This window comes from Corylus avellana, chromosome 9, assembly GCF_965113065.1.
Source record: "Corylus avellana chromosome 9, dhCorAvel1.hap1.2, whole genome shotgun sequence".
In the NCBI taxonomy this organism is placed as follows: Eukaryota; Viridiplantae; Streptophyta; class Magnoliopsida; order Fagales; family Betulaceae; genus Corylus; species Corylus avellana.
The window spans coordinates 7,632,667-7,767,543 of NC_142498.1; the positions used below are offsets into that span (position 1 = coordinate 7,632,667).

General features: G+C 35.1%; 3 protein-coding genes, 3 long non-coding RNA genes and 1 pseudogene across 9 annotated transcripts; 1 reads left to right on the plus strand and 6 right to left on the minus strand.

Annotated features, from left to right (window-relative positions):
- Nucleotides 1–24,806: 24,806 nt before the first annotated feature.
- On the minus strand, nt 24,807–31,802 carry LOC132190173 (uncharacterized). Its single transcript, XR_009441098.2, has 5 exons — nt 31,727–31,802; nt 30,638–30,687; nt 27,928–28,003; nt 27,101–27,162; nt 24,807–25,422 (listed from the first exon to the last, which is right to left on the minus strand). It is a non-coding gene; the product is annotated as an uncharacterized LOC132190173 (long non-coding RNA).
- An 87-nt stretch (nt 31,803–31,889) lies between these two features.
- LOC132189262 (uncharacterized) lies at nt 31,890–33,042 on the minus strand. 2 transcript variants are annotated; one of them, XR_009441023.2, is made up of 4 exons: nt 32,912–33,042; nt 32,733–32,831; nt 32,286–32,646; nt 31,890–32,163 (listed from the first exon to the last, which is right to left on the minus strand). It is a non-coding gene; the product is annotated as an uncharacterized LOC132189262 (long non-coding RNA). The 2 variants fall into 2 exon arrangements; XR_009441027.2 differs by lacking the exon at nt 32,733–32,831 and having other exon boundaries at nt 32,912–33,036.
- Nucleotides 33,043–33,336: 294 nt separating this feature from the next.
- On the minus strand, nt 33,337–40,112 carry LOC148583655 (uncharacterized; annotated as a pseudogene). The gene is made up of 4 exons (XR_015909079.1): nt 37,423–40,112; nt 35,198–36,068; nt 34,209–35,114; nt 33,337–34,014 (listed from the first exon to the last, which is right to left on the minus strand). The product of XR_015909079.1 is annotated as an uncharacterized LOC148583655 (transcript).
- A 6,716-nt stretch (nt 40,113–46,828) lies between these two features.
- On the minus strand, nt 46,829–48,640 carry LOC148583656 (uncharacterized). Its single transcript, XR_009441028.2, has 3 exons — nt 48,432–48,640; nt 48,267–48,351; nt 46,829–46,993 (listed from the first exon to the last, which is right to left on the minus strand). It is a non-coding gene; the product is annotated as an uncharacterized LOC148583656 (long non-coding RNA).
- Nucleotides 48,641–68,423: 19,783 nt separating this feature from the next.
- LOC132189759 (uncharacterized) lies at nt 68,424–84,364 on the plus strand. 2 transcript variants are annotated; one of them, XM_088510488.1, is made up of 15 exons: nt 68,424–68,730; nt 69,610–69,737; nt 70,098–70,169; nt 70,285–70,398; nt 75,755–75,823; nt 75,912–75,968; nt 76,998–77,051; nt 77,125–77,187; nt 77,372–77,434; nt 77,722–77,886; nt 77,965–78,120; nt 81,211–81,291; nt 81,407–81,468; nt 81,603–81,749; nt 84,033–84,364. In XM_088510488.1, exons 1-14 carry the CDS (start codon nt 68,532–68,534, stop codon nt 81,682–81,684), a joined length of 1,365 nt encoding a protein of 454 aa, XP_088366614.1. In that variant the 5' UTR covers nt 68,424–68,531; the 3' UTR covers nt 81,685–81,749; nt 84,033–84,364. The 2 variants fall into 2 exon arrangements, with proteins under 2 accessions (XP_088366614.1, XP_088366615.1); XM_088510489.1 differs by lacking the exons at nt 75,755–75,823; nt 75,912–75,968.
- Nucleotides 84,365–90,506: 6,142 nt separating this feature from the next.
- NAC038 (NAC domain containing protein 38) lies at nt 90,507–93,428 on the minus strand. The gene is made up of 4 exons (XM_059605332.2): nt 93,390–93,428; nt 93,031–93,247; nt 92,332–92,603; nt 90,507–91,207 (listed from the first exon to the last, which is right to left on the minus strand). The coding sequence occupies exons 1-4, from the start codon at nt 93,393–93,395 to the stop codon at nt 90,665–90,667; spliced, it is 1,038 nt and encodes a 345-aa protein (XP_059461315.1). The 5' UTR covers nt 93,396–93,428; the 3' UTR covers nt 90,507–90,664.
- Nucleotides 93,429–130,207: 36,779 nt separating this feature from the next.
- LOC148583657 (uncharacterized) lies at nt 130,208–131,313 on the minus strand. Its single transcript, XM_088510734.1, has 3 exons — nt 131,018–131,313; nt 130,717–130,873; nt 130,208–130,435 (listed from the first exon to the last, which is right to left on the minus strand). Exons 1-3 carry the CDS (start codon nt 131,311–131,313, stop codon nt 130,208–130,210), a joined length of 681 nt encoding a protein of 226 aa, XP_088366860.1.
- Nucleotides 131,314–134,877: the final 3,564 nt, after the last annotated feature.

Sequence of the window (134,877 nt, forward strand, 5' to 3'; positions counted from 1 at the left end):
TCTTGATTTCTGCAATCATTCATCAATTCACACTAAAATCTTACCTCAAAATCTTTTCCATTGTTTCTTTCCAACCTCAATAACAACAATCGAGTTATTCATCAACAGTCTACAATCAAGGTTTAAACATCAAATTAATAAATCATGTGATCAATAGTTTATACCTCCAAACATCATAGTCCTCATTTCAAGCCTGCAATAATTTTCTCGATCTAATTTAATCAATTTATCAAAAAGGTGTAAAATCTCTCCTGCCTATATTCTCTTTAGTATCTCAGTATTCTCAATCATGCATACGAAATTTTAATATAATGCTCTAATAATTATTAACTTCTCACCATCATAAACCTGTAAAAGTAAATAGCACCAACATTCAAACATCATTACATGAATATACCTCAGAAGTGACATCATAATTCGATTCATTCTAAATACACAACCGTTTCTATTTTCTCATCCCAACTTTTGTGTTGATGCTACAATATCAGCGAAAATCTTTCAGTACTACATCTTTACTTGATAAATCATAACTCAACAATAGAAACTCGTAATTATGATTTCAACTCAAACGAAATACACGATTACATCAAATGTAAGATTCTCATCCATTCTTGACTAATACATATTGTGCTTGCTGCGTTCTAGAGATGAAATTGATAAGCAAGCAAAGTAGGATATGGGTAAGTTTCCAGGCTGGAAGTTCCAAAGTACACATGCTATAATTTCTCTCCCTTGGGTCTTGCAAGGTCAAGAAGAGAAAAGAGAGAAAGATAGTCCTGTTGCTTTCTAGAAATGAAGATTTGAAAAGCATTTCAGGACATGGCATGTATGTGAGACTTTCAAAATACCCACATCGGATGCTCTCTCTCTTCTGTCATTTATGGAGACTGAGAAGAAAAGGGAGATATTTAGCCTGAGAAGCATGATCAAGGATAATCTTGCTTCCTCAGGACATGATCAACGATAATCTTGCTTCAATGGTTTACTACTGAGAGTATAAGGAGTTGGGTTTGTGAATCAAGTCGTGAGGCTGCATTTTTCTCTTGAGGATACGCTCAACTAGGAGGAAAAGTCGAGCTTTCATTGTATGGAAGGTCATTAGAAGATTTCAGGTGAAGGAGTATGATCAGAAGGCATGCGTTGCAATGGAGAAAGAGGTGTGAATTTATATGAAAGATTTCTGGTAATGAACGAGCGCGTGGTGCGCGTTGGCATGACAATTCATTCAGTTGCCCACGCATGGTATTCGAAGTCGTTGATTGAACAGTGGGTTTGAAAAATGAGCTCAGTCGAATTTATGACAGGAGACAAGATCCTACTTCCACGGGATCTTTTGACAAAATTTCCATCGCGGCCCGAGGTCGCCTAACGCTTTGTTGTTTACTGTTTATTTCACCTGAAGTGAAAAATTCCTTTAAAGCCACTCGTCTGCTGCTTCCAGAAACTTCACAAAAATTTCTTCAGTTCCTAACGCTTAGTCTCTTCTCAGTACTTCATCTCTCCCAATTTCTTCGTATTCTCAACTATTTTTCCTTACTCTCCTAAATATGGGAGCATCATCATCATCCGTTAACAACCTCGATTTGAATGTTGCTCCTGCAGCACAACCCATTGTTATGCCTGACGTGCAACCGGAGGTGCCTGTTGTTCCCCCTGAAGTGTCTGCTATTCATCCCGTCGTACCTGTTACACACCCTAATGAACCTGCTGCATATCCTAACGTATGGCAGCCAACTTTTGTCTTTGACAATCGTCCTATCACTATTCACGATTCTGTCATGCTCCATGATTCTACTGCTGTAGCAGTGGCCAAAGGTTTCGTAATTCCACGGGATCAAACGTTCTTAGCTGATAGGTCGGATACTGATGCTATTAATAACTCATTGGCATTCAGTATCCAAGGTGCTGCTTCAGTTTCTGACATGGCACAACGTTTGAGTGCCAGAAATGTTGAGCTGAAAGTCTCAAGAAACCAAATCGGGGTCTTACAGCGACTGCTCAAATACTACAAACGAAAACACGTGGATTTGAAGCAGGAGAATACTCAGCTGAAAAAGATGATGTTATCTTACGCAGAATACTTGGGACCAAAGATGCTAGAAATGGAGAAGAATACCGAACGTCTCCAGCGACAGCACGAAAAACTCCGAGTCGATGTTCAGGGGTATTGCAAGTCTCTCCGCACACGCTCTAGTCAGGTACCTCATTAGAAATAAATATTCTCTTTGATAATTCAATTAATAAATATATACGATTCTGCTCATACTAGGTTTTCTCTATGCATAAATAATTTTCCTGGAGCAGCTCTGAGGAATCATCTGCTCATCTCATTACCACGTGTCTCTTTATGCAACAAATTCCGTTCTTTCTTTCTTTTCTTTTTTTCTTTTTTTTTTTTTTTTTTTTTTTTTTATGGACACTGGTATGTAATATTATAAGGAGCTTGTTCTCCAAACATTTCTTTTCGTAATCATTCAGTGCTCATTCAATATTCATTATGAAATCATTCTGTCATTGTAATAACTTCCTTTAAACAAACAATCTGTTTAACAAGTTAATCACTCAATAAAACATCTAAGTATGCACCATCACATGTTATCAACCTCTAAAATACTTTAATATCATTGAACATATATCTTATAAGAGAAATTTAGATCATGTCACTATATTATATCACTGTATTATATTGTCTTTCAACTCTTACCTTTATGCTTCAATTTACCTCAAGAATAATAATCCATTATCTTTACTTAGTAAAAGAAAATTATATCAAAAGCTTTGGCATGTAACTAAAATTTCTCATAATTTCATATCCACTAATGCCTCAAAATTTAAATATTATCCACAACCTAGGAGCACTAATTCATCCTCAAAACTTTAAGCATCACTTCAATATAATTTACCTCAATTACAGAAAACCTAGCACCTCAAATTCTAAGAATCACCTCAAAGATTTCATGAATTGTACCTTAAAGTCATCACAATCATTTGAAAATATCAAAATCCTTAAACCACAACTTTATATATCAAAATATCTTATAGATTCTAGGGTATACCTCATTTGCATTTATCCCTGCAATACTTAGGCATTCACTTCATGCCACTACGTAATTCTTATTCATCAATCCATATATTATAACATCAATCATAGTATCATTATTGTCATCGACCAAACCTTAGCCATTACCAAAAACTCATATAAACTCTTATATCATTAATTCAGTTCAAGAATCATTTCACAACCGACATCCATAAGACCATTCGTTACTAAGTCACTTACACCATTTGTCTCACAACCTAAATCAATAAAACCATTTTGTCACCAAATTAATTTCACAAATTAGCTCGCAACCCAAATCTATAAAATCATCATACGATTTTTAAATCATGATCAATAATCTTTTCTAAATCCTCGAGATACCTTAAAATATACCCTTATCAATCGATACTCTAGAAAACTGCCGCAAATCCAAATAGGCAGATACTATAGATCACAACCTATCTATAAAATAAAAATTCATCTCCGTCATTAACATGATCACAATAATAAAATCCTCCAAATTAATCACACTAAGATGATTTTTTTTATTTTTTTTTTTATTTTTTAACAAAAATTAACCATTAGAAAAAATGCTCATGCATCATTTATTAGAGACCACACAACAATGCACACTCTACTTGGCCGGAATGTGGCTTCTCATTAACCCCCCAAATTTTTTTTTTTGTTTTTGTTTTTGTTTTTGTTTTTTTTTTTTTTTTGAAAAGTCTGCCAGAACCTTATAACCTTTGCTCTGATACCAAAATTGTAACATCCCCAGCCCGTTAAGGCTGAGTTTGCCACTTTTCTTCTTTTACAACAAAAGTTCTTGCAAAGATCTATAAGGTTTATCAGAGTACTTGATTTTAAAGGATACAAAATATGTATAAAACATTATTCAAGAGATTTTATTACAAGCGAAATTAGAAAACATTAAACTTTAGTTGCGGAATATCATATCATTGCAATAACTTATATGAAAAGACTTTGAAAATTAATAATTATTCCCACCCCATTCCGGCCTCCTATTCCAGCATCCTTTCTACCTGAAAACAAGAAATAAAACTGAATGAGCCCAAAGGGGGCCCAGCAAGTAAAATCCACAACCATAAATAGTTTTACTCCTTGTTCTCAGTTTTGAAAATCGTTTTCGCAAATAAATATAATTCTAGCCATAATAATATCTGTATGTACGGTTGCATCTCCCGTAACATATACATACTATTACATCTAGTAATAGATCATCGTTGTAAATCATCTTTATAAATCATCATCATAATGCATCATTATAAATAATCTTTGTAAATCATCATAGCATATCATCGTTGAAAATATAGTATCATTTTCTCATAATAGGGCCCATGTACACTATTACCCCTGTGCACGAGGGTTGCGGGTCCTTGTGACCATGGCACTGAACTGTGGCCACAGCCATGCCCGACCGTCAATTAACTCTTTCTTGGTGCACTCAACGGTCTAGTTGATGGAATACCACCTTCTGGCATAGCCTCCTTCAGTGGTTTCGCCTCCATCCGAGTATCGGTACCGAACTCTCATCTTTACTTATCTTGGGGCCAAAAATACTCTCCTCCATACATGTGCCCTTATTTCATAAACATTTATCTCATCTCTTGTACTTTTCTTTGTACTTCTTTTGATGCATCTTAGGGCAACATGCAGGAGGGTTTATCATCATTTTTCTTTCTTATAATCATCATCATTTCTCAACTTTCTTTTCTCAAAATGGAAACCTTTTCAAATATAAACTTGTTGTACTTAGAAAGCGTTTAAAGAAATAGAAACTTTCTAGATAATTCATTTAGAAATCCTTCATGCATGCAACATAACTTCATAATACGTAAATAAAATAATCATTTACAATTTACTAAAGAATGAATAAATAGCATGACATGAAGTAACTTTAGAAGGGGTAGTGAATTTACTTACCTCTAGACTGAAGCTAAAAGTGGTATGAAGGAATCTAGTTGCTCCAATATGACTAACACCACTAGTATATCTTTTGAAACTACTTTCTAAAGTCCGCTATCTCTTGTGTTCTTTCTTTCTTGTAGCGCTTGGTCTCGCCCTTTCTCTCTCTGTTCTGAGTAAACACTCTTAGAAAGAAGAAAGACCGAGTAAAAAGCGGAAGAAGGAAGAATATATGCAAGAGATGGGAGAGGAGATGAGTGGTGAAAATTGTGAAGGAGAAGAGCTCTATTTATAGGAGAAAATCAAACACTATTCTACCTTCAATTTACAATTATACCCTCATTTTACTATTTCACCAACCCTATACTATTTCACCAACCCTATACTATTTCACCAACCCTATACTATTCTACCTTCAATTTACAATTATACCCTCATTTTACTATTTCACCAACCCTATACTATTTCACCAACCCTATACTATTCTACCTACCCTATACTATTCTACCTACCCTATACTATTCTACCTTCTTATTCTACCATCCTTATACCTACCATTTACTATCCTATTATTTCACCAATTACCATTCTCTAATTACCACTCTCATAAATTTCCTAAGAATTAAAATCCTTAGCTACAATGGATATTAAAATAACATCATTATCAAAATAATCTATTTAAATAGCTTTGAAAATTCTGGGGCACTACAAACACCACTAGTATATCTTTTGAAACTAATTTCTAAAGTCCGCTATCTCTTGTGTTTTTTCTTTCTTGTAGCGCTTGGTCTCGCCCTTTCTCTCTCTGTTCTGAGTAAACACTCTTAGAAAGAAGAAAGACCGAGTAAAAAGCGGAAGAAGGAAGAATATATGCAAGAGATGGGAGAGGAGATGAGTGGTGAAAATTGTGAAGGAGAAGAGCTCTATTTATAGGAGAAAATCAAATACTATTCCACCTTCAATTTACAATTATACCCTCATTTTACTATTTCACCTACCACTTACTATTTCACCTACCACTTACTATTCTACCTACCACTTACTATTCTACCTACCCTATACTATTCTACCTACCCTATACTATTCTACCTTCTTATTCTACCATCCTTATACCTACCATTTACTATCCTATTATTTCACCAATTACCATTCTCTAATTACCACTCTCATAAATTTCCTAAGAATTAAAATCCTTAGCTACAATGGATATTAAAATAACATCATTATCAAAATAATCTATTTAAATAGCTTTGAAAATTCTGGGGCACTACAAACACTACTAGTATATCTTTTGAAACTAATTTCTAAAGTCCGCTATCTCTTGTGTTTTTTCTTTCTTGTAGCGCTTGGTCTCGCCCTTTCTCTCTCTGTTCTGAGTAAACACTCTTAGAAAGAAGAAAGACCGAGTAAAAAGCGGAAGAAGGAAGAATATATGCAAGAGATGGGAGAGGAGATGAGTGGTGAAAATTGTGAAGGAGAAGAGCTCTATTTATAGGAGAAAATCAAATACTATTCTACCTTCAATTTACAATTATACCCTCATTTTACTATTTCACCTACCACTTACTATTTCACCTACCACTTACTATTCTACCTACCACTTACTATTCTACCTACCCTATACTATTCTACCTACCCTATACTATTCTACCTACTAATCTCCAAATACCATTCATACAATATCATAAATCCCTCAAGAATTAACATCATTGCCTAATATGAATATTAATATAATCATAGCATCAAATTAATATCTCTAAAATAAGACTTTCAAAATCTGAGGTGCTACATATTTACTATCCTATTATTTCACCAATTACCATTCTCTAATTACCACTCTCATAAATTTCTCAAGAATTAAAATCCTTAGCTACAATGGATATTAAAATAACATCATTATCAGAATAAACTATTTAAATAGCTTTGAAAATTCTGGGGCACTACAGTAAATCCTTTAGCTTTATTGTTTTCTGATGTTTGTGTCAGTTTTGGTGTCTTACTGTTTTGCAGGTTGTTAAGGGAAAACTGGGGGTTAAATGTAGAAGATGCAAAGAAATTGAAGAAGAGCATATCTGGAGTTGGGATCGAGGGCACTACACTGGCGCTCAAGCGCATCTGCGCTCGAGCCTAGACATCAGCGCACAAGCGCAACTGCGCCGCTGAAGACCTGTAGCATGCCCAAGTGCGATCGAGTGCACTCATCCGACCTGGCAGCGCTTGATAAGTGCCAAATATTTCATTTTTGGACCCCTTTATTTTCATTAGTTAATCCTTTAGTTGTGTCGTTATTTAATGTTTTGTGCTAGTTTTGTGTTTTTAGTGTTTTGTAAGTAGTTGAAGAAAAACTATGGCTTTAAAGGGAAAAATGCAAAGTTTGGAAGAAAGCGTACTTTGAGAACACCTAGATGATGTGGTTAAGTTTAACCAAATCCAAGAAAAGAATAAATCGGATTAAAGATCATATTGGATTAAATTTAAGATTGGATAAAATTTCGGATTGGATTCAAATTCAGATTCTGCACATGTCTCAGTATTTTGACCATAACTTTCCACTCAAATATCGGACTGAAGTGAATCAATTAGCATTGGAAAGTTAACTCAAAATACTACAATTCATTATGAAATAGGATTTTCCTAATTCGGACAGTTACTATGCCAAAATTACCCCGCAATAAAAGGACACAAATTTGGACGAATCCTATTCCGATTTCAGACTTCTATTTTAACTCGGAGACAGACCTCCGAATTATCTAGGTTTACTTGGGCTTCTAGGACTTCCCTAATCCTATAAATAGATCTCTTTGCATTCAAGAAAAGATATACAATTCCGTAGACTAGTTTTGGGATACAATTTTGGAGACCAGATGTAATCGACAACTTTTCTTTTAGTTTAGTTTTTCTTTAGGTTTAGGTTTACATTTTAGTTTCATAGTCATGTGGAGCTAAATTATCAACTAAGGTTGGGGTTGAAATCTCACCGATGAAGAAAAACATCGTTTTATTGTAAGTTCTTATTATTCCGATTTTATTGGTTTATTATTTCAATTGTTTTACTTCTTTTCACTATGTGGCATGATTCTTGGATATCTTGTTGTAATTCAAAGATACACTTAATGATTTAGGATAATTTCACATAATTAATTGCTTGATTTTTAACTCATAAAAATTAAATATCCCTTGTGATTTGTTCTACGGATACATCTGGTGTTTCAATTAAATTTGGATTTCTTTTGTGATTTGGTCAATGAATGGATACATGAAATGATTTTGATTAATTTTTTGAAGCATAGTAAAATATACATAAGATTTAAATTGTGAGGACTTCGGATTAATATTGATGAATATAAAATATGGTATTATGATTTGGTGAGTGTAGATTCCACATCCTTAGTGCCTTTATCTATTGATTTACTTAGTTTATTTAGTTTATGTTTAGTCTTTTAATTTTCAAAACCAAAATCAAAACCCTTTTAGAACTAGGTTAGGATTTAATTAGTTTAGATATAAATTGCACTTTCAAAAATACAATTCTTTGTGGAATCGACCTCGCATTTGCAATCCATTAACTACAATCGATTCGTACACTTGCGAATTAAATAAATTTGCACAACAAGTTTTTAGCACTGTTGCCAGGGAATAATTCAATTTTTGAAAACAATTTATTTTTCAATTAGTTTTATTCTTCTACTAGTTATAATTAGGATTTTATTTTTCTGCAATTTGTTTTGTTTTAATCTTGTTACTAATAAATAAATAAAAAGAATTAAAAAAAAAAGATTTTTCCTTTTTTTTTTTTTGGTTTATTTTACGGTTCTGCCGCAGATCTCTTCTGGATGCCCTTGCTAGTGCGATCAATCGCAACCTTGCTACGATCTAGTGCACTCGGGGCCAAGACAACAAGTCAAGCGCACTTGTGCTCGACAATCGCCTCTGAAGGCTCGAGCGCACTCACAGCCACGCACCTACGGGTCAGAGCTACTGCAATCGATCGCACTTAACCTGCGCTCAAGTGTACCTCCAGAGTCAGTATCAGCAGACTGGCAGTAGCTGAAAAATTTTGCCAAAATTTATTTTGGTCCTTTTCTATGAGTTTTTACGTTTAGTTTTTATTTATTTTTTAAATTGTGTTAGTCGTTTTTTTTAAAAAAAATATTTTATGTAGGATATTTGCATGCTAAAAAGTGTGGGGGAAGCATGAATTTTTATTTTAATGATTTTAATGCATCTCCTAGTTGTAGGACACTAGCTCCTACCAACTATCCTCAAAATTTTTACCCACATAAACCATGTTCATACTGCTCAAATCATTATCATCATTATAGTGATTGTCCATTATGGGGACAAGTTTCTAATTTTTCATATGAGCAAATGAACACCAGTTTCTCCAGTCCAAGGTTTGATTCAAATTTCAACTATTACAAACCATACTGGAGCAACCAATCTAATTTCTCATGGTCAACTCAGGCTACAGGAAATTACGCTCACCAATTTGATGAATTGCACCATTCAGAATATCCGCAGTTCGATCACCATGCTCAACCACCTACGGATCAATCCATTACTCAAATGCCACAGCCTGCACCACAGTCATCACTGGAAGACATGATAAAAGCATTCATGCAATCAATTGATAAGAACATGCAAAAGATGAATCAAGTTATACAAGAGCTCAAGACTTCCAACTCTTAGACCATACAAGAATTGCGACAATTCAATCAAGAGCTCAAAGATGCTAACACTCAAGCAACAGCAAGGAGGGAAGAATGGATTGGCCAGAATGAGAATGAACATCAACTTGACCCAATGACTCAATATTAGGACAATCAGAGCATAGAAGAAAACAATAAGGAAGAAGAGTTTCAAAGTCAGTTGATGGCTAAAGGACACTACATGATTGATGATGATGAGTCCGGAAATTCTTATCATGAGCATGTCCATGCCACCTCCAACTTTGAAAGAAATGAAAGTGCTACAAGAAATTATCTTCCTAAAGATGAGGTATTTCAATTTGTCCAACTGCTCACATTGATGACTTAAAAATGAGAATAGCCCAGCTCAAGGCAGTTAGGTCGGCCTATATCAGAACTATAAATAAGTGGGGACTATTTCTATTTTGTGAATATTGTTATAATCCTACTCACCACCAAAGCGAATGTCCATTCATTTTACACAACATGGTTGGTGAGAAGGAAATTATGGATAACAAAGAGGAGCACGCAGAGCAAGTTGAGCAAGTTGAGCATGCTCAAGTCACCACCACACTTGAGAGTGAGAAAATTGTTGACAACATTGAGGAGGAAGAAAAAGAAGAAGAAGTTGAGCACCATGAGAACAGTGAGCCACCGACTGATCCTGATTTACCCAGTGACATGGAAGTGAGCACTGAAGCTCTTGCCTGCATCACTGTCCCTCTTAAGACATATCAAGAGCCCAAAGCTTCATTGCCTGAATGTCTCAAAGAGCCATCTTATGTCAAGATACTCAAGGACATGTGCACACAAGCACACAAATCTAGGAACCACTTTCCTAAAAAGATCCTTCAAAGCAAGAAATTCTACATAAGATGGCGAAACATCCTTCCAGATGGGTATGAAGTTTTGAACAAGAAGGGGTGGAAGGGATTGGTTGGACATCCGCATGATAGGGGAAAGCGCTATAAAGTTTTCTCCTTCAGTTTATTTTATGCACTTCACTCCACAAATTCTTTCTTTCCTTTTTCATTACATTTTTTTTTATTTGTTTTTGTTTCAAACAACAATTCATCTTTGGATGTTTGTTTCTATGATAACATTGCTGTTAGTTTTGATGACAGGTGTTTTGGTGTTTGAGTTTGGAGGATGCCTTGCCCCTTTTTCACACCTTGATGTTTCCTTACTTCTGGTAATGTATTTATATACTACACATTGAGAGCAATGTGTAATTCAAGTTTGGGGGTATGAAAAAACACTTTGTCTGTTTATTTTTGTTCTTATTTGTTTATTTTCATTTTTCTTTTTATGTTAAAAAAATAAAAATAAAAAATTATTGTGCTATGTTGTTGTCAAGTTTCAGTTAAACTGTAACTGTGATTTGCATTTCATTAGCTTGCTTAAAGGGTTGAACACATCATTATGTCATTAAGAGTCTGAGTCCTTTGACTTATTTTTGAGTAAAAGAGATTTCACTTATTTTGAGATAATTTTTTATGAGCACATTGGCATGTTTTCTGTGAGGTATGATGTTTGAGCTTAAACTTGTTCTCTTTAAGATTTGTTGGATGACCTATTGATGAATAACCATTGGCTTGCAAGATATAAAAAAAATAAATAAATAAAAAAGAGAAGGAAAAAGAAAAGAAATATCATGTTGAGTTTTCCACTGAGTAACCTGACATCTTGCCTCATTAAGCATTGAGTGTTCGTGTCAAAATGTGTGAAGTTCAGTGTTGATTTATGATATGGCTAATTTGACTTTGTAGCCTTTTTGACTTAAGTTAATAAGCCCTTAGGGATGTTCTACATCTAGTACCCTAAAGCCACCTGGCTTGGGAGTCATTGGCTTAACATTTGATACATGGGTCAATTAGAAAGCTTAAGGAAGTTAGACATTGCAAAGCCTGTAAAAAGAAAAAAAGAAAAAAAAAATGCATATCTTGTCTTGGTTGTTTCATTTGATAGAGATTTTTACAAATTTTATAGAACTTATCTTGAGTTTAAACTGAAAGCTTCATGATTGTATGCTAATTATATTTTACACTTTTTAGAACATATGAGGTCTAAATTGTCCATTTATCAGTGAATTGATTTTGGATTTCCTATTAACTGTGATGAAGGTGTTTGTCCTTTTAAGGTTGCTCATGAATGAGAACCATGGTTTATGTGAAAATTATTTCTTTCTAACAACATAGTGCACAATGTTTGTGGGTATCATTCATGTTAAGCCCTCATAAGACTTCACTCATCCACTAGGGATACCTAGGGGTTTAAAAGGCTTGTTGCATATGCTAAATGCAATCGTCTATCTCATGAAAGAGGATTTATGTTTTTTACTTTCATTGTATTTTTCGTTTTGTTTTGCTAAGGGATTAGCAAAATGTAAATTTGGGGGTGTTTGATAAGTGTCAAATATTCCATATTTGGACCACTTTATTTACATTAGTTAATCATTTAATTGTTTCATTATTTAATGTTGCGTTTTTAGTATTTTGTAGGTAGTTGAAGAAAAACTACAGCTTTAAAATGAAAAATACAAAGTTTGGAAGAAAGCATACTTTGAGAAGACCTAGATGATGTTGCTAAGTTTAACCAAATCCAAGAAAAGGTTAAATCGAATTAAAGATCAGATTGGATTAAAGTTAAGATTGGATAAAATTTCGGATTGGATTCAAATTTAGATTCTGCACTTGTATTAATATTTTGGCCATAACTTTTCACTCAAATATTGGATTGAAGTGATTCAAGTAGCATTGGAACGTTAACTCAAAATACTACAGTTCACTGTGAAATAGGATTTTCCTAATTCAGAAGGTCACTATGCCAAAATTACCCCGCAATAAAAGGATACAAATTTGGACGAATCCTATTCCAATTTCAAACTTCTATTTTAACTGGGAGAGAGACCTCCAAATTATCTAGGTTTACTTGGGCTTCTAGGACTTCTCTAAGACTATAAATAGACCTCTTTGCATTCAAGAAAAGATATACAATTCCAAAGACTAGTTTTGGGATACAATTTTGGAGACAAAATGTAATCTATAGCTTTTCTTTCAGTTTAGTTTTTCTTCAGGTTTAGGTTTAGGTTTTAGTATCATAGTCATGTGGAGCTAAATTCTCAACTAAGGTCGGGGATGAAATCTCACCGATGAAGAACAACATCGCTTTCTTGTAAGTTTTTATTATTCCGATTTTATTGGTTTATTATTTCAATTGTTTTACTTATTTTCACTATGTGGCATGATTCTTGGATATCTTGTTGTGATTCAAGGATACACTTGATAATTTAGGATAATTTCACATAATTAATTGCTTGGTTTTTAACTCATAAAAATTAAATATCCTTTGTGATTTGTTCTACGGATACATCTGGTGTTTCAATTAAATTTGGATTCCTTTTGTGATTTGGTCAATGAATGGATACATTAAATGATTTTAATTAATTCTTTGAAGCATAGTAAATGTGACATCCTGTAGATTTTATAGATTAATAGAGTTATAATGCATCTTTATATATATTAATGCTTTTATAAGTGATATTAATATTATTTATCTATTAAAAATATCTATGTAGTTATTGGTTTTAATCCATGAGATTATTTATTGGAGTGCATATATTTGTATATATACACTAAGATTTTAGGTGAGATTTTATTCAAATTAGATAACTAGTAGATCTCCTAGAATATAGGAAGAGATGTTTTTAACTACCGTGGGTATTATCCAAAAGATTTAAACTTCATTTATTTTATTTTTGTTAAAAAGAAAAAAAAAAAAAAAAATCTAAGCCCATAGGAAACCAACGTGTCCTTCAAACACCTTGGTTCATGCAATTTTCTTTTTGACACCTGGTAATCACTTGTCTTCCTATCCTTTCCTCTTTTGGCACTTGTAATCCATGCATTTTCCAGTAAACCAACGAAAGCCACATACCTTCTTCCCTCTTCTTGAGTACCAATATAAATAACTCAAGCCTCTCCTCATTTTCTCACGTCCTCTTTTAAGCCAATAAGAACTGCCTCAAGCTTTCTCTCCCCTCAACTACGGTAATCCTTTCCCTATTTTTAATTTCTTTGATATGTCAACTCTGTGAGTAGTTTGTGTGCTCTTTCTGGTCATGTAATATAGTGATTCTTTAAGTTTTGTTTGTTAAAGATGTTATTTTATGGTCTGCATGATTATGGTTTCTGTAGTGCATATATATTTTTTTAACAGTGATAATGAATCGCACATGTTTTCTATTCGGTTCCTCAGCCAACTACTATCTGGAATCTATTACAAGCTATTTATAGTTTTCTCTTCCAAGAATAAAATCTTATAAATTCAATTGAATGGAAAATTGGCTCATCGGCATTGTTGCTTTGGCTGATGTATCTGAGTTTAAGAACGTAAGTAAAAAGGGAATCCTCCCAGTAAAAACATGTTAGTCAATTTATTACTATATTTTCTTGATGTGAACAATTGACCATTAGATTAAAAGCAGAACCTCAGTGATGGTGTGTTTTTATGGAGATACTTGGTGATGTCATTATATTATTTTGCATTTTTGTTAATGCCTATTAAACCATGTCTTTTGTTTGCTTAAATGATTACTGCACTTAACTAACGCGGAAACTTAATTAATTGCCTGATGTCTTTCTAGTCAGATTTTACACATTTATTGAGTTTGTGAAATTTTTACATTAACGTTGAATATATAGATGTAGCATTTTTTTTTGTATATATATATATATACATGTGTACAGCATAATTGGGAGGGAAAATGGATATCACGAGAATTATATGTACATATATATATATACCTGTGCAATTACACATGTGGGTCCGTGCAAACACACACACACACACATATATATATATATATATATATATATATATATATATTTTATTTAAAATTTTAACTAAAACTTTAATATACTCTTCTAAGTTCATCTTTACAATTTATTTAGGTGAAATGACGACTCGACCCAACCCAGTGTCAAATCCAAGTAAGGGGACACAACACCAAAAACCCCAACAGATTTTATTATAAATCTTTTAGAAAAATGTTGGGGATTTTATAAATAATCCACTTACATGATTTTCAACTGCACTTCCTTCCATATTTTAATGAAAAGTTTTATTTATTCATATGTCATTGTTTAAGAATTTTACATGTTACAGTTACCTTATTCCATGATTTATGCATAACTGCAAGTATGAATGAAAAGAGCTCTCAAAATTCATGGCACAGATGAGTTTACAGATCATATGAAATATTATATGTGCATTCATGGCACAGTATACAGTTACAGATGAGTTTACAGATCATATGAAATATTATATGTGCATTCATGATTATAAATGTTTAACCCGAGACACGATTATAGTGACGATTGGTACCGCATAGGGTAGCATGGCAAGCACACCGAAGGACGGTTACGAGAAGGTGTATGCTACCGGCTAGGTGGCCTTCACCTAGGGAAGTTCCCAACCTGGTAGCTCTCCCCTGTGATGACAGGATGCGCATATAGGTCCTTCGGAACAAGCCAACGTGCGCTGCTCACGGTAAATTTGTGGAGTCGGGTCAAAAGGGTAAAACAATAGTTTTGAAAGAAAAGTAAAAGGAAGTGCTTGTACATTTTACTTGCTATTCTTGTATTAATTGTAAATTATTTTATTATTTATGCATAACAGAGATTATAGCATAACATCTGCATAGCATGTTTTATAGCATCTTGGTGTTGTGACTACTTACTGAGTTGTCGAACTCACCGCTTCTCCCTTCAAAATTTTTCAGATGCCGTTATACATAATAGTGTTGAGAATGGGGCAGCCCGTAGGTGTTCTCATTCTTGAGGACCCGATTATATGGCCTTATGCTTGCGACACATAGACCTACTGCTTTGCGGAGCCGTAGGAGTTTTAGAGCTTGGGATTCCAATGGATTGCAAGGATCAAGCCATTGATGTGCAGACTTTTTTTTTTTTTTTTTTGGTAGACTGTACAATTTTTGTTATGTATATATATAGGAGAACACTTGACACATGGGGATGCTATAACCCCCCTAGAGTGGTCGCTTTTGATTATGCCTCCTGACAGGGCTTGAAATGTTTGTTTTTGGATTCCCAGCTCATATGTAAACGAGATTTTTGTAAATGCTCATAGTAAAACACTAGTTCTATACAGCTTTTGACTTCTTATCTTCCCTTGGTTTAGTATTAATGAATTGATATCTGATAAGTATATTCCTTAGTTATTGTGTTTTTCCTTTAAGTTTGCGTTCCCCTATTTACCTAAGTCGGGGGCGTGACAGTAAAATATAAATAAGATTTAAATTGTGAGAATTTCGGATTAATATTGATGAATATAAAATATATTGTTATGATTTGGTGAGTGTAGATTCCGCATCCTTAGTGCCTTTATCTATTGATTTACTTAGTTTATTTAGTTTATGTTTAGTTTTTTAATTTTCAAAACCAAAATCAAAACCCTTTTGGAACTAGGTTAGGATTTAATTAGTTTAGATATAAATTGCTTTTTCAAGAATACAATTCTCTGTGAGATCGACCTTGCACTTGCAATCCATTAACTACAATCGATTCATACACTTGTGAATTAAATAAATTTGCACAACAAGTTTTTGGCGTTGTTGTCGGGGAATTGTTCAGTTTTTGAAAACAATTTATGTTTAAATTAGTTTTATTCTTCTACTAGTTATGATTTTATTTTTCTGCAATTTGTTTTGTTTTAATCTTGTTACTAATAATAAATAAATAAAAAAGATTTTTCCTTCTTTTTTTTTGGGTTTGTTTTACAGTTGCCGCAGATCTCTTCTGGATGCCCCTAATAGTGCGATCGATCGCTGCCCTGCTACGATCGAGTGCACTCAGGGCCAAGACAACAAGTCAAGCGCGCCTGCGCTCGACAATCGCCTCTAAAGGCTCGAGCGCACTCACAGCCACGCACCTACGGATCAGAGCTACTGCGCTCGATCGCACATGCGATCGAGCGCACCCCCAGAGTCTGCACCAGCAGACTGGCAGTAGCTGAAAAATTTTGCCAAAATTTATTTTGGTCCTTTTCTATGAGTTTTTAAGTTTAGTTTTTATTTATTTTTTTAATTGTGTTAGTCGTTTTTTTTTTAATATTTTATGTGATGTGGGATATTTGCATGCTAAAAAGTGAGGGGGAAGCATGGATTTTCATTTTAATGATTTTAATGCATCTCCTAGTTGTAGGACACTAGCTGCTACCACCTATCCTCAAATTTTTACCCACATAAACCATGTTCATACTGCTCTAATCCTTATCATCATTATAGTGATTGTCCATTATGGGCACAAGTTTCTAATTTTCCATATGAGCAAATGAACACTAGTTTCTCCAGTCCAGGATTTGATTCAAATTCCATATTACAAACCATACTGGAGCAACCAGTCTAATTTCTCATGGTCAGCTTAGGCTACAGAAAATTATGCTCACCAATTTGATGAATTGCACAATTTAGAATATTTGCAGTTCGATCACAATGCTCAACCACCTATGGATCAATCAATTACTCAAATGCCACAACCTGCACCACAGTCATCACTGGAAGACATGATGAAAGCATTCATGCAATCAATTGATAAGAACATGCAAGAGATGAATCAAGTTATACAAGAGCTCAAGACTTCCAACTCCTAGACCATACAAGAACTGCGATAATTCAATCAAAAGCTCAAAGATGCTAACACTCAAGCAACCGCAAGGAGGGAAGAATGGATTGGCCAGAGTGTGAATGACCATCAACTTGACCCAACGACTCAATATTGGGACAATGAGAGCATAAATGATAACAATAAGGAAGAAGAGTTTCAAAGTCAGTTGATGGCTAAAGGACACTACATGATTGATGAGGATGAGTCTGGAAATTCTTATCATAAGCATGTCCATGCCACCACCAACTTTAAAAGAAAGGAAAGTGCTACAAGAAATTATCTTCCTAAAGATGAGGTATTTCAATTTTGTCCAACTGCTCACATTGATGACTTAAAATTGAGAATAGCCCGGCTAAAGGCAGTTAGGTCGGCCTATATCAGAACTATAAATAAGTGGGGACTATTTCTAGTTTGTGAATATTGTTATAATCCGACTCACCACCAAAGCGAATGTCCATTCATTTTACACTACATGGTTGATGAGAAGGAAATTGTGGATAACAAAAAGGAGCACGCAGAGCAAGTTGAGCATGCTCAAGTCACCACCACATTTGAGAGTGAGAAAATTGTTGACAACATTGAGGAGGAAGAAAAAGAAGAAGTAGTTGAGCACCCTGAGTAAGTTGAGCACCATGAGAACAGTGAGCCACAAACAGATCCTAATTTACCCAGTGACATGGAAGTGAGTATTGAAGCTCATGCCAGCATCAATATCCCTCTTGAGACATATCAAGAGCCCAAAGCTTCGTCGCCTGAATGTCTCAAAGAGCCATCTTATGTCAAGATACTCAAGGACTTGTGCACACAAGCAAACAAATCTAGGAACCACTTTCCTAAGAAGATCCTTCGAAGCAAGAAATTCTACATAAGATGGCGAAACATCCTTCCAGAGGGGTATGAAGTTTTGTAGAAGAAGGGATGGAGGGGATTGGTTAGACATCTGCATGATAGGGGAAAGCGCTATAAAGTTTTCTCCTCCAGTTTATTTTCTGCACTTCACTCCACAAACTCTTTCTTTCCTTTTCCATTACATTTTTTTTTATTTGTTTTTGTTTCTAACAGCAATTCATCTTTTGATGTTTGTTTCTATGATAATATTGTTGTTAGTTTTGATGACAGGTGTTTTGGTGTTTGAGTTTGGAGGATGCCCTACCCCTTTTTCACACCTTGATGTTTCCTTACTTCTGGTAATGTATTTCTGTACTACACATTGAAGGCAATGTGTAATTCAAGTTTGGGGGTATGAAAAAACACTTTGTTTGTTTATTTTTGTTCTTATTTGTTTATTTTTATTTGTCTTTTTGTGTTGAAAAAAATAAATAAATAAAATTATTGTGCTATGTTGTTGTCAAATTTGAGTTAAACTGTAACCGTGATTTGCATTTCATTAGCTTGCTTAAAGGGTTGAACACATCATTATGTCATTAGGAGTCTGAGTCCTTTGACTTATTTTTTAGTAAAAGAGATTTCACTTATTTTGAGATAATTTTTTATGAACACATTAGCATGTTTTCTGTGAGGTATGATGTTTGAGTTTAAGCTTGTTCTCTTTGAGATTTGTTGGATGACCTATTGATGAATAACCATTGGCTTGCAAGATATAAAAAAAATAAATAAATAAAAAAGAAAAGGAAAAGGAAAAGAAAGATCATGTTGAATTTTCCGGTGAGTAACCTGACATCTTGTCTCATTAAGCATTGAGTGTTCACGTCAAAATGTGTGAAGTTCAGTGTTGATTTATGATATGGCTAATCTGGCTTCGTAGCCTTTTTTATTTAAGTTAATAAGTCCTTAGGGATGTTCTACATCTAGTACCCTAAAGCCACCTGGCTTGGGAGTCATTGGCTTAACACTTGTTACTTGGGTCAATTAGAATGCTTAAGGAAGTTAGACATTGGAGAGCCTGTAAATAGAAAAAAAAAAAAAAATGCATATCTTGTCTTGGTTGTTTCATTTGATAGAGATTTTTACAAATTTTATGGAACTTGTCTTGAGTATAAACTGAAAGCTTCATGATTGTATGCTAATTACGTTTTACACTTTTTAGAACATGTGAGGTCTAAATTGTCCATTTATGAGTGAATTGGTTTTGGATTTTCTATTGACTGTGATGAAGGTGTTTGTCTTTTTAAGCTTGCTCATGAATAAAAACCATGGTTTATGTGAAAATTCTTTCTTTTTAACAACATAGTGCACAATGTTTGTGGGTATCATTCATGTTAAGCCCTCACGAGACTTCACTCGTCCACTAGGGATACCTAGGGGTTTAAAAGGCTTGTTGCATATGCTAATTGCAATCGTCTCTCCCACGAAAGAGGATTTATGTTTCTTACTTTCATTGTATTTTTTGTTTTGTTTTGCTAAGGGACTAGCAAAATGTAAGTTTGAGGGTGTTTGATAAGTGTCAAATATTCCATATTTGGAACCCTTTATTTACATTAGTTAATCCTTTAGTTGTGTCGTTATTTAATGTTTTGTGTTTTTAGTATTTTGTAGGTAGTTGAAGAAAAACTGCAGCTTTAAAGGGAAAATTTTTTTGGAAAAAAGCATACTTTGAGAAGACCTAGATGTTGTGGTTAAGTTTAACCAAATCCAAGAAAAGGTTAAATCGAATTAAAGATCAGATTTGATTAAAGTTCAGATTTGATAAAATGTCGGATTGGATTCAAATTCAGATTCAAATTCAGATTCTGCGCATGTCTTAGTATTTTGACCATAACTTTCTACTAAAATATCAGATTGAAGTGATTCAAGTAGCATTGGAAAGTTAACTCAAAATAATACAGTTCATTGTGAAATAGGATTTTCCTAATTCGGAAGGTTACTATGCCAAAATTACCCCGCAATAAAAGGACACAAATTTGGACGAATCCTATTTTGATTTCTGACTTCTATTTTAATTGGGAGACAGACCTCCAAATTATATAGGTTTACTTGGGCTTCTAGGACTTCTCTAAGACTATAAATAGACCTCTTTGCATTTAAGAAAAGATATACAATTCCAGAGACTAGTTTTGGGATACAATTTTGGAGACAGAATGTAATCCACAACTTTTCTTTTAATTTAGTTTTTCTTTAGGTTTAGGTTTAGGTTTTAGTTTCATAGTCATGTGGAGCTAAATTTTTAACTAAGGTTGGGGATGAAGCCTCACCGATGAAGAACAACATCCCTTTATTGTAAGTTTTTATTACTCCAATTTTATTGGTTTATTATTTCAATTGTTTTACTTCTTTTCAATATGTGGCATGATTCTTGGATATCTTGTTGCGATTCAAGGATACACTTGATGATTCAGGATAATTTCACATAATTGATTGCTTGGTTTTTAACTCCTAAAAATTGGATATCCCTTGTGATTTGTTCTACGGATACATCTGGTGTTTCAATTAAATTTAGATTCCTTTTGTGATTTGGTTAATGAATAGATACATGAGATGATTTTGATTAATTCTTTGAAGCATAGTAAAACATACATAAGATTTAAATTATGAGAACTTCGTATTAATATTGATGAATATAAAATATGTTGTTATGATTTGGTGAGTGTAGATTCCGCATCCTTAGTGCCTTTATCTATTGATTTACTTAGTTTATTTAGTTTATGTTTAGTCTTTTAATTTTCAAAACCAAAATCAAAACCCTTTTGGAACTAGGTTAGGTTTTAATTAGTTTAGATATAAATTGCTCTTTCAAGAATATGATTTTCTGTGGGATTGACCTCGCACTTGCAATCTAGTAACTACAATCGATTCGTGCACTTGCGAGTTAAATAAATTTGCACAACAGTGCTGAAATCCTAATTAACATTATAAATATCATTCTTTTTATTGTAAACGCACCAAGGGAGAGTCGTTCAGTCTAGAACTTCGAGTTTTTGTCATTTTGAAGCTCGGAACTTGATTCTCTTTGGAATGTTAATAGTTTTTATGAATTAAATTCATTTGATGATGGTTTTTGTATTCATGAGAGGCTAAAACCTTCAACTAATATTGAAGATTTGCAGCAACTATCACAGGTAGTGTCTGGTTCTCTCCCAAGTAGGCATATGACAGATGTTCTAGCAATTGCTTCAATTCCAAATTTGGTGCCTAGACAATTGAAGGGATAAGAGTAGTATTAGTAGGCACAAGAGTTTCAAAGGGAGGGGTGTGAATGTGGTGGAGAGGCCTCAAGGAAGTGCATAGCTTTAATGATGTCATCAGTAACATCTTCAAAATCTGGCTTAATGTCCTGCCTTGTGAAACTGTGAGTGAGGGTGGCCTCCAATGGATCTATGTGATGGACCTGAAAAACTTTCTCAACAACACCTTGAATCATACAGACATTAAAGCATTCCGGATCATCTTGGGGTAATTTCAACGCATCAAATATTTTAAATTCTATCTCTTCACCATTTAGCTTCATACTTATAGTACCCTTTTTTTACACAAATTTTTGTATCAGTAATTCTCATAAAGGATCTTTCTAAGATAATAAGTAGGGGCAATGGCATAGGTGATTCTTCCATAGCTAATACAATAAAATCAGCAGGTAAAATAAATTCACCTACCTTTACCAAGACATCCTCAAGTATACCTCTTGGTCTTTTGATGCTTCTGTCTGCCAATTGCAAGGTGATAAAAGTTGGTTGAAGCTCCCCTAAACCTAGTGTCTCATATATAGTGTATAGCAGCAAATTGACCCCTACTCCTAGATCCAGCAATGTATGCTCAAAAAGATGGTCTCCTATCCTGCAAGGAATGATAAAACTACCTGGATCTTTTAGCTTTGGTGGTAGTTTTCTTAACAACACCGCACTTACCTGCTTTGTTAAAGCCATTGTTTCATGCTCCTGAAACTTCTTTTTATGAGTGCAACAATCCTTTAAAAATTTAGCATATGAAGGATTTGTTTAATTGCATTTAATAAATGAATGTTAATCTCTACTTTCTCAAAGTCTCAAAAATGTCAAGAAATTGTTTTTCTTTCTTTGGCTTTACTAACCTTTGAGGGAAGGGTGGTTCACCTTCTCCCTTTTACTTACTTTGGATGTTGAGGCTTCATCTGGAGATGCTTGAGCTGCCTCTTCAGTTCCTATAATCTTGCCATTTCTGAGAGTTGTTGTAGCTTTTAGTTGTTGGTGACCCCCTGAATTGGGTATTGTTTGAGCTGGAAATTCATCCTGCTTTCTTTCACTCAGCTCCCTGGCCATTTGCCCCATTTGTGCTTCCAGTTTTAAGATAGCTTGACTGGTCTATGCATTGACTTGTCTTTGATCAATCGTGAATTGTCTTTATTCAGTCATAAACTCTTGTTGCGAAGCCATCATTTGTTGTTGCGAAGTCGCCAATTGGAATACAATACTTTCTAGGTCATTCTTCTTTGACTCCTGAACTGGTTGTACTACTTGTTGGGATTTCCTCTGCTATCCTTGAGGGTTCAGCTGATTGTTACTCCATAAGAAATTAGGGTGGTTGCTCCACCCTGGATTGTAGGAGTTGGAGTATGGATTGTTCTTGGAAAGATAATTGTTATGTCCCACATAGTTTGCTTGCTCTTGATTTGTAAATGAACACATAGGACAAGTCTCAGTGGTGAGATCAGAATTGGAGCATATGGCACATACCTGAATTTGTGCAGTTTGCTAAATGGGTATGGGAGAGATGTTCTGAGTAGTCATGGCTTTTACAAGCATATCTAATCTCTCAGTCATGGCAGCCATCTGATTTTGAATTCTGACATTTGTGTTGACTTCATACATGCCCTTGCTCTTTACTCCTTGTCTCCCTCTGGATAAGAATTGTTGGGAGTGCTCACTCAATGTCTCGAAGAGCTCTATGGCTTCCTCACTACTCTTTTCCATCAGCACACCTCCACAAGCTGAATCAACAATACCCTTGTTAATGTCATTTAAACCTTCGTAAAAAGCGTGTATCTGATCATCTTGAGATAGATTGTGATGGGGACAGTTGAGAAGCAGCTCATTGAAGTGTCCCCACGCTTTGAAGAAAAGGTCTCCATCTCTCTGTTGAAATGATTGAATCTCCCTTCTAAGCTACCTTGTCTTTTGAGCTGGGAAAAACTTCTTTAGGAACTTAGTGGCCAACTCTTCCCAAGTATGAATGGAATCTGTTGGCAAGGAATTATACCACAACTTAGCATTATCTTTCAAGGAAAAAGGAAAGAGGACTAACCTGATTCCCTCTGGAGTTAGGCCCTGGATGTGCTGAAACTTGTAGAGATCAAAGAACTCCCTAAGGTGCAAGTGTGGATCCTCAGTAGCTGTGCCCTTGAAGTGAGTCAAAGCATTGAGTATTTACGGGGATATATAGTAATTGCTTTCCGCCTCCGGTTGATAGGCGATGCATGATGGCTAGTTGAGGTTTTGCAGAATGAAAGACTGTTTCATGGGTCTTCACGCTGGCGGCGGGTTCTCTAGAAGATCTTCCATTGTTTCCTCAACTTGTTCTTCTTCTTCTGTGTCGAAGTTGTCTCTAGGCCTTTGTTGAATGGTCCTCTCAATCTCTGGATCGATTGGAAGGATGGTTGAATTTTTGGATCGAAGCCCTTGCATGAAAAGGATTAGTTTCTGTACTTACAGTAGCTTCAGTTCTGCTGTCTCAATCGCTCCTGGTACGTGCTCGATCGCAGACGTGCACTCGATTGCTTCTGGTATGCGCTCAATCGCACGAACAGAACGCAAGCTGTCCACAGAACTGAAACAGAACAAACAAACAAACAAAAAATTGGAAAAAAAAAAAAAAAATTGGAAAAAAAAAAATTTTAACTAAAAATTTAAAAATAACAAACTAAAGGGAAATAATTCTAAATAGAATTTAACGCAATCCCCAGCAACGGCGCCAAAAACTTGTTGTGCAAATATCCACCTAAATTAATAGGCGAATAAATGTACATTTTAACTCGCAAGTGTACAAGATCAAAACAGTAGTATAGGGTGCAAGTACGAGATCATTCCCACGATGATTGACATAAATTATGTTTAAAATTAATTTCGTAATTAAAACAAGACAAAGATTGATTTTTGAATTAATAAAGATAAAGGTAGAGCTTGGATATCCACCACTAATCATGCTCAAATAATATAACAATATACCAATGCTCTAATCATATTATGAATACTTAAAGTTTGCCAACCAAAGGGTATGACTGTTTACTCCTTAAGCTATTGATTTCCCTAAACAATGAATTAGGCATTTGTGTCTACTCTAATTCTTTTCTTTCTTAAAGGATTTAGCATGAGTATTTACTAAGTTGTTCATTAAGGAAGCATAAATCTATGGAAATCGATAAACACATGTAACCTAGGGCATGGGTGTCTACTCCCGGTTTTTCATGTTGATTAACGCAAGAACCCGTGATTACTCTATTAAGTCCAGGACTTGATCATCCAAATTGATTTAAATAACTAATTCATACCACATGCATATAATGGCCAATCACACACATATGAGGAATTCGATAAAACATGAATTAATCAAGTTAAGCATCACAATATGATTATCATAAAGGTGCCAATATTGATATATTAAAGAAACGTAATTAGAGCTTTATTCTAGCCCTACTAAGGAGTTTAGTTACACATGAGTTTGATATTAAACATCTTCATAAAATAAAATAAAAAGAAAAAGAATAAACCCGAAAACTTGAGCTTGAAGAGACTCCAATTCTTCTCCTTGAAATTGTGTGTCTATTCTATAGGCTTAAGGGTCTATTTATAGGCCTTAAAAACACTCTAAAAACCCTAAAAATCGTAGGTTTTGAGTCTTTGTTCACCTAGGACTTTGAAAACCCTAGTTGGGGTGGAAAAAGGCACTTTCCAGAATAGGGTAGCTGCTGCCTTGTTCTTCACGCATGGGTGCACTCAATCGCGCCCGTGTGCTCTTAATCACAAGTTTGCGATCGAGCCTTCTTCTTGTGAGTGCGAGCGCACGCCTTATACTCACTTCTTGGCTTGGAACTCTTTGGAAGTGCGCTCGAGCACAGGTTTAATGTGATCGATTGCACTGTCAAAACTTCTAGCTTTTCCTAAATTTGCTCTTTAAGCCCGATACTTCCAAAAATGCTTCATTTGCTTCCAAAAACCTATAAAACAAAGAAAATACCAAAAAAAAAAAAAATTGCACAATCTGACAAAACTAAGGAATTAACAAATATAAATTACGGGGCTAAAATATGGATATTTTAGTACTTATCAGTGTAGGCCACCCGAGGTCGGACTCGGTCATGCCACTAATGTTATGTATGGTAGCATACAATGGTTGGGGCACCGACATTGTATTACAGGTCCCTCGAGACAGTGCCAACCTTGCTGAGAGGAGGTAATATCTTGGGTAGACCATACATGAGAGTTATGACCTATAAATCACTAGTTTTTCATGCATTAATATACTTAGTCAATTGCTGCCGGGAGTACACCCCACTTTTATTAACCAAACAATACTTTTATGGTGTATTAACGAAGACAACACCTCTTTTAAATGTTTACTAAAACTGCATGTTTATTTCTGCTTAAATTGACTCAATCATGCCTAATTGTGAGGTTTACTTACTAAGTCATTAGACTTACATTGTTATTACATTTTAGGAAGTTGTCACTAGAACCCAGGAGTGGCACAATTGCCACTACGAATCTTGCTTTAGAATCTTCATAATGCTGACAGATTTGATTATTATTATCATTAGTTGCTCCATGTCTTAATTTTGAGGAATATGATTGTCCATATGATGATTTAATAGTTTTCTCAGATTTATATTACCTTCCTATGCATTAACTCTAATAATGCTTAAAGGGGTGATTCCTCATTTAGCCACATGTTGGTTGAACTGGGTAATTGCTAATAACTCTGCCAGGTTAGCCAAGGCTAATTTTGGGGGCGCTACAAAAGGTGTGTCAGAACGGGACATGTAATGGGAATTTACTGTTTCCTCGTTAGGAGTGCCATCGATATGAGACATGTAACAGGGAGTTACTGTTTTCTCGTAAGGAGTTGTGCCAGGACAGGACATGTCACTACAAAAATTATGGTCATTAGGGGCGACTTGGGTCACCGCTAATGAGCAAAAAGTTACTGCTATTTACAAATATCGACAACACGCGACCGCTATTTGGTGGTTGGTAGTAAGCCGACGGTAAAGCTAAATACTGGCGACTTTCAAAGTTACCGCTAATGACAACTCATTAGCGGCCACTCTAAGTCGCCGCTAATAAAATTTGTTTTTGCTGGAAAAAAGGGTTCAAAATGGTTCCACGGTCACTACTATTGGTATATCATTAGTGGCGACCACCAAGTTACCGCTAATTGTATGTCATTAGCGGCGACATTGAGTTGCCGCTAATGATATAAGAAAATTTTAAAAAAATTAAAAAAATTAAAAAAAGTCAATAGCGGCCACATGGAGTTGCCGCTATTCCGCTATCTTTAGCGGCAACCTGTAGTTGCCGCTATTCGTCTGTCATTAGCGGCAACATAGAGTCACCGCTATTTATCTCATTAACGGCAACTTAGAGGTTGCCGCTAATGAATTAAAAAAAAAAAGAGCATATATATATATTGGGATAGCACGTGCAATACATTATAGTGTAAACAATGATAACCTAGGACAATAGATATAACTCACTTAAATTCAGGGCATCCTACTTCTCGATTACTCAAAAGCAACTTGCTGGAAATTTCCAAAACCATTTTCGGTTATGAAAAATGAAAGGAATCTTATTTATAAAAACAAAATAACAAAAAAGCCATATGGGTCAGAAGTGCACCATTGTTCGTCAATATTCTCTTTCCTGCGTATGTGCTTGTAAGTGCATAATGCTTCTGATGCCTGGAAGAGAGAGAGAGAGAGAGAGAGAGAGAGAGAGAATTCATATGCAAACACTACACGCTTGAACCAGGAAAGAAAAAACTCCAGAATAACATTATTCAAAAGCAAGAATACAAGAAAAATACATTACTTAAAATGGGTCCTGTTCAAACAGCTATATACCTCCTCATGGAGTAGAAGAGTGCAACTTCCACCCACATATCCAACAACAACATATTAACCATTGAGAAATTTTCTTACGGTAAAAAAGATTCCTTTTATAATTGCTCACTCAACAACTGGTACCAATGAAAAACATGTTTCATGATTAAATGGTTAGGAATTATTTTCACTCTTACTGTTAATTACACTTGGCTACAATATGGATAATATAAGGAAAGGAGACAAGCACTCTATGCTGTGATGACCTACAATGCAAGCAAATTGGACAAATCCGAGTGGTCCAATATATGTTAAGCAATAAAAAAATCTATTCAATTTCTAAATGTAAGCACCTATCTAAAAAAATGCATGGGAGTGTGAGGCATGAGACTTGAGAGACATCCATATAAGACGCTAACCATTAGCATGCATCATTAAACATGCCCTCCAAATCAGGATGAATGGTCCACTCCCAAATAATTAGTTTTATTGGGACGATAAGTCGATAACCAAATCACAGTCAATATAAAGACAACAAGCTATCACGAGGGTTAACACAAATTCCCGTTGTACAATACCTAGGAATTTGTAAAACATGAATTGACAAGGAATAAGTAAACATACGAAAACCGCCATTGGCACTCGATAAGCAGTTTTCCGGTATTCACGAATCACTTGAGAAATTTGTGAATGCGTCCTCCTTAAAATACAGAAAAAATAGTTGATTACCATTTAAAAAATGAATTCAACATTTGACAACACGAAATATCAATGTCTTGATACTTGGGAGCTCGTAAAATCTTCTGTTAAACTTCTCAAGTAATTCTATGGAAACTACAAAAATAATTGACATCATATGACCCAAATTCTTTATAATTCTTAGTTTTTCAGATCAAATTAGAATTGCATATGATAGGGGATCAGTTGTAATATGAAAATTTTTAACTATAACTTTGCATGAGAAGATAGGCAATCCTTATTGTGGCATTGAAGTGCAATAGTGTCAGAAACAAAACCTTACAACTAAATAACTAATTTAGCCGCCCAAACATAGGGAATTATAGTTGAAAACTGCAATGCTTCCCATGTCATAAACTGCAGTATTTTAACATAAACTTTGTAACTATTACATTTCAGTGTATATACAAATATTAAGATATTTTGTTCTCACTAAACATATGGCTTTATGAAGTGGGCCGTCCAGTGCTTATGTGAAGTTTCTAAAATATTCACAATTACTTTATAAAGAAATAGTCCATCTGAAATCACAAATTTCCACAACCTATTACCTGACTAAACAAACAACACAAACAAATAAATAGAAGCTCCCAATTAAAGAGATTAGGATAAAACTTTACGATGCATAATATATGGTTGGTGTTGCCTTTTTCTTTTGATTCTTGTTGTTTGCTGCAGATTGAGCTGGCTCACTATTGGGGGAAAAAAAAAAAAGCATATATATATATTGGGATGGCACGTGCAATGCATGTGCTTCATTCCCTATATTATGTATCACTATAATTGTTACCATTATAATTTTAATAATATACATATATTATCCTATAAATAGATTTAATGTCTAGATTATTGAACAAGTATGCATAAACTTTTTTGAAAAGTAAGACTATAAAATTGAGTAAAAATGATGTACCTAAAGAAAACAAAAGAGGTTTAATTTAGATATCACACATAAGTTGTTACTTCAAATCAAAGGTATTGAAAAATATATAGCACACATTCATGTTCATGGTGTGTATCTCAACCAACCTATAGGTACATAAAATAGTTTTCCATCAAATGTTTCTTGATTATAATACATCATGGACCTTGGAAATGTATTAAGTTTAGAGTAAACCATGTTGCCATGAATAGCAAAACTTTAAAAGCATGCATGTATGAATTATCACCATAATAACACATCTATTTTTATATTTTCTTTTCAACAATAATAATAACTTGTCCATAAACACTACCAAGAGTATGCACCATCAAAGCATGCAACTAACTCGATACAACCAAACTATTAGAAACTACAATTAGCACAAGCTTTCTATCATGATACAGTATTTACTTAGCTAAAATGAAACACTCAAGAATGACAACAAAGAAAGATAGCAACTCCAAACACGAGCCTGATTCACGGTATGGAATGATGATATAATCTGTAATGCAATGTTGGATGCTGCAAGTTTCACTATACAAATAATTTGGTAATGAAAATATTATAAGGTCGAATTGGACATATTATAAGGTCATATTTTTTTCAAAGCTAAGTATCATGTATACTCTATTGTTAATAGGAGGAAATGATTGATATCTAAAGAAAAAAAAAAGTAATGTCCTTAAAGTGGGCTAGTTGAAGGTTTGGCTATGTAGATATCAACATCACTGCACACAAATTAAGACCTCTTCATACTAAACATAGATTAACCAACTCAAAATTCCAGCAAGATGGATGCTACCACCATGGAGATCATCTAGTTACTACCTCAAACTATATTTTATAGTTGAGGAGAATCCCACCCTCTAAATATTTTCTTATCGCACATAAACACAAAGAAAGGTAAACATGTATGCACACCTGAAATTATTTTTGGTACTTGGTGTGAATCTCATTCTCCATTTTTTATTACAAAACACACATAGAAACACAGTGAAGTACTACCTCATGTATTCTAAGTGAGAGATTGAATGAGTCAAGATTGATAAAATAACATTCTACATTGCAAACTTGGTTCGGAAAGGTTGTAAACATGCATTTTTTTTTCTCACCAATGATACAAATAGAAATAATCATTAAACTGAAACAAAAGAGAAAACAAATTGCCAAAACCAATAAGTGAACATGGCACTACACCTATTAACAAAATCAAATAGAATCCATGAGAGACAATTAGGGAATATTGTAACAAAGGCAAGAACAATCGCCTATAGCTAAAATTTCAGGATGGAAAGAGAAAGAGAGACATGAACCAAGGTATATGAAGAAGATGAAGAAATATTGTATGAAAGCATACACTGATATAGCATCTATATGTACCTCAAAAACTCAATTATGTTCTCAGTGTAAGGAGAGGAGTTTAATGATGGAAAAGACCAAGGGTAGTAATTTAACTTTTGGACACACGCACAAGCATCACAATCCAACAATAAGGGCATGAGCTGCATCACATGGAAACTCAACAAAACTATAGGCTCAAAAGCATGTAAATAATATTAAAATTAAGAGTGCATCTATGTAATGCCAATCAAGCTACACCGGGTATGAAAGCCATTCTCCACAGTAATCAAATTAATATGAAGACAATACATTGATGGAAGGAAGTAATCTTACCATTGACTGAGATTCAAGTTTTGCTCTCAATAATGGGTGCATTACTCATCCTATACAAAAAAAAAAAAAAAAAAAAAAAAAAAACAGAGCAAGGAGTTATAAATGCAAAGAAATGAAAGCTAAACATAAGCTTCACATATTCAGAAGTACTACCCCTGGACATGGGAGGACATCAGCAAAAAACAGAGTTAACAAGCAAAGTCAATAAAAGTGCAAATCATTCAGTACATCTCCCCAAAAGGAGAAACAACATAAACAAGCCCTGTTAAACAAAGTGTTTCAAGAATATGACAGTATCAAATAGAAAAGTAGTTTAATGATTAAGTACCAAGAAAACAGGTCATTGACTTCCTTGCGATTGATTCTAATTTTAAACACATACAAAATCCCAAAACATATAAACACATAAACATACACAGCAAGAGAGAGAGAGTGAGGAGCATAGGAGGGAAATGTTTATAATTTTTTAGAGAAGAGAGAGGACAATAACTTTGTTATGATATTCAGAGTTGTCCAGCACACCACATTGGTATATTAAGTTGAAGCGTATTCCATGTATTGATCAATATATCATTATTTTTCTTTATTTGTTTATGTATGCTCCCTCCAAGCACAATTAGTACGATGATTCAATTGCCTTTACTTATGATTTTGGGGCTAACAATATGAAACCTATTACTATCCAATATATCAGTCTATAAAAGCCAAGTATTTAGTTAAACCTCTATTCAAAATCCCAAAACTTGAGCTTGAATTGAAATTTCTTTCAAAATAAAGAAATTCACTAATTCCTTATATGAAAAGTAAATACTGACCTAGTTTGACCCAGTTTTAAGTCTGGTGAGAAGTGACTTGGAAAATATGTTTCCTAACATCTAGTACAAGGGCAATTTTTGAAAACATCACTTGCTGATCTCTCTATGATCAAGTATCGTCTTTAATGCTTTGTTATTTTAGTAACAAAATGATAACAAATGAAAATGAATTAACATATTCCTAACCTAAAACCATAAGTTATGAACTATTCTAGTATTAAATTGAATTAACTTCTACCAACACATGGATGACAATGGGATTGAAATAACTTACCCATTGTTATTTGAGTCCTTTAGCGCTACAACTCCTTACACATCTTCCACTCGTGCCATCCTGTATACACTTAAAAATGAAATATTGTTATATAACAATATTACTCTATTGCATTGTTTACTCAACTTGATAAACATGTCAAGAGAGGTTCACTAACTCAAAGTTCTTAAACAAAAAACTAGTTGAAGTTGTTACCTTCTAACACAAACCAAATTTGTTATAATTTTTGTAATATTAAGACAACTTCTTAACAAAGTACAACAAAAGCTCTCTCCAAGTTCTTAAACAAAAAACTATTTGAAGTTCTTACCCTCTAATACAAACCAAAATTGTTATAATCATTATAATATCAAAACAAAGTCTTAAACAAAATACAACAAAAGCCCCCTCAGACATTGCTTTCGCTTGCTTGAGATCCATAAGAGCTCCCTCCAAGCCTAGGAATAATAGAATTCATATCATAATCAATGATCTTTCTAACAATTGCTTGATATATGTGTGTGAAATTAAAAAAATTAAAAAAATTAAAAAAAAAAAGTGATAGGCAAAATTCTCTTACCCTCCGATTTGTTTTAGTAGCCTATCCATTTTTGCCTGCAAAGCAGTTTGGGATGCTTTTGATTCGTTCATTTCAGCCTTCAAAGCAGCTTGTGCTTCCTGCATAGCAGCTTGTGATTCCTCAAACTTTTCACATTTCTCTAATGATTCAGCTAATTTCTTTTCAGTTTCTAGCTGTTTAGCCAAGCATTAATCATGGTTTTATGTTGATGAGGAATTTGACCAAATAGGTATGGCACCACAACACTGTCCTCTAACATGTCCTGAGCGGTGTCCACCTAGCACCTTTAAGACAATGTCTTGTTGGCTGATATTAACGTTGTCGGAATTGAAGGAATCTATTGATTTCATTTCATTTCATTCTGCACAAGCCATAAAAACCTCAACTAAATAAGTCATGCAAATTCATTAGACATATTCATCATGAGTACTCATTTCATTCACTTACATATTTACTCTCAGCATACTCACTCACAAATTTCCCATCCTTTTTTCTAACATGCGTTTCCATGTAGATTTCTATGGGATTGGGTATGGCCTTAGTAATCTTTGCTTGCACATAATTCACCTAATTAGTTGGTACATTGAAGAACATTACTATAAAACCTTAATACTATATATTCTTACCTTTTTGTGAATAGCATTGACAAATGACGAGGTGCCAGTGTTATGATTTGTTTGCATCTCTGCTCTATTTTTCTTATTTCGCTCAGATTTTTTTTGCAAATTCAACCAAACATATTCATTTCATTTTTTATAGCTAAATACAAATCTTAGAAATAATAATTGACTATTTATTTGAATAAGATACATTTACCTTCTACGAGACGGTTTCGAATGAATCACATATAGCAGGCTATTGTTCCGAAGAAATACCTCCTGGAACATTGGCCCTCGCCTCAAGTTTAGCATTGGCCACCACTACCAAATCCTCGCTGTTCACATTTTCAAAATAAATTTTGTAGTGATCTAAGTGCAAATCGGAGCGATGTCTCCTATAGGTCAGACGTAATTGATAATTTAAGCAATCCTTGTACTTCTTTAGCTCCATATCCAAAGCAAACTTACCCTGAGACATAGTAATTACAAAAATAATGGTCAAACATTTGTCACATTATTTGTAGCGACATAATACACATACACAATGAGATTTAAACCTTCACACGTTCTCCCAAGTTCTTCACCATTACATTCAGGACCTTGCTCCAACTATCATAATGGAGGTCGCAATGATCCCACACAATCTTAGAAATTATCCTTGACCACGCCTCGGCATTTTCGCCCACAGGTACCTGATACTTATCATTGAATTCCAAAGTAAGCAGACCATCCTTATTTATCATAGCATTGAACCTCAAATTCTTGTTTTTACCCCTTGGCCATCTAACGGACGTGCTAGCTATTAATCAAAATATGGAAACGTAGTTAGTTGTATCTAGTGAAGTAGTTTGCAAAGTGTATGCAACAAAGTAATAAGAAAAAGACCGTATATTCACTTATAGCTTTTGGTGGGTGCAACTCCTGATGAGTGTATGTGATCAGAAGGCTCTTCGGAAGGATGGGCCTCCGCCGAGCCGGGGGGCACCATTGATAGCATGTCCATATCGTCAACTGCATCAACTAGAGTAGGCCTGTCACGGTCCTCGACATGCACAAGCCTCGACCTTGGTCTCGAACTCGGCCACGACCTTTGCTTTGGCCTATCACCATTTCTAGTTGCTATGATAGATCTGCAAACAACACAAAACAAATGCGGAGCAATCATATAACCATAATATTACATGTTAAATGGTTTGGACGAAAAAAATTGTTCATATACTTAATTTAGTTCATTGCAAATAAGTGGGCAATTTTTAAAAAAAGAAAAACAAAAAATAAAAAATTAGTAGCAAAGCTTCATACAATATGTTAATCCAATTCGTACTTGGTCATTCTGTCTCATAGTCTGTATCATTGTTGCTTGAGGACGACTGCTCATGTTTAGAGTTCTCTGTGTGTTCAGAATCTGTATCATAGTTGCTACTTAACTCTTCTTCATTATCGGAGTTAGTATTATGCTCCTCAATCGAAGGGTTATCGTTAGTGAACATGCTTGCATCAAGTTGCACATATAATTCATCAATAGGTATTGTTGAATCATCTCTATGTAACATAGTAGAATTTTCAACAATGACAATATTACCCCCCAGCACATTCATTTTCCAGTTATACCTCATTGTTGGTTCTTTGGTCATCATTGTCACTATCTTCCCCTACCACTGTTGGATTGTAGTATGTGTTTCTATTGGTCAACACCTGCGCCACTTTCCAACTACCACCCAATTTAGGATCATTCAAGTAAAACACTTGCGCATCTTGGCATGCTAATATGAACGGGTCGGACTCATACCATTTACGAGAAGTATTCACAATTGTAAAACCTTGTTCTTTTCTTATTCCCCGCGTATTAATCCTAGTGTCCCACCAATCGCACTCAAATAGATACACCCAATTTCGGCTTGGGTAACATAACTCAAAAATATTCTTCAACTCACCATAGTACTCATCGTCTGACGTGTTGTACCCACCTTTAACACCAACTCCACTGTTCTGGGTAGTACGAGCTTCTGCACATTCTTTTGTGTGAAACCTAACCCCATTCACAATGCAACCTTTATAGGATCTAACTTGACGATCAAGCCCAAGTGAAAGATGATATAATTGTTCTGGGACATTTTCTGCATTACGCCCACCACTATATATATTATCTCGAAACCAACGCTCAAATGTGGCCTCATGCTTCTTCTCAATATCATGGCCGCCTTCCCTTTCGATTATCTGATAGTGTTCACTGCATATAAAAGTGTATGTTGTTAGTAATCATCTAGTGTCATGAATGAACATAACGTAAGGAATCCACAATTATACACTTACTGAAAGTATGAAGCCGTTTCATTACAGTTGCTAAGCACATACCATCGAGCTCTTGCAAAAATGTTCTCATCAAGTGTCACATATTTTACCGCACCCAACGGTCGAACTCGCTGAGAGAACACATGAAGGCCTTGTTCCGTTTGTTCCAAACAGCCATCAACATTTCGCTCTTCACAGTTCCATCTTGTCTCAATCCCACGAAGATACGTTGAGCAAAACGTCAAACACTCATCAACTAAATAAGCCTCAGCAATTGAACCCTCCGGTCGCACTTTGTTCCGCACACTCCTCTTATGTTTACCAAGCGTCCTTTCCATTGGATACATCCAACAGTTTTGTACTGCTCCCCCAAGCTCAGCATCTCGAGGTAAATGAACAGCTAGATGGACCATAACATCAAAAAATGCTGGTGGAAATATTTGTTCCATCTTGCATAGAATGACGACAATGTCAACCTTCATTTGCTTCAAAATATCTACTTTTAATGTACGTGCACACAACTGCTTAAAAAAATTACCCATCTCAATCAATGTTGTTTCTATTTCAGGCATTAATTTTCCACGGATTGCAACAGGAAGTAAGCGCTGTAAAAAGACATGACAATCGTGGCTTTTCATTCCTGATATCCTGCCAGGTTGCTTGTTCACACATCAACCAATGTTAGACGCATACCCGTTAGGAAATTTCACACATTTCAGCCACTCACATAACCGGTTCTTCTCATCTCTTGTCAAAGCGTACGCCGCAAGTGGCATCGTGGTGGTGGCACCGTTTGTCCGCAAGTGCAATTCTTTACGTTTACCCATCTCATGTAAATCTCTTTGTGCGTTGGTTGTGTCCTTTGTCTTCCCAGGAATATTCATCAATGTACCTGATGTGCAAAATATCTACCTAAATTAATAGGTAAATAATTGTACGTTTTACCTGCAAGTGCACAAGGTCAACATAGTAGAATATGGTGCAAGTACAAGATCATTCCCGCGAGGATTGCTGAATTTTCGTTTAAAAATAAATTCCTTAAGTAAAACAAAGATTGATTGAGTTGGTAATGATAAAAATGTAGGGCTTTGATATCCACCACTAATTATATTCAGCTAATATAACAATATGCCAATGCTTTGATCATGTTATGCATATCTAATGTTTGTCAACCTAAGGGCATGAGTATATACTCATTAAGCTATAGATTTTCCTAAACAACGAATTAGGCATGGTTATATACTCTAACTCTTTTCTTTCCTAAAGGATTTAGCATGGTATATACTAAGTTGTTCTTTAGAAAAGCATATGTTCAATGGAAATCGACAAACACACTAGGCCTAGGGCATGGGTGTATACTCCCGGTTTCCCATGTTGATTAACCCAGGAATCGCGGTGTGGATTCTTTTGTTACTTATGTTAAACCCAGGACTCGGTCATCCAAATTGATCTAACTAACTAGTCCATACCACATGCATATGTTGATCAGGCACACACATATGAGGAATTCATGCAAGCAGGTATTAATCAAGTTAAATAGCACAACAAGATCATCACAAAGGCGCGAATATTGAAATATTAATTAAACATAACTAGGGCTTCAATCTAGCCCTACTAAATAAATTAGCTACACATAGAGTTGATGTTAAACATCTTCATAAAAGAAAAGAAAGGAAAAGAATAAACCCGAGACTTGAACTTGAAGAGCTCATATTCTTCTCCTTACAAAAGCCTCCTTATTCTAGAGGCTTAAGAGTCTATTTATAGGTTTTAGAAGTCCTTGGCAAAGTAGTAAATCTAGGGATTTCGTATGGTTTTGAGACCTATTACAATTGGGAGTTGGAAAATCCTAATATGGAAAGAGGGACACTCTGGCTGCCACTTGATGTGTCTCCTGCGCATGGGTGCGATCAATCGCAACTCGTGTGCGCTCGATCGCAGGTCTGCGATCGATCATCTTCTGGCATGCGCTCGATCTCTCCTAGCCTGATTTGTGTTTAATCCTCTCGGGTACTGCGCTCGATCACAGGTACCCTGTGATCGATCGCAGTGTCAGGGAGCTCCAATTTTCTCCATCTTCTCTCTTTGAGCCCAAATCATCTAGATTTACTTCATTTTCTTCCAAAAGCCTACAAAAGTATGAAAAACACAAAAAGGAATTAAAATGGCCTAATTAACTAAAATCAAAGGATTAAAACATGCAAGTTAAGGGCTGAAAATATGAATATTTTAGCACTTATCAGTACCCAAGATACTATCATATATGTTCTTCTCAATATGCATGACATCTAAATTGTGTCGTAGTTTCAATGTTGACCAGTAAGGCAACTTAAAGAAAATACTTTTCTTCCTCCAATTCGACTCATTTAGATCAACACCACTTGTACGATGCTTTCTCTTGTTCCCACTATGTTTCCCAAACTGCACATTTTCAACATGTATTAGTTGTTGCAACAGTTGATCTCTAGGCATTTCTTCAGGTTCCAATCTATGCTCCTCTGTACCATCAAACAATTCTCTTTCTTGGCACCACACATGGTCTCGAGGAAGCCACCTACGATGACACATGTAACACTCTTTAGACCCATACTTCAACCTATAAGACATTGTATCCTTGTTACATATCGGACATGCCAGCTTTCCCATTGTAGAATACCCAGACAAGTTCCCATACGTGGAAAAATCATTTATAGTCCATAGTAATGCTGCATACAACTGAAATGTCTCTTTAGTTGCAGAATCATAAGTGGTTACACCTCCATTCCATAATTCATGCAAATCATCAACTAGAGGCTGCAAATACACATCAATGTCGTTTCCAGGTGATGTGCAACCAGGGATAATTAATGACAATATCATATTTGGATACTTCATACACATCCATGGAGGTAAATTGTACGGCATTATTACTACTGGCCATATGCTATATGTGGTACTCATATTACCAAATGGGTTGAAACCATCACTTGCCAAACCAAGTCGCACGTTGCGGGAATCACGAGCAAACCATTAATGTTCTTTATTAAACTCTTTCCACGCAAGACCATCGACTGGGTGTCTTAGAGTGTTGTCGTCATCTTTTCGTTCATCTTTGTGCCACCTTATATGTTTGGCCATATCTTTTGACGTAAACAATCGTTGCAACCTCGGTTTTATTGGGAAATACAGCAAGACTTTTTGAGGAATTTTCTTGCCACTACCCTTAACACAACTCCATCTTGAAGTGTTGCATGTTGGGCATTTTACTTTATCAGCATGTTCCTTCCAGAAAAGCACACAATCATTCTTGCATGCATGTATCGACTCATAACCAAAACTCAAGTCTCGGTAAAATCGCTTTGCTTCTCAGTACGAGCGTGGCAATGTCTCTCTATCAGGAAAGGCCTCCTTTAACAATTTAATTATCATATCGAATGCCTTGTTACTCATGTTGCAAATTGTCTTTATATGAAGCATCTTCAAAATGGAAGCTACTTTTGTAAATTTATTACAGCCTAGATAAAGTTCACCCATGCCATCTTCCCATAATCGACCAAAAGGGGTTCTATATTCGTGACCGTTAGTTGTCAAACCTGGAGTAGTAGAGGGCTCACCTATGTTGGCTTCAAAAAATGTCCCATTTGAACATCGCCTAACAATTCTTTTGATCTCTATCCTCACATTTGTATCAGTGTGTAAGTTGGCAGTCACGTTTATACTATACGGATCTTCTTCACCATGAAATATCCATAGATTGTATGTGCGATCAATTTCATGTTCATACAAGTGACTCTCCACCAATTCAATATGACGAAAATATCGATTTGCATAATCACGACATGGACACCTCATAATACCATTTACATCCACACATTGACACACCATTCTAAGGAATTCTTCAACACCTTTTAGATATCGATCGGAACATCGAGTAGGTTCTTGCATCCAACTCTTATCCATCTCTATTCACTATCACAAGTTACTCCTTATCTACATTTAATCACAGGCGTGTTTAGAGAAGTTTTAATTTTCTGTCACAATTATCAAATTTTCAAATTTATAAGTCACTCACGAAAGCTTTTAAGTACAAGATTCAAGATATATATGCAAAGTAATAATAAGTCTTACTTATTAATACTAGTACTAGTACTATGATTAATTTCTTATGAAGTCCTTTAAAAAAAAAAAATTGTTTTCTATGAAGTGACCTAAACTAATTTTTAACTTCACAAACAATTCCTTTTGAATTTTGATTTTTTCACGCAAAAAATTCTAGTTCCACCCTTAGTCAAACCCTCTCATGTCAATATCTTGGATCTCCTTAATCTTTTCAATCATTTTTGCCATCTTTAGGAGCTAGCTAGGTTTACAATAGTGAGATCCTATTAATTGTCTTTCCTTCTCTTTAAGTTCTTTAGTCGTTTTTTTATTCCCAAGAGGTAGTTGTACAATAGGGACACTTGATAAATTATTTTAGTTTGTAACTTAATTTTGGTTTAATGCTCAAAGTATCATCTGATTAATCTCTCAACATGTTTATATAGGGATCACTTGAATCATATGAGGATTTCTACCACATTTATATCATATGTGTCTCATATGTAGTAAATATAGCTACAAATAAAGTTTAAAGGTGGTGCATAAAAGGAGTGGTAGGAGGCTACTATTTACATAGCTACCTTATCCTCATTTTAACATATCTGCTCTAATGACATATCTGCAACTTTATCCTCATTTTGCATATATAAAAGCTTTTACTTTATGATCAATTATATGTCTAATCATATAAAAGACATGAGTAACATGCGTGAGTAGAGGAGAGGTACATCCAAGCAATGCCAATAATTTAGGTGTAAAAGAAATCTTTTTATGAGTGAAGTTGCTAATCAAGCATAGACAATATAACATACTGCAGAACTTCACAGCTAATAAAAATTAAAGCATTCATCAAGTTAGAAGCCTTACTTGAGCTTCAAGGATTGTCAATAGAGTCTTCGTTCTTTGCAAAACCCCAAGTTCTATGTGTTTTCTCTTCACAGAATCGTAGAACTATTCCACCAAAAAGGCTCGAACAATCCTACAAAACAATTGGGACAGATGCTCATTTACCCAAGCACACACAAGAGAAAGAGAGATGGATAAACTGTAAATTCTTGTGTCTATGAAAAACAAACCTTTTTCTTACAGCACCACCAGAAAGAACTCCACCATAAGCCCGGTTAGCAGTCGTCCTATTCCTCAATAACCTAGACCTCTTATACTCAGCAGCTCTCAAATGAGGAATCTGCAAACACAACAGCAAGCTTTGTATCATAGTAGAAAGTGTAGTAATAATTCAGGTGGACAAGATATAAATCCCACATTATCTCCATAATTGCATTATAACAATATCAATCATAACTTGCTATAAATCAAAACTCAAAGTATAGTATCAACATATTCTACAGAACTTGAATTATTCCATTTAGCAACATATGTGATTCAAGATAAATTGATATGTTTGTACAGTAAAAAGATGAGTTATATGCTTTTTTGAACAAGAAAAGAGAGAGGGAGCATAAAATTGTGCATTTCCCTCTGTAAATAATGGAATTTAAAAAATAAATAACTTGCATAAATTGCAAAGCATGAGTAATAGTGAATCAATTATGTGCAAGTAGTACATCTCCATGTTTTGTACTTAGACAAGCAGATGATTCTATCATGCTACAATGGAGTAATAGTGAACCAAGTTTTTGTAAACTCAAGTGTCTATGATCTTATATACATTGAAGAACTAAAAGGGATGTAACAAGAAACATAAGCATAATTCCAGAAGTTCAAACAATAATTCCTAGCAGATCTACATACCATGCATTGCTTACAAAACCAACAAGTTTCTAAGCAAGACAGAAATAATCAAGAGAAATAAAAGATTTGAACTCTTAGGCATTCTTCAATACTTAAACTTTATATGAGGTATGCTCGTGAGCTTAGACTAATTGTGCAATCTTCCAATCTGATATCATGTGGTTGTTTCGGCCACATTATAAACAACCTAAATGTTACGTGTGTTGGCCACTGATGAGAATGCAAAATGTTAAACTTTTCTCCCTTAATGTTTAGTCTTTTATACTTATTTGGTGCCTAAATGTACTCATTATTCTTTTATTTTGATTTAGGATGCAAATGGCGGCATTAAATGCAAAAGAAAGCTAATTGGGCGGTTTTGGACAGTTTCGACATCGCTTCGTAATCTGGGCCTAACTCTCTCATCCAAGCTCAGATTAAGATGATTCAAGATTCTATGGAACACCAAGAAAAAGTTCTACAACTTTTATGTTTTGAGTTTTGAGAGATACTGACCACATCAAGGTAGAAATCGGGCTTGAAGTTGCGGCATCTACACTGTTGACGTTCTGGAATGTTCCTTAGCATGCAAATCTAATATGTGGATCTGATGCAGTTTATTTGCGGATGTTTTGATCTGGTGCACGAAAATTCCAGCTGCAAATACCACCTTCCTAGTTATATTAGTACTTTATTTTATTTTTAATATTTTCCTTAATTAGTCAAATTTGGACATTGTTATTTTAGGATAATATTTAGAATATTTTTTTAGGAGATTTTGGAAGCTTCTAGTATAGGGCATAAACGTGTATAAAGAGGGGAATCATCAGACTAGAAGAGCATCTTCTCCCCTCTTCTCTAACTTCTCCTTTGAGTTTTAATCATGGCCTTGCGCGGCTAAACTTTCATAATTGGTCGAAGGAAACGGAAGCCTCGGAATCAATAAAACTGTGAGATCTAATTTGTTTTTATTGTACAATTTATGCTTTGAGTATTGGATGTTCTTCTGTGCCTATTTTTATGATTGTCACGTTTAATTACTAGGAGGCCTACTAGTTTATTATTCGTTGCAATCTACTGCTAGGTTAGACATCAAATCCGTAATTGTTTGATCCCTCCAATTTGTGAAGCAACTAAGATTTAATGATTTGCTGCGTCAGAAATTATTAGATCTTAGGAAGAACGTTTGACGAAATTAAATGCAACCGCTTGTGCTTGTATTGTTTAGCTTCATCGATCTCTCTAATTCTTAAAGCTGCTACTAGATTAAACCCTTAGCGCTTGTCCTGGGTTGTTTAGTAGTTAAGGTTAATTAAATCATTTGTTTTCTAATTAATTGCGACTAAGGAGAGATAGGAAAATAATTCCAATGGTGAATATTCAAAGTATGAATTGATATATATTTGCATCGATGATCAGTCGTAAAATTCCGATGGTGGATGTTGACTTAGACCAATGTTTGTTCTTTTGATTGATTTCAATATTTTAATTTGAATTGTTCCTTAGTTGTTCTCCTTAAAATTGTTTTCGTTATACTAAAACCCCCCATCCTTGTTCACGTAGCATAAAATTAGGCTAAATACTCTCCGTGGGATCGACCCTTACTCGCACTACTACATGTATTTTTAGAAGTATAGGTTTTATTTTTGGGTGCCTGCGACAGCACACCAGCCACAACATTTTTTTAGAATAGGAGTAAAAAATTATATTTTACTTCTCAATTTTTGAATAAGTTCACGAAAATTTGGTATGTTTGTTCAACTGTTTTATGCTTTAGAAGTAGAAACATTTAATAAGACTTGATACCACAATCTTATGTGATCAAGATGCTACGCCACAAAAACATTTAATAGAGTTGGGTAATTGAAAGTTGGATATCCTTAACCGAAAGTTTTTAAACTTCGGTTAAGGGTAAGCTAAGAAACAAACCAAGATTTTGCCAACTGATTAACCTTTTACGAAAATGACATCCGGCTAAATACTGTATATACCACTCAAATTCAATCATATTTGAGTAAGTTAAAGACAAGGATCTTATCGGGAATCTGCTTTTTGTTTGGTGCACAAGAAATTTGGAATCACCAACAAACTTTTCTACATGAAACTATAATAGAAATATGTCTTCTTTGAAGAAAAATTAATAAAGCAGTGGCTCCTCTAAGAAGTCATAGCTTTGCAGCAAAAGGCCATCATGCCATTCAGAATCCACCCAATTTTGTGGTGGGAATAGGATTAATATAATTAATTTTCAGAATTCAAACTCATTGCAACAAGACATTTAAAAAAAGGAAAGACACTAATTCTGCAAATTGCCACCCCAGACAACCTTCAATTCTTGGTTGAAGGTATTTTTTTTTTTTTCTAAGGGAGCGTTTGATATACAATGATGATTAATTGATTATCTAGAAATAAGAATGGGTATTGCAAGAAATATAACTCTTTTTTTTTTTTTTTTTTTATAGAAATTGCAGTGTCACAGCTACTTTAAACAAACATCACTCAGTATCCTACAAATTTTTAGATTAATTCTACACAATTTAACATGCTATTTACTTTATTTGAAATATTTGTTCAGTGATAAGTATTAGTTATATTAAAAGACATATATATAGTCAGCAATTCACTGAATTTCACACAATACAATTGGCGAGGTAGAAAAGGGTCAAGGATGCCTCCCAACCAAGAAAAAATTTACCTCATTTGAAATTGCTGCATATTATTCAGAAGTAAGGAAAAGAAATTCACCATTGTTGAACCTAAACGAGGACAGAATAAAGCATGAAAGCTGGACCAGTCAAATTATGCTTTGCTAACAATTTTGACATGTTAGCAAAGCCCCATATGCTTTCAACACCAGTATTACAAAAGTCTGTTACCCAATGAGTCCGAACACAAACAAACTTAGACACTTAAAAGGCCAAAATTGATCTATTAGGCAGAATCCATGGTATCAAGAATGACTTAGCGAAGTTAAACGGCCACTACCATGCCTTATAAGAGAAGCGAAGAATCGAGTTATGACTATATAAGAGAGCTAAGTGGCCCAATTTTTGTACCCCTTTAAACTCAATAGTGAAAAGAGGCTAGCAACCATATTTGAAAGAAGAGTCACAAAAATCTTCACCCTAAAACTGTTATGCCCATTTATTCCTAAAAGAAAATGATAATTATGACCCCACCAGCAGAAGAGAACAATATTTCTTATAGATGTGCATATTATATACTTTCATGTATATATATATATATATAAGAGATTAGCTATTCTTGACTTTCTTTTTCTCAAAAACTGAACCAGCAGTGTAAACTTTATGTTCTGCAACAGCTCTGACACCCTCAATTCCCATGTCATGGTATTCAGTCCACACATCACGACAGGTAGAATTTGCAACATTACGACCCTTAATGTAAGAAATGGAAGAAAGAGAGAGAATGAGAGTGGGGGATGCACTTGCAAAAACCAGAATTAAAAGCTTATATTCTTTTAATTCTGATCTTGAGAGTTCCCACCGTCAAGGATATCACTCATACTGAGAATTCTCACCCACCCAAATTGTAGATGTGAATAAAAAAGAAAAAAAAATTCCATATCTCTGATCTTCCATATACCCAAACAAATAAGAGAAATACTATATTAACAATTCTTACATATCTTACATATCTTTATCTTGACTTCCAATTAACATATATTTTTAATAAGTTGTCAAAGAATCACAAAGATTTTCTTCCATTGCAAGATATGGTGCGAATGATTATATGGAATAAGAATATTTTCGTCTTTGTAGACATTCACAATCGTAATTACAGTAATGCCCCTAGTTTGGTTCAGGTTCTTTCATTTTCTTCCAATCATCTTAATCCTTCTACCTTAATAATCAGATAACTTCCACAACCATATCACTTTAAGAAGTTCAATTGGAACCTGGCACATGTTATGATTCTTATGAATGTATGTAACAGGGATTTTCAACTTGACCATCTAAACCCAGTGTCACCACACACACAAATTTGTTCCACAAGACGCATCAACCTGTTAGGAGTTACTTTGTCCAACACTTTCTGTACATCAATATTTTTTTCTTCAATAGGTAGGCACTCATACACTTATATGGGATTGAACCTATGATACCCCAACCCCTTGTTTTATGGAAGGAGCTAGCATTTTGTCCAAAGAACATTGGCAAGTCCTTTTGCACATCATAGCACAACTTTTACATTGACAACTACTATATAAGCTTTAGACTGATGAATATAAAGGACTGGGTTTTCCTAGTATGAAAGATTAAAATTTTAGAACATAATTGGTTCAAAAACTGCCTGGCATATTTGCATCCAGTACTATGAGTCAAAAATTTTGAGCAAATTTGGTATATTTAAGGGATTTCAATGGAGAAAATATTTTAGAGACAGAAACCATTGTAAGCTGTTTACAAGCTCCCCTAGGACACACCAAGCTTTTTACAATCATGCATCAAAAATATAGTAATGTACTGCTCATATTTCTCTTTCAAAAGAAATAACTAAAAAAAAAAAGGAAAAAAGAAAGAAAGAACTAAAATAACTTAAAAGAAAAATCAAGAAAGACACTACTAGAAAGAGAAACCAAGCGATAAGAAAGACATAAATTTCTTGTGCTCGCATCTTTCCTTGGCTTGGATAACTTTGCATAAATCTTTGCCGGATCATGAAAAACCAACCACAAACCAAAATCCAAGATAATTCTTAGCATCCTGAAAAATTTATTTAAAAGATACCTAACATTTTAAGATAGCTTATTTGCATTTACATTGGGTAGATGGAAGAGAACTTGACTTCAGTTTACGAAATTATGTAAAATAATAACTAATGAATACATGTCATTAGTCATTATTCGAAGGATGTAGCATTTATTCCAAATTACATCTATTAAATTGGAGTGCGAATATAAAAACTTTTTCCAAGCAGAAAACTTAATTTGGTATGCAACCAACTCACTTTCCAAACATGCTAGGTGTGTCTGGTCGTCAGCTCAGTCAATACACAGGATCAATAAGAAACCAAAAGATCAACAGTGATGAATGCATAAAAGTATAAACAGCAAAGATCAGAAAAATCTCAATGAAGCTATACAACCCAAGACTTTAAAAGAATAAGCTACTCTATAACCCAAGAATAAGCTTTCTTAATAGCTGATCATGGGTTCTAAGTGAAAAACAGCCAAAGGTATGAACAGTTATAAGTCTATTTTGTATAGCTTTGGATTGTATAAGTAGGGAAACCTCTTTGCAGCTATAATCTATCTATACAACAGCTGGAAAGAAAGCTCGATTCGGAGCATGAACCAAAGTTTCTTTCCCAAGTAATTCACTTCCAGTGAATGCAAAACCAATTCAAATCAGCTAAACAAAGGATTGACTCAAGCACAAGCATCAATTACAAATCAATTTAAAACTAAAAAAAAAAAAAAAAAACTTGTACCTCAACAAAATCAGGATGCAACTGGCAATTATTATCTTTCACGTGATCTACAATCAGCCTTACAGCCTCCATAGTAGCTTCACCACCATGTTTTCCTTCATTGGTAAAAAGAGACTTAATTGTTGCATAGCAGTGTTTCTTGTCCAAGTAGTAGACAAATCCATTAGCAAGTTCAAATTGAGAATGAGAAACAACTAAATTGACATTGAAAGTGACTTTCCCTTTGTCCTATATACATTACTTCACTTTAGAATGAAGTTGAATTCTCCAATTAGTAAATACACTGCTTTTTCAAATTTTGATTTCTATGGTAACCCATAACAGCACTTCATGTGATTACTAAATAAGAATTTGATAAAGTAACAAGCAAAAGCTAAAAATAGATCAAAACCTTACGACATCATCTGAGGAACCTAAGTTTCTGAAAACAACACCTAACAATCTCTCCCGGAAGTTGAAGTGTGGAACTGCATCAAGCAAAGTACAGATACATCTAACAAAAACATTAGGGAGCGCAGGTTTCTTTTCTAATGCTATCAACTTCTGCAGATTTGCCTGTAAACATACATTAGAATAACAAAACTCTCATAATATATCATGATGATTCTGCAAGCTGTTCTGACAATCCTAACAATTGGTAGAAATAAGAAACCTCATGCAAAAATGATGATACATTCTATTCAAAATATCTTATAGATGGGCCTACAAGAGTGACCTAATGCCTCACGTATCAACTATTGAGAAAAGTCACCCACACTAGGATATGAATTTAACTAACAACTAAACCAATAACCATACTAATCCAAATGAAGTGATGCACTCTGCTTCTATTCCAAATGAAGCCAAACTAAGACCACAACCAATAACATATGTTTACCCAACATTTTGGCTTGCCATAAAGAGCAGAAAGTATAAGATACTATAAATTTACAATCAATGAGAGCATTGTAACTATTTTACTTCAATTATAATTCAAACTCTTTCATATCATCAATTCGTCACCCACGTGTTCTCACTAGTGAAGCAGAACAACTCGTTAGGCACGATTCACTTCTTTCTTTCCACAGTTAACATTTTTACTATGACCAAGCAATTGAAAGTCAAATAATAATCTTTACTTGTTTGCCCAGTACATGGAGAAACAATCCATCACCGACAACCAAAAATCATATATGTATGGGAAGCAAGCAGCTTCATTTGAGAAAAACAACTACCTCGTCATGTCACAAGCAATAAACCATAATCAATAATTTTGACAAGTATTATATTGGGATTGATTTTCAATTATATTGGAAAAACAAATAGATACTGAGAAACATTCAACATTTTTTTTTTATTTTTTTTTTTTTTGTATATCCTGTGGATTTGTAGCGACAGAACACAAAGTTCTGTTGATTGAATTACTGACTCCCTTAATCATCTTAGGAGCAGTGTTGTATATTTATGATCAGTTCCTATAAGTAGGCATGAAACGTTGGTTTTTACCTTCAATTGTATAAATGCCTAAAACTAGTGTAAGATTCTTGAATGCTATGAGAAATGATCAACAAAGCTCAAAGAAAACGAAAGAACATTTAAACAAGAGTACCGTCGAACATAAAAATCATTAGAAAAACAGAGTAAGAACACGTGATTAAAGAATATGTGATTTGAATTTAGACAATCAGATAAGCGAATACAATTCAAAGTGAATACAAATTTAATATATAAAACCCATCTCTGAAAATATATTCAAAGTGAATATATATATATATATATATATATATATATATATATATATATATATATATATATTTCTCAGTAATCAAAATCACTCAAAGAAACTAACCTGAGATCAAGAGACAGTGGAGAGTGGGGAAACCTTGGTTGATCACTTATATAGAGATTGAAGTCGGTGGAGAGTCCTAGAGAGACTGGGATTGATTTTAAATTGAAGTCAGTGGAGAAAGGTTCAGTGTTAAAAATCGCCCAATCAAAAATCAAGAAAACTCACTCCGTTGAAGACAGCAGAGAAGCAAGAGAGAGATCGAGTGAGAGGGGGGTGTTTTTGAGGGAGAGAGATCAAGAGTGACAGTGAGATTGAGAGTGAGTGTGATGAGGGAGGTGATCGAGTGAGAGGGAGTGTTAGGGATTTTGGTGTTTTGAGGGAAAAAAAGACATGATGTATGAAATTTTTGCCCGAAAATTTCAGAACCGCGCCATTGGTTGGTGCTCTATTTTTCGCACTCACATCAGCGGCGACAACAGCTAATTACTTTAATTTTTTAAAAATAAAAAATTTGAAATTCTATAACATTTATAAGGGTATAAAAGTCATTTTTAAGGAAAAATATAATTCACAAGTTATTTTTTTATAATTTATTAATAGCTTAAAATTTTAAAATAAAAATAAAAAATACACCAATAATTAATATAAAAGAAATTCACCAATAATTAAAATAAAAATAACGATCAATCAAACTAATTCACTAGGATCGATCGGATGTTCATATACACAAAAAAAATATATATATATATATATATCATGAAAAGATTGTAATCTATGGCGGGGCCTTCCTAATTTTCTTCTAGATTCACCTTAACTTGAAAAGTTTGGTTTAGTCTTCTCTTGTATTTGTGAGAGATTAATTAGAGTCCCTTTTTCCTATAATGAAGAAAATTGATTTTTTTTTTTAATGAATATTGACAAATTAAAACAATCTATTTAATTGTTAATTAATTAACCGTAGGAATAAATGAAATATATATACATTTGAAAACATCTTATATATATATATATATATATATAAATTAAGGTCACTTCATATATAAAGAAATTAAGAATCAAAATATAATAAATTAAAAGCAATGTTTTGATGGTCATGATTGAAAAAGTAATTATGATATGATGTATCATAATTAAATAGTGTCAAATTGGATCGATCATTTGATTGCATCACGATCAATCACACTAATATTGCACTTGGATCGATCGATTTTGATTATCACGATCAATCGGTTGATCTTATCATGATCGATCAGACGAATACACTAAGAGCAATCAAATGTTCGATTAAACAATCAATTTTGTCAAATTGGATCAATCATTTGATTGTATCACGATCAATCACACTAATATTGCACTTGGATCGATCGATTGAGATTATCACGATCAATCGGACTAATGATTGATCGGTTGATCTTATCATGATCGATCAGACAAATACACTAAGAGTAATCAGATGTTTGATCGAACAATCAATTTTGTCAAATTAGATCGATCATTTGATTGTATCACGATCAATCACACTAATATTGCACTTGGGTCGATTGGTTAATCTTGTCATGATCAATTAGACTAATATACTAAGAGTACTCGAATGTTCGATCGAACATTCAATTGTGTTAAATTGGATCGATCATTTGATTGTATCACAATCAATCACACTAATGCACTTGGATGGATCAATTGAGATTATCACGATCAATCGGACTAATGATTGATCAATTGATCTTATCATGATCGATCAGACTAATACACTAAGGCCTATTTTTTTTTTTTTTTTTGTTCTTCAGAACCATTATGGTTAATCGGTTAACCAATAGTAGCAACTTTATGTCGCCATTAATAAGGCCTATTTTTTATTTGTTTTCTCGTCAGGACCATTAGTGGCAACTTAAAAAGGTTGCCGCTATTGAGGGATCAATAGCGGAACCTTTTTAAAGTCGCCGCTGTTATTCACTTAATAACGGCAACCTTATGTCGCCGCTAATAATGCCTATTTTTTATTTGTTTTTTTCGTCACGACCATTAGCGGCAACTTTTAAAGTGGCCGCTATTGACAACTTAATAGCGGCAACTTTTTAAAGTCGTCGCTGTTATTCACTTACTAGCGGCAACTTTATGTCGCCGCTAATAAGGCCTATTTTTTTATTTATTTTTTGTCAAGACCATTAGTGGCAACTTTTAAAGTTGCCGCTGTTAGGCACTTAATAGCGGTAACTTCTATTGCCGCTAATAAGGCCTATTTTTTATTTTTTTATTTTTTTTTTCGTCAGGACCATTAGCGGCAACATTTAAGGTTGCCGCTGTTAGGAACTTAATAACGGCAACTTTATGTCACCGCTAATAAGGCCTATTTTTTTATTTATTTTTTGTCAGGGTCAGTAGCGGCAAATTTTAAAGTTGCCGCTATTAACCCCTCAATAGCAGCAACCTTTTAAAGTTGCCGCTGTTAGGCACTTAATAGCGGCAACTTTATGTTGCCGCTAATAAGGCCTATTTTTTATTTATTTTTTTTTCGTCAGTTCCATTAGCAGCAACTTTTAAAGTGGCCGCTATTGACAACTTAATAGCGGCAACTTTTTAAAGTCGTCATTGTTATTCACTTAATAGCATAAGGCCTATTTATTTATTTATTTTTTGTCAAGACCATTAGCAGCAACTTTTAAAGTTGCCGCTATTAACCCCTTAATAGCGGCAACTTCAAAAGTTGCCATTGTTAGGCACTTATAAGGCCTATTTTTTATTTGTTTTTTTTTTCGTCAGGACCACTAGCGGCAACCTTTAGGAACTTAATAGCGGCAACTTTATGTCGCTGCTAATAAGGCCTATTTTTTTATTTATTTTCTGTCAGGGTCAGTAGCAGCAACTTTAAAAGTTGCCGCTATTGACCCCTCAATAGCGGCAACCTTTTGAAGTTGCCATTGTTAAGCACTTAATTGTTCGGCAACTTAATAGCAGCAACTTTATGTTGTCGCTAATAAGGCCTATTATTTATTTGTTTTTTCGTCAAGTCGATTAGCGGCGACTTTAAAAGTTGCCGCTATTGACTCTTCATTATCGGCAACTTATTAAAGTCGCCGCTGTTATGCACTTAATAGTGGCAACTTTATGTTGCCGCTAATAAGGCCCATTTTTTTATTTGTTTTTTTTATAGGACCATTAGCGGCAACTTTAAATGTCATTGCTATTCACCCATTAATAGCGGCAACTATTGAAAGTCGCCGCTGTTACGCTCATAATAGTGGCAATATGTTGTTGCCGCTAATTGTGTTAAAATAGCGGCAACGTGTGTCGTTGCTATTGAGTGCCTAACAGCGACGACCATCGGATGTCGCCGTTGATGAGTAGTAAATAGCGGCAATAATGGTTGCTGCTGTTGGTGTTGCTGCTAAATATCAATTATTTTAGTATTTAGCATCCGCTAATAGCGGCGTCTTGGTTGTTGCCGCTAATGAGAGGTCATTAGTGGCAACCTTTAAAAGTTGCCGCTAATGACCCGCTCATTAGCAGCAACATTTGGGTCGCCACTAATAATTTGGTTGCTAATGACCAAATTTCTTGTAGTGTGTAATGGGGAGTTACTGTTTCCTCGTCAAGAGTTGCGTTAGGACAGGGATGTAACGGGATCAGAGCTGAAGCTACTGTTTTCTCGTCAGAAGTCTCGTTAGGACAGGCTCATGACAGGTATTTAGATCTACAATTTTATTCTTTGTGTCTTAACAAGGATTAACTCCTGTTATGACGAGGATGGCTCAAAATATCTTATTTTGGCGTTCCCGTCCTAACGGAAGATAATCCCCGTTAAGACAGAAAGAAGTAAAATTCCAGATCTATAATACCTGTCTTATTTTCATAACTCTTTGAACCTCTCAATTTTCCATTTATGCTCTTTTGAATTTGGAGGTTCCTAGTGAAGAAATGGTTGCTACTATCACTCATGGAAATGATACCATTCACTGTTCTTTGTACCAAGTAAGGCTGCCTAAAAGGCTTTGTGCATTCTCGCTTACTTGGGGTTTTTGTGCTGATTTCAAACCACACCATACACATCACTCAACCGCAAAGAAGTCTACCGAAGGGTTGGTAAGGAGATGCACTGCATGAAGATGGTCATGATAGAGACAAGCTAGGATGCTTGTTGTTCTTACTAAGTCTAGAGGTCTTACAGGGAGTGAATATCATCTGGTCTATAACTCTAAATTTTCATTTAATGATTTTTCGGGTTTCGCTGCCCCAAAGTGGTTTTTTCCACTTCGTCAACAAATCTTGTGTTGTGGTTGCGTAAATATTCTTTATTGTTGTGTTGGTTTATTCTTAAGCATAACTATTTATTTTCTTTATATAAACTACTTAAGCGATTGTTTTGGTTATATAAATCACTTAAGCGTTTGATTTGGGGGTAGAACACAATCCTAGTTGTTCTTTCAAACATGAATGATGGGTGAATGGACAATAGTTTACCTTGAAGATGACAAACTTCCCCAAAGCCTTCTCCTTCTCTCTCAAGAAAATCCCCTCTCACTCTAGGGTTGGTATTTCTGATGTAAGGGGAGGCTTAGGGATGAAGGGGAGATATTTATAGGGTATAGAGGCATGCTGCCTTTTGCAAGGGTGAAAAAGAGGTTAAAAATGCTTTTCAGACTGTCACCAAACGTTTGGTATTATTGGGCAAATGTTTGGTGTACTATTACACAATGATTCTAAGGTTGTAGGTGGAAGGTTTGGTTAGTACAGAGTAGGTCAAACTTTGGTAAATGAACATTCGGTGTGGTCCCCTACTGAACGTTTGCACTAAGGACATGGTCAAAATGTTCGGTGGCCCCCTACTGAACATTTGGCCAGAGAGTTAAGGTTGGGTTTTTTTAGGACTATTTTTCAAATGAGTGTTAGATTAGGGATAAGAAACTTCTTTGAAAGTTATAAAAAGGTTTTATAGGTTCAAATGAATGGTCATTTTTAAATAAATCATTCTTTAGTAATTTGGGGCATCATAGCATGGATGAATCATATGCACTTTTGACTAATAGGAAATATATAGCCTGTTAAAGGCATATGAAACTAATGAGCTACAAATATTACAACTCACATTAATCCAAAGTCCACTAAAAGGCATTATGATGAGTTTGGTTTAATATATATGCTCTGTTAAGTGTAAAAGAACGTTGATGATGTGTATCAAGAAAGACCTTATGAATAATAGCTTTTTGAGGGAGTACTTGATCAAAAGTTCAACGCTGGAGGTTGATACATGGTTTTGTGTACTGCTGAAGTTGTCAATTGTGGAATGGGTGTGGACTATGTTCCCAACTACGGATAATTGATACCATTTGTTTGAAAACATAGCAAAATGAAGTCACTCTTATTATGGTGCCAATAAGACACATATGGTAAAGGGTGCAATCAAATAAAATGAAAACAAAAGTGCACACATCAAGCGTATCATGATTTGACGCTAATCTGTAGATCTCACAGATAAGAGTTGATGTGATTTTTTTTTTTTTTTTTTTGTACCAAGGGAATCATGTGCAACTAGAGTTTATTACCACATATTATAGTGTGATTAAGTGAGAGATGATGATGTGGTGGTAATCACACCAAAAGGAGTGTGGTCATCCCCACACCCAATTGTCCACATGAAAGATAGTAACTTTCGTAGAGGTTATCTGAAAAGAGAACCAACACAACTTCTGACTAAGAGTTGTGTTGGACTCTATAAATAAAGTACAATGGGATTAGTTTTACGTACTCTTCCTTTAACTGTATCCCATCTATTTTCTCATAGTCGTCCATTGGATTTACACCCTAAAGAGAAATTATTCTGTTTGATCATCTGTGAAAAAACCCAATGATTGGATCATTTGCTTTACATGCATCAATAATTTCTGTAAATTTGGTGGACTTTCTTTGTTAGTTTGGACACTTTTAGGTTTGTTGGCTTTTTCTATGTTAGTTCTATGTTTGGTTGAAGAGGAAACCTAGCATTTCTAAATGTGGTTTTGATTTTGCATGTTCTTTTGTTCTCAAATAATTAATTACTCAACTAGGCCAGTGTTAAAAGCCAAAATATTCATATTTTAGCCCTTAACTTACATTTGTTAATCCTTTAGTTTTGGTTAAATTCTGCCATTTTAGCTCTTTTATGTGCTTTCACTGTTTTTGTATGCTTTTGAAAGAAAAGGAAGCAATTTCAGAAGTTTTGGGCTTAAAGAGTTATTTTGGAGAAAATTGGAGGCTCTGGTAGTGCAATCGACCACAGGGGAGCTGCGATCGAGTGCATTACAAGCAAAGACCAAGACGAGCGCCAGGCGTGTGCTCGTGCATACAAGCAACAGTCTCGATCGCACCTGCGATCGAGCACCCAGCACGGAGGATCGATCGCAGTCCTGCGATCGATCGCACACGGGCTGCAATCGAGCGCACCCGTGCGTGAGGAGCAAGCTAGCCGCCAGCCTTGTGATGGAAATTGTTAAGTTTAGGGTTTTGAAGCTTTGTGCGAACTAGGGCTCAAACCCTACGTTTTTTAGGGTTTCTATAGTATTCCTAAAGCTTATAAATAGACCCTTAAACCTTTAGAATAGACAGACAATTTTCAAGGAGAAGAATTGGAGCTCTTCCAGTTCAAGTTTCGGGTTTATTCTTTTCCTTTCTATTTTATTTTATGAAGATGTTTAACATCAAACTCATGTGTAATTAATTTTCTTAGTAGGGTTAGATTGAAGCCCTAATTATGTTTATTTAATATTCAATATTGGCGCCTTTGTGATGATCATGTTGTGATATATAACTTGATTAATTCTAGTTTTCATGAATTCCTCATATGTGTTTGCCTGATCAACATATGCATGTGGTATGGACTAGTTAGTTAAATCAATTTGGATGACCGAGTCCTGGGTTTAATAAAAGTAACAAAAGAAATCCACGCCGAGTTCTTAGGTTAATCAACATGGGGAACCGAGAGTAAATATCCATACCCTAGGCCTCATGTGTTTGTCGATTTTCACAAATTCATGCTTTCTTAAAGAACAACTTAGTACACACCCATGCCTAATTCGTTGCTTAGGGAAATCAATAGCTTAAGGAATAGACACCTAAACCCTTAGGTTGACAAACATTAAGTATACATAACATGATCAAAGCATTGGCATATTGTTATAATATCTAAATATAATTAGTGGTGCATATCAAAGCCCTACCTTTTATTATTATCAACTCAAAATTAATCTTTGTTTTGTTTTACTTATGGAATTTATTTTAAGCAAAATTTAGCAATCCTCGTGGGAATGATCCTGTACTTACACCATATACTACTATGTTGACCTTGTACACTTGTGAGTAAAACATACAATTATTTGCCTATTAATTTAGGTAGATATTTGCACAACAAGTTTTTAGCGCGGTTGCCGGGGATTGCAGCATATTTTGTTTAAAATTATTTTCCTTTATCTTTGTTATTTTAATTTTTAATTTTCAATTTTAAATTCAATTTTTATCAAAAATCAAAAATATTTTTCGTTTTTCTTATTTTTTCTGTTCTATGTTGGTTTCAGATTGCGGCACTTGCATTCTGTTACTGCGATCGAGCGGAGGCCGAGTGCAATTGAGTGCACTAACCTGCGATTTGGCGCAGTTCCAGGGAGCATCCGTACAAGCAGCATTGAAGTTGCTTTGACTGCAGAGGCAATTTAACTTATGCAAGGTCGTCGATCTCAAGATTTAACCATCCTTCCACTCGATCTCGAAATTGAGCGGACAATTCGACAAAGGCCTAGAGACAAAGAAGAAGAGGAAGAAGTTCAGGAAACAATGGAAGATTTGTAAGAGAACCCACCAATAGTGCCAAGACCACTAGAGGCAAATCCACCACCGGTGCGAAGACCAATGAAACAGGCTTTCATTCCGACAAACCTCAACCAGCCATCATGCATAGCCTATCAATCGGAGGTGGAAGGCAATTATTATATTTCCCCACAGATACTCAATGCATTGACTCACTTTAGGGGCACAACTACTAAGCATCCTAACTTGCATCTTAAGGAATTCTTTGATCTATGCAAGTTTCAGCACATACAGGGACTAACTCTGGAGAGACTCAGGTTAGTCCTCTTTCCTTTTTCTTTGAAAGATACTACTAAACTGTGGTATAATTCTTTGCATGCAGATTCCATCCATACTTGGGAAGAGCTAGCCACTAAGTTCCTAAAGAAGTTTTTCTCAGCTCAAAAGACAATTCAGCTTAAAAGGGAGCTTCAAACATTCCAACAAAGAGATGGAGATCTTTTATACGAGGCATGGGACCATTTCAATGCATTACTTCTGAAGTGCCCATATCACAACATCCCTCAAGATGATCAGGTACAAATTTTTTATGAAGGATTAGATGACACTAACAAAGGGATGATTGATTCAGCTTATGGACGTGCACTTATAGAAAAGAGCAGTGAAGAAGCCATGGAGCTCTTCGAAACACTAAGTGAGTACTCCCAACAATTCTGCTCCAAAGGGAGGCGAGGAGTAAAAAGTAAAGGCATGCATGAAGTGAACCTAAATGGTGGATCTCTGAATCAGATGGCTGCTGTGGAAAGAAAGCTATATATGATTGTCAAAGCCATGACTGCTCAGAACATCTCACCTAGTCAACAGGATACACAATTCCAGGTATATGCCATATGTTCTCATTTTGATCACACCACTGAGACTTGTCCTTTATCTCCATTTGTAGATCAAGAAGAGGTAAATTATGTAGGACAAAACAATTACCTTCCCAAGAATAATCCATACTCCAACACCTACAATCCAAGGTGGCGTAACCACCCCAATTTCTCATGGAGTAACAATTAGAATGCTCTAAACCCTCAAGGGCAGTAGAGAAGTCCCCAACAAGCAATCCAACCAGTTCAGGAGCCGAAGAAGAATGACTTGGAGAGTCTTGTACAACAATTTTTGATTGCTCAACAACTAACCAATGCCAAGCATAATCAGTCCATTCAAAGGACTAAGCAAGCTATTCAAAGACTATAAGTACAAATGGGGCAAATGGCTAAAGAGCTGAGTGAAAGAAAGCAGGGTGAATTTTCATCCCAAACAATACCCAATCCAGGGGGTCACCAGCAACTGAAAGCGGTCATAATTCTCAGAAATGGCAAGGTCATAGGAACTGAAGAGACAGCTCAAGCATCTCCAGATGAGGCCTCAACATCCAAGGTAAGTAAAATGGAGAAGGTGAATGCACCACCCTTCCCTCAAAGGTTAATAAAGCCGAAGAAAGAAAAACAACTTATTGATATTTTTGAGACCTTGAGGAAAGTAAAGATTAACATTTATTTATTAGATGCAATTAAACAGATTCCCTCATATGCTAAATTTTTAAAGGATTGTTGCACTAATAAAAGGAAGTTTCAGGAGCATGAGACAGTGGCCTTAACAGAGGAGGTAACTTCGGTTTTGTTAAGAAAACTACCACCAAAGCTAAAAGATCCAGGTAGTTTTACTATTCCTTGCAGGATAGGCGACCATCTTTTTCAAAGGGCACTACTAGATCTAGGAGCAGGGGTTAATTTGTTACCATACACTATATATGAGACACTGGGTTTGGGGGAGCTTCAACCAACCTCTATCACCTTGCAATTAGCAGACAGAAGCATCAAAAGATCAAGTGCATCTCCCCACACTAGTAGCATTGCAGCTACTAGTAGAAGCGTTTGAGCAATCCAGGAGCTCGAGCGCATCTACTTAGATCAGTGGTACTGAGGCCACTGAATGCGGTACAAATTCTTGTCCCTTGATTTCCTTTCCATTGTGTCAAAATTTTTTCCTAATTTTCCGTAGTACTTTGAGTGCTCTTACTTATATGTTGTGTCTCCTTTTTTTTTTTTTTCTCTTTATTTCTGTAAGTTGCTATTCATTTTGCATTTTTATAATGAAAAAAAAATGTGCGTTTTACATTCTGTTAGTGCGATCGAGCGCACTTTGCATGCGTTCGAGCGCACCACCACCACACACCCACACAGTTACACGAGTGCGATCGAGCGCACCTTGCACGCGATCGAGCACACTCGGGCAGCAGATCACGTGACCTATTTTTAGGTCACCTTCCCTGTTTCCCCCTCACTTCTCCCCTGCACCGTACACTCCCCCAGCACTCAACCCTCACTCCACCATCACTACCCATCACCAAGCTCACCCCCACCGGCCACCACTCACCACCACACAGCACTCACACCCAATCCCCCCATCACCCATCTCTATCCCATTTTTCCTCATTCACGATTTTCCCAATTTTTTATTTTTTTTAAGGCAATCTGTGGGTGTTTTTCCACACACACTTGCCTCTGGGGTTGGTTTTCCTTGTTTTGTAGGGGGTTTGGGCAATTTTTACTGTGATCTTGCAACCTAGCTCGTAACACTACACACCAAGTGTTCGACAAAATTCTTGAACCAAGCTCACCATGACGAAAGCTCGTGCTTCATCTTCTCGGGTCTTTGAAACCCAAGCCATTTCCTCCCCACCCACTTGTGAGGAGCGGGAGCTGTTGTTTGAGACCACATTTGCCATTAGAGAAGATTTCCAAAATCTTGAAGCTACTCGATGGGCGGTTGCGAAATTCAAATGCCGAGGGCTGAAGAAACTGTTCAAGCCAGTCACCTCCACAACATACAAAAAATTGGTAGTAGAGTTCTATGCCAAGGCCGGATGCTCTGTCCTCCATAGTTCATGACCAAGCTATTGAGGTGACTTTGGCTGACATTGCCACTGCCCTACAATGCAATGATGAGCACCCTCCCGAAGGAGCGCAACTTGCCGCCCAACCTCCCCGATTCTATGTGGTGGAAATCATTGAGGACATGTGTCAAGGGTAGTATGCAGACACACATCATAATGTCGGCAGCCGGTCCAAGCTGCCTTCACAACTCTGGCTTGTAGACTCTATTTTGCATCGCAATGCCTTCCTCCTGGGCCACAAGACTCAAAGGCGAGATCAATTCTTACAAACACTGTACGCCTTTCATAAAGGTGCTTGGTGCTCCATTCCTGTAATTATTTGGAACCAAATTCACAAGTTTGGAATTGGGTGCATGTCGGGGGAGCTGAGTCCACCCACTCATGGGGGCTGCCTTTTCCATACTTACTCACTTACATCCTCCAAAAAAAGGGCATCAAGGGCACTTCAGCAGATGAGCCAGTCACCACGACCCCAAAGTTTGGCATTCGCCAATGGAACCAAAGCTGTTCCCACATGCCTAGGGTACTTCAAGCACCAGCAGTTGAAGCAGAAGAGTTTGAGGCAGAGCCTATGGCAAAAGATGAACCTGCAGCTGAGTAGGAAGCAACAAAAGAGGAGGCAACTGTCACTTTGTGTGTAGCACAGTATAGTTCCATCAGTGAAGAAGTGGTAGGACTCTGGCGAGAGCTCACAAATCAAAGACGGGAGGCTCGAGAGGATAGAATCTAAACAAATCAAAGATTAACTACCTTAGAAGAACTGATGCGGTCCATTTTAAGTCGATTGCCACCACCATCAGGAGCATCTTCTTCGGGACAACACTAAGAGGGGAATCACCATCTGGCTGAAGACTTTAAACTTAGCGCTCATGGGAGGCACCCTATAGTTTATCTTGTTATTTTGTTTTAGTTGTTTTTCACTTAATCTTTATATTTATCTTTAGTTTTGTTTTGTTTCATTTTACTTGTTTTTGTGTCTTATTTTGCAGGGACAAGTGTGCTTTGATTCAAGTTTGGGGGTGTGCTATGAGCCATGCTCTTCCAAACCGTTTTATCCATCTCCCGGGTAAATTCTTTCCATGTTTTAGACACATTGGGGACAATGTGTCATTTAAGTTTGGGGGTATGAGAACACTTTACACACACTTTGTCTCAGTTTCATGTTGTTTGCTTTGTTTGTTGTGTTGTTAAAAGTAAATTTTTTTTTTAAAAAAAAAACAAATTTATGCATGTTCATGTTTGCCTTAAAATTTTAGTTAATCTGAAAGAATTGTGATTTGATTTCATTAGTGAGCTTAAAATTTTGAGCACATGATCCGATGATAGAATTTGTTAAGTTTGGTTACTTGCTTAGGACAGTTGAGAATTCACATGTTTGATCTGATCACACAAGCACATTAGCACATAATTTGTGGGGTATGACATGAAAGTCTGATGAGTGTGATTTTATGTCTTGGGTAAAACTGGATGACTTATTAGATGGATACTTTGGTATGCATATATATATATATATATATATATATGTGTGTGTGTGTGTGTGTGTGTGTGATAAAAAAATAAAATAAAATTGATCATTAATAAGCTTTTCATTAAGTAACTGAACCTCTTGCCTCAAAAGCATTGAGTATTCACGTCAAAAGGTGAAGAATTTTGACTTGGTTAATATCATGGTTAGTTTGGTTTCGTAGCCTTTTTTACTCGAGTTAGTAAGTCCTTAGGGGTGTTTTACACCCAATGCCCTAAAATCACCTGGTTTGGGAGTCATTGACTTAACACTCGTTACATGGATCAATTAGAAAGCTTAAGGGAATTAAACATTGCACAACCTGACCAATATATATATATATATATATATATATATATATATATATATATATATATATATATATATATATATATATATGCCATAGTTATTCATTCTAATAGGGATTTCAGTTAACTTTGAGATATTGAGACATTGCACATTGGAAGTAATTGGAAGCTTCATATTTATGTGCTAGGTTCACTTTACACTATTTTCAAACTTGTGATGTTTTAGCATGTCCGTAGTAAGTAATTAAACTTTGAGATTCCAATTTATTGTGAAGATGGAGTTTATCTTTTTAAGCTTGCTAATGAATGAAAATCATGATCTTGAGTTTACCTTAATTTTTGGATAACATGAACTCTTACATGATGTTTGTGGGTAACATTTCTGGAAAACCCTCACGAGACTTCACTCGTCCTTTAGGGAATTCCTAGGGGTTTAAAAGGCTTGTTGCATATGCTAAATGCAATTGTACATCCCACGAAAAATGGATTTATCTTTTTGTTTTCTATTTTTCCATTTACTTTTTAGTTTTGTATTGTTAAGGGATTAGCAATATGTAAGTTTGGGGGTGTGTTAAGTGCCAAAATATTCATATTTTAGCCCTTAACTTACATTTGTTAATCCTTTAGTTTTGGTTAAATTCTACCATTTTAGCTATTTTATGTGCTTTCTATGTTTTTGTAGACTTTTGGAAGAAAATGAAGCAATTTCAGAAGTTTTGAGCTTAAAGAGTTATTTTGGAGAAAATTGGAGGCTCTGGTAGTGCAATCAATCGCAGGGGAGCTGCAATCGAGCGCACTACAGGCAAAGATCAAGACGAGCGTAAGGTATGCGCTTGTGCGCACAAGCAGTAGTCTCGATCGCACCTGCGATCGAGCGCCTAGCACAGAGGATCGATCGCAGTCTTGCAATCGATCGCACACGGGCTGCGATCGAGCACACCTGTGCATGAGGAGCTAGCTAGCCGCCAGCCTTGTAATGGAAATTGTTGAATTTAGGGTTTTGAAGCTTTGTGCGAACTAGGGTTCAAACCCTACGTTTTTTTTATGATTTCTAGAGTATTCCTAAAGCTTATAAATAGACCTTTAAACCTTTAGAATAAACAGACAATTTTCAAGGAGAAGAATTGGAGCTCTTCAAGTTCAAGTTTCGGGTTTATTTTTTTCTTTCTATTTTATTTTATGAATATGTTTAACATCAAACTCATGTATAACTAATTTACTTAGTATGGCTAGATTGAAGCCCTAATTATGTTTATTTAATATTCAATATTGGCGCCTTTGTGATGATCATGTTGTGATATTTAATTTGATTAATTCCTGTTTTCATGAAATCCTCATATGTGTTTGTCTGATCAACATATGCATGTGGTATGGACTAATTAGTTAAATCAATTTGGATGACCGAGTCCTGGGTTTAATAAAAGTAACAAAAGAAATTCACCCCAGGTTCTTGGGTTAATCAACATGGGGAACCGAGAGTGATACACATGTTTTAGGCCTCATGTGTTTGTCGATTTCCACAAATCAGGCTTTCTTAAAAAACAACTTAGTAGACACCCATGCTAAATCCTTTAAGAAATAAAAAAATTAGAGTAGACACACATGCCTAATTCGTTGCTTAGGGAAATCAATAGTTTAAGGAGTAGACACCCATACCCTTAGGTTGACAAACATTAAGTATGCATAATATGATCAAAGCATTGGCATATTGTTATATTATCTAAATATAATTAGTGGTGGATATCAAAGCCCTACCTTTAATTATTATCAGCTCAAAATCAATCTTTGTTTTGCTTTACTTACGAAATATATTTTAAGAAAAATTTAGCAATTCTCGTGAAATGATCCCGTACTTGCACAATATACTACTATGTTAACCTTGTGCACTTGCGGGTAAAACGTACAATTATTTGCCTATTAATTTAAGTAGATATTTGCACAACAGCCAACTTGCTAAAAGATTGTACTTGGCTCACTCAAGTGTAGGCCTTAGTTCATAGTTTTATACTTTTATTGTCCCTAGTGAATAGAAAAGTGAAGACCCAAAATGTTAGTTTCATCCTTGTTCCAGCATTTTTTCAGCAACCAAACAGAGCAATACTTTTCATATTCTGAAAGTTGTCCATGTGAAATGTTGAATATTTAAATGTTTCAAAAATAAGCAGAGTATGTGGGTGTTCTTTCGTGCTAGAGCGCATTTTCTAATTGGTCATTTTCATTCATTATTTCTTTTTACAGGTTCCTCATGTTAATCGTAAGCTCATTGATATCTCTGAAGACAATTTTGTAGCTTTTCTTCATTAATTATTACCGATTTTTGGTTTTAGGGAATGCAGTTATGGATCGATGGAAGGAGCAATAGGCATTCAATCTTATCTAGTGTCAAGGAATTCATTCTTTTCTTTTTTCCCTCCTCTTTTTGATTTCTTTTCCAGTTCCAAGGAGCAGTAAGGTGCAGTAGGCATTTAATATATCTCTTTTCTTTGTAAAAGTTGACGTTGATGTGTTGCTCGATTTATGGTTTGATAAACATTTGATGATGAATTTAATTTGGCTTTTCTAAATATTCTCATTAATAAGTAGGAATTTGATAACGCTTTGCGATGAACAAAACAATAAATGGCGAGGAATGCTGGTAAAACATTTTCAAGGCCTTATTTAGTTTGCAAAATGAGTATTTCATTAGGAAATGTAATAGTTATTATTGGAAATAGAGGATAGTGTAATTGAATAATTATTTATATTTCTTAGTTTACAACACACATGCTCTAATTGGAATTGAATCAAAATTACTAAAAACGTTACACAATTTATTTCTTTTCTTTTTACGACTCAATTTTTTTTTAAACAATAAAAGCTTAGAAAATAAAGTGGGTGGCCGAGGGTGGTGCGACTATAACTACCCGCTAACCGTCTAGGGTAATGCAGCTAGTAGTTTTAGGATTTGAAAAAACCACTAACCGCATATATATGTATGAAATGACGTTGTTTTGATGTTTAAATATATAAAAAATTGTATAAAACTCTAATAACGAAGTTGTATGTAGTAGGGCGGTGTATTACTATAGAAATGATGTCGTTTTTTCGTTTTTGTTTTTTATTCTTTTTCCTCTTTTCTTTTTTTTTTTTTTTTTTTTTTTTTTTAAAAAAAACGGTTAGCAGTTATTAACTGCTAACCGCTGGTTAACCGCCTAAGCGGTTAGCGAAGACGATTTACCGATTTTACTATCTACCTAGGCGGTTGCGATTAGAGATTTTAGCTAATAATTGCTAACCGTAACTGCTTTTCACCCTTTAAGTGTGACCACCCTCGGTGCCAACGAGGGTGGCTGCGGCCAATGACAGAGCCAGAATATTAGTTCAGAGGAGTCAAGATTTAAAAGTAAAATTAAATAAAAATTAATTAAAGATCCATCTCATATTCAATGGTGATTATAAAAACTACTTATGAGTATGAAAATAATAATAACAAAAAAATTATATAAAGAGGTGGTTGTAAGTCTAGCATTATTCTTTTGAAACATTAGGGCTAAATGGTTGACAATGTCCTTTTTGTAGATATATATGTTATTCATAGTTGAACTTTATCATTAATTTTTTTTTTTTATTAAGCAATGATCTTCTCGTAGATTTGCTAAATCTACTTCAATATGAGCTCGTTTAAAATTTGATTGGAGCTTAATAGAATCATTATTGTTATACATAATTGCAGCTAGCTACAATTATATATGTCATATAATTAAAATATGTAACAAAAACTATAAATATTTATAAACAATTAATTTAAAAGGGAAATCTAAATATAAACGTTTACCTACACATTTTTATTATTTAATAACAAATTAAAAAATAAATCAGTATAAAAATTTGACTACATATAAATCATTGTGAAAATTATGTAAAAATAAATAAGTGTAAAATTTCACTGTACACCTCAAAAAAAAAAAAAAAAATCACTTGATTTGAATCATTGAAATGCTTGAAAATTTTCACAAATTGCCTTGTACCAAGTTTTATAACTTATATTGTTAACTTGTTTCAAACTTTATATTAAATCTGAAAATTGAAAAAAAAAAAAAAAATAAATAACTGAAAACTGAATTTATTTATTTTTTGATAAGCAAATCTGAAATCTTAGGAACAGTATCGCAAGTTGAAGTTGACAAGTTCCTAAGAAGCCAAGAATCGATTTGATTTTTTTTTTTTTTTTTCCTGAGCAAGCCAAGAATAGAATTACAACACAATATTTTGTATTGAAAATTTTAAGGATAAACTTTACTAAAGACTCCCGAACTTTCACCTGTTTTGAAATATTCTCCCTAAACTTCAAAATCTCTTAATTTAGTCCACTGAACTTTCAATTGCTCTCAATTTGAACCCTTCCGTTAAATTTTAAATGTTACATGACATTTATACCCCTGACTTTTGTATAAAATTTTAACTTTCAAAACGTTTTTTTATTTTTAAAAATCAGGGATATTTTGGTAATTTTGTTGTATTTTTAACGGCTAAACTAGACGGAGGAGTCCAAATTAAGAGCAATTGAAAATTCAGAGGACAAAATTAAGAGATTTTGAAGTTTAGGAAGAGTATTTCAAAACGGATGAAAGTTCGAAGGCCTTTAATAAAGTTTTCCCAAATTTTAAACTTAGGTTTTTATCTTGGTCAGCCTTAAAACTTGGTGACGCAAAAGCTCACCTCTTTACAACTTGGACACGCAACAGGAAATAGAGCTTAAAATTAGCGTATTCATCAAGGTTAAGGCTTGCTTTTTCGTCAACTTTAGCTTTAGTTAGTAAAACGGTGAGTTTTGTCAACATACTAAAGTCTTAACGCAGCGTTTTGTTCTCCTTCTTCAATTATCACGTAAACCTAATTTTCAGAAACTTAGAATCAGAAATGGTAAATGCATGAAAGGCTGAATTGAGTCCTGGTCCTTCACTCCTGTTAGTCTTGAAAAAAGCTTTTCCGGTGTATTTTGATGCCCTTGATGCATTGGTTGAGGGTGGGCGACCAAAATATGAAAAAAATTTCTACTCAGGTGAGGGAAATGCCCCCTCTCAACCCCCTTTCCTTTGCCCTGGTTGTAGCCACTCCGAAATGCTACGGGAGTGGTCGCACCACCCCTAGACGCCTTGAGGAAACCACTACAAGACGCTCCTACCTTGAAAAAAAAGGGGCACCTTGCGTCCCAGCCTCTTCTTATTTTTCAGGATTTTTTTTTTTTTTTTTTTTTAAATTTTAAATTTTTATTTTGTAATTTTGAAATAAAATGAAAAATAATATAGGTGTTTTTTTTTATGAAAAATGTAGTCTATTCCGTGAAGAATAGCTCTTCCTGTCACTTTAGAGGCTTTTAGAGGAATATGTTTTCTTCTTAAACATAACCAAAAAAAAAAAAAATTCTACATTAATTACAAATTTCTTCCTCTAGCTGAATATATGATGAGGATTTAATGAATTTATTTGCTTTCTCCAGCATATTTAATTTGCTTCCTCCAACCAAAATATCACTCTTCATGGTAGTTGGTGTTTCAACCAACCAACAATCAATAAAAATAAATAATATTTAATTAAAGTAGAGAAATCTTGATGTTTAGTGCTTGTAAAAAATAACTAGCCGAAATAATAAAAATAGAGTTTTTAGGTAAAAATTAAAACGCTCGTTTGGGATGCTCTAACATGACAGACTGACGGTCTATAATTAGTAAAATTGTTAAGAGTGTGTCAATATCCTAAAATTTTATTATTTGTTGATGTCTTATTGATTCTACAAGAAGATCATCTCAACTAGATCATCATTTAGAGCATTCCCAATAGAAGAGTCATATTTTTATGTAAAATAGCTCTTTAAAACTCACTTTTATCTAGTTTAGCTAAACTATTTTTAAGTGTCTCCACATCCGATTAGCTATATTTTAAAAAAAAAGGTGAGAAAAGATTTGGGAAAAAGATAAAGTAGGAGAGAGAAACACTAAAAAATAAAATGGCTCCCTTAAAAAGTGCTGCTACATTTAACTTTTTTTTTTTAGCTCTTCTAATCAAATATCTATTTTACATATATTTTTGGCTCATCCAATGTGGGAGGTTTTTGAACATTTGAAGAACTATTCTAAATAAAAGTAATATTTAGCTCTTCCATTGAGAATGCTATTTTATTCTCCAAAATGTTTGTAGCTCTTCGTTTCCTAGTCAAGCCTTTTATAAATCCAGTCAATGGTAAAAGCACTGACCAAATGATTCAAGTCAATAAAGCAAGATTACCGTTTCAAATTAACGTTCTTTTGGGACCGTTGTCCTTCGGCAGTGGCCTGAAAAGCATTCACAAAGCTCCACATTTTAATTAAATTAATGTCACGAAAAATAAAAATAAAAAATTCATTTTCACAACTTTCGTGGTATTTTTATTACTTTTTTTTTTTTAAAAATAAAATAAAACAATGGTAGGCATGGAGTTGACCAAATATGGCTAAAATTTAGAGAATTTTTTGATGGGTCAAGTTTGCAAATACAGAGAGTGGTGGGCAGTGAAAGAAAATGTTAAGTATTTTTCTAGTGTTTTCTCAACTGTGATATGACTTTTAAAATCACAAATAGACTAAATCATTAATGATAATTTTAAAAGTCACATCACGTTGAAAAGACATTAGGAAAACATTAAATAACACCTAGCATTTTCTGGCAATAAATAAGGTCAAGGAGGCCACTTACAATTTTTATATGAGGTTTTAAAAAATCTAAAAGAATTATTTTATCCAATCCAAATCATCCTACCCAATCTTATGGATATGTTTGGTAGACTAGAATGATGATTATTTTAGAATATAAATGACTATTAATAGGAACACGAGCAGCTAAAATAGAATGACTATTTCTATTCATTCTTTTGTTTTTCTTTTTTCTTTTTATATAATATTATTTTTAATGATGGATGGCAAGTGGTACAATATGATTGGTGTTGGCATAGTATTTGAAAAAAAAAAAAAATTGGATGGAAGTTGGAGTTAAAGACTTATTTGTGTTTTTTGTTTACTAAATAAAGTTTCTAGCAAATTTTTATACCTTAAGGAGTTGACTGCAAATAAGTTAAATCCCGTGGACTAAATTTGCACTTGTCCCTATTTCTTCTATGTCTCAATCGTAATTTACATTTCAGTTGAAAATTATGAATATTATATATATATATATATGTATATATGTATTTTTCTATTTTCTGCACAAATAAAAAACCCACATGCTATGGCCAGCAGAAAAAGTCTACAAATATTTTTGATAATGTCCTAAAAGGTATTTATTTATTTATTTCATTTTTAATTTAAAGGTTTTTTTTTTTAAATTTTAAAATGTATTTTTTTTATTGTTTTTTAATTTTTTTTTAATAAGATTTATGTTTTGTGTTTTAAATGATTTATTAATAAGTTTAAGAAAATTGTTTTTAAATTTTAAAAATTAAAAAGTGCTAAACAATTTATTAGCCTTTATTTCCAGACCTTATTAGGCGGCTACTACCCACCTACCTCCTTTGTTGACCTTTCCCAACCAAACCACGTAACCAAATTGTACAAACTCCCAACCGTCAGATGCCACCTAAATCGACACGTGCCACGTGTACGACAGATCGACTGCCTGATTTTTTTTTTTTTGAAAAAGAAAGAAAGAAAGAAAAAAAAAAAAAAATCTCTATTCCCTTGGCTCACGATGATGCTTGTTTATAGTTGCGAGAACTGAAACGGCGAAACTAAGAACTCCCTCTCTTTCTCACTGTCTCTGAGTTTTGTTGCCTCAGATTGCATGCCATGTCGGCCTCGAAGGTCGTGATTTTGTCAATCTTTCTAGCCCTAATCTTCACGCACATTAGGGCTGATGTTTCAATCGACGGAGAATTATCAGACAGTGGAGATGAGACCGTCAAGGTCGTCGGATCGGACGGCTCTGCCGATTCGTCCGCTTTGAAGATCGAACTGGACCAGCTCAAGTCCAAGATCCAAGCCCTTGGTTTGTTTCTTTCCTCTTTGTTTTCAAACCTTAGTGTTAGTGGCTTCGTTTTCAGTTTTTCTTTTTGATTTCTTCGGTTGTGTTTGGTTGCTGGGATGACTTAGGAAGAGAAAAGGTTTTTGATTTCACTCAAAAAGGGTTTTTTTTTTTTTTTTTTTTTTTTTTCAAAATTTTATTTGGATTTGATTTTTATACGATAAAGTTCCTTGAATTTGAGGAAAATTTGTTTAGTTTATTGCTGACCGGTGAATTTGAGGGAAAACTGCTGTAGTATAGGAGAAGTCTAGGATTTCTTCTAGCAAATCTGGTTCGTTTAATTTCTGTGATAAGCTAATCTTGAAAAGCTTGGCATTGTAGAAGATGTGAGTTATGGGAGATTTTTTTTTTTTTTTTTTTTTCTCTTATTCAGTAGTCAAATTTTAGGTTTTCTCGTATTTTGCTACCGTTTTTCTATGCATCAAACTAAAGCACAATGGAACAGTGATACGACTTCTGAGAGAGTGGCTAAGATCATATTAATCTGAGTCTCAATGGTAAAGAGACAGTAGCTTAAGTCAAAGGTTACAATGTATGGTGAAAAGTAGTCTTGTCTCTTTGGTGTATTAATTTGAGAGTGAATCATCTTAATATTATCTAAAATCTTCGTTTTTCTCTTAAATAAGTTGTGATATGGAGATATGGATCCATGTAGCGGACCCATTATTTGGGATTAAGGCTTAGTTGAGTTGTATTGAGTATCATCAGCATCAGCATCAAGAAGAGTATCACGATTGTTCACAGGAGGAAACTTTAACAAACGGAACTGAATTTAACTTTAACAAACGGAACTGGATTTTGTGAATGTTGGCTAACACCCTTTCTCTGTATCTGTTATTGAAGAGTCCCATGTCGATGAGAAATCCAAAGAATTGAAAGCAAAGGAAGAGGTTTTAGCGAAGAAGGAAAAAATCATTCAAGACAATTCAAATAACATTGCTTCCTTGCAAACTGAGATCTCATCGCTCCAGGTGAGACATTAGCATTAGACTCTATAAGACCAATAGCTTAATCCATTTTTTTTAAAATCATATTTCACTTCTCATTTAGATGAAATTAATAGTTATTATGGTTATATACTTAGAGACTGCTAGACTTGCTTAATTTCTTTCTACACAGGAGTGCATTGTCAACCACATTTTTGGATATCATTGTTCTTAAGTTTTGTGAACTCATGCTATAAATTGAAGGGAACATTCATAGCGTGGTTTTCCTTATAATTACATAATACAATTTTCTTTTGCGTGAAAAATTCGAAAAGCAAGGAACAGAAATACCTACATCTATGAGGTCTGTGTTGACAAAAGTTATTTATATTTATTATTTTTTAGCAAAAAGGGTCAATAGATGCTGAGGAGCAAGTCGGAAAGGCTCATGCACGTGCTGGTGAATTAGAGAAGCAGGTTAGATATCCAGAGAAGCAAGCACTTTACTCTGTTGAAAATAATTGATTATTTATTTTTATTTTTTTGATAAGTAAAATAATTGATTATTTATAATCTCTCATCTTCCATACAGGTAGACAAACTTAAAAAGGAATTAGAGACACAGAATAAGGAGAAGGTGGCTTTGGAAGCCCGGGTAAATGAAGCTGAGAAGAAAGTACAGGAATTGAGTTTGAAACTAGAGAGTGTAAGTTATTTATATGGCCGGTGCTTTTTTTAATAAAAGCCTATTATGTTATGGCTATGTTTCCACGCCTTCCCCCATTTTCTATTTCCTGTAAATACAGTTTTTCACTGGCTTCTGACATTACAAAAAACACAATTCCTTTTTAGCTTGTGCTTGTTGAAAGTGTGCATTTCATTTACAGTATTTAAGAGGTTTTGTGCTTCAACGTCTAGGAAATATGTTGATATGATTTTGTTAATGGAATTCTAGTCGAAAACTAAACATAAATGGTGTCCTTTATGAGTTTTTGTGTCATATCAAATAGCTTTGATGTTCCCAACTAGAAACTAAAGCCTTTAATTGTCATTTCAAATAGCTATATTGGTACCACCTTGAAACTAAAGTGAGTCTTAGCCCTTCTTAAGCCTATATGTATTATTCAAGGATTTGTGGAACTAATGTTTAGGAGGATACTTCTCTACTAAATTTATTGAATTGGTTCTTTCTCTTATACTCTCTTGAGAGAGTCACTGTACTCCCGAAGGGGTTGGGATGAGATGGGGGGATGGTGCAGACAGGGAAAGAGGTGGTTCAAAGGGGAAGGGGCAATTAATTTCCTTCATAGGAGTGGGTCGTGATGTGGTTCAGAGAGAGGGGTGGGGGAGAGTAACTCGTATAAAATAATATTGAAGGCCTTACTAACTACACTTTACCTTAAATACGCACTAGGAAAATGTCATAACAAACGATCCTTGCCTGAGCAGCAGAAAATTTAAAACTTTTTCTCTCATTAATAAAAACTCACCAGAGCTCTATCAATAGAACTTAACACATTACATGACTTGTCTAGCCAATCAACATTACATATACTTTTCTCCCATCTATAATTTATGTATCATCAAGTCATCAATATAAACCTTACATTCTATTGCTTTAACTTGATCTCTAGATCCCTGCTGCCTGTATTTGTTGCTTGCAGAGTAGCCATCACCCCCCACACTTCTGTGAACATTTAAATGTATAGTATTTTTGTTGTAACATTCTTTTGCAAAACTAACTTTCAAAAATATTTTTCTCAAACATTTTGTTGAAAACATTTCTTTCATAACTTTTCCTTTTGTAAACCCTTCTTTTATAAATGTTTCATTCATAAACATCTATTTCATAAAAAACTAGTCTTTCAAAAACATCATCTCATGCAAGATATTTCATACAACTTTGAAATTATATGTAACTATGCAGTATGCTTTCTTCACACATGCATACATACATACATACATATCCTCCAAAGCAAGGTTGTGGTTCTTGCACATCCCTTGTTGGCAAGGGACTGGTTCGTACATCCTTTCTCTTCCGGAACCCTATCGGCATAGCTCCCTTTGCCTAGGGCTAATGACTGGTGGACTTTGCCACTTGAGGCCACACCCTACCTAAATGTGTGTTGCACTGCCTCCAAAAATATAAAATACAGGATATTGGTGTTATCATTCATATTTCATTTCACATTTCATTTAATTTTCATAAAATTTTACACAATCACATAGACATTTCACTTCATTTCATGCTAAATAACCATACATATAATACTATTTTCTATAATAACATAACAAAACCACCAGTTAAAACATAACATGCATTGTTTTGCAATAAATATTTGTAAATCAGTTCAGTATCCCCTCTTGGAGAGCACTACTTGGTCTCACGCATGTGTCTACATTTTCTAATTTCTTGGAGCTATGTAATTCTTTTTTCTAATCAGTAGGGGATACTTTGTATATACCCTTTGTACATGGGTTGCGCTCCTATGCCTGTTTGATAATATATATATATATATTACTTATAAAAAAAATGTCGCACCATTTATGCTTTTTTTTTTTGATAGGTAAATTTGTATATATCAAAAACCCAACAGGGCGCAACACGATTACACAGGGAGTATAAAAGAGTGCGTCTAAACACCCAATAAAAACCCTAAGCTCCCAAGGAGCACCCACAAGGAACCCAAAAAGAACCACCCAAGAACCCCCGAAATCAAAACACCCTACACAAGAAACACCCTACACAAAGGCTAACCCTACACATGATCACCCCACATCCCTAACCCTACTCGAGCCACCGCCCCTAGCCTCAAAGTTATCGGAGCATTCCAAATTCTTCACCCCCAGCGGCATCTTTTTCTTATGAAGCTGTTTAGCTTCCTTATCCTTCGCTCTTCGTGTATAACACTTGGAAACATAGGATTGTTTATCTATCAAAGCTTTGGCAGGTGCAGGAGGAAAAGAGAAAACCGGAGAAACAATAGCCCTCACCGGAGGAACAGTAGCCACCACCGGAGGAACAGAAGCCTCATCCCCTCATCCTGCACTGAAGCCTCGCCGGATAAGTAGAAGCAATCGCAGGAATCGCCGGAGGAAAAGAGAATTGATTCACAGGCGAAACAGAAGCCACCGAAGAAACAGTAGCCACCACCGTAGGAGCAGTAGCGTCATCCCTCAAACTGCGCCAAAGCCTCGCCGGAGACACAGGAGTCGCCGGGGAAGATTTCCGTCCAAAATCCCCAATTTGAACATTCTCAGCAAACCCAGGAGACTCCGGCTAAGACTTATCCGAGTGCAACAAAAACCCATCGCTGAACTTATCGGGATCCAAAACAGGGCCGCAAACGGGAATTTGAACCACAGCTGACCCGGAAACCGACCCGGAATTATGCCCATCATAACCCAAAAAACCAACCCTAATCCGCTTACCTTTGGGCTTCTCACCCAGCCCGCGAAGGATCCGGTCCAACTTATCGCAGAAAAACCCTAATCGCCTCATCAACTTGTTCCTTCTAAACTTAGCTGCCGCCGCCACCGGAGACGAGAAGCTTTGCTCAATCAAGGGATGAGCTTTCTCCATTTCGTAACAATCCATCGCGAATCGTATTTCCACTCCAGCATTCCCCATCTCGAAACAGCTCGCCACCGGGAACAAGTCAATCTCTTGCGACGAAAGAAGCCGCGCCCCAGCAATGTCCGCCACCTCGCAAGAAGAAGAGCGCAACGCTTCGGCGAAAGACCGTCCATCTTTTGTCCCCGGAGAGGAACTCTCAGAATTCGAAAACCCTGGAGAACTCGCCTGCGCAGCCAGCAACGAACGCAGCTCAACCACGAACCTCCGCCAACCCCGCCCAGAGCGGGCCTCTGGGATCCAGATGATACCTTTCCGTTCGTCCTCTAGATAGGCAACCACCTCCAGGAATCTCCCAGCTTTGTTACTACCCCCGCTCACCGACAAAGACTTCCCTTCCTCGCTAAATTTTTTGACGAAATCTTCCTTCACCTGAGACTGAGACGCCTCTTCTACCGTAGCTGCCAACCAAGAAGCACTTCGCTGACCCACCAGAATAAGCCCTACAAAACCCTTCCTTCTTTCCTCCAAACGAAGCTTCGAAGCCTTCGTCGAGAAAAAGAAGGTTTTAGCTTCCACCGAAAACCGTCGCTCCATCCTAATCTACACGAACGCATCCCACGAAAACAGAAAACCGAGCTCTAGCGGGACGCGCCTACACGCGCCACCGTTGGGGTTCCAGTTCCAGCGCCTCTTGGTGTTCCAGCCTGACTTGGAACACCATAAAAGTAAAGTAATTAATAAGGAAATGCTAAAAACCATTTATGCTTAAAACGCTTTCATACATTTAATCATACATAATGCTAAAAAAAAATCTCTCTTTTTACATCCACAACTCCAACAAATCTCCTACCTGTTTTCCCTCCCTTCAAAACTCTTAAAACTTAACAAACACACACACACACGCACACACATTCATACACACCACTTCTTAACTTCGTTCTCTATCCGCCTACAACCCATATCCTACCAATCCTTACCCACATGCACACACACACACACATTCATTCGCACCACTTCTTAACTTCGTTCTCTATCCACCTACAACCCACTCACACATTCATACACACCACTTCTTAACTTCGTTCTCTATCCACCTACAACCCATATCCTACCAATCCTTACCCGAAGTTTCAAGCTTTTCCTAAAACTTTTCATGGGAAAGTCCCCCCACCCACACACACACACACACATATCCTTAAAACACTTCTTAAATCAACCCACATGTAAAAGATCTAACAAAAGCTTCAACTTTTAGGTTCAAGGCCAAAGAACATACCTTTTGAAGCTTGTTCCTCCTTCCTCTTGCACCAAAGCTCCTCCCTTTTCACTCTCTTCTTCCTTCCTCCTCAAGCACTCACTCTCTCTCTTCTCTCTTTTTCTCTCTTGCTCGCTGGAATGAAGAGTGGAGGCACAAATGGCTGAAAAACCTTAAACCTCCTCTTGTGATGCTGTCCCGTGTTCTTGTTTGAATGAGATTTCATTTAACATTCCACACGTTCTGCGTGTGGCCGAATTTCTGTCTTGTTTGCATGGACCATGTTTTGTTCAAACAAACTCTCCCAACATGCATATTGTGTAATTGGGCAACATCGCTTAGCATGTGGTAAAACAAGCATAAATTTCTCATCAAGTTTCAGAATCGCGCATATGACCCCTATTCGGAAAGCTTTTTTTGTCGCGCACGTCGTGGTCATGTAGCAAAGCTCAGTGAGCGTCGTTTCTGGCTTAAAATCCTTTGTTTTTCCTCCAAATCAGTGTTTCTAGTGTATTCTTTCCCTGTTATGGAATACTTCCCATTAATAATTTAATCCACAGGTTCTTAATTTATGTCTTTGAAGCGGCGTGTTATAGAGAGAGTGGGAAACAAGCTTCGGAGAATGGCATATGCTTCTTGAGAGGCGTAAGCCATCTCCCACCCTCTCTCTCTCCTACAGTGGCAAATTTGTTGTTGACTTTGAAATCATTTTCCGTTGACCTGTATTTTCTATGTGCACCAAACACCGGAAAGAATACGCCAAAAGATGGTTTATGCCAAAACAAGCGCAGACTTGGCGTTTTTGGTGGTTGTACTAGTGGTTATTTTTTCAAATATATGGGATAAAAGTGATTTTCTGGGGAGGTAGCATATTCATGTCTTAAGAACTGTAAGTGGAATTTTTCATTTGAGCAGGAGTGACTATTTGGTAATTATTTGTGAGTAAGCATACTTTTTGTTAGTTGGTATCAAAGTTAAGTAAAGTTTTGTGAGGAAGTACACTTTGTGTTTGTTGGCATGAAGGTAAGCAAATTTGGTAGGTTCCTTGTGGCTGAAATTGGGTTAGTGCGTTATTTTAATTTTTAATTTTTGTTCTCTATAAGCGACCATATATAATGTTACATATTCCTTTTTGATTCCAGTTATATGCAATTCAATATTTTCTTGATAATTTCCGCAAGAATGGTATAGTGATGCCAGAAAATGACTTTTTTTTTTTTTTTTTAACAGCTCCTAAAGGTTAATGATGAACAGAAGACCAAAATTCGTAAAATTGAACGGGCTCTTAAAGCTGCTGAGGTATCCAAGTTACTTCTGATAAGGCTCATATTATGTCAGATTCTTGATGATGGTTCTTATTTGCATTTTCTTTTTGGAATCTTGTTAGGAAGAAATGATTAAGGCAAAGTCTGAGGCCACTTCAAAAGCGAAAGAGTTAATTGAGGTAAAAAATTAAGCTGACTTAGTTTGTGAAGCTCTCTATCTCCCTATAGGCTACACATAAAGTTTGAGGGCATGCTTATCACTTTTGTACTTTACCTCTTCCTTTAAATACTAGATTTCCACTATGGTTTAGAGGGATGGACTGATTCTGTTATATCTCCCAGCCAGAAAATGTGGGAAATGCCATAATAATAATTATATAGTTTTAGCAAGGTTGGTGTTGATGTGGGGAATTTCTTTCTGCCCTTGATGAGGAGCTTTATCGGGAGGCCTGCCCTAACTTCACTGGGTGTGTAAGGGGTTTGGGAATTTTGTTTGGGATTGGTTGGGTTGGTGTTGTAATGTAGCCCAGAGTGTTCTTGCGGGTTTTTGTTGTGGGGCTCTTGGTGTTTCTTCTATCTGCTGGGTTTTGCGGGTGTTTTCTTTGTTCTTTTTGCTTTTTCTGTTTTGGTGTCCTTTTTGTATACTTCATGTATGCTGAGGGGTGCTTTTCACTTTTTTTTAATGATATTTCAATGCTTACCTATCAAAAAGAAAGTTTTAGCAAGGTTTTCATGCTAGGAAGCTTAGGAGTAGTTTAAGTCATCTGGGTTCTAATTCTATGGAAGAAGCTGTTTCATTCAGATTTTCGGATTTGGAAATTGATATATAATGTAACCAAATATATGTGAAACTTGAGCACATGTGCATTAAACATCTAATATGGTCATTGGAAATCTGAATATGCCACATGACGGCACAGACGGAACTTATTTTGGACTTCATTGTCAGAGGTTACCACTTACATTTACCAACAAGAGTTAAAAGCTTATATGCTGTTATGAGTGTATGGACTTGTGGTGTACACATGGTTTAGGCATTCAGTCATTGTTCTGTGGGTGGCATAACGTAAGTCTAGCTGACATTGCCAGGAGCTCATCAATGCATAATATCTTGCATGGTTACATATGTTGTCTTCTCTGATATTTTGTATACTACGAAAGGAGTTAAAACTGGAATTTGATTGCAAAACTAATGAAAATTATTTCAGGCTCATGGTTCATGGCTTCCACCTTGGCTTGCTGTACATTTAGTCCATGGTCAGGTAAACTTAGTGCAGTTGTGTTTTGCACAATTAGGATTCTTCGTATGAGCCCTGAAAACATAGCTTCTTGCAGTCCTGCATGGAGACATATTGGAATGAGCATGGGAAACCAGCCTTTGATATGCTGATTCAGAAGGTATTTTTTTAATCCTGGTTTCTATGCGGTTATTTGTTAGTTTTGCAGGTTAAATGTGGCACACTCTTTTGACTATGTAATGGGTGTTGCTATTTTCTTTTGGAGTTGGGGTGACTAGTTTGATTTTGTATCAAATGGGCATATTTTGTCAACCCACTAGCCTTATGTGTCAAATTTGTTCCAGGCCGTGGAGAAAAAGGCACAAGCTGAAAAATGGTCTGAACCTCACATAGAAACAATTAAAACTGTAAGCTGTCTTCTCGTTTTTGTGGGTTGTGTGTTTTGTGACTTCCAGTATTTCTTGTTGAGACCTGATTGGTTTTTTACTTGAGGAGTTATGAAGTGAGTTGATGGTGTTGGGTTGTTGGTGTTTGGCCCCCCTCCCCCCCCCCCCCCCCCCCCCCCTTCCTTTCCTTTTTTCTTTCTCTTTTTCTCTCCCAAGCTTTCCCTCTCTTTTTTTGAAAGTTGTTTTTGTTTGCAAGAAATGACTAATCTGGGTGCGTATTCTTCTCATTCTCTGTTTGTTGCTTGAAGAAATGGATCCCAACTATAAAGGATCAGTGGGTTGTGGTAAAAACAAATGTTGAACCACATGTTCAGTCGCTAACTAAAAAAAGTATTGAAGTTTATGAGACATCAAAGAGTGCAGTAATTCCACATGCTGTCAGAGTGCGGGAGTTTGTTGATCCTTACTTTCAGGTATATATTGTATTTCATGGTGTCCTACTTGTTTATCTGTTTGAACAAGAATCTGAAAAAGTTTTTTATGGGTGACAGGAAGCTAAAAGGGTCAGCAAGCCATACATTGATCAGATTGCTACTGTGACAAAACCTCATGTTGATAAAGTTCGGGTGGTTATAAAGCCGTATACAAAGGAAGCAATTAATGCTTATGGAAAGTTTCTAAAGTCTGCAACTACTTACCATCATCAGGTATCAGTATCAGTCTGCTGTCTTTTATAATTTTAGCTTTTCACTTATATTAAGGTATCCATGCTCCTTAAGATTTCTTGTTGTCTTTCTGATGGCATTTGGTCATTATTTTTTTCTTTTCTTTTAGGGAACTGGTGGCAGGTTGACATGAATAACATGTTGCACCTCTTGATAGGATCCATGAATAGAGACTTCTAAGCATTTTGAAATAATTCTTTTTTTCTTTCTTGGTTTTGAGACTGCATTGATGGTAAAGTCTGGAAACAACAGTTACTTTAGAAAGTGTTTAAGATTAAGAAAGTGCTCTACATATCATAAAGTTTTATTTCTTCGTTCTTTTTTGGGGATTTTGAGCTCATGTTGGTAAAATTAGCCAACAATTGCTACTGACTATTGTTCAGAGTTTGCTGCTCATATAGTTCAAATTTGCTTAAGTACCCTTAAAAATTCTTAAAGTATTCCCTGGGCCTGCTGTTTATTATTGATAACGTCCTAGGCACCCCCACCCCCCCCTCTCACGAATGATTTTGTGCAGAACTACTTTAGACATACGTTGTATTAGAATAACAGTAGAAGGTATTATAAATAATCTTCCATCTTCCAATAAGCTCTAATTCCAATGAAATTTCCTCTCCTTATAAGAATGGGATGGAGGGTAAGGTTTTGGGTTAATTCTGGTTTAGTGTTTGTGTAAATTACCAATTAGAAAAAAAAAATGCCAAATATTTATGATGGCAATTTCTTCTCTCTCTCTCTCTCTCTCTCATTCATCAAATCCCCAACTGTCCTTACGAAAAGTATCTCACTTTCAAACCCTAAAATTTTCCATTTCTTCAAAAAAAAAAGAAAAAGAAAAAGCAAAACCCTTTATTTTTTAGTTTTGGGCAGTCTCAGTCAAATGAGCTTCGGTTGAGGGTTCGATCGAGGCATTTGGTCACATGCCCAATAGATTGAGCTTCAATTGGGGGTTTGATTGGGGCATTATATGCTAGGGTAAAAGTTTGTTTGATTTTGATTTCCAGTGCGTATACGAACTGTGAAAACGTGACCTATCGATCCTTTAGACCTTAAGAATTTGAAGCTAGAGGTGTCAAAAAAGTTACCACAGGGATTACTGTCTATGTGTGTATAGCACCTCGTGTAAGAAAATACTAAAAGAAAATAGAAAAGTGTAATGAACACATAAAATAATATGGATGAAGATATGTTATGGTGAAAATAGATGGAGCATGTTAAAGCTTGTAGGCATTTGATCCAAAGCACGTTAAAGACACATGAATTTGGCAACCCGTAGAAATATGATGCCCTTACACCCAATTTTGGTTGTATAGAAATATTTGATTGTTGGGGCATTGATTTTATGGGACCTTTCCCACCTTCTTTTGGAAATCTCTACATTTTTGTAGCAGTTGTTATGTTTCCAAATGGATTGAGGCAATTCCATGCAGGACCAATGATCATAGAATTGTCTTGAAATTTTTTAAAAAGAAATCTTTTATCAAGATTTTTCTTTCTTGTTTTCTTCTCCCCCATATGACATTTAAAAGTGCATTTCTTCTAAATTTCTGCTGGTTTATTAATTCAACTTCTTAATGGAGTAATTAACTTGACTCCAGCGTTAGTCCAGCAAATCACTCATTGTACTAGATATTAAAGTAATAGTATGACTAGAATATGAGTAATTGTTTTTTGTTCAATTGTGGTAGCTATGAGCAAAACATAAGTTTGGATTAAGAGGTAAATATCTCTGTTGCTTATACCATTTAGAATCTCATAACTGTTGCAGTATATTTCTCTGTTTTCATTGACATTTTGGCCATTCTTTGGAAATGCTTATACATTATCATCTTACCATACCATGGTCTGTATCTCATAAGGGGTGGGCAAGACCCGCCCGGCTCCAAGCCGACCCGCGTTTCTTTCTCAGAACTCCTATTCTCCCAATCTCGCTATTCTGCAGCTTGTTTCATTTGGACCTTTTGGCTTCCCTGTGCTCTCTCTCTCTCTGAGAATTGAACTAATTGCTAATGAGTCGCGTTCATTGCAAAGAAAATGGAGTGGGATTGTGGGGGAGAAAGTGGATTGGGGAATTGGAAAGGCTTTTGAAGAAAAAAGATTGGTTTGTTTGACAACTAAAGGTGCAGAAGAAGCAGAGAAAAGTCTGGTTGTGTTGTTAATGGCGGATTGGTGGAGTTATCTAAGGGATCTCACTGAATTGGCTTTCCACATATTCATTCCTAACCTTTCTAGGTTTTCTGGGTTCTTGTAGTGGTCTGGGTGTTTGAGGGTTTGTTTTTTTTTTTGTTTTTTTGAGAAATGCTAGGGGTACCAAATTTTTTACTAAGGGATGGGGTACAAAATGACGTGGAGCTTATTTCTTGGTATATGTAGCATTTTTCTTAATTAATTATTGTGATTTTCTCCAAATAATAAGTTTCACATCATTTTGGTACCCATCTCTTGGTAAAAGATTTGGCACTCTTACAATTTTTTTTTTCTTCTAGAAATGTTAAGCCCTAGTCAAGCCTTGTAGTGATTTCCTACTCAAATTTTTTCTCTTTAGACCTTACTCTGAAAAGTAGAGCAAATCGTATGTTGGATCTTCTACTTTTTTTTTTTTTTTTTCTTGGGATATATTGAAGGAGATGGTTGTCTGTAAATCAAGTTTTGTTTTGAATAGTATTCAGTTTTTTTTTTTAAAGATTGAATGTGTCAAAGTTGATGGATTTTCCGATGGAATACCTGACCCAGAGCCGACCTAAAAATTCCAGCATCGTCCGGTTATGACGGAATTTGTCTTGGGGTTGGTAATGGTATTTTTCGTTTGCCCCTCATCGGGTTGGAATTTCCTACTCGAAGGGGTCGGTAACCACCCCTACTTGTAGCATAGAAGCATTAAACAAAGCCTAGAATTTCATTGGTTTACTCCCCAGTCAGGGATTAATTTTTATGTTGATTTAGTTAGATATAGAATCTGGACTCTAGACACACACACACATGTTTCATATCTGGTTATATCTTATATTGCTTCAACAGTTGTTATCTTAGAGTTTGTAACACGTTATAGTTATTTTCTTATGCTTTGTTAAGATTCAAGCCACTGTGCAAGAGAAGCTGAAAAGGCATGAGCTGACAAGACCTCTTGCTACGAAAGAGTTGGAATGGTTTGTGGTATGTAATGATTGTGCATATCCTTTTTTTTTTTCAAAGAAAAACTCAAAGCTTATTATTTATCTAGATTAATTGACACTGAACACATGATTTACTGGTGATCCTAATGGTACAGGCCTCTGCTTTGTTGGCCCTGCCCATCATCATACTCTTTAGAGTTGGTTCTGCTATTTTCTGGTCAGTTTCTGAATTAGCTTTTCAATTTAATTTTGCACTTTCTTTTTATCAAGGTTTAGAAACATATTTTATTTATTTATTTTTTCTTTACTGTTGAATTTTTGTGACATTGTTTATGTGCCTGATCTCTTCAGCAAAAAGGCAAAGAAACCTACTCGAAATGCTCATACCAACCATGCACGTCGTAAGGCTAAACGGGTCCATCCAGGCAACTAGAGTACAGCCAGATCATCTGCTGGTTTTTTATATTTGTTTTTAGTGGGGGGAGGAGACTATCTAAGGTATGTTTCATCATAATCATTTTAAAAGAGAATTCCATATTTTTGTGTTATTTGAATTCCTTGTGCCTGGCAATGAAACTTTTCTGTATGCATAATACTCCTTAAAAAAGTTCATCAGCATCTCTATTATTGGCATTATGTTTTTTATGATTGTGCTACTCTTCTGATGTTAAGGAGACTTGTTCTTTCATGAATGTTTGGATTGGGATTAACATCTTACTTGATGTCTCAGTTATCATCTTTTTTATGTTTCTTACCACTTCAAGATGGGGATCTACTTAATTCACTTTTGAACCAAGACTGGAAAAACTTGAACTATGTGCTGCGTCATTGCTGCGTTATCTTCTTCCTGAGTAAATCTAAAATTTCAACTCTTATACGGCTCTTGCACGATTGTGCTGATGTGGAATGCCGATAAACCATTGGTTTATGGGCATTTTTTAATAAAGGTTGAGTCAATGGCTTATGAGCACTCAACGTTAGTCCAGTTGTACAGGAGTTGTATAAGAATTAAGTTTGTAGTATTGCTCCTCCTTCCTTGCTTACGGTTGTAGAACACTAGATGCTTCCATTCTCGTTGTTCACTCACCTTATTGCTTCCATTCTGTTTTCATTTATTCTTGTTTGCTTGAAATTCACTCTCATTTTTGAAGAATGGCATTTCTTACTATTAGTTTGATGCCACTGCTCTTTTCATATTACTCATCTCCTATTTCTTTTTTGAACTACTTATATTAGTTCACTTATCATGATTTCAATTCCTCCATAGTATTGGCAAAAGAAGGAAGCTGACTTAACCTTTCACACCATCCTTCTCATTTGTTGCTTTTTCTCATGTTATAGTTTTCTTTTCTTTGTTTTTGGGCTTTGTAGGCGAGGCCAAATCTCCTCTTAACCTGAGATATGTAGAAGCTCTGATGTAATTAAAGTGGTTCCACCTATTGGTGGGAAATTAGTCATCCATCCACCTAATGAACTAGCAGTGTTGCATCCCTTTTCTCTCAATCTGCCCAAAAAGATACTGAATTGTGAATAGCATGTTGTTTTCCTTTTCCTTTTCTTTCCTTTTCTCTTTTGCTGGATGATTCTGGCAGTTGCTTGTTTAGCTCCAATAGTTATTAGCTTTTCCACCTTTCTTGCTCTCTTTTCTCTTTCTAGTTAGGCGTTCTCTTGTATACTTTATGTGTACTAGGGTTGCGTCTCTCTGTGCTTTTTGGTTTATACAACATTACTTATCAATAAAATAAAATAAAATTGGAAGAAAGTCGCAGTAAAAAAATATCTCATTGACATCTTTTGCATGGCAACAAGGGACGCATGCTACTTTTGACAATTCTGTAAACAATTGATCATAGCACTGGACTAACTCTGATCCTAGTTACCCAGACCGATATAAATACAAAAAAAAGGAGGGGGACTCCAAAATTCCTATCTTATAATGTGTTTTTCTTGCATTAAAATGCCATACTCTTGTTTGATTAGGCACAGGGTTTGCAATACTCTTGTTTGTAAAAATTGAAGCTTCAGTTGTCGTTGCCATAGCATTTTGTACTTTGATGTAAGACAAGCCCTAAAGCACCAGCTGTTTTGGTCTTTCTTCCTGGTACTAACAACACTTGCTAGTGGCCATTAAACTCATCTTATCCTAAGAGGTAGTCGGAAAGAAAATTTATCTTATGTTATTTGGTTTTGTTTCCACCTTGGAGGTCAAGCTACAGTACTTGAAGGGGTATGCTAGCTAACGCGAGAAAAAAGGGCTGGCTATCATAAGAAACTTTATAAGAAATATACAAGTGAATCTTTAGGATAATGGTAGTTGGATAGAGATATTCTCTTCTCAATACAGAACAAATAGAGGATTAAATGCTGTCAAGAGAGCCAACTATGATAATGCACAAAGCTATCTCCAACTGGGAATTAGGGCTCGGAGACTCAGATCTTTTGAATAGTAGGTTTATGATTGTACTTTTCCGGAATAATTATGAAGCTGGTCGTGTATTTCCACTTGTTTGGTCATTAGTTGTTTTCATGTTGTTTGGTGTATATATATACACATCAATTTATGATTGTACTTTTCCGGAATAATTATGAAGCTGGTCGTGTATTTCCACTTGACCAATATGATTGTACTTTTCCGGAAGAATAATTATGAAGCTGGTCGTGTATTTCCACTTGTTTGGTCATTAGTTGCTTTCATGTTGTTTGGTATATATATATATATCAATTTTTGTATCGGGGGCTTTGGTTTCATATTACTTGATGTACAAATTCTTTTGACTGCAGATGGGAGATGCACTCTCTTTGTAATGGCTTTCTCCTTGTTGGTGAAGTCTGATCCTGCCCTAGTCATGGAACTACAATGTTTTTGAAGATTTGACTTTTTCTTTGTGAAGAAAATTTTCAGAACCTTTGTCACACTTCATAGTTAGATGTCCAACAAGTCTAGAAATTTCTTGTATCATGGGCCGTGTTATTTATGTTGATAGGGGTGTAATCTTATTTTTTGAATTCTTGGTCATCTTATATTATGTTCTGTTTGTTAGAAGTTAGAACCATATTTTCTTTGCCTATTAACCACGATAATTTTCCATCTATTTATGTGATCTTTTTTTTTTTTTTTTTTTTTTTTTTTTTTTTTATGGAGATAACTATTGTTTTTTGTTCTTTTTACTTTTTATATATGCTATGTTTCTACTATATACATAAAATATGATAAAAAGAATTCAAAATATGAATGAAGTATTTTATAGCACGTGTCCCAAAAAGTATATCTATCAAATTCAATGAAAGTCTTTTAACTAATTATTTGTAAGAAACTCCTCATCTGTTTGCAAGAAACTCATGTCAAAACAAGATGAATTAATCTATCAATATGATGGTATGGTTTTGATTCTCTTTCTCTATCATTAATCCTCGACATAATTTTGTAATGGAAAATAAATTGTGTAATTTTGGACAATTAATTATGTGAAGTTCAAAATGATTCAACTGAGATTTCTAATTAATTTTCTCATATTAAGAAAAATCAAAAGGATAACATTTTTTTGCCAAACTATATATATATGTCGTATGAATTTATATGATTTATAAAGATCGCCTATCATTTTAATTTGAAATTATACAGAGAATTGAAGAAAAAACCTTTTCTTGTTATCCTGAAACTGAATTTATTTTTAGGGTTAAATACCAAATACCTTCCTGGGTTTGGTACATTTATTTTTACCTCTCTGGGGTTTCATTTTTATCACAGGACTCTCCTGGAGTTTTGATAAAGGACCAAGTTAGTTTATTCGTTAGTTGATCGTTAGGACTGACAAGTGGACCAATCAGATGTTGATACGTGGCACATATTTAATTTTTTTTTAAATTAAAAAAAAAAAAAAAAGAAAAAAAATTGGGGGTGGCTCCTTGGCCATTTGGGGGTGGCTTAAAAAAAAAAAAAATTAAATATGTGCCACGTGTCAACATCTGATTGGTCCACGTGTCAGTCCTAATGGTCAATTAACGGATAGACTAACTTGGTCCTTTATCAAAACCCTAGGGGGGTCCTGTGATAAAAATGAAACCCTAGAGGGTAAAAATAAAGATATCAAACCCCAGGAAGGTATTTAGTATTTAACCCTTATTTTTATGATTTCATCCATATCCGTTCTCCTAATCTCAAATCCTAAATAATATTAATGATGAATAAAATCTATGAGAGGAATTTGGGGAGGGCCAAAAGGGGAAACAAGAATTGGAGATTTATGGCCATAGACTGGGCAGAGGCAAGTGATTGCAAGCAAAAAAGAGGGGTTGGGGTGGGTAGGAAATAGGAAGAGATAAAACGTCTCTCCTTACGTTTTCATTTACTTTTTGAGATAGTACTACAATTATATGTGTAGATGGAAATTTGGTGAATGTCCAATTACTTCAATCGTTTTATATACATAGCTTCTTAATGATTGGATTGTCACGTTGTTTACAACACGACAAGTAAACTAATAAATAACAAATTTTAGGAGGCCATTAGTCATTCACTTCAAACTCTTTCCCTTGCTAACATATACCACTAAAATCTTTCTGAAACTTGTGAGGGGCTTCTATGTGGCTTTGCCGTAGGCCAAGACAAAAGGAATATTTGGTCACTATTCAGCATAATGTTTTTACTAGCTGCATCCGCACAATTATTGTGGTTATTAAATACGATTATTATTCGTTATCCACATTTTGAGTAATGAGCCTATTTTAGTCCCTTGGACCTTTTTGGGTCTCTATTACAACCTATCGTTTATAACTTACATATTTTTAGTGTTTTGGACTTGTTTTAAATTTTTTATGCCCTATTATTCTAAAAATATATTGATTTCACTTTGCTTTTGCCTTTTTTTCCCAAGTGAATGAGTAAATTGTGAAGAAAAAACCTAAAATAAAGTAAACGTAACATATGTTATTAACCGCATCCGCAAAAATCTCTATCTGCAACCGCATATGCGGATAGTGACTTTTGTTAACGGCATCCGCATCCGCATGTACTGATAACGGATAGTTGCAGATAGCAGATGCGGGCAGTTAATATCTGCTCGCATGTACACTCCTATCGCATCCATCTATGAACCTTGAACGCCCCAAGTAAACATGTGATCTTGAAATTAGACCAATTCTCATGAGGACGATTAAGCCCTCTCTTGGTAGATGAAATGGCAAGTCACACCTTTTTTTTGTTTTTCCTAGTAATGTGTTGATTGTCAATGAAGGCAGTTCTTGCTACTTTGAACCAATGCCATGCAATATCTAGGGAGTTGCATGGGGTGCAATATGTAAAAATTGGATAGGTTATTTTAAATGAATGACACAAATTTGCCACGTTATTTACCAAGTTAAAATTTACTTCGCATCTCATTTTCAGCAATCTCTGCCACCGCCGCTTTTCCTTTGTTCTTCTGCCACTTCTACACCACCGTCAAGCTTTAGAGGAGGAATCAGCAATCAATGCCAAAACCTTCCAAGGGGAGTGGTTGCTTTAAAAGCATTGAACGGAAAAACATAAAGGTTAATGAACCAAGACTTTTGCCTAATCAGTTTCAACAAGTGCCTAATTAGTTTGATCCTTTCTTGCATTTTTTCTATTTTCTGGGTTTCTTTTTTTATTCTTGTCATACATTATGACATAAGGCATTTTTTTGGTCTTAACAGTGGTACTTTTTATGGTTTTATGGTTTTATATTTTATTCTAGGCCTTGAAAATGGTACTTGATTGTTCAATTTGCTGGTTCCCATAAATGGCAAGGAAGTAAGGCTACATAGGATTAATGGTATGATTGTGATTGAAACTCCTACTAATCTATGCAAACTAATTTAGTTTGTTGTATACGAGCTTTTGATTGTCTATGTAAACTAATTTATTTGGTGTACACACTCATTTGGGTGAATTTTTGCAATGAATTTTATTTGATTGTAATGATATTTTTATTAAATGTTTAATATTTTATTTGGCTGGAACACTTTTTTTTCTTTTCTAATTGAATGAGGGAAAATGATTATAGGGGATGATCTTTCTCATTTTTGATCCAAATGGAAGAGAGAATAGGGGACCCTGTGGTCATGCTTCCAAAAATAAGATGGGAACAGTCCATTTGACTAAAGCATGTGCATAAAAGTTGGCATATCAAGATTCTTTCAAAGCATTCTAACTTTGAAATGAAACTAAAGCTAAACTAACATTAGCAATACAATTAGCAAAAGTCCAAGAGGAAAATAAAGGAGGGTTGTTAATGGCTAGCACCACTAAAAGAGCATCTTCTTCCAAGGAAAGATGGTTGCAGCCCAAAGATGCTACCAAGCGGACAGCCAACAAGGCTACTAGAGCCTCCCCTTGCATGGCATCTTAAGTGCGAAGCTTCTGAATGCCGCTCCAATAATGGAACCACTCTCATCACCAATCACAGTTGTTACAGCAAAAGAACCTTTAATAGCAGCATCAAAATTACTGGCTAGAACACTTAGACTGGTAATAGTTATGAATCATGCCTTACTAATGTGCTACATGTCATTTTAAAGAAAATAGACATTTTATTTTTTAAATGTGCATTATCAGGGACCTGGACCATTAGCAACAACCCTGGAGTCAATGCTAATGGTAGATCATCATAGTCGAATACTGGGTCAACACTAATGGTAGACCATTAACATCAACTCTAGGGTTGCCGCTAATGATAGACCATTTGTGTTGACATAAGCTTTCGGTTTTAAACTCATCAACGTCGATCTAAAAGTTGTTGTTGTTGGGTCATAATTAGCGTCGACTTTAATGTCGATGCTGATGATCATTAGCATCGACTTGTCATCGCTTTCGATCAATAGCTTTGATTATTGGACTTTTAGCTGGGATATAATGATCAATTTTTTTTTTTGACATGTCCACACAAGATGGAGGAGGAGAGATTTGAATTAGTAATTTCCGCTTCATGAGGCGTGGTTCTCAGCCAATTGAGCTACTCCTTGGGGACTGGTTTTTTTTTTTTTTTTGTAGTGATTTAAAACTCATGTTAAATAATAATAATAATAATAATAATAATAATAATAATCACACACTTATAACAAGTATAATTTTGTCTCTATACTTTTGAAGTGAAAAACATGCCTGAATACGAGGGCTTCTATATAAATGGTTTATTTTCATTTTAAGTGAAATAGAAATTATTGTCATTGTTTTAGGTAAAGATCATTGTCCATTAAATAACGGGATGAGTTGACATATATATATATATATATATATATATATATATATATATATAATTGGGTGCATGGTTGAAAGTATACATCGAACTTCATTTTTTTCCCTCGTGCATGGTCATCAAGCTAGGCCAGGACCATATTTGATATGGCGGGTCACAAAATGATCCGAGTTTTATTTTATTTTATTTTTTTTAAAAAAAGGGAAGAAGAAGAAGAAAATGTATGATTGTTTATTTTTTATCTTTTAAGTTCATATTAATTATTAATTAATTAATTATTGTTAATATGTGATTATTTGAGTTAATTAGATAAATTAACTAGAATCTTTAGCAATCTAATCTCGAGTCTCTTTGTTTGTTTTCTAGTATGTATGATACATACTACTAGAGAATTCTCTAGTAGTATACTATGTGTGATACGTGTCTCTCTTACACACTCAATTACAATAAATATTTAAGCTATCTATCACATTATGATGAGAATTCTCTTTTATCTTTTTAAATACTTATGTTCTCACTATGAAGTTATAAATACTACTATAAAAATAAAGTTATGCAAGTTTATATGAGTCGAATTGAGTTTATACAAGTTAAAGTTGTTTTTAAAGAATAAGCTTAAATTTTTGTTCATTTAATAAATGAATTGAATAAGCTCATTGAACCAGGCTGTTTTAATGAATAAGCTTACATTTCTGTTCATTTATAAGAGTCAAACTTGAGTTGTTTATGAACAACTTGGTTCATCTACTGCCCAACGGGAATAGGATCCTCTCCAGTTCAAATGAATTGGACAATATCCAGTTAATTATAGTAAATGAGTATTTTTGTATTTTCACTTTTTGAGGAGACAAAAATACTCCTGTATTATAACTAACTGGATATTCTCTAGTTCAAATGAAATTGAGAAGATCCTAATTCCTGCCCAACGTATGTACATCACTAGGCTGGGTTGCTTTTACTTTCTTCTACTTTTTCCTTTTCTTTTCTCTCTTCTTCTTCTTCTTCTTCTTCTTTTTTTTTTTTTTTTTTTTTTTTTTTGGCTTTTTGTTTTTTTTTTTTTTTTGAAGGAGGACCATTTCCACCTCTACAAAGGAGGACCATTTCCACTTCTAATCTAAAAGAAAAAGAGAGTGAAAAATGATTAGTGTTAATATTTTTCTCATAATTTTTTCATCTCATCTTACAAATCAACCATTAGATTTGTTGATTTATGTGGACCCCACATAAGTCAATGGAGGACTACACAGATCAAATGGTTGATTATTATTATTTTGATAGGAATAGAGTGATATCTATAGATGGCAAAACCACACTAAGCACAACGCTCTATAGAGATAATATCTGAAATATAATGGGGGACTTCCTCAATAAGACCTTGTTCCATGGTTAGAGATAGCGCTTCTTTCGCAAGGCAATGGGTTGCACCATTGAGATGTCGTCTAACATGACTAACCTTCTATCTTTGCAGACAATTTAATACCCCTCGAGCTTCCTCAATAAGATGTCTATATATAGTGGCTCGAACTCCTTCCATCTTTTCTAAGTAGCCAAAGTAGCCAAAACCTCTCCCATCCCACCTCTAACTATCACACTGATACACATCGTCATTCTATGATTGTCTACAGCGGCATTCCAATTTACGTTAACAAAGTCATTATTGGGGGCTTCCCATTTGAGACCGTTTGTATTCCCCCTAGTGGCAGCTCCCTCTTTCCGAGAATTTGCTACTTGATAAGCCTCCAGCGAATCCATGGCACACTTGACCATTGTGATAGAAGGGCTGATCTTTTTCCCTTGAATAAAGACATTATATCGAAGCCATAATTGTTATGCATCCACCGCCATAACGGTTGATTATTGAATTTGTAGGAAAATATGAAAAAAAATATGGCTAAATTATTGATACAAATCATTTATCTTACTTTAATATTACTTGATATATTCATCATCTTTTTAATTAGGTAAGTAAATAAATAATGGGAAAAACCTTGGAAATTATGTGTAACTAAATTTAGTAATTTCCTTATTGAGAAACCGTGAGTTTGATTGCAGGTTTGTTACCAATCAACACGACAATTATGTGATCGAAAAGGATCATCAAAATGTACTACCTTAACAGAAACAAAAGTATCTCTATGACTGCGACCACCTTATCTATTCTACATTTATAATAGATTTACACTCCGAATTCTCTCCCCCTTAATAGGGAGGCCAGTAGTTCTCAAGATCCATGCAATGGTCCACGCCCATATACCTATTCCCAGCTGGGTTTGCATGATTCATTTCCGTGCCATAGCCTGAGGTTTCTCCAGTCATCATGGAGGAATTGACATGATCTTGTGGATGCATTGCTGCCGGATGAGGAGGTGCCGGAGCCATGCCTCGTAAAACTGGCGGTGCCCCTGCCCCTCCTAGATTCAAATTTAGCCCCGATATTGTGAAACATCCTCCTCCTAGTGGATAGCTCATCTGGGGTTGCATCGGCAGGTGGTTGACACTCGTCGACCCGCCGCCACCGCCTCGAAAAACCCGTGCAAGCTCCGCGAGTTCTGCGTTGCTCATGTAATTCCGGCCACCATGGAACTGAGTAGGATCTCCCAGCTGCATCATTGGTGATGGTACAACATGAGTAGGAGCCATTTCCAGGTTGTAGGGATTCAGCACTGCCCTTGGTTGGTTCGAGGGAAACTTTTTTGCGCCAGCACTCTTCTGGAAGACTCGGCAAACCACCCATTCATCCTGCTGCATAAACAAAAAATGCCCAGGGTTAATTAATCCATCTACTAACAAAATAAACAAATCCATATATATACAATAAGTTATATTACAATTTGCATTAATCCCAAGAGTAATTCAAGTGATGAGACTAAGATGGAGAGGGGCATGAGGTTGTGAATTCAAAACTCACCAACTTACCAATAGATAAAAAGAAATACATCTTTCTTTCTTGCCTATGTTTTTTTTTTCCTTGCGTTTCTTGAGCTTTTTGTTTAGCCCAAATTTCTGGTTTTCCAGGTTAATTTCACAAGTATATATACTTCATGTATTTGCGTATGATTTCTACTTACTTTTATATATATAGACTAAATTGTTCATTCTTGGTGTGTTTATCTTGAATAAATCCATTCTTTACACAGATGACGTAGTATGAGTTAAATGACCATTTAAATAAACTTTTTTTTTTTTTTTTACCTTCATGTAGCTCATACTACATTACTGATACAAAGTGAGTATGATAAAATGAGTGTAAAGTGTATTGTTGAGATTCAATAATGTTGCTGCTCTGCTCACTTGGACGGATCTTACATACCTTGCGGAGTGCGATTTTGAATGCCATAAAAGGATTTAGTTTCTCTCATTGGACACCAATTAATAATCAGATGAGATGGTCAAATGCCCGATTCAACATGTGTCATTATTCATTTATCTGTGTACAATTACTACACTACTACTTTAACACGGACCAAAATTACATGCGTTATTTAACTTCGACGTGTTCATGCTTGGAGTATATATATAGGTCATCATCATCATTCATCAGTCATATTCATAGCACAATTAGTATGATCGATTCAGACATTAAAAGCAAAAGTAGTAAAAGAAAGAAAGAATTTTTTGTAGTTCAGTTTAGGAAATGATTCAAAGTTACCATAATTACTATATATATATATGATAATCCTATAGGAACCAGAATTCTTGCTGAAAATTTTAAAAATTGTAAATGCCTCTATATGTGTTCAACAAGTACATTTTTTTTGAAGAACAAATTAATCCATATATACAATATAATACACATGCTTGAATTATATATATATATATATATATATATATATATATATATATATATATATATATATAGTAGGTACCTTGGTATTTCTAAAGGCAGCTTTTGAGTGGATGCGATATTCATGCATGACCCAGTTAGTTTTCTCTCCTCTTGGAGCTCTACCTCTATAGAAAACCAAAGTCTTCTTCATCCCAACCAACTCCGACGTTTCGCTGTTGAAGATCTCCTTGTCTTTCCCTGTCGTTTTCCAGTAACCTGTGTTTGTCGCTCGGTTTGTCCTCACGCCGGTCGGGTATTTCCGATCCCGAAGGCTGAAGAAATACCACTCTTTTTCTCCCATTTTCGCCTTCCCTAGTAGGCACAACAGGTTGAGACAAAATACGAAACAGAAAAAATTAAAAAAAAATTAAGTCAAATAATTAGATAAGAATTTTGTCCATGTTCGTTGAGAAAAAAAAAAAAACGAAAAGAATTTCTGTTATCCTTATCACAAGAAACGAAGACGACATTTTCTGTATATTACGAAATTTATTACTCCCTGGCCTCTTCGAAGGGATCATGGGGGGAACCCTAATGAATTTTTAATATGAATTAAATTCTCACATGCAACAAAGTCCGCATATTTTCTGGAAGCATGGGACAAAATACTTGATATAATATAACAAAAAAGAAAAGAAAAACGTGATCAAATAATATGTAATTAGGTTTTAATTCATCCAAAAAGGGGGAAAAAAAAAAGAAAAAAAAGTAGGTTAATTTTAGGGTTAGAATAAAGTACCTGGAAGTTCCCATGGCTCGCATTTGTTGAGATCAACATCACCAATAGCCTTTCCTGTAAAAGTAGGATCAGAGATCTTGTTAATGAGATAGTAAGTGATGAGTTCTTCATCAGTGGGATGGAATCGAAAGCCTGGTGGAAGGGTTTCCTCCTTTGCATGATCTCCTGTCATGTCTATCTCCTTGCTTTGCTCCTTCCCCTTCTGGCTACTTTGCTTCTGCACCAAGGAAAAAGTGACATTAAATGAGATTTCTTTTAGTTATAAGTATGAAATTCTTCCTCAATGATAGTAAGGAAGAAATTGATGATGTATGTATATATGTTGAAACCTTTTATGGAGCTAAAAGGTAATAACTTACCTGCATGGATGAGAGAAGATGGATGGATTCTTCAACTAGGGTTTGCTCTCTTTGTCATGTCATTTATTGACCAGAAAAGTATAGGGTAGCTTGTGGGATATATACTAGATATTAGATAATGATGGTGAAGGGTTTAGGAGCCTCTCACTAGTACTCATAATGCACAAGAAATTAAGGGTGGATGTTATAAACAAATGAGGATGTGTTTGTGAAGCTCTCACCTACTATGGGTCTTCTCATACAAGGTATTTGCCACGTCAAATGCTTTAATATTTAATATATATTTCTTTAATTTGAAACAATTAATTGGACATGCAAATGAGACAAAAGTCTCCTACTTAATTTGAAACAATTAAGTGTGGAGCCATTGGAATAAGAATTGGGGAGGGTCACATGCATAACCGAGCTGGGAGTTTCTATATATTGGTTGATTCTAGTTTCAATACTTGAAACACTTGGGAAAATAAGGCAAATAGCTTAATTTCCTAAGAGAGTTTTGGTGATTATTACATGCATGAGCTGTGAAAGTACAAAGTCTAGGTAGAGTATGGCACTTCTAACCTAACATATCTTAGCAAATTAATCCAAACAAGAAATTCAAGAAACAAACACTCATCCACCAATTAAATATCAATGAATCCAAATCAAGAGAAAAAAATGGCAAGCTATATATCCGTTATAACAATTGGACTCTTGAACACGTTAATCTTTTTATTACGAACACAACGCGTAAATCTTAAGCTAACTTAGTCTTTCTTTTTCAAATGCAACTACTCTTTTGATTTTTTGTGAACACTTTTGGAACAAAATTTGTCTCACCATGGTAGTGAGATCCGACTCTAACGTTTTCTTGCATCCTTGCTACTCCAACAACTTAATTATTTAATTATCTATACAAATAAAATTAATTAGTTGCTTAATCATTGGGCTTAATTATATGTTAAAACACACCGTGAAGGACGTAACAATATGAGAAAAAACAATAGTCCAACATTTATTATGAAGTGTTCAACAAGTGGCATGCCAAGCATGAATCTGTGACTCCTTTAGGGTTTCCTCATGGCTTCTAGAGCTAGAGTCTTTCTTGACAATTACTTATCAACTACTTCACCCATGAGAGTTGACGAAATTGTTGTGAAATAAATTTTAATTTTCAAAAGCGAATCGTCAACGGAGAAGATGATCAAACACGTATTAGGATCGTGTCTATGACGCCATTAGATCATAATATAATTTATTCCGCAATGTTTAGACAAATGAATACGCAAGCTTAATTTATTATTTTGGTTATATAACAAGATGATTTTTACTTTGATATTATGTTACGCTCAATGACAAACTCTATATGTCGATAACATTTAAAAAAGGTAGTTCCTTTCATGCACTATGCTGGATTCTAAAAGCTTAGACTTATAAGAATGAGTAAATTTAATCATTTAATTACTATTCATTTTCAAGGAATAAATTGGTGTGAAATAATTTAATTTTCAAAAGTGAATCGTCCACCGGAGAAGATGGTCAAAGACATATTACGATCGTGTCTACGATACAATTTGATTATAAAAAAAGTTATTCTAATACGTTTAGAGTCTTAGACCAATGAATACGCTAGCTTAATTTATTTTGGTTATATAACAAGATAATTTCTACTTTGATATTGTTACGCTCAATGAAATACTCTATATATTGATAACATTTAAAAAGGTACTCCCTTTCATGCACTATGTTGAATTCTAAAAGGTTAAGCTTATAAGAATGAGTAAATTTAATCATTTAATTACTATTCACCCTGAAGCGTGAATCGTCCACCAGAGAAGATGGTGAGAGACGTATTAGGATCGTGTCTATGACAACACTCGATCCTAATAAAACTTATTCCAATACGTTTAGAGTCTTAGACGAATGAATACGCAAGCTTAATTTATTATTTTGGTCATATAACAAGATGATTTCTACTTTGATATCATGTTACACTCAATGACAAATCGTATGTCAAATTTTTTAAAAAAGGTGTCTCATTTCGCCATTTTAAATTATTACTCAAAGCATTTTTGAGATTGTGTTTGAAAAATAGAGCTTTTGAGTCAAAAAATACTTTTTGGCAAAAACTTCATTTTTAAGCTTTTGCCAAAAGTGCGTTTTGACAATTTTTAGGCTTTTTAGACTCTTAAAAGCTCTTTCAATTATTGTTAGCAAATGGGTATTTTTTTTTTTTTTCTTCAAACGAATTTTTGGAGTGTTAAACACACTTTTAAGCCTTTCAAATGCACACCCAAACATGCCCTTAATCTAAAAGCTTAAGCTTAAGCTTAATTATAAAAATTGATAAATTTTATTAGGGGTAATTACCTTTTCCCCCATGAACTACAACACATTTTCACTTTGCCCCCATGAACTACCAACCTTACTGCTCGACCCTATGAACTACCATTTTGTGCCCAAAACTCCCATTCTGTCAGTCAAATGCGTTAACTCAGACAATCAAAGTGATAATGCGTTGTAGTTCATGGGACAAAGTGACAATGCGTGGTAGTTCTTGGGGGTAAAGTGACAGGTAGGCCGTCTGAGTTAACGCCTTTGACTGGCGGAAGGGACCTTTGACTGGTGGAAGGGACCTTTGACTGATGGAAGGGGGTTTTGGGCACAAAATGATAGTTCATGGGGGTCGAGCATAGGGTTGGTAATTCATGGGGGCAAAGTGAAACTGCATCATATCATAGTTTATGGGGGAAAAGGTAATTACTCAATTTTACTATTATTCTAACACTTCATCTCTTATGTGGGCTCAAAGTTTCCTTAATATGTTATGCCCAACATGAGAAATATTTAAATGAAATAGAAGCAGCAGTAAATAACGGAGACAAAGCTTTGAACTCGGGACCTTTTCTTTGATACCTTATATATTAAATCATTACTTATCCAAAAAACTTAACCTTATAAGAATCAATAAATTTAATCATTTAATAACTATTCTAACACCCAATAAAATGAAATAATTTATACCTGTGGAGTTAAAACCTTCAATTTTATTATTTAGCAGCATGTAGCCGTGAAAAACCCTATGCACATACAAGTAATTTGTTTCTCAATTAGAGCTTCTAGACAAACTAAAACTTGGTATAGTAGTGATTTTGAGTTCAAATTGGATGACAATACTAAGTTATAAGGAGCTTTCTTTGCCATTTTGTTTCTCTATTCTTACACGTCTTCACATCGCACCTACTACAAAAATCTAACATCTGCTTCATGAGTGATCTTTTCTTGCACAGATTAGAACTGGGAAACTAAAATAAATACTCTTAATTTGAGAGGAGAAATTAAGATTGAACATAACTCACTGATAAGAACAGAGAAGAGATCTAGCATATATATACGTTGGCCAGTAATTAGGCAAACAACATTCACTGAGTCAATAAACAAAAGGAATGCAGATTGAAGATTGTAAGGTAATTCAGGAAGAGAAAGAAAGTTTAATAAGGAAGAGAAAATTGACTTTTAGCTAAAAGGAAAATCAAGTTTTACCAAAAATGGCAAGAAAATCGAATCAAAACAAGTATTCTACCAAAAAATCTAATGAAATCCAAAGATAAAAACCTTCCTAAATTATTAATGGAAATATTAAATAAAATGACAAAAAAAAAAAAAAAAAAAAAACTAAAAACTAAAAACTGAAAACACTAATTCGGAAAGGAAAACGAAGCTCGCCAAGTTATGATCGGTGGCCATGACCTAGAATTATGTGCCAAAAGAACTTTCCGGATTGAGATCTTATGTGTGATTATGATACTTTTAGAAAAAATTATGATCATTTTATTGTACACTACATTATTATTTTACATGCATGCTAAATTTGTTCTTATTTGTAAATGTTAAACATTACTAAAAAATTTAATTAACGAATACCTTAATGTAGATTGTGTATGCATACTCATCCCAAGTGCATATATCCCATAAAAATAACATTTTTGATGGTATTTACAGTGTAATTCATTAATCCTTCAAAAGTTGATAAAAAAAAAAAAAAAAAATTAATCCTTCAAAAGGCTAATTAATTGTCTAGCACATGCAATGAGGTTCTATTTTGGATGTCTTACACAGATCCTTCAAGAAGATATTATGAGGAAAATAATGATATCCATGGATGTAGGTGCAATATTGTTCTCTCCCCATCAGGGGTGGAACTAGAATGTTTTGTTTGGGGAGGGGGACAAAATTAAATAAATAAATAAAAAAAATTCTTGAGGAGGCAAAAGTTAATTTTTAAAGGTATATTTAAAAAATTAAAAAAAAAAAAAATTTGGGGACCACGGCCCCCCCCCCCCCCAAGCAAAGGGGTAGTTCTGCCCCTGCTCCCCATGATGTTTCCGAGCTGCCTCCCCGTTATAATATCTTGGCAGAGCCGGTAGTACTGCTGATTGGTAACAATCAAATTCTTCCATTTTTTTATTGTTTAGTTTCTAAATCAATCACATATCTTCATCTTCATCATTTCAATCAAGTTGCAACATTTGCAGCTTGTCAATAAAAATGATCAATAGGGGATTCCTCTGAGAACCGGTAAGTGTGATCCAGACCGGCCCTTTTGGAATATGATATTTGAAGTGTTCAACAAGACAAAATGAAATTAAAGATCGTGATCCATCGATGGCTACTGATTATGCTTTTGTTTATATTTTCGTTACACCTATTCTTCAATAATTTGTTTCCAAACCTCTAGCTCAAATCTTTCCAAAATCATAACTAACCTACTTTCCATAGTAGATTAAGAAAACCCGAATGACAACAATTAGGGCGAATTTTCCGACAACTTTACTTGAAGAATACGTAAAGTGGCTTGTATATATGCATGACCTAGACACAAAAGTTGTTATATATTAAGCATATTAATCTTCTGTATTTGTGAAGCTCTTAGGTAGTTAATAAGATAATGATGGTGAAGGGTGTAGGAACCTCTCACTAATAGTACTCGATCATCATGCACAAGAAAATAAGGGATGGGTGTTATAAACATTTAATGAGGATGTGTTTGTGAAGCTCTCACCTACTATGGGTCTTCTCATACAAGGTATTTACCACGTCAAATGCTTTAGTATTCATTTAATATATATTTATTTGATTTGATGATAATAAGGATTCATTTAAAACAATTGGACATGCAAGAGAGACAAAAGTCTCGTACGCCAACATGACTTGTGATGGTGGGCTCTTCTTCTCACCAATGGGTGCATGCCACGTCATGAAGGCCCACGGGCATGCTGTGTGGAGCCATTGGGTCACATGCATGAGAGGACAGGAATAGAATAGTAGAGGAGAGAGATGAGGAGATGGGTTCCATGGAGAGCAAACCATTCTCCTGGATTCCCTTCCCCTATCTTCGTTATGTTTTGGCTCCTTTAATTCTTGTGTATTTATGTTCTTTATGATTGTTTCACTCTAACATTCACATTTGCATTATTTGAAAAATATATTAAGATTACTAAGAGTATATTTTTTATATTTTATAGGCTTTTTATGATGCATATGTTCAATTAATGGGAAACTTTACAAAGGAATCGATCTTGAGCTACCATGCGTTTTGAGAATTACTCACCAAATTTTAAAATTAAACTCTCAATATATCTCACCTCTCGAACTTTCAATTTGATACAATCTACCCCTATCCGTCAATTTTTTACGTTAACCTCTAATGGAAACGATTAAAAATACCAAATTACCCTTCAATTTTTGTTTTTTTTTTTTTTTTTTAAATAAAAGGGTCCGTGCTAATTTTTTTTTTAATAACTTTATTTTTTTAAAACTTTTAATTTGAAATTAAGGGTAAATTTAGAATTTTATAAAAATGTCATGGGTACAAAGATTATTTTTTCACTTTTAACATTTAGAAACTAACAGAATGGGGTAGAATATTACATCAAATTGAAAGTTCGGAGGGTAAAATTGAGGGGTTTTGAAATTTAGAGAGTCTTTTCAAATTGTGTACATGATAGTTCAGGAGTCCTTTGTGAAGTTTTTCCTTTAATTAATTACTACAACTTTTTTTTTTTTGTTGTTGATATTATTGTAATTTTCTTTTTCCCATGTGTGACAACATGGTATATCCTCCATTTCTTGTCATGCATGTACAAATTTTCAAAGTAACATCCAGAAGCCCTAGAGCTCATGTTGTGCAAGCAAAGGTTTTTCTTTCAGTCCTAAGAAGCAGTTGACACTTGAATCCTATGTGTTGATTTTTGTCACATATATTTATATATACAGGGAAATTTACTTTTAGTTAAAGTTACTTCAAACTTACACCCATACACTTGGTTTACCAAACTTCAATATCATCTACCTCCCCATTACAAGTTATATCTGGCCTCCATTAGTAGTCTAATTAATTGGGGTTAAAATGGACCAAAAATGTTGTACATGCATGCACCACAAGTGAATTTTTTCTACTTAATAAACTTCTCAAAATTTCCTTAAAAATTATTTTAAAATAAAAAGTAAAAACAATTAAAAAAGATTTGAAGATCAAGATGGTTGAATCACAAGGGGATGGTTCTGTTTGGGATTGTGCCATAAATTCCCATGTTTTATCTAAGATTGACATTTTCTAATTTGTAATGAATAAAATTTTTATTCACTGATCAATTTATTTGAGCATATTGTGGATGTGAATGGTCTTTAGATTATATATATATTATGGTGTGAGTAACGGGAGTATCACAGAAGATCTTAGGTACATCATAAACCTTGTAGTCTTAAATCGTTTATTGTTCACGGTCTGTAATGGAAATGGGCATTCCATTTCAAAGTTCTACATTGATTTGTTTTTATTTATTTATTTTTTAAATAGCTTTCAGGGGCAATATTTTGGACAAAGCAATCTCAGAAAAGGGAATCATTTTTGCCAAAAAAAAGTATCATGCTTGTCACATGACACAAGAGTGTTAACTTTTCTAATAATAATAATAATAATAATAATAATAATAATAATAATAATCAAGAGTGGAAGTTGAAGGAGGTGAAGTATTAATTTTTCAAAGTTTGTTGGTCTAATTAATGCCATAAATAGGAAAGCAAGTTTGAAAGGGTAATTAATTGAACTTTTCTCTATTTATAATTTTATATTAAAATAAAATATAACGTAATATTTTCTCATTTATTGACTCACTGTAGTGATGGTTTTTTATTGTTCTCATGGTGCCTTCAGTGTTGACTCATAGCTAGCGCTTCTTGAGTTGGTCAAATTGTCTCAACTAATCAAGCACCTGAGAAAACGAGAAGATGTATGACAGAATGGAAAACATACATTATATTCGGCAGAAGAAAAAAAAAAATAACATATTTAAATAAATAAATGAAAATACACTTGATCCTATGCACTATCCACTTATTTGCACTTTTAACTCCAATATTTAAAAAGTGACACTTTACTCCCTCAAACTTTCAAATTATTGCAATTCGACCATTCTGACTTTTTTTTTTTTTTTTTTTCCAAAATGCTCCCATCCAAAGTTAAAAAAAAAATTAAAGGGTGGCCGGCCACTCCACTTGGGCCTGGGGTTGGCTTTGGCCACCCCAGATTGGCCACCCCTTAATTTTTAATTTTTTTTTTTAAAAAAAAAACCTTGGGATGTGGGCATTTTGGGGAAAAAAAAAGAAGTTAGAATGGTCGAATTGCAACAATTTGAAAGTTGGGGGGGTAAAGTATTAATTTTTAAACATTAGGGTTAAAAGCGCAAATGTGTAGATAATTCAAGGAGTAAAATATATTTTCCCCTAAATAAATTGAATATCCCATTAATTTTGACACTGATCTTGTATACAATACAAAGATGTTCACTAAATATATGGAATACCATTTAAGCAATATTAATAGGATATAATAATTTGATGATAAGATTCATTAACAAAAATTAAGACACGGGCTCGTTTGGTAAAATTTTTTAGGGAACGTTTTTGTTTTGTTTTGATTATAAAGCAAAATAAACGTAAAAGTAGTTGTGAGTATTTTATGTTTTAAATTATTTATTAATATTTTTATTAAAAGCAAAATATTATTCTAAAAAGCGTGGTCGGCAGTTCTGAAAAGCCGGCCACAAGGGAGAGGGCTTGACCCTTTCTTTTTGTTTTTATAATTTATTTTTGCTTGGCTTCTTCGTTTTCCTCATGATCTTCAAGTAAAGGCTTCGTGTTTGACAATTTTTCATCATGTACGTGGTACTTTCTTGTTTGACAATAATCAAGAAGAGTGTGTATATATATATTTGCCACCACAAAGGAAGTTGCAATTAGGACTGTAAATGAGTCGAGCCGAGTCGAGCTTTGCCAATACTGGGTCGGCTCATTACAGAGGGAAAATAATCGAGCCGGTCTCGAGCTCGAGCCAAGCTACAAAACCATTGTCTGAAATCGGCTCATTGGAAACAACATAGGCTCAGGATCGAGCTTGGGCTCACTAGAATGGGGAATTCGGGCCGAGTCGAGTACTCGAGTGGCTCGACTCGGCCTGAGCTTGAAAATGAAGGGTTAATTTCTTTCTCAAGTTTTTTTCGAGCCCGAGCCCGAGCCCGTTTAACGAGCCAGACGAGCCTTAAATGTGTGGCTCGGCCCGTTTAAGTCTCGTTTTTAATGGTCCATTTTATCGAGCTCGAGCTCGAGCCCGAGCCCGGTTAAATGGGTCAAACGAGCCTTAAAATGTGTGGCCCCCATTTAAGGCTCGTTTAATGGTTAAAAAAGAAGTAAAAATTCAAATCAGTGAACAAAAACACAAAATCATCATAGAAATTCAATATAATTGTATGATTGTACCTACATCAGTAAACATCCATGTGGCAAACTACAAGCAAATTGGAAATGAACATAATAGAGATTACAAAGCAAATTCTAAATGAACCTTTAATAGAGATTACAAGCTAATTGAAAATGAACCTATAATAGAGATTACAAGCAAATTGAAAATAAACCAAAAACAGGGATTACAAGCTAACATAAAATGAACCTAAAATAGAGATTACAAGGAGACTCAAAATGAACCTATAATAAAGATTACAAGGAAATAAAAATGAACCTATAATAGAAATTACAAGGAAACTGAAAATGAACCAATAATAGAGATTACAAGCAAACCCAAAATGAACCTATAATAGAGATTACAAGTAAACTCAAAATGAACCTATAATAAAGATTACAAGCAAATTCAAAATGAACCTATAATAGAGATTACAAGTAAACTCAAAATGAACCTATAATAAGGATTACAAGCAAATTCAAAATGAACATAAACAGCAAGATTACTTAAAACAAAATACAACACTTTTGGTTCCCAGTTGCAGACTTGCAGTTGCCACAAACTGGTTCTCTGAGTCTCTGCATTCAATGATTTAAAATTAGTTACATGATTCACATGAACATGTTAATATAATCAAATTCAGAAAGAGATAAAAGATTATAGACCAATAAGAAAAATGCAACAAAATTACACAGCCCTAGTTGCCACAGGCCCACACACAGTCATTGTATTCAAAAGAAAAAAAAATTGTTAGATGTTTTTAACTCCCTTGCATTTTGTTAAGGGAGAATTATCACTTAAGATTATGCAAATGGACATTTTAATGATTGTTCAAAAACCATATCTGCAAAAACAATGGGAGGGCAGTATGAACACAGGTTGATGAATGATATAGGCTAATAATAGGTTACGAGCAAACTCAAAATGAACCTATAATAAAGATTACACAATTAAAACAGGTTGTCCAAATGTCTAATATTCCAAGTTCCAACAAAGCTAGCAAAGGTATAAAAATTAAAACAGGTTATCCAAATGTCCAATATTCCAAGTTCCACCAAAGCTAGCAAAGGTATAGCAATTATTACAGAATATAACATCAAAATCTAATGTTGACTTTCAAATTACATATTCAATAAGCAAAGGAAAGCAGTAAACAGATTCCCTCACAGAAATGAGAAAACAGCATTCATGGCAAATTTGACAATTCCACTTCCACCAACATTTTCTCCAAACACAAAAACAAAGTTAATAAGGTGAAATTATAAGTAAAAAAGAGCTTAGAAAATGGAAATAAATCAAATAACAGAATCATAAAGAACTTGCATTCAATGATTTAAAACTAGTTACATGAACAAGTTAATATAATCAAATTCATAGAGCTAAAAGATTAGTTAGACCAATGAGAAATATGCACCTAAATTACACAGCCCTAGTTGCCACGGACCCACATGGACAGTCACTGCATTCAATGAAAAAAAAAATTGTTAGAAGTTTTTAACTCCCTTGCAACATGTTAAGGGAGAATTATCACTTAAGATTATGCAAAATTGCAAATGGACATTTTAATGATTGTTCAAAAACCAGATCTGCAAAAACAATGGGAGGGCAGAATGAACACAAGTTTATGCATGATATAGGCTAAAAGATTACAAGCAAACTCAAAATGAACTTATAATAAAGATTACACGTAAGAAAAACTAGTATATGCAATGTATAATAAAGATTACACAATTAAAACAGGTTGTCCAAATGTCTAATATTCCAAGTTCCAACAAAGCTAGCAAAGGTATAAAAATTAAAACAGGTTATCCAAATGTCCAATATTCCAAGTTCCACCAAAACTAGCAAAGTATAACAATTAATACAGAACATAACATCAAAATAAAATGTGACATTCAAATTACATATTTAATAAGCGAAGGAAAACAGTAAACAGATTCAATTTTTTCAGAGAATCCCTCACAGAAAATGAGAAAACAGCATTCAAGGCAAACTTGGCAAATCCACTTCCACCATTTTCTACAAACACAAACCACAAAGTTAATAAGGTGAAATTATAAGTAACAAAGAGGTTGAAAAATTGAAATAAGTAAAATAACAGAAATACAGAATCATAATCTCACAGAAATGAGAAAAAAGCATTTACGACACATTTGGCAATTCCACTTCCACCATTTTCTACAAACACAAACACAAAGTTAATAAGGTGAAATTATAAGTAAAAAAGAGCTTGGAAAATGGAAATAAATAAAATAACAGAATAATAAACTTACAGGTATTCGAGATTTTTTCTTAATGCCATGAAGTGCTCTAACCCAATCTGAACCACATAGGAGCATCTCAACAGTATCAATTGATAATGATGCTCTATGGGGTTCAATAACTCTACTACCTGCACTGAAAGATGATTCTGAAGCAACTGTACTGATTGGAACAGCCAATACATCCCGTGCCATCTTAGATAAGATGCGGTATTTTAAGGCATTGGATTTCCATCATCCCAAAGCGTCAAAGTTTGTATCACTATCTTCACCATTCTCACTATCATAAATGAATACATCTTCTTCAAGATAAACATTCAAATCTGTTTTTATGGGCCGGATGATGTCATTGCTTCTAACATGTTGCCTAAACCGTGATCTGCCACCAGAAACTTCCTCTGTAACAGAGGCAATTGAAGTAGTAGCAGCACTGACTTCAGCAACTACTTGTTGTTGAATGATAGATGCATTATGGGCAGCAACATAAACCTCAAACAACTCTTTCAGAGTACTCAACACAACTTTTATGTTATCACCACGAATATCAAGTGGATAAATGATAGGAAAACAGAACCTAATCAACTTCATTTTGTATCTAGGATCCAACACAGCAGCTAAGGCCATCACCATATTAGATTCACCCCAATACTTATCAAATTTATCATTCATCTTAGCTGACATTAATCTCATATATTCATTCCTATTTGCAGCCTTAATATCCACAATTTCTTTCATTCTCTACACCTCAGGTAGAAACAGATTGGATGTAGGGTAGTCACTTCCAGAGACAACATTGGTCACATCATTGAAAACGGCTAAAACTTGGTTCACATTCTCAACCTTATCCCACTGTTCAGGAGTTACAACCCACAGAAAAGCCTGCTCTACTCTATGGTATCTAGGAAACACTTCCTTGAACCTAATTGCAGTCTTCAACATCAAGTAGGTGCTATTTCAACGGGTAGGAACATCTAAAATAAGTTTATTAGAACCCAAGTCCAAACGCTTTGCTATATCACTAAATGCAATCAACCGCCTCTCAGAAGCCACTATATATTTAATCCCCTGCCTAACAGAATCTATTATGTCCCATATTTCTGAAAGCCTTGCTTGCACCAGCAAATTGGTAATATGAGCACAACATCTAACATGAAACATAAGCCCCCCAATAGGCAAACTACCCCCCAACTCAAAATCATCTCTCAAAATGTCAATGGCAGCAGCATTAGCACTTGCATTATCAACAGTTATTGTAAGTACTTTATCCAAAATGCCCCATTCAATAAAACTGTTTCTTAAGGCTTCAGCAATAACAACACCAGAATGTAGAGGAGGTACATTACAAAAATTTAAAATCCTCTTTTGGAGTAGCCAATTAGAATCCACAAAATGGCAAGTAACCACCATATATGAAACCCTTTGGGAGGAGGTCCACATATCAGTAGTTATGTTTACCCTATCAATCCCACTTAGAAGTGTTTTCAACTTTTTCTTTTCAATGTTATAAGTGGCAATGCAATCACTTTTTACAGTGGCACAGCTAATTTTTTTCCAGTATGATGTGCAAGCCCTCATGAACTTGTTAAAAAGTTCATGCTCCATCATATTAAAGGGATATTCATGTAGAAGTACCATATGGGCAGAAAGTTCTCTAACTTTCTTCTCATTGAAAGTGAAGTTTGTCAAGGTCCTAAACCATCATTGTCATCACTAGGTTCAAAAGACAAAGTCTTTTGCTTCTTAAAGCTATTCAACTCCACAAACTTCACACAAGCAGTTAGATGCCTACTAAGGGTGGAGGTAGTACTAGTTTTCCCTACAGAAAACAACCTCTTACACCAATTACACTGAGATTTTTTTACACCATTTATTTCAATAGAAGAAAATTCATTCCAGACTTTGGAAGTCCTTTGCCTTTCCTTCCTTTGGAAGGCAACTGACCCACCTTCACCCGCAGCCCCATCCCCAGGACCAGCCCCATCCCTAGATTCAACAATAGCAGGAGAAACCAGATTAACATGTTCATTTGGTGTGCATTCAGTGCAAGCAGACACACCAGATCCAGGAGTAGGGTCGGCAGTGGGTGAATCATCACCCAAATCAACATCATTGAGTTGAAATGTATTGTCCATGATAACTGTTAATAATTTGTAAAATTAAAAAACTCGATAAATAAAATAACATAATACATTAATGGAAAATAAAAAATCAATTAACAGAAACTATATTAACAGAATACATTATACATAACAGAGTAACTTATGTTTTTGCTTTAACATAGACAGTGTGCATAACTTAACAGAACTTAATCAAATGCTGAAAGCATAGCTTAGTTAGGCACATTAATGCATTATACTTGTACATAACAGAATATAACAAACATTTTCATCATTAATCAGAGAGCAAAAATCAAAGCATAAATTTTTTAGATCATGAATTAATGAGATGGGCAAAAATTCATCACATTGAGAATAAATGCATAACTTAACAGAATTTAATCAAAGGCTCAAAACATAGCTTAATTAGGCACATTAATGCATTATACTTGTACATAACAGAATATAACAAACATTTACACCATTAATCAGAGAGCAAATATCAAAGCATAAATTTTTTAGATTATGAATTAATGAGATGGGCAAAAATTCATCACATTGAGAATAAATGCATAACTTAACAAAACTTAATCAAAGGCGCAAAGCATAGCTTAATTAGGCACATTAATGCATTATACTTATACATAACAAAATATAACAAACATACATTACTACTCGGGGATAAAAAACATAGCATAACTTAATTAGGGTTTCCTATTAATTTAGCATAAGTTGTTAAAAACCTGAGCCTCCGACAGACAACTGAATATGTTGCAACTTGGAATAGGGTTTGTACTTTGCAAATACAAGTATACAACCCACCAATTCAAGGAGGCAGTGTGCATAACTTCCTCTCTGAAATGATAAAAACACACAACATAATTAGAAATTAACTAAACAACTCACAATCAAATCAGAAAATAATTTAAGAGACCAAACAAGGTATGATTCAGGAAGTTAGGAGTTAGGATAAACATAACTTAGAGAGTTAGAGTGAGTCGAGTGACAGAGTCTGCTAGCTTCACTCTTCAAAAGAATGAACAAGTTCGTTTTCTCGAATCGATAATAAAGGATAGAGCAAACAAAGTTACAGAGCACGTATAAAAAGGGGATGGGAATGAATAAAAAACAAAGCAAGAGACTGGAACTGGAACCCCAATACTCAAGTGCCATGTCCATCAGGACCATCACCGTCAGATCAATAGCCATCGGAATGGTATATGCTACGCCTAGGGGCTAGGGTTTGGAGAAGAGAAACCTGCCACACCACAACACACAGTCAGGGGCACAGGGCACACGGCACACATTAGAACCACATGTTAACAAAAAAAAAAAAAATCAGAAATCAATTAAATAACTCAAATAACTTAAATAAGCAAAAAAAAAAAAAAAAGGGGGATTTGGCGGTGAGATTGGACGGCATAGCCGCATAGGTGATTCAGTGAACAACTGGTACTCTGGTAGTCTCTGGTGTACACAAACTCAAGTCTTCTAGTTTGAAATGGAAGACTGGAAGAGATTCACGCGTTACCTCAAGAGTTTCTTTCAAAAATATTGTATGAATGGCTAGAAGCCATTAGATGTAGTGGAGAAATGATCGATCAACGGCTGGGTAGGCTTGATTGGGAAACTGGAACAAACGGGTTGTTGGGTGGGGGTTGAGAAGGATTGAATGCGAGCATTCAATTCTTCAACCACGATGGCAGAGGGCTGAGACTGGCATTGAATGCTCACTGCAGTGACTTCATAGTTCCTGCAGTGACCATTGCGAATCTGCAAATGAGATCGCTTTCTCCGGTTCTCCCTCAGTCCCTCTCCCTCTCGTCTCTTCATCTCCCTCAGACTCAGTCCCTCTCCCTCTCGTCTCTTGATCTCCCCGCCCCAGGCAGACGATTAGTTTTAGGGGTTTTTTTTTTTTCTCAAAACGATTCCCAGCCGTTGGATCTAATAAATGTTTAAACAAAAATAAAAAATGAACGGTTGGATTTAATCCAAAAATTTTTATTTTGTCCTAGTCTACCGCGTGTCCTACTTTTAAGTTTTAAATTTTTTAATCCAATACGGCCGTGACTACTGCAATCCCGTGCAACCCTTTAATACAATCCGTAGATTATATAGAATATTTTATTTATATTATTTCAATCGTTCGATCAGGTGATTATAGGTAGCTTACTCTGTCTCGCGGAACACCAAATTACTCTCACGTTGGGCGTGGTTTACAGCTGTCCTCCGGCTGTAGTTTAATCTCAAAACAATGGACGGCTGATATGTGAGTCATAATTGAAGGCTCGTTTTCTCGTGCGTACGTGAAGAACGAGAAGTGGATAATTTATCCTCCGCGTGCTTGAGTTGGTGAATCTGGTGCCATATATGCAAAATATTCCATCTTGACCGTTAAATCTAAGATTTATTTTTGGATTTATTTCAGACGGTTGGATTAGTGAGCTCATCAGGCAAATCGTAACACCAGATAACTACCACGTGTAGGCGTGAGTGACAGCTGGGTTCCAATTTCTCAATCTAACGGTTGACGTTTAATCTCGAAAAAATGGACGGCTGGAAATAAATCTTGCATAATCGAGGCGCGTCAGTCTCGTTTCCTGTGCGTTGCGTGCGAAAAGAGAGTACCGGAAGTAACTCTCTGCGGCGTGACTTAAGTGAGTCCGGTTTCATTTGTGAACGTGATTTTTTTATACTGTTGATTATGATCTTAAAATTTTCATTTAAGTTATGACCATTCAATCAATAAGCCCATGGTGTCAGGCGAAACACCAAATAAATATCTCTGCGGGGTGGTATACAGTTGTCGTCCACTTTGCAAATCGAACGGCTACGAAATAATGGAAATTAATCAGACGGATAAGATTTAGGTAAAAGTTCAGATTTTTTCAAAATTCAAAAAAATTGAATTATCCCGTGTGCACAATTATATGTGAGCTCGCCTCCGTTTTCCCATAAATGATCTAAACCGTAGATCTTTAATAAAATTAAAATCAATTCAACCACAACCGTTTATTTAAGTTAACAAGTTGTTCGTTTTAGTATCCTAAAAAAACTCTAAACGTTTTTTTTTTTTTTTTTTTTTTTTTTTTTTTTTTTATAAAAAAAAAAAAAAAAACGTGTGTTGTAACTTGTGTTTGGTAGGAATTGTAAGATTAGTTTTATAGTTTATACTTTATAGGAATTATAGCATTATATTTATTGGCATTTATTTTGCAATACCATTAGACATTAGTTAACAGATTAAAACAATACTTAAAAGGTAAAAACTCAAATACTACTTAATACATTTTATTGCATTTAAGTAGTACCATATAATTTAATTTTTTAAATAGCGTATTGGACATTAAACCTAATACCTATAAATTATTATTATTATTATTAAATCTATAAATAGCTTATTAATTGGACATTGGACATTAAACCGAATACCTATAAATTATTATTATTATTATTAAATCTATAAATAGCTTATTAAATCTTAATTAATTAATTGTACACACATTGAACCTATGAATATGATGATTACTATTATTATTATTTTTAACTAATTAATTGGACATTGGACATTAAACCTATAAATAATAACGTTGTCTATACTCTATGCAATGTTAGTTGTACACTTATAGTATAAGTTATACTATACCCTTATATCTTAATTAATTAACTGTACATACATTGAACATATGAATATGATGATTACTATTATTATTATTATTTTTAACTAATTAATTGAACATTGGACATTAAACCTAAAAATAATAACGTAGTCTATACTCTATGCAATGTTAGTTGTACACTTACAGTATAAGTTATACTATACCCTTATATCTTAATTAATTAATTGTTCACACATTGAACCTATGAATATGATGATTACTATTATTATTATTTTTAACTAATTAATTGGACATTGGACATTAAACCTATAAATAATAACGTAGTCTATACTCTATGCAATATTAGTTGTACACTTATAGTATAAGTTATACTATACCCTTATATCTTAATTAATTAATTGTACACACATTGAACCTATGAATATGATGATTACTATTATTATTATTTTTAACTAATTAATTGAACATTGGACATTAAACCTAAAAATAATAATGTAGTCTATACTCTATGCAATGTTAGTTGTACACTTATAGTATAAGTTATACTATACCCTTATATCTTAATTAATTAATTGTACACACATTGAACCTATGAATATGATGATTACTATTATTATTATTTTCAACTAATTAATTGGACATTAAACCTATAAATAATAACATATTCCATATAATGTTAGTTATACTATAACCTTAGATCTTAATTACTTAACTGTATACATAGTGAAGCTATCAAGCTATGATTAATATTGATTAATAACATGGTTAATTTTTTTTTTAGTTACATTGTCGTGTGGGTTGGGTCGGGTCAGATGATAAAACGGGTCGAGCTCACGAGCCCTAAACGAGTCGAGCGAGCCAAGCGATTATCTAGTTAAACGAGTCAAGCTCAAGATCCCTAAACGAGCTCGGGCGAGCTTGCCGATTCCGAGTTAAACGAGTCGAACTCACGAGCCCCCGTCGAGCTTAATCGAGCGAGTCTGGGTATGCGTCATTAGCTAATTGAGCGAGTTTCAACAGTAACGAGCGAGTTTTTACAGTGTCGAGCTTGAGTTCGAGTCGAGCTTAGTCGAGCGGGTAGCGAGCGAGTTGTCGAGTGTGTCGCCTCATTTACAGCCCTAGTTGCAATCAATCTAATTAACCTGGCTCCTTTACTCTAATCATAAAAAGACTTGGTAATAACATGTTTGATAGGCCAATTTCCAGTGGTACATATATGGTGGTTGAGTGAGGGAATCAAAGATATACCGATAATGCTTTAAGATGATACTAAAAAAAAAAAAAAATAAATTCTATGAGCTCATTTAGGAGTGGGCACGGGTCGGATCGGGTTGAGTATCGGGTATTTTGGTACCTGCCCCACAACCCTGCGGATATTAAAAATTACACCTGCAACCAAGCTATAATGAAGAATATCTGCCGGGTTTCGGATTTTGCAGGGCGGGTGATACGGGTTTGCAAGCCTTATAGGATGCTGGGAGCTACACGCCTTTGCAGAGAGCCGTAGACGAGAGAAAGAAGCGCAGAGGAGAGAGAGAGAGAGAAAGAGGAAAGAAGAAAAAGAGAGAGAGGAAAGAAGAAGAAGATGCAGAGGGGCGCAGAGGAGAGAGAGTGAGAGAAAAAAGAAGAAGAAGAAAGTGCAGAAGAAGAAGAAAGAATAAGCAAAAGTGGCGTGAAGTGAAGAATATGGATGAGTTATTGTGGGTATTAGGTTTTTAAGTTTAGGGTAAAGGGGGGAGGTGGGTATCATAAGTTGTTGTTTTTTTTTTTTTTTTTAATTAAAAAAAATTCAACCCCCAATCTGACCCGACCCGCATGGATATTCGAAAAGATAACTCGAATCTAATTTTTTATTAAGCAAAGTGGGCGGGTCAGCGTGGGACGGGTTTCGTAGGTATTGCGGGTTTCACGGGTATTTTCCCACTCCTAAGCACATTAATGATTCATCTACCAAAAGAAAAATTATGTACTTGTAGAGTTGCTCTTTTATAGGGTCATGGGATTACCAAATTAAGTTGTTAAAAATGTTTTATCTTCACTTAGTTCTGAACCCCAGAACCTAATCTCTATGTTAATTGGGTTCTAACAGGATTATTAATTATATAAGAGAAAAGAAAAAAAGAAAAAAAGAAAAAAAAGAAAAAACGAAAATATATAGCATGAAGCAAACTCGATAAATACATGTGCCTTTCCCAACAATTTTTGTCTTTGATATGTTTATATAAGGCATAGCTTTCAGATAGTGTAATTACTTTATTTTCTATTGAATAGAGATACAAGATTTTATGGTAGCTACCGGATGCCCTAATAGTACATGATATATATATATATATATAAGAACGATGTTGGTTTGATATAGGGTTTCATACCAAAACACTAAAAAGGGTCTAAATCATACCCTAAAAAGACGCATAAAATACCAAAATAGGCTCAAAATGTCCATGTTGCCAATCACTTACGGTGGTGCAGTTTTTATGTAGGGTGGAATTCACACATGACGAGTTTTACTAAAAAGTCCATATCTAGAGTTTTAGACATCGGATTGGAGCAAACTTGGTGGCGCTGGAAAGCTAACTCAAAGATCTACAAATTCATGCTAAGAATTTGCTAATTTCAATATTTACAAGGTGAAACAAGCTGTCGAAAAGAAGTCCCGGAAGCCTCCATTCGCTAGCCTGTTCAAACGGAGTTGCAAACGAAGCATTCCAGAGGAGTTACAGAAGCCTCTGTTCGCTAGCCTGTTCAAACAGAGTTGCAAACGGAATATTCCAGAGGAGTTACAGAAACCTTTGTTTGCTATCCCGTTTGAATGGAGTTGCAAACGGAGCATTCCAGAGAGGACCATTCGCTAGCCCGTTTGAATGGGCTTGCATCGTAGAATAAAAACATGTTTTCTTTAGTTTTGTTTTATTCCTGTCCGAATGGGGAATTGTTCCGTTTGAACGGCCAACGCAAATTTGTTAAATCGACTTATTTTCTTTTATTACTAAGGTTAAGAGTTTGGGACCTATAAATACATGTTTATAGCCCCTAGAACGTATCTTTGAGATATTTTATCAGTTTTTCAATAAGAAAGCTCAACGTTTGAGTTTCTTCTACTATTTTTATTCTCAATTACTAGATAGACTCTTGTATTTTGAAACGAATTCATTAGATCCTTGATAGACTCAAGGTTTTTAAGAATGATTGTTTCTTTCTTGTTGCTTATCTTTGCGACCCACAACGTCATACTGCATCAAGTTTTGGCATAAATAACTGCTAAGTGATGGTGAGGACGGTTGGTAACCACTGGCCGTAAATGGGTGGTGAGGTTACTCAAAACTGCTAACCGCCTAAGGCAGTTCAATTAGTCATTAGAGGCAATAACCGCTAACTGTCACTGCTTGTACAATCCTAACTATAGGAACAATGTAGTGGCAGTCAGAGAGAACTTTTACCCAATTGTCATGTAAGAACATAAATAGAAAATTGAGAAAAGAAATTCTCCTAAAGTGCGTCACTAAGTCTCTTTTTTTAAGAAATTATTTGTTCTACCAATTCGTTAGAATTGGTATGCACCTACATCAAAATATTTCTGCATGATACAATGGAGCCCATAAACCCTCTATAATTTGGTTGCGTTTTGCACAAAACAAAACCAAACTAGAACAACCTCAAAATTTCTATCCTAGCAAGATAGAGAGACTTGAATTTTAAGACTGCATAAGGTTTTAAGAGAAACAAATGTAAAGAGAATTTTTTGTGTGCTAAATTTGGTATACAACACTCTTTATAGTGTAAAATCAGCAGTTTTAATGTCCGTTCACCAACAGTCACTTAATCTTGATTATTATATTAGAATTAGAATTAATGGTTATTTAATTGTAACCATTACATTGTATTTGTTGATAACAATTACTTAATTTCAACCATTAGATAAAACTCAATTTAATCTTATAGTAACCGGTCACATAAATTCAATGTTAAATCTACCTTAGAAGCATCTTAGGATTCAAATCAAATCACAAGAAATTATGATTGCGACCATCCAAAAATCAAGTGTCAAGTCTGCCATCAAGGCAACTACTAGTGCCTTATGTTGGGATTATGCCCTGAATGGTAATGATTTTATATCTGTGTTGACATCCAAATACTTGTAATGAATATATATGTGTTATATTCATTGATTAAAATGACTTTAGTATATAACATATAAAATGTCTTCTACATGCTTATTACGAAGTTCATCATATTTATTATGCATGAGAAAGGTCCTAGGATTGCATTGAATATGGATATGGGTGTGAGTAACATAGTTATCACACAAGGTCATAGTCCATAATCCTTGTATCTTTAAAGTATAAAGTTCGTAGTCAGTAAATGGAACTGAGCATTCCATTTTGAGTAAGATAGTTATCACACAAGGTCATAGTCCATAATCCTTGTATCTTTAAAGTATAAAGTTCGTATGCATGAGAAAGGTCCTAGGATTACATTGAATATGGATATGGGTGTGAGTAACATAGTTATCACACAAGGTCATAGTCCATAATCCTTGTATCTTTAAAGTATAAAGTTCGTAGTCAGTAAATGGAACTGAGCATTCCATTTTGAGTAAGATAATTACACATCGAATCTTGGTGATATACCGTGATCAAGCGAAGCGGTGACTTCGGAATTGATGTGTAGTGTCCTGAGAACCTAAGGCACTAAACGGACCAAGGAGTTGTCTTTTCATAAAGATACCGTATATTAAGGAAAGACAATAAACTCCTTAAAGACTATTTAGACTTTGATTCTAAATCCTAAAAAGTTCTTGAATTCAGATGTGAAGTGTTGATTACTTAGATGTATCTAAGAGTGAGACCTATCATCGATCAACATAACTCAATACATTGGGTAATCACATCTAACATTGCGGGAACACAAACTTTAATAGGAAATCCAAATCCTTTGCTGGTAAACAAAGAGACAAGAAATTTCCATTGAGATAGATTTTATGGTTATTATTGTAATAGTCTCTGGCCGAGGCATTTTGGTTGGCATAACAAAATATATATGTGTGTGTGTGTTTGTGTGTGTGTGTGTGTGTGTCTTTCACACGCATGAGAATAACATAAAATCAGTTACTCAAGCATAACGAGGTAGGAATTAAGTGGCAATATCCTAAGCCTTAATTCTGCTACGGAATATTTCATGTAGGAATCATAAGTCAAAGTCAAAGGGATTAATTTTATAATAAAAAATATTTATTAGAGTTCAGTTACAATCATTTAGTGGAATTAATTGTGATAAAAATATTGTTGCGTAATAAATGTTAGGGTGACATGATTATGAACATATTTAATCCAATAATATTTTTCCATTTAGGTCCCCCATGAAGCTGATGTAATTTAACAATAAGGTTTTTTTTATTTATTGGGCTAAGTATTTTATTTATTTAAAACATAAGGTAGAGAGATTTGGTGCAATTGGGCTTGAGATAAAACCTAAAGGCCCAATGTGCATAAGTGAAACATATAAGGCCAGCTACTATTCACTAGGCTTTTGTATCGGAGACAAGGAGAAAGGCATGGGGTAAAACCTAGGCCCAGTCCCCTAGGCTAGGAGACACATAGACCAGGGAGATATTCTCCCTGGCCTATGCGGCAACATGGAGGCTAGGATTTAATCCTAGCTGCCCATGCTACTCCCCTATCAAACATTGGCTTGGTTCTACATAATTCTAATTGAATTAGAACTACTCCTTTGTCCCACATTGCTTAAGAGTCTGTTTGAGATTGCGTTTGAGAAAGAGCTTTTAAGTCAAAAAGAGCTTTTTGGCAAAAGCTTTATTTTTAAGCTTTTGCCAAAAGTGCTTTTTGGTCATTTTCAGGCTTTTAAGATCATTAAAAGCGCTTTTAATTTTTTTACCAAACGAATACTTTTTTCTTTAAACGGACTTTTTGAGTGTTAAAAGCACTTTTAGACCCCTTAAACGCAATCTCAAACAAGCCCTAAATCTAAATCACTACTTCTTTGCTATGCCTATAAATAGAGAGGAGCCTAGGGCTGTCAAATAATTCAATCATGTCATCTTGATTCATAATTTTCATAAACTCTCTCAAAATTATATTAGTTCTTTGTGTTAACTGACAAAGAACAAAAGTTTAAGATTTGAAGAGCCAATTAAGAGCTCACACTCTCTTGGTTATTATCATTCATTGGTGAAAAGATTTAAAGGTTTCTATATCTTTGAAATTTATTGTATTCTTGAAAAAAGAAGAACTTGTTCTTCATGTTCTTGAACAATAAAGAATATGTTCTTGGAGAAGCAAAAATAATTTTGCCCAAAGCCAGGAATGGCCATTGATATCCAAGTAAGTGTTCTTCGTTTTTGAAATTTAATTTTAAATAACAACTATTTTTCACACGTTTTTCATAAAGGATCTTGGCATGAGAATTCGATTCCTTCTATTGCGCAAATATCTGATTTGTAATCTTATTCCCAACAACCTATTACCACATGTGCACATATTGAGTTATGCACTTTATTATAGCATACACCCAAGAATTGCTTGTTTTAAAGCATTCGCTTGGTGCGTGTTAGGCATTAATCAACTCGATTTTCTCTTTTTCTCATGTAAAACCTTTTTCTTTTCAAGATTATTTAAAACCTTCTATTTAAAACGTTGTCAAACCACAAAGTAGATATATTGCATACTAATTTTAAAAATTCTTTAACATGAATTGTGGCTAAGTAGAAACTATAGTGGTGGTCAAAGATCCAAACCATTTGGATGTGGTTTCTGTAAACCCTTGCCATAGATCCAAATGGTTTCTTGTGATTTCTCCAACTAGAAGAACCATTTATAGCTGTATTTTCACAAACTGCAGTGCCTCTATATAATCACTTATATAATGATGTTTTTTTTTTTTTCTTCTATTTTTCATCAATTGCAAAAATTTATTTTAGGCGGTTAATTTTCTTTTATTGTTGCTATATTAATTGATCCCCACTGATATAGTTTTCCCAATACTTCAAAAGTTTATCACACCATTACTGGACACGAAAAAAATGTTACGATTCTAAGTGTCTCATGTGGCTTAAGTACAATCTTAACTATGTATATGTTTCACCCAAACAAGGAGAAACTTTACAAAGGCCACATAAATTTCAACACGTTTTGAAAAGACCTCTAAAACTTTAAAAACTCTCAATTTCACCAATCGAACTTTTAATTTGATGCAATTTGTGGTGTTAACTCCTAATGGAAGCTGTGAAAAATACCAAAATACCCTTGAATTTTTCCCTTTTTTATTTTTAATTTGAAATTAAGGGTAAATTTAGAATTTTATAAAAAATGTCAGGAGTATAAAGGTTTTTTCATCCATTTTAATATTTTCTTTTATGCCAGAAGGAGGAGATTGCATCAAATTAAAAGTTCAAGAGGTGAAATTGAGAGTTTTTCAATTTTAGGGGGTATTCTCAAAACGCGTGAAAGTTCAAGGTGTCTTTGTGAAGTGTCCGCCTTAACAATCACCATAACCAAGCGAGTTTCTGTGATGATAATATCTGAACTCAAATATTAGTTGATTCTAGTTTCAATACTCAATTGAAGCTACAAAAGTTTTGGTGATTATTACATGTAAGAGCCGTGAAAGTACAAAGTTAGGTAGAGTATGACACTTCCAACCTAACATATCTCAGCAAATTAATCCAAACACGAAATTCAAGAAACAAACACACATCCACCAATTAAATATCAATTAACCCAAATTAAGTGAAAAAAAAAAAAAAAAAAATTACAAGCTATATATCCATTATAACAATTGGACTCTTGAAATGTTAATCTTTTTAAAGATCTATAGTGTGTAACTTTGTCCTTCAAGTAATTAGATAATCTTTGAATATATGGCATTGCCAATTGAGATCTTTGAAAATGACATAAATGATTTTGTTGATATGTTGTATGTTTTGCCATTTTGGCATTTAAGATAGATGATCATAATGCACCTCCTCTGTTCTTTTAACAAGACTTTTGTAATGTAAATATTTCTATCAGTGGCACCAAACATGTCTTTTCGTGTGTGATTTGAAACATTTTCAACATGATAGCTTTTCATATCTCCCTAATTTTCCATCTAGACGATTCACATCTTTAGATTGTCTTGAGGGCTAAGTCTTTCTGTTATTATTATCGTTTTCTTTATTTTGTTTTATTTCCCTTCTTAGGAGATTTTATAATACATTTTGTAACATCAAATTTTCACTATAAGTTAAGAGTAGTTGAAATGGGAAGAGATAGTTGAATAAGTATTGAGTTTATGGAACTAGTGCTTGGGAAGTGTCAAATAGAAAAACTAACACCTCAAACTAAAAATATTATGAAAATTGAAAAAAGTAGAAATAAAAATAGACGGAAGCTCTTTTTTAGTCTAGAAGTGAATAAAAAGAACACTACCATTAGCTTATGTTATGAGAGTTCAAAGACCTTCAAACTTGAATAATGTCTCTCCCATGAAATAAACAAAAATAAGTCAAGTGAAAAGGCTCTAAGTCACGCTATTGTTGTGATTCTTGAGTATTCCTTCTTAACAAATTCGATCTTTGAGCAGAAAGAGTTAATTGAGATCCATCGGCTGGGTTTATGAGGACCTAGTGTTAGTAAAGCTAGTATCTTGTAGGATCTTGTGACAACATAGGCTTCTAATTAGGGGTTAGAACCAATCATAGACGACTACTAGTACTAAATTTTGATTAGCATGGGTGGGAAAGTAAATGCATGAACTCAAGCTGTGTCATTTGTAAAGTAATTTTGTTTTGTTTTTCTTTTTAGGAGTTGTTTCCTTTGCCCTATAACAACTCCTATCATAAATCCACATCCTATATATATACGTATAGCTAAGATAGGTTGAGATTGTACGTAAAGTACGAAGCTTTCCTGTAGTCTTTGATCTCTTTGGAGAATCTCTTCTATTACTGTTACTACTAAACACTTGTGTCCTTACATGTATGTAACGAATTACCTATGATAGGGACATCAATATGGATAGGAGTTGGATGCGGGAAAGTACCTAATGTTCAAAACGATTTCAAAAAGGTGTGGAAGAATTCATGGGAATGGTAGTTAAATCAGTGGATGCACGTGATATGACAAAGTGTCAATGCCGTGATTGTGCAAATCGATATTATTGTCATATTAGCAAGGTGAAGGGTCACTTGTATATGAATGGATTTACTCAGACATACACTCGATGGATATTTCACGGGGAAGAAGATCATTTTGGGGTAAATACTTCTACAAACATGCACACATATGCAAGTGAAAGGATCGAGGAGGTTGATGCAGTTGAAGAATTGTTCGACGATGTTTGTATGGGGACATTTCTTGATGTTAACATCGGAGAATCCTCTACTTCACGGGGTCCAACAATTGATGATCACAAACAAATAAGCTCCTTCTACTGATTATGGGAAGATGGTTTCTAAGAACTTTGTCCAGACTGCAAGAAATTTACACAAATTGCTTTTGTACTGAAGATGCTTCATATAAAGACGTTTTGCAACATGAGTAACAATGCGTTCGATATGATGATTGAGTTGATAAAGATGGCCCTCCCAGATGGAGAGACATTGCCACACTTGTATAGAGAAGCAATATAGTTTAGGCGACACTTGGGCTTTGGTTACAATAAGATACGTCCATGCAAGAATGGTTGTGTTACACCCAGTCCCATATTGGGAAGATGAGAAAAAGCCCACATAGAGTGGGTGGTTTATAGAGATAATCATGGATACTAAGTCCACATTGCCTAGTTACTAGGTGAAATTGGGCTTTATAATGAATTATATGAAAACTCCAAATTGACTAGTCTTTTTGGGGTGATAGTGCAGATATGGCTAACGCTTTTCCCTGGGTCGTTACAAGTGGTATGAGAGCCACCTAGTAACGCCAGATCATGTGGTACTAGAGCACTGCATGACGTGTACCTGACGAGACGTCAAGAGTTTAAGAGGGAGAGTTTGTAACACCCCGGTCCCATATTGGGATGATGAGAAGAAGCCCACATAGAGTGGGTGGTTTATAGAGATAGTCATGGGTGCTAAGTCCACATTGCCTAGTTACTAGGTGAAATTGGGCTTTATAATGATTTCTACGAAAGCTTCAAATTGACTAGTCATTTTAGGGTGATAGTGCAGATATGGCTAACGCTTTTCCCTGGGTCGTTACAAGTGGTATGAGAGCCACCTAGTAATGCCAAATCATGTGGTACTGGAGCACTTCATGACGTGGACTTGACGAGGACGTCAGGAGTTTAAGAGGGAGAGTTTGTAACACCCTGGTCCCATATTGGGATGATGAGAAGAAGCCCACATAGAGTGAGTGGTTTATAGAGATAGTCATGGGTGCTAAGTCCACATTGCCTAGTTACTAGGTGAAACTGGGCTTTATAATGAATTCTAGGGAAGCTCCAAATTGACTAGTCCTTTTGGGGTGATAGCACAGATATGGCTAGTGCTTTTCCCTGAGTCGTTACAGGTTGTGTGCTTTTTTGGAAGGAACATGCAGACAAAGTGGTATGCCCAAAGTGCAACACTTCAAGATGGATTGATGGCAAAGGCAGAAAAAATAATATTCCTCAAAAGGTCTTATGGTATTTTCCAATAAAATCAAGGTTACAACAGCTGTTTATGACAAAAGAAATGGCCAAGGAAATGCGGTGGCACAAAGAAGGTCGAGAAGATGATGTCAATACTCTAAGACACCCAGCCGATTCTATTGTGTGGAAAGAGTTTGATCAAAGTCATGAGTGGTTTGCAAGTGATTCCCACAACGTGTGGCTTGGTTTAGTAAGTGATGGTTTCAACCCACATGGTAATATGAGTACAACGTATAGCATATGGGAAGTAATATTACAGGTGTACAATCACCATCCGTTGATGTGTATGAAGGGTCCAAATTTGATGTTGTCCCTAATTAGCCATGGGTCTTCAGATCCTGGAAACAAAGTTGATGTGTATTTGCGGCCATTGGCTGATGACTTGAAAGATTTATGGCATACATGTGTACGATGCATCAAAGAAAGAGACATTTTAATTGCATGCGGCATTACTATGGATTATAAACGATTTTCCCATGTATGAAAAATTATCTGGGTGGTCTACACATGAAAATCTTGCATGTCCAATATGTAATAAGGATACATCGTTCAGGTATTTGAAGTATGGGCATAAGAGGTGCTTCATGTGTCATCGTCGGTGGCTTCCACAAGAGCATCCATGGCGCGAAAGAGGAGATTTGTTCGATGGTACAGAGGAGTATAGATTGGAACCTAAAGAATTGTTTGCAAGTCAGTTGTTACAACAACTAAGGGATGCTAAGGGTTTACACTTTGGAAAAACAAGTGAGACAAAGAGAAAGTACACAGATATTGTGTTGAATTGGAAGAAGAGAAGTATTTTCTTTGAGTTGCTTACTGGTCAAGCTTGAAACTACATCACAATTTAGATGTAATGCATATCAAGAAGAACATATGTGAAAATGTCTTAGGTACATTGATGAATATTGATGGGAAGACCAAGGACACAGTCAAGGCACGAAGAGATTTATAGTTGATGGGTATACATAAAGAATTGCAAGTACAGCCAAATGGTACAACTTATAGGATGCCACTTGCGAAGTACACATTGACAAGAGATGAGAAAAAGAGTTTATGTGAGTGGTTGAAAGGTGTAAAATTTCCTGTTGGGTATGCATCTAACATCAATCTATGTGTGAATAAGCTTCCTGGTAAAATTTCAGGTATGAAAGGCCACGTTTGTCATGTCTTCTTACAGCGCTTACTAGGGCTGGCAAAACGGGTAAACGGGTAGACCCGATTATGACCCGTTAAGACCCGCGACCCGATTACCCGAAACACGAACACGACCCGTTTAGCTAAACGGGTCAGCGAGTCTGACACGATTATGACACGAAAAATATCCGGGTAACCCGACACGACCCGCTTAACCCGTTTAGCATAACCGGGTCATATCGGGTAGACACGACAAGACCCGACACGACCCAACCCGACCCGTTTTTTAAAAAAATCTTAATCAAAATTGGAAAAAATAATTTAATAAAGGGATCTCTTAGGCCAAAGAACTAGTCAAATTTATCCTAACCATCCAAGAAGAATAAAAAATTTTAAAAGAGAATGTTTTAATATATAAATAATGATTTAAAAGATAATGTTTTAATATATAGACCCACATAGAAAAAGTAACGGAAAAGCAAGGAATAGGTCAGTGAAGTGAAAACTGTGAAGTCGTGAAGTGAAGAGTGAAATGAAGCCGTAAGTGAGTCAGTAAGTGTTAGGGTTAACTTAGTTAGAACTTAGACATAGGTATTTTTATAAAAAAAAAAATAATAATAATAAAAATAAAAATAATAAAAAATTAAATGGGTCTGGCGGGTCACCCGAGACCCGACAGACCCGATTGACTCGGTTGACCCGCCAGACCCGGTTGACCCGCCAGACCCGTTTATTAAATGTGTCTGGCGGGTCGACCCGCTAGACACGAATTTAATCGTGTCTTAATCGGGTAGACCCGATTAAGACCCGAACCCGATAACCCAATACCTGTTAACTTCGTGTCGTGTTCGTGTCGGGTTCGCGGGTCGTGTCAAAATTGCCGGCCCTAGCGCTTACTTCCTGTTGCAATTCAAAATTTTTCTACGCCAGAAATACGAACAACATTGACCGAGTTCAGTACCTTTTTTACGTAGTTATGTGCACGGACGTTGAAAGTTGATATGTTGAAACAAATGAAGGTTGACATTGTAATAATTTTATGCAAAATGGAAAAGATATTTCCGCTAGCTTTTTTTTATGTTATGATCCATCTAACACTTCATTTACCTTGGGAGGCTGAGCTTGCCAGTCCTGTACAATACCATTGGATGTATTCGTTCAAAAGGGAACTCGAAAGATATAAGAAGTGAACGCGTAAAAAGCGCATCCAGAGGGGTCCATTGCCAAGTGTTACCTAGCTGAGGAGAGCGTGACCTTTTGCTTCAGGTGTCTTCGGGGAATTGAGACAAGATGGAACCGTGAACGGAGAAATGTTGACGTTGATACTGTAAAAACGGGCCAGCGCTTGGATGTGTTCTCCCAACGAGTTTAGCCGTTAGGAGTAGCTAAACTAGTAACATTGGATGTTAATGATTTTGATAGGGCACGATGATATGTGCTTACCAACTGTAACGAAATAGCCTCATATTTGGAGTAAGTTTACTAATGGTCTTTGTGTTTTACCTATTATGACATATTATAATTATAGCGTGGATGATCATTTACCAATACGTTTATTTTTCATGCAGTGAACATTATAATATGATCAAAAGAGAAGGCGGCCTTGACATTGAAAAAAAGCACGAGGCTAACTTTGAACGTTGGTTCCATAAATGTTTATACAATAGTGGGTGTGCTGCAGACAATGGCTCAAAACAATTATATGATCTTGCATGCCAGCCTGATCATCATGTTAGATCTTATATAGGTTGTATCGTGAATGGGGTTAGGTACTACACGAAAGAATGTGCAGAAACTCGTACTACCCAGAACAATGGTATTTTTGTTCCAGGTGATGATGGCAACTCAATAACTGAGTACTATGGTGAGTTAAAGAATATTCTGGAGTTACGTTAGCTGGCCGAAATCTCGTGTACCTATTTAAGAGCGATTGGTGGGACACTAGGAGTGCAACAAGAATACGAATGGACCAAGGTTTCACGATTGTGAATACTTCTCGTAAATAGTGTTAGTCCGACCCGTTCATCTTAGCATGCCAAGCTTCGCAAGTGTTTTACTTGGATGATCCCAAATTGGGTGGTAATTTAAAAGTGGTGCAGAAGTGGATTAGTAGAGACATCTATGATATTTCAGTAGTACAAAAGGAAGATAATACAGAAGATGACCAAGGACTCAAGGATGACGTATACCAAGAAGGTGAATGTGTTGGGGGTAATATGGTCCTTGTTGACGAAGCAAATGTTGAAGCCTCCACTCGATTACGTAGAGATGATGCGACAATAGTAATTGATGAATTATATATTCAACTTGATGCAAGCATGTTTGCCAACGATAACTTCTCTAATGAGGACCATGATACAAACTTCGACGAGGAAGAGGAGTTATCTAGCCACAACGATATAGACTCTGAACATGAAGAGGACTCTGAACACGAACAATCATCTCCAAGTAACATTGATACAAACTCTGATTATGAATCTGATGATGAAATGTAATGAAACTTAATGTCACGTATTGAAGGGTTAGTGAAACTTTACCTATGCATTAATTTTACAAAAACACACATATTAAGTAACAGTTAGAAAGCTTATTGATCATTATATGAAATTCTATTCTTCTTAGGTCTAGAGCGAGCTTGATTGGTGGTGAATCAAGCCAAGCCAACATTTGAGGGAGCTTTGGAATAACCATCTATTTAGGATGTATTTTTTGATACCATCTATTTAGGATGTATTTTTTGATACTATGTATTTGGGTAGTTGTTGGTACTTTCTATTTGGTACTATGTATTTGAGTATTTGTTGATACTTTCTATTTGGTAATGTATATTTGTTGGTAGGTGATGCATATTTGATTATTTGTTGGTACTTTCTATTTTGTTTATATTATGTTAAGATATTCGCAAAATTTTCGGTTCAAGAACTTTTGAATTAATAAATCTCCCTTGACATGTTTATCAAGGTTAAAGAACTTTGAGTAAACATTGCAAGGGAGTAATAATATCTTTCTAGATTTTCTTTTTAAGTGTATGCAAGATGACAAGAGTACAAGAAAGTTAAACCACCCAAGCAGGTTCTTACTTTCATATGTTTCATGAAGAAAAACATTGTTAGTATCTCTTTCTCTATCATGTTGGGTTTCGTTCTCATTGTCTCTGATACTATATATTGGTTCATTGTGGTAGATTACTCAAATTGCTTATGAGGATGGACTGGCAAGGAAGATGATGCAGATAAAAACTTTATTATGGGTTCTGAGATTTTTTTCTGGCCATGGATTGTAAAACATATATTAAGTTTTGTGTAGTTGGATACGTTTTCTTCTGTCTTCATCAAACATTAATAAGCAATATTTTTGTTTTACATGCATAACATTGAAAAGTAGGTTTGTAAAGTATGTGCATTGGCTCATGAGAAAGGGGACGAACATCAAAGGCACTACTTAAGGGCATCCAGCTCGCAGTGCCTCTCAGCCATGGTAGTTTTATACTTCAATCTTCTTTTTTATTTTCCAAATTTAGAAAGACATTTTGAAAATAAATTTGCTACTAGTTTTTGGAGCTGAAAGACCAGTTATTTAATAGTTTTCTCCCTTGGCAAGTTTGGTTCATGGGACAGTTCACACATATTTTTGATGATTTTGATGAGGTTAGTCCTTTTGAGTTACTTTTGATGGTTTTGAGTTCTCACATAATCAATAGCTAATTGAGTTGCGATTTCACCTTTCTTTCTTCTTTTTTTTGGCAATGTTCGTCACTTGGTTATTATATTTGGATGATGACTTGTTATTATATCTGGTTCTTTCATTTCTATTTTGCTTTTAGTATATGATTCAGTAGTTATCTTAGTAAGAAGTTGATGCTTTGTGCTGAATGAATGGGGTCATATAGATGATGGGTTGATTTAAATTTTTGTTTTTGTTGAAGTTTAGCGGTGTTTATTCTAATGATTCTGGTTTGTTTTTGAATTCTAGTTTATGGGTAGTCGAATGCTTAATTTGTGCTTTATATATATATATATATATATATATATATATATATATATATATATATATATATATATTGGGTTTGTGGTGTCAAATTCAGTCTATTGGAGGTCACTTTTTAAAGTCATGCTCAAGATTACTGCTCCAATGTGGTTTATCGTACTCATATTTTCTACTGTCTTTTTTCTTTTTTCCTTTTTCCTTTAGGAGGATTTATTCTAACCTTTTAGCCATTTATTTATGTCTACTTTGGTTTTCATTTTCCCCACATTGGTTTATAGTAGTGGTCAGCTTTCCAGTGAAAATACATAGATTTGTTTATGGCATGTGAAATGTAACTGCTATGGTGGTACAATGTCTGTTATGAAGTATGAAATTTTTTGTTTGCCTGTGCAATTTGCAGCAGTGGTTTTGAATGGATATGTACTCCACTTTGAGATTTTTTTTTTTAAGCTTTCTTTCATCTTAAATATTTGCTTATCAGTATTGATATGCGCCTCTTCCTTAGACAATTTTACATGTTACAAATGGCTCTAGAAAAGAAACACACATCTTCAAACCATATAATTAGTCAAAACTTATATATGAATGTTTCAAATATAGTTTCATGTGTTTCAAGTTAGGTGAATTTATGTAAAATTCGTACATTGTGATAAACTCATGTCTTGATGAATGCCATAGAATCTTCTAAATTTCAAGAACATAAGATCAGGTGCATGGTTTATCTCATTGCAGCAACCTGTACAAGATTAGAGTAGCACAAGCTAGTCTATTCTATGTCTAAGCTTTGGTTTCCTAGCCTCCATTGAAATGGCCTCACTTGATTTTTAACAATATAGTCAAAACTCTTTATCATAAACCTAATATGGTATTAAAGCCAATTTGGATTGAAACCTCCAATTGGAGTCTCAACTACATCCTTCTTTAGGCAGCCTGCAAACTTTCTTAATTGATTGACAACTCTGAGTTATTTTTTGTATTTTTTTGTCATGAAATTTTATTCTTTTCATTTGGATCATTTATATATCTTTTGAATATAGCCACATCTTTTAAATTGTGTTTTTTTTTTTAAGGGAAACTTCACTGAAGACCCCCAAACTTTCACCCGTTTTGAAATACCTTTCATAAACTTTAAAATCTCTTAATTTAGTCCCCTGAACTTTCAATTGCTCTCAATTTGGACCCCTCCATCTAAATCAATCGTTAAACTCAAACGGAAAACGAAAAACGTGACCTAAACATGACTTTTTTACCTGAACTACCCATTATACCCTCATACTCCCTCACCCTTACTAACTTAAATGTCCAAGAGAAACCCACTCGATTTGCAAGCCAAAATCCCACTCAAAAATACACTCCAACACTGATGGGCGACCCACATGAAGAACCGCTACAAATCTGAGGAAATCGCAACCGCAAACCACGGCTTCCACCCATCTGAGGAAATCGCAATCGCAAAACAAATGTTTTGCAACATTTGAAGATCACCACTGACATTCATTCCCCTCTGCCAGCGACGAGCTCAAGACGGTGAAGGAGTCCCACACGAAGACGAGGCTACGATGGTGAAAGATGGAGCACCCCGAGGGTGAGGTAAGCGATTCAGGATCGAGCCATCTGATTTGCAAATGTAGGAGCAAAATAGGGATCAAAACAGCTTGCACAACTAAAAATCATGGCAAGAGGTTTTATGCCTGTGTAAATTATGTGGTAAGTTTAGGGTTTAGGAATTTTATTTGAATAGAAATATAATTTTTGTTGTTTTAGTAATGGGTTAAACCCTAATTTGTGTGATTATGTAGAATGAAAAAAATTGTGGTTGCAATTTTTTTAAATGGGTTGAACTAGAAATTTGTGTGTGTTATGATTGAGTGATGTCGATGTTGATGGAGTGGCAGCAGGATTTGAAGTCTGAAGGGCAATGGAAGTCTTCAAAGGCAAGATTGAAATTGCTCAGTACAAGTCGAAAATGGAAGTTGATGCTGCTAATTTTGCACTTAAACTTGAAAGGCCTAAGAATAAGTATCATGGCTTGCAGCTGAAGTTTCAAGTTGCACTTGCATGTTGTTTGTGTCTTGTTGCTGTAATGATGTTTTATCTATTTTCTTCTAATGGATTTGCATCAAAGGCTGATGTTGACCAAATGAAGAAGACAGTTGAAGTTGCATGTTTTTGTTGTCATTATTTGTTAATCCAATCCAACTACTATCAGACTTGTGGTTATGTTTTATTTTGTAATGTTTTTTTGTATGAATTTTGTTGAATTTGGAATATTTGGAATGCTTTGTATGGATTTTGTTGGTACAATTTGAGAAGCTGTTTTTGGGATTTGTTCACAAAATTGAGTCCTCTATGCAATTTGATGTCTGTCAATTTCAACAGTGGAGAACTTTAAAAGTTGAGTATAAAGTTTGTTACATGTTCATAAACCCATAATTTTAAATGACAATAACAAGTGAATAACCTATAGCAGCCAACCTGAAATTAAAGAATGTTTGGATAGAAAATGGCCCAAGCATCTCAAAAATAAAATATTGAAGTTGGTCTTGATGCTTATCAGAGTCCAACACTCACAAACAGATTGCATTATATTCTATGAGAGTTTTCAATCATGGGAAACAAGCATGGCAACTTATCTTTATCTATAAAAGACTATATCGTCAAAACAAGCTCAAAAAACCTGAATATGGACACATTACATGCATATGAACATCGTGACTTCTAGGCCATTCAGCAATTCCATTAAGCAACTTCTCAATCATCCAACTAGTCAACAATTTCAGCATAATAGTAACATAATAGTCAATCCATAAGTCACATAGTTTCTAAATGTTCCCAAAAGTATACATGACCACCATTTTCACTTCATCCATTACAATGTTTACAAAATATAAATACAACTATTAGGCGGTCAAACACAAAAAGTTGATAACAACAAGTCATAGTTCCCACATTTTCTTCTTCCCTTTGTTCTTCACTACTGTGGTGGACTTCCCTTTCCCCTTATTCATTCTTCGAACATGGTCCTCAAAACCTAGCGGAGGCTTGTTAGCAGTTGTCCCCTTACCCTTTTGTATGTCAAAATTTGGTGGGGCAGTTCTATATGTTATACCACCAACTCGGGGAGGACCCCAAGAGCATTACTGGTCCACCACCTGTAATTGGGGATGGGCCAGCAGGGTCCCCAATCAAATCAACAATAAGCTTCTACTTGTTAGTAGGTTGTCTCTCACTCCCAACATGCTCCCTCAACCTACAACCCTCCCTTGTCCTTGTAGCCAATCCTAGGGTTGTCTTCTTCTTATGACCAAATATGGATTTAGCCTGCAATATAGGTATACAATCAGCTCATTAAAGTTGTATTTTTTTGAATTGGGGGTGGGCCAACAGGGTCCCCAATCAAATCAACAATAAGCTTCTACTTGTTAGTAGGTTGTCTCTCACTCCCAACATGCTCCCTCAACCTACCACCCTCCCTTGTCCTTGTAGCCAATCCTAAAGTTGCCTTCTTCTTATGACCAAATATGGATTTAACCTGCTTATAGGTATACAATCAGCTCATTAAAGTTGTATTTTTTTGTCCTTTAATTACCGAATATGAAAAATTACTCACATTTGGTCTGTATGCATAATGTGTTGCTGCCCTGTTCGCTGTTCTGGCTGGCTGGGATGAAGAAGGTGCTATTCTGGCAAGCTATGATGTAGGCTAGGATGCAGGATGTGATGGAGGCTCTGGTGGATGTTAAGATGGAGTCTCTGGTGCAGGCTGTGATTGGGTGTTCACTCTTGCTCTTTTTGCACTTGCTGATGGTGTGTTAACTCTTCTCCTTTTTGCACCATTTGATGGTGCATTCACTCTTCCCCTTCTTGCACCATTTGATGGTGTGTTCACTCTTGATCTTATAGTGGTGGTTGCTGAAGTGGCAGTTGAAGATCCATCAAACTACAACAATATAGTAAATATAGTACACTAAGCACGACACAAGTGTTGACAAATATAGTAAATTAAACACTAAAGAAGAAACCATAGTTATAGTAAACTAAACAAGTCACTTACCATATCCAAATTCCAATTAGTTGATGCATTCTCTCTGTAGAATTGTCTCGCACGGTCCCTTCTTTCCTCATGTCGTTGCCTGGCTTCGCATGATCTCTTATTGTGACCAAACTTCTTACAATACCCACATTGATTCTTATTTCCCCCCTTCCTAATTGCATTAGGGTTTCTTGGTTCTTCAACCCCTCTATGTTTGAGTTTTTAAAGTCTGGCAGGAGTTACCTTCGATTTGGGTGGCTCAATTTTAGGTTGGTCACTTCTAGGCCATTACTTTTCACTTGGCACATGGTAGATAATGTAGTCATAGGACTTCAAGTACAACTCCGTGCTGTAGTATGGACTCAGATAATTATTAGGGTCTCCACCTTGGTGTAAAATGGCTGAAATGGCATGAGAACATGGGATACCAGTTACATCCCATTTACTGCAGCCACAAGTTCTACCATCCACATCTACAACAAACCCTTTCTCGAGGCACTCAACTTCGAACATACCCTGACCAGCATATGTACAACAACAGTTACTAGCTTCATCCTCTTCTTTTTCTAGCTTTTTCCTAATCGTTAGCCCTATGGTCTCCTCATTGAATTGATTAACTCCTTTTTCCTCACGTACCTTCTCATTAACTTACATCTAATCCCTTCCAACTTGGTCAAGATTGTCTGGCCACGAAACTTTTTGATCCAAGAATTGAAACTCTCACATGTATTGTTGTGTAAGAGGCCAGGCTTGACATTTGTATTGAATCAACCCCTACACCATGTGTTGGGGTCAACTTTCTCCAGGTAGGCATGGACATCCTTACTAATTCTCTTTATCTCATCCATTACTCTGTAGAGCTCTGGCTTTGTGTAGGATGCAGTAACTTGCCAAAGAAGATCCTTCAGTAGCACCCCCCGATGACCTTCAATTCTGAAATTAGCATACAAGTGCCTAATACATGTACGATGCTCAGACTATGGACATACTTGTTCTAGGCTTGGAATGAGGCCCTGTACAATAGTGAAAAACATAATTAGTTGCATTCATTACACCAAACATTGAATTTATATGAATAATAACTGATTCTTAATTTACCTTTTGTCGATCTGAAATAAAAGTCCATCCAGGTCGAGTTTGACCAAAATCTGTAACAAGTGCCTCCATGAACCATGTCTAGCTATCTTTTGTCTCTCCTCTACAACAGCCATTGCAATTGGGTACATGTTGTTGTTGTCATCCCTGCCAACAGTAGCCATTAGCTGCCCCTTATACATACCCTTTAGAAAACATGCATCAACACCCACAACAGGCCTACACCCTTCCTTAAAGCCATTCTTCATGGCTGCCAATGAAACATAAAGCCTTCGAAATCTACATGGTACCTCAGGCATTGGTCACTCAACCATCAAAATCAAACAACTACCCACATTAGTGCTCCTAACCATGGAGCAATAATCCCACAAACGATGGTACTGCTCATCCAATTTCCCATAGATTGTTTCTCTTGCTTTTTTTTTCTTGCCCTATACAGAAAACTCACATGGACATCCACATTCCATTTGTTTTTCACTTTTTTATGCAACACATCTATGGGCATCTTTGGCTGCTCCCTAAAAGAATCCATGCACCACTTAGCAATCCAACTTGAGGTGACCATATGATTTTGGTACCTCCTAGTGTAGGTGTGTTTGGACCTAAAGGATACTAAAAGGAATGTCATCTCATTCTTCAACTACCTCCCATATACTATATACTAGCACCTTGGGTCTTTGCAAACTATGACAATCCTTTTAAGCTTATTTCTCTTGAATCTCAAATCCTTCCCTCTTATAATATTGCACTATTTCACTGTTTTTCTAAATTCAGATGCATTGTGAAATGTTGGATTAATGTTGGATTATTGATATCAGTAGAATCAAACTCCACCTTTTTGGTTACATCCCTACGGGAGGGCACTGCACTATCATCACTACTATCATGTGGTGACCTTAGCTGATCACTATCATCCACGTATGAACTACCATCACTTTCTTCCCTCTCTTCCATCTCTTCCTCACCTCTATGTTGTCCATCATTTCCATCTGCATCACCCTCCTCAGCATTTCCAACATTTCTAGCATCATCCGCATCCTCATCCTCATCCCCTTCCCCATCCTCATCATTTCCCCCAAGCACATCAGTGTCATTCCTTTTTACCTCTGCATCTTCATCATTTCCAACCCCCTCATCAATGTCCCCATAAGCACGAGTACTATCCTCATCCGAGTCAAGACAGTCTGTATCATCACTAAGGACTGAATCCTAGAAAGCATCTTTCCTAAGCACAACTGCCCTCTCATACTCTTAATGCTCTTCATCATCTCCTTCAACTACAACATCTACTACACCATACATTACTGTATACATACTACAAGATCATGACCTACATGGTTTGCCACCATTTCAGTTACATTGTGGTCAGAGGACATAAGTCTTAACCCTTGTTCTAAAGGATATCCTAGTACACTGTAATAAACAAGGTCCCCAGACCTATACTCATATGTCTTACATATATCCTCTATGTTAGAAAATTTCAATTTACACCTATCATATGACTCTGGGTAGTTACTAACATCGTCCCCAACATAATGAACTCTATGTTGCCTGTTAAAAGTACCCCCATGGTGCACCTCAAACATCATAGTGTGTGGCCCCATCACGTGTCCTGCCACATTCATTACATTGACAAGTTTAAATGTGCAAACACTAAACACTAATACAATGACAAAGTTGTAAATATACAATACAATACCCAAAACACTTATTATATTTAGGTGTAAAAGCATTACTGACCAATTAATGAGTAGTTAAAGCTATTTTCTCTATCTTCTCCTAAAGATATTTAAAAGAGAAGGTAACTTGAAAGGTTTACTTCTCCAACAAAAAGTCATTCATGTTAAAAGGTAAAACAACTTTCAATTGTTTAGCTCACATCACAACTAAAAAGCAAAAAGAACCATTTAAAAAGAATGACTAAACCAACCCAATTTTTCATAATCTAATATGGTAGTTTACTTGGTATTTATAATGTCAATTATTAAATAACTTACATTTATTTGTTAAACTCTGTTGCTTAATCACATGAAACATTATGTGGCATGGCATTCATAATAGAAACCGACATGTAAGCTTAATCACATGAAACTCCTGCCCATATGAATTTTTATTTGTCCCTATTAAAATCAGCAACCAAATAATGCAAAAGTAACGGAAGGGACCACTATATGTAATGTATTACATTCGTAGTGTTAATAACGTGTTCAACACAAGCACCAACTAGGGGACCACGCTTAGATCAGACAAAGAAAAAGAAATTTGGGGGCCACACTTCAGTATCAGACGACAAGATTACCAAACAATATGACAACTTTAGATAACATTATCAGAAACCAACAACTTTCAATACCAAAAAAAACAACAAGGACGAATCAGAAACCAACAACCTTTAATGTGAAAAAAAAACAACAAGGACCAATCCCATGGATGACCCACTGCAAATCGACAAAAATAGCCACACTAAAAACTCAACAAAATCCATTCTAGAAGCGTTACATGCAAGACCCCAAATATCAAATAAAAATTAAAGATAAAAAACAACTCTCAATAAACTTCAACTACAAACCCTACAATACAGCAACGAAACGTAAAGCTACACAAAATGTAAAGCGTACTTTATTATAGCAGTAACGAACTGAGTTAGACACCATTTTTGACTAAATTGACACCAAAAGTTCAGGGGTCTACTGTGGTTCGCCGACAACGAAGATGGATGGGTTCGCAAGAGGAATTTTCATTTCACCTTGGCAATATCGAACGAGATTTCACTTTTAGGTTTAATTTGGGATTTTTTCGAAGAGGGTAATATGAACATTTAACTTAGTTAGTATGAGGGTATAATGGGTAGTTTAGGCGAAAAAAGTCACGTGCAGGTCACGTCTGAGGTTAACGATTAATTTAAACGGAGGGGTCCAAATTGAGAGCAATTTAAAATTCAGGAGATTAAATTGAGAGATTTTGAAGTTTTGGGGGGGGGGGGGGGGGGTATTTCAAATCGAGTGGAAGTTCAGGGGTCTTCAGTGAAGTTTCCATTTTTTTATTTTTTATTTTTTCAGTTAGTTAGAACCATTAACGTTCACTATCGTTTGGATGCTGATGGTTGAGTATTTTTTTTTTAAGGTACATTAGCATCCACTTTAATGGACGCTAATGATGCAACCATCAGTGTCCATCATCGTTTGGACGTTGATGGTTTTTTTTTTTTTTTTTTTTTTTTTTTTTTTTTTTTAAGGCACTACAATGGACGCTAATTATGATGCAACAATCATTGTCCATCGTCATTCAGACGCTGATGGTTTTTTTTTTTTTTAATTTTTTTTAAAAGACCCGTTAGCGTCCACTTTGATGGTTGCACTATCAACACCCACTGTGAATGGACGCTGATGGTAGAGTACTAGTGTCGACTCCATCTTTCGTTCTAGCTTGGTACAACATCCAACATACAGGACTTTTAGCGTCGACATAGTGGACGCTAAAAGTCATCATTAGGGTCCACCTTGTAGTCGACACTGATGATATCATTAGCGTCGGACCAATAGCGTCCAACGCTTCAGCGTCCACTCAACGACTTTTAGCGTCCAAAATAAGTCGCCCCTAAAAGTCAATTTTCTTGTAGTAGCTCTTACAATATAAAGCATAAAGCTCTGCAAAAATCATAGCCACATACTATGAGGTTACAAAGTCATAGATACAAACAAAAATTCTTATAATCAGGTGCTATCTATGACTTCAATTTTTCGCTAACCCATGTACAAATACAGTTAAAGAGTAGATCTACTTCGAGCAAATTACATCTAAGACATGGATAGCTACATTTCCTAACAAAATTTATTTAAACCGGCTGTGAGAGATAACCCTCA

Coding starts and splice junctions, on each gene's coding strand:
- LOC132189759 (XM_088510488.1), top strand. CDS start 68,532: ATGTCGGCCTCGAAGGTCGTGATTTTGTCAATCTTTCTAGCCCTAATC. Junction 68,731..69,609: donor GTCCAAGATCCAAGCCCTTG/GTTTGTTTCTTT, acceptor CTGTTATTGAAG/AGTCCCATGTCGATGAGAAA. Junction 75,969..76,997: donor AAGCGAAAGAGTTAATTGAG/GTAAAAAATTAA, acceptor AAATTATTTCAG/GCTCATGGTTCATGGCTTCC.
- NAC038 (XM_059605332.2), bottom strand. Junction 92,604..93,030: donor CGAGCCATGGGAACTTCCAG/GTACTTTATTCT, acceptor TGTGCCTACTAG/GGAAGGCGAAAATGGGAGAA. Junction 91,208..92,331: donor CTGCCTTTAGAAATACCAAG/GTACCTACTATA, acceptor TTGTTTATGCAG/CAGGATGAATGGGTGGTTTG.
- LOC148583657 (XM_088510734.1), bottom strand. CDS start 131,313: ATGCCTGAGGTACCATGTAGATTTCGAAGGCTTTATGTTTCATTGGCA. Junction 130,874..131,017: donor TTATTTCAGATCGACAAAAG/GTAAATTAAGAA, acceptor TACATGTATTAG/GCACTTGTATGCTAATTTCA. Junction 130,436..130,716: donor TCCATGCCTACCTGGAGAAA/GTTGACCCCAAC, acceptor TATGCTGGTCAG/GGTATGTTCGAAGTTGAGTG.